Here is a 144,179-nt window from a genome sequence, read left to right as displayed (position 1 = left end):
CAGAGCAAGTCCAGCTGAATTTTCCTAAAATTAACGATTTTAAGAAAAATCAGACTTGCTCTGGAGATGGGAAGAAAAAAATCTCTGGAAAAATTAAAAACCCTGCACCTAATTAAATAGCAAAAACTCAGCACCTGCAGGAAAAACCCCGCAGGTGCTATATATTTGCTACTCTCACACCTAATTGAATATTCCATCTTATGGTGCGTACACACGGGACGATTAAAATGCTCGATCTGAACGATAACCATATCGTTCTCATATGTTACTATGTCACCGAGGAGACAGAAGAGCGCACTCCTCAGCAAGTGGTTCATGATCATTCTTGTGGTAGTACTGTCAGCTACTGAATTCAACCAGTGCACACTTTAAATTAAAAAAGTAGCAGTATTGTGGCCCATTGGACAAATTTGACCTGGCCATAATTGTCTTAATGAGATTGGGTTGTGGTTGCTTCCTTAGGTTAGGCGCTCCCGGGGGGAATTTAGGGTTAGCCCCCCCCCGCCCCGGGAGGGTTAGGCAACTCCCTGGGAGACTTAGTAAACCTAAGTCTCCCAGGGGGGTGCCTAACCCTCCCGGGGCGGGGGGGCTAACCCTAAATTCCCCCCGGGAGCGCCTAACCTAAGGAAGCAACCACAACCCAATCTCATTAAGACAATTATGGCCAGGTCAAATTTGTCCAATGGGCCACAATACTGCTACTTTTTTGATTTAAAGTGTGCACTGGTTGAATTCAGTAGCTGACAGTACTACCACAAGAATGATCATGAACCACTTGCTGAGGAGTGCGCTCTTCTGTCTCCTCGCCTGCGAGGAAGGGGTGGTTAGGTTTAGGCACTTACAGGGGGGGCTGGGTTAGTCAACCCTATGGGAGGGTAGGGGGGGTTAGTTAAGTAAATACTAAAATACTTACCTGTCGGGATTAGAACCGCCGGTTTTCCAGCATCGGGATTAGAACCGCCGGACATACGTTGTCATGCCTTCAGCATAGGGTTTGTTATGTTACATTCATTCATATTAGCAGCCCCACCTAGTGGTCAGGACAGTAGCAGTTTAAATCGGATTTATTTTGTCCCTCCTAACATGCCTTAGCAGTCTAGCAATGCATTCTGGGCTAAAGGAGCTGTTGTAAGCAGCCATTTCCTCTTCTCACATGGTCCCAGGCAGACATTTCATGTGCTCAACCTTGTATAGCATCCGATGGTGAGTTTCTAAGCTTCAACTGTGCCATCATAGATCTGCTTAGCCAGTTATGTATGTTAGCTTTACTATGTCACACTACAGCCTATACTTTGCATACTGTATAACTTCATGTTGTTTGCAAATTCCATGCTATGTATATGTTTGCCTTGCATTTCCATGTGCATATTGTAATTGCCTTTTATTGTTTACATTTACAGTTTTACCACACTCGCTTATATGCACGTACCTGTGTACATTCATACAAGTTCCTTGTCACGGCCAGGGTTTCTCGGCATGGTAGTCACCGGGTATTACCTGTGAGGTCGTTATGGTGGGAGGTCTCTGACAGCGGTGCTGGTGTTTGGCGAGGGGCATTGGCTGCGCGTGGTTCTGTGTGAGCAGAAGGCCACCCATAAGGGGGGGTACTGTCACGGCCAGGGTTTCTCGGCATGGTAGTCACCGGGTATTACCTGTGAGGTCATTATGGCGGGGGGTCTCTGGCAGCGGTTCTGGTGTTTGGCGAGTAATTTGGGGCATTGGCTGCGCGTGGTTCTGTGCGGGCACATGGTCACTAGGCCTGGTGAGATCTGGCGGTGTTTCCGTTCCATTGGCATGGGTGCCGCCATCTTGCCTGCGGCCATGTGATTCCGGCTGTCCAATCCTGGTAGGTCATGTGCTCATTCCAGCCAGTCACAGCGCGGCACTGAGTATTTAGAAAGGTCTAGAGCCTTCCTTCCTTTGCCAGTGCAACGTGTTTCTCAGCTGCGGCTGAGAGAAAGTACCTGTGCCTTACCTGCCTGCCTGTCTGTTACGCTACTAGCCCGAACCTTGCCTGCTCCAACCTGCTGGATTTACCCTTCACATACCTTTTCACTTGCCTGAGCACCTGAACCTGCTGTTCCCTGCACTTTGCCTCCCTTCACTCCCAGCTGGACTTCATTACCTCAGCCTGCATTTGTTATAGCTCATCATTCCTGCTTTCAGTTACAGCTCATCATATCTGCATTCTGTTACAGCTCACCATATTTGTTTACTGGACTGTTCCTGCCTGTCACTATCTGGACATTTCCCATTAACCCCCACTACAGTTATCAAGTGCTCTTTAGTGCTATTCCTGGACTTTTTATTTACCATTCCCATGTCTTCTAAGTCACTTATTAAAAACTCCACGTTTTCATTTAAGTCTGCTTCTGTGTCTGCTCCTATCACCACCCCGGGTCCACAACAAATTCAGAACCTCACAGTTTGCACTGACCCCATGGATCCGGCCATGGAACAGGAGTCTGGAGTGGATTTATTTTGCTGTATTGCTGGTCGTTTAGAAAACCTGGAAGCTATGCAACATCAAATGGCCCAGTTCCTACAGGAGATGTCTAAACGCCAAGATACTCTGCAAACCTCGTTAATCACCCCTGGGGTATCAGCAACTTCACCTCCTCCTGTGCCTGGTAATACAGGGACCAGTGTATCCCCTCGTCTACATCTACCCATGCCAAGCAAATTTGACGGCAATCCTAAGCTCTGTCGTGGTTTTTTAAATCAGTGTGATATACACTTTACGTTACAGCCTGATAACTTCCCCACCGCTAGAACCAAAGTGGCATACATCGTGTCCTTGCTGACTGGCTCGGCTCTGGATTGGGCCTCCCCACTTTGGGAGCGTTCAGACTCGCTGCTGGATAATTATACAGACTTTGTATCTTCATTCAGGAGGATTTTCGATGAACCTGGACGCACAGTGTCAGCATCGTCCAGCATCATGACCCTGAGACAAGGAACCCATCCTGTCAGCCAATATGCCGTACAGTTTCAAATATTGGCATCAGAGCTTAAGTGGAATGAGGAGGCCCTCACCTCAGCCTTTTGGCATGGTCTGTCTGACCGATTAAAAGATGATCTGATTACCCGTGAGCTTCCTACCAAATTAAATGATATGATCTCACTCTGCAACAAAATTGACCTACGCTTCAGAGAACGTCAGGCTGAAAAGCACAGAACTGACCGGCAAAGGTCATTTACGTCTCCCTTGCCTACCTGTCCACCCCATCCTCCTATAGATGAGGAGCCCATGTACATGAACCAAACCCATCTCTCCAAAGAGGAACGTCAGAGAAGGATGCTAAAAAACCTCTGTACTTCGGAGATTCGAGTCACCTGGTGGCCTCCTGGTCCCGCAAGTCGGAAAATGCCCATTCCTAACTGACCTTGGGGACATCAAGTTGGGAGTTATTTGCCCGTCCCCAAATACTAAAGATTTCAAGATTTCCTTAGCTTTGGATCTCAAGCCCAACCCTGTCTTTGTCTCTGCTATATTAGACTCTGGAGCAGCCGGAAACTTCATGACTTCCAGCCTAGTTGATAAACTACAGATTCCTTGTTCATATCTCAAGCAAGCAATTTCCCTGACTTCTGTGGATGGACGTCCTCTAGCTAAAGGAGTGGTCACCAAGGAAACTCAACCAGTATTAGTTGGTGTTGGGGCACTCCACTCCTAGTCTTTAAAGTTCTTAGTGATACCAGAGGCTTCTCAAGAAATCATCTTGGGACTACCCTGGTTACGCCAACATAATCCCAGGATAGACTGGTGTTCAATGCAGATTATTTCATGGGGAACTGACTGTCAGAAATCCTGTCTTCCCAAAATACGACCTGTAAGAAAGACAGCTTCGTTGTCATCTCCAGCTATCCCGAGGAGTACCAGATGTTCTCTGATGTGTTTTCCGAGCAATAGGCGAACGTCTTATCTCCCCACAGAGAATGGGACTATCCTATCGAGCTGCTGCCTGACAAGATGCCACCCCGTGGTCGTACCTATCCTCTATCCATGCCTGAGACTCAAGCCATGTCAGAATACATCCAGGACAACCTAGCAAAGGGATTTATTCGACCTTCCACCTCTCCCGCTGGAGCCGTCTTCTTTCTCGTTGGCAAGAAAGATGGAGACCTAAGACCTTGTATAGTTTACTGGGGCCTCAATGATATAACAATTAAGAATCAGTATCCTCTTCCCCTGATCACAGAATTGTTTGGCAGAGTTAAAGGGTCCATCATATTCTCAAAGCTGGATCTGAGAGGGGCTTATAATCTCATCCGCATTCTTGCTGGCGATGAATGGAAGACCGCCTTTAATACTAGAGATGGACACTTTGAATACCTTGTGATGCCCTTTGGTTTGTGCAATGCCCTTGCCGTGTTTCAGGGCTTTGTTAATGAGATTTTCCGGGACCTGTTGTATGTCTCGGTTTTAGTTTACCTGGACGATATATTGATTTTATTCGTCTTCTGTAACAAAACATCATGAACATGTGAAGGAAATATTGTCCTGTCTAAGAAAGAACCACCTTTACTGCAAACTGGAGAAATGTGTCTTTGGGGTTCCCAGTATGCCATTCCTTGGTTACGCCATCTCTGGCTCCAGTCTAGAAATGGACCCAAGAAGGTGCAGGCGATTTTGGATTGGTCCCATCCTCAAACGTTGAAAGCCATCCAGAGATTGCTTGGGTTCGCCAAGTACTGTAGACGTTTTATTAAAGGATTGTCATCATTGTTGGCTCCCATTACCGCCTTGACCCGAAAAGACGCTAACCCTGCCCTATGGCCACCTGAGGCAGAGACTGCCTTCCAACTTTTAAAACAGGCATTTATTTCAGCTCCAGTTTTACGACAACCAGATCTGGATAGGCCATTTCTAGTGGAAGTGGATGCGTCTTCAGAGGCTGTGGGTGAGGTTCTTTCCCAGCGTTATGACGATAATCGAGTTCATCCCTGTGGGTTCTTCTCCAAGAAGTTTTCTCCTGCTGAGAGAAATTATGCCATTGGTGAACAAGAACTTTTAGCAGTAAAGTTAGCCTTGAAAGAATGGAAATACCACGTATGCAAGTTGGAGACCAGGTCTGGTTGTCCACCCGGAACCTACGACTTCGAGTGCCATCCATGAAATTTGCTCCATGCTTCATCGGGCCCTTCTCCATCATAGAAGTCATTAACCCCGTGGCTTATCGCCTTCAACTACCCACTTATCTGAAAATTCCCAATTCCTTTCATGTCTCCCTGTTGAAACCCCTGGTGCTAAACAAATTTCACAGAGTCCTGCCTGCTTCTCCCCGTGTCCAGACTGAAAGGGGTATAGAGTTTGAGGTCTCCCAGGTCTTGGATTCTCGTCTCCGCAGAGGACATTTGAAGTACCAACTGGACTGGAGGGGCTACGGCCCAGAGGAACGTTGTTGGACCGATGCCCGAGATGTCCATGCTGCCCATTCGGAGAAGCCTGGTGAGTGTCCTGAGGCCACCCATAAGAGGGGGGTACTGTCACGGCCAGGGTTACTCGGCATGGTAGTCACCGGGCATTACCTGTGAGGTCATTATGGCGGGGGGTCTCTGGCAACGGTGCTGGTGTTTGGTGAGTAATTTGGGGCATTGGCTGCGCGTGGTTCTGTGCGGGCACATTGTCACTAGGCCTGGTGAGGTCTGGCGGTGTTTCCGTTCCATTGGCATGGGCGCCACCATCTTGCCTGCTGCCATGTGATTCCAGCTGTTCAATCCTGGTAGGTCATGTGTTCATTCTAGCCAGTCACAGCGCGGCACTGAGTATTTAGGGTCCAGAGCCTTCCGTCCTTTGCCAGTGCAACGTGTTTCTCAGCTGTGGCTGAGAGAGAGTACCTGTGCCCAGGGCCGTAGCTAGGGTAGTGCGGCCGGTGCCATCGCACAGGGCACCACAGGTCAGGAGGCGCTGTTTGGGCCTGTCAAATTTGTTTATTATCATTCTTGCTTGTAGCTTCCTCTTATTTCATCCCCAGCATCTCCTGGCCTCTCCTATCTCCTCCCTGGCCCTTCCCCATGAGGCAATTCCCCTTTTTTGGGTGCATTATGCCCCTTTGAAAAATGAGGGGGGCGCCAATGTTCTTTCTGGCACAGGGCACCAAAAAGTCTAGTTACGGCTCTGCCTGTGCCTTACCTGCCTGCCTGTCTGTTACACTACTAGCCTGAACCTTGCCTGCTCCAACCTGCTGGATTTAGCCTGCACCCTCCACATACCTTTTCACCTGCCTGAGTACCTGAATCTGCTGTTCCCTGCACCTTGTCTCCCTTCACTCCCAGCTGGACTTCATTACCTCAGCCTGCATTTGGTACAGCTCACCATACCAGTACTCATTACAGCTCATCATTCCTGCATTCAGTTACAGCTTATCATATCTGCATTCTGTTACAGCTCATCATTCCTGCATTCTGTTACAGCTCACCATATTTGTTTACTGGGCTGTTCCTGTCTGTCACTATCTGGACATTTCCCATTAACCCTCATTGCAGTTATCAAGTGCACTTTAGTGCTATACCTGGACTTTTTATTTGCCATTCCCATGTCTTCTTCTAAGTCACTTATTAAAAACTCCACTTTTTCATTTAAGTCTGCTTCTGTGTCTGCTTCTATCACCACCCCGGGTCCACAACAAATTCAGAACCTCACATTCCTCTATTGAATAATAAATTCCATTCTTCAGACCACATCTGACTGGATTATTGGAAGATAGAGTATTGGTTATGCTGTCTGCCCCAAATTTGTCAGACACTTAGTGAGGGGCAGAACATGCGTCCAGCGGTATTTCATACCGATCCCAACTTTTAGGGGGGGACGTATGGATGAGTATTTAATACAATGTGGGGAATAATGATCGTAGTGATTTCTTCCCCGAGTGCAATTTTGGTTTAGCAAAATTCAGACAGTTTTAAACATATTGAGGTGAGAACTTACACTAAGCTGTAAAGACCAATCATTTGTTTTCATTACACATATACAAGCTTTTTGTTCCTTGTCGTGCTTCTAGATAATTTAATGGATTCCGTGTTGACAAACAAGATTACCACTGGCCGAATAGAGACACAGAGTCTAATAGATCACCAATACTCCCTAGGGACCCCTGCAAGGAGATTTTTTTTGTCCACCTCCTTGATGTTGTTAGCTGTTAGTAATTAGAAGTCTGTGAAGCCATGTTCAGAAACTGAAAGATCCTGGATGGTACTAAGACAGCATGAGTGTTACGCTCTGCCCTTAAAAAAAACACTTTCTTACCTCTCCGGTGCCTGTCCAGGCTAGCGCTGTGCTGTGCATCAGTCCTGGATAGCACAGAGGTGCGCTCACGCTGCACATCACTCCTGGCTGGTACTGAGGACTGTCTGTGCTGCTCCTGCCCCATCCGCTCAGTGTCCTGTGACTGAGCATGGAGATGGCTCTCCGTAGCTCCTTGCTCATAGCGTGTCTTCCCAGCATGATGGCATACAAGCTGCACAGCAGAGTTCCCTCCTAAACCACAGTGTGGGAGCGGGCATGTTGGACTCTCACCTGACGCTCTTCCTCCACTCAGAGCGCTGCTCCCAGACCAGCTGATCTCAGCATCCAATCCCAGAGGCGCCGAAATGGGGGGGAAGTGGGTACTATTTGCCCAGGCTTGCTAGAGGGGTCCTGCACCCCCTTCCCCAGCGTGCAGTGTTGCTACGCACATTGCAAAACAGTTTTTTTCTCAAGGGGACGTGGCCATGTCTACTGCATTTCGGCCATGCCCCCTTTGCCTGGTCACGGCCGGGCTCTCTACACCCCTGGGGGATCCTCCCCTATAAAATCCATTCACTGACTAGCCTCTATTGCCAGTACAATGTTGCTTCTTGCTGAAGTTACAGCTCTGTGCTGAGCTCCCAGGTACTCTGTATCTGAACGGTCCCAGTCTGCTATATCCAGGTCCTATATCTGGTAAACAAGTCTCCTATACCACAGGTTCTCAAACTCGGTCCCCAGGACCCCAAACGGTGCATGTTTTGCAGTTCTCACATAATCACAGGTGAAAAAATTTGCTCCATCTGTGAATCTTTTAAAATGTGTCAGTAAGTAATAAATAAACCAGTGCACCTGCTGGGTGACCTGGAAAACGTGACCTGTGTGTGGTCTTGAGGACCGAGTTTGAGAACCACTGTCCTATACCATCTTGCACACCAGTCTTGTTTTACCACTGAGACTTGTTTTTACAGCTTCCATCGGTTCCAGTCGGTACCTCCAACCGTTGGTCCCATCTGATGCCTCCAACATCGGACTCTTATCAATTAAGTTCTTCAATTCATCAACATCGGTCCCAACCAATCAACTTCTTAAATTCAACAACATCGGATTCAAATCCATCAAGTACTTCAATTCATCAACATCGGTCTCAAACCAATCCAGCTCTCAATCCAGCATCATCGGCCCCAATCCAATTCTGCCCGTTCCTTCAGTATTATATATCCAGTCCCATTCCAACCTGCTGTTCAATAAAGACATTCTATTCCTGTCCTCACCTTCGGGCCCATCATCCACTGCTGTATATATCTCCTCACATCAATACATGAGGAATTCCTGGCCACCTAAGTTCCTTCACACCTCATAAATCTCCCATGCCTTTTCCAACCCTCAAGCATGACAAGTCATCTGTTAGGATTATACCTTCCAGGGGGTGATGAGATCTCAAAAACTCTTCCAGATATTTTCACCTATAGCAGCCACATTTTCCATAGAGTACTACAGATACCCCCAGGTCTTGAGCTCCCAGTAGTAAAGCCTTATCACTACCAAGGTTTAGACTGAGAGTCACAAATGGGCAGAATACTATAAGGACCACTGATACAGGCTGCTATATATATATATATATATATATATATATATATACATACACACTCACAGAAGAACATGCACCAATCTTGAATGGGTTCAAGCAAGGAATATTGAAGGGAACCAGAGACAGATGATCAGGGCAAGTAGCCCACAGAGTAACCGTAAATGATCTGAGATCAGGGCTGGCAGGAAGCAATCTTGGTAGATACACAATCCAGGGTCAAGGCAGGCAGCAGATAAAACTTGGTCAGTACACATTCCAGGGTTAGAGAAGGCAGCGAACAAACAAGTATTCATCAGAAACTAAGAAAGGTAGTACACAGGTCATGGCTGTTTTTATCAACTGAAACTTAAAAAAAAAAATAGGGGTATTGGAAAAAAACACCTGATTTCAATGTGCAAGAATATATACAGTATATAAACTAGGGGCACTATTTAGACTGGCGACAATATACTGATTGGACTGTAGCCCCTTCAGAAGGTATTTGCCCACCTTCTTCGAAAACCACACAAACAATTATGGAGCAATACACCCCCAAAAAAAGGCGCAAATCAACCATTAGGAATAGGATATAGTATCAATTTATTATTATTAAAAATTGCCCTGCAAGCTAAAACTTATATTAGAAAATATTTACACAATACAATGTCAATACTCTAACATACTATATAAAAAATTTGCATCCAAAATATAATTATGTTAACTAGCAGCATATTATATAGCATTAGATAATATATAGAGAATTTTTCTTGCAACAATAATGATGAATGATCAGTAGCATCCCATGATAATCATGCTCCTAAGATAAATTTGCATATAATAAGGAATATTACAAAAAAATCAACAATTATAATAGGTAATACAAAAAAATACAACCACATGGCACTGGTCATCATAAAGACAAATTCACATAGGCTTTCCATGTTATTAGTAAACATAATTTTTCCATTTAGATATAAATGCTTGAGCTTATTTATTTAGTGGTAGTCATATCTAGCGATCCAAAATATTCATTCATTGTTTGACAGCTCCTATTTGGAATATATTGTTAGTAGCCACACATAAAGAAGTAAACAGTCCTGCAGAAGGTAGGAGTTTTAATCGTCTCACAGTCACAAATTAGTTGTTAGTATTATACGAAAACATCCCACATAATTCACAGCTGTTTATCCGATAATTAGTAATTTGTGGATAGTATGGATACACTGGTTGGTAGTCGGCATGTTAGACAGTCCCGTATCTTAAATTTATTTATTGAGGATTTAAAGTTGGTGTCAAATCACTTTAGGGATTACTGTAATATTGCCAGTTACACAGAGTCTCAGGCGCAGTTACCTGCAGACCATCTCTTATATCACGAGAGACACAGCCTGGACCTGCAGGAATGTTTCTCCTCTCCCCCCTTCCACACCGCTATAACTTGCAATCGACAGCCAGGGTGAGAGGAGCAGCAGCCTTAGCAATTGCTACACATTTACCAGAGATAATACAGGTTTATGACAATGTCCTTTTAAAAGCTGCAGCTTCTCTCCAAAACAATGGGATATCCTTATATTGTAACGCATTTCTCCGCCTATAGTGTATACTCAGCGGCTTCCTCTGAGATTAGGGCTGGCAGGAAGCAATCTTGATAGATACACATTCCAGGGTCAGGGCAGGTGGCAGATAAAACTTGGTCAGTACACAGTCCAGGGTTAGAGAAGGCAGCGGACAAACAATTATTCAACAGAAACTGAGAAAGGTAGTACACAGGTCATGGCTGTTTTTTTCTTTATCAACTGAAATTTAATAAAAAAATAGGAGTATTGGAAATAAACACCCGACTTCAATGCTACATTTTGACCTGTGACAAACAGGTGAGAATACGGAGGGGATGCTGGTGCCTACTAACCTCCCACTGGCCATTGTGAATGGACTGAGAAACGCACAGAACTTTTTGTGTAAATGAGATGTGACTATTTCCCAAAGATCTAAATTATCAAAGCAAATATTATGTGCCCTCAAAATAGTTGCCTACTCCCATTCTTAATATTCAGGAGACTCCCAAAATATTGGAAGACCTCCCAGTCTCAGGTGGAGGTGGACTAATCTCCTGGACAGATGCGGAGAGCTCCACCCTCCTCCCGCAGTCTACTGAATACAGTGAGAGTGCATAGCTTAGGTACTTCCTCTATAGCAGTAGTGAACAAGCCATGGTAAAAAGGAGCTGTGTCTATGAAAAGTGCAGCTGGCCAGGATGACAGTGTGCCTAGGGGTACTGAAAGGAGGGGGTGGGTGATGATTACCCAGGCTCGGTCTTGTCTTGGAGGCCTGGGACAAATGCCTTTCTGGGCAAAGTATTCAGAGTAAAACTGTACCCAAGTTAGGGTGGCCAGACCTGTGTTTGCTCATGTCCCTCTTTCTAATACCTAGGTCCCCATTATATCTCGGTCGCTGCAGTGTGCACAATTGTACAGAAGTTCTGTTTCCACAAGGTAGCCTATGAAATTGCATGGCCTTTTGTTTACTCTATTTATTAACCTTGTTATTACAAGTGGCTGTGCCCTCATACTTTTGCATGGGAGACTTTATTATCAAACTGGGAGATATTTCACTGCTTGGATATTGTTGGCATTGCTATAACTTTTACAGTAAAAAATAATCTTTCCATAACTTTTGCTACATTATACAGTCTCTGGTGGTGTGCCACCGACGTACAAACTCCCTCTAGCGATAAGGTTCCATCTGGTAGTGGTGGATATGCCTCTGGGTGGCATTAGATATGGGTGAAACTATTCACATTCTATCTGAACCTAGGTGTTTTTTGCATCCATGCTACACACTGCACCTATCATATATGCTCCACTGCATAGATCGCTACCACTAGACTTCTTCATAATGGGCTCATATTGTATATCTGTAGGTATACTGGTGTACTTAAACTGGCCCGCCAGGCCAAACTTTGCCAGCTTCTCCTCCACAAATTTCCTTTCTGTTAAATCCATTGCTACATTTTTTAGCATGAAAAAAATGACAGTTTCATGTCCAAATTAAAGATTTTGTCATAAAAATATCCAGCAATTATAACGTACAGTTTAAGGAAAATCAGGAGTGGGTGTGGAGTTATAAAACTTTCAATTCATATTATCATGCAAATGACCTCATAAAATAATTCTTCATTCCTCAGAGAGTGATCTCATACTGAAGCCAATTATATGAAATTAAATCCTCTGGGGTTTTTTATTTTACATATACAGTATATATTTTTTCCATCATAATAAAGATGCAATGCATAGCAACGCTGAAGTATTTATTTACCTTCTCTACTAACACAATGTCAAAAATATAAAGCTGTAAAATAAAATATTAATCTCGATATTTTTTAAAGGAGACAATTTTTTTTTTATCTACTCACTAATAGATCTCCCATCATTTTTTTTTTTTTTTAATAACGTCCCTTTAGCTGTACAAAAAATGTTCATATTCAGGCCAGCCTCACTGGATCTGAAGTGTTCCTTATACTGATTTATAGTTCTCGCAAGGGAGGACTGGCAACCATTGACCAGCAGCAGCAAGCATAAGCAAGTGGCCAATGAAACAATAGCAGAACCCATCATCTATACAATATCAGGATATATAGGAAGGTGTGTAATAAAGAAAATCTTTGATGCTTGTAACTTAATAAAGTAATCTATGAATGATGCTTATTCATGTACACAGTTCTACTGAAGTGTATTTGTAAACACACTTCACATGTTTGCTGACACTAAAGAAAACAGAACGCCGACCTGGCCCAAATGGCCTAGACAGGGCTCCTGAATTAGAGAAAGAGGCTTCCTTTTACCTCCCTTACCAGGCAGGACAAAGGGGACTAAGGACAGGAACTGAGAGGGAGGCAGACTGTCACTAGAGCACAATTGGTGGCCCAGCTCCATAAAACTTGCTACTTTATCTCCCTGCTCATATCCTTCATCGCTCCTGCTTTCTCCTTGTTTCCTGCAACCCATTTCACTCACTCGGCTTTGGACCATGTCTGTCAGGACTGTGACTATTTCAGCACGTAAAGATAAACTACATTTGCCAAAGTTCCATTGTGGTCGTTGGAGGAGCTATCCTGGTTGCTGGCATTCGCCACATACAGGGGATAGAGAGTTAAAATGATCATCTGTCTCAAAGGTGTTGTCAGGTTGTGGGATTTCTGATTGCTTATTATTTCAAACCTGATTCCATTTGGGTCACATGTTCTGAACTTCCTATGGATCACAGACCCATAGGATAAAGCCTGTTACTAACTGTGTCTCAGTGTCTGTGCAACGTTACTTTCAGGTCTTTCTTGGACTCTTGCCAGATCCCTGCTGTGCCTGTGGTTTGCTGTGGACTTTGCTATATTCCTACCTGTGTTCCGGTTAAACTTATGATACTGGTTACCAGCCGCACTACAGAGCTCAGCATTGCCTAAGTACTGTTATTTTGCTCCATTGTTGTGGTTGCATCTCCTGCTGGATTATTTACTTTGCTTGTTGTCTTCTACTTCCGTGGACATTGAACTTACCTTTACTACAGTTGTCAACTGCACCGTTACAGTTATCGTCACCGGACCCTTCGTGCATCATGGGGCTCAACCCCGCTCCGGATCCCCGTCACACCGCAGGGCTCAACCCTGCTCCGGACCCTCACTACATCCCAGGGCTCAACCCCGCTCCGGATCCTCGTCACGCTGCAGGGCTCAACCCTGCTCCGGACCTTCACCACATCGCAGGGATCAACCCTGTCCTGAATCTTCACTACATCACAGGGCTCAACACTGCTCCGGATCTTCACTACATCACAGGGCTCAGCCCTGCTTCGGATCTTCACTGCATCACAGGGCTCAACCCTGCTCCGGATCTTCACTACATCACAGGGCTCAACCCTACTCCAGATCTTCACTGCATTGCAGGGCTCAACCCTGTCACAGATCTTCATTGCATCACAGGGCTCAACCCTGCTTCAACCTTTAGTACATCACAGGGCTCAACCCTGTCCCGGATTTTCAACATGTCTCAGGGCTCAACCCTGTTCCAGGTCTTCACTACATTGCAGTGCTCAACCCTGTTCCGGATTTTCATCACACTACAGGGCTCAAACCTAGTAAGGTCCATTATACCATCCTAAGGTCTTGCCTCATATTGGACTCGGGGTTCCCTACCACATGAGTATCAGAGACTTTATTTACATATAGGGGTTTACTCCTATATTGAGGACTGCATATCTGAACTTCTGTGTTGTTGAGACTTTATGTGAAACGTTGCTATATATTTTGCCTGTGAATAAATTCTATTTACTTTTATTCCGTGTTACTGAGGTTTCATGAAAAGGTCATTCCTAAAAACCACCTCAGTTTATAGTGCCCAGTAGGCCTGACTCCTTCCAGGAGTCTCAAATGTCGGCAGCCGTGACAATGCCAAAGTGTGACCGGAGCTCAGCACATAGTGAGGAAGTGCATGAGTTTAGCATTATGTTCCGTTATCTAATGGTGCATACACACGGTCAGATTTTTCTTGAGATCTGAACGATAACGATTTAAAAAATCATTCAATCGTTCATATCTGAAGGAAAATCTGACATGTCCGAACGAGGAAAGATGCGTGTTCCCGATGGTCAGATACCGATAGCTGACATCTGATGTGTTTGCAGTCAGATTTTGACGATTCCATTCATTTTAATGCAGTCAGAAATCGTTCAATTGTTCATCTGACAAATCTGACCGTGTGTTTGCACCATAACTGTGTATTGCCTGGGATTGTATAGTGTAGCACTTCTTTTTCCTTCCAGTCCTTCCAAAACAAGTTCAGGACTTACATGGAAGACATGGCGATGCAGTATCACGAGAATTCACCTATTCAGGTTGATCGTTAGATCATCAGGGACCTACACTGCACAGAAGGGCATCATGTCGCCAAAGCGGAGGTGCTTCATAATTCAAATTAGCAGGAGGGTGATGTTCTAAGAGCACGTATCAACAAGCAGTACCGTTTCATTAAGCTGTCCAAAAATAAACACAGACATATGGGGACTAATCAGGGGCTGGCTGGCAACTTTTAGCCTGGGGGGCAAATGCATGCAGGCGGCCTTGGCAGAGGAGTAGCGTGTAGCCAGGGTGCTCCCCCCTCAAGTGTTCCAGGGAGGAGACGGGTCCATATGGGATTAATGTAAGGTGAAAATAAAGATTAGGGGCAGCCCCCTGTCGTAGTGCCAATATGCAGTGCCCTCATGTGCCACCGGAGAGAACACCCTTATGCAGGCCTCCAGTAGTGCCCCCAGTAGTGATCCCCCCTATGCAGTGCCCCTTGTGCCCCCAGTAGTAAGCCTCTTATATAGTGCCCCCAGTAGTGATCCCCCCTATGCAGTGCCCCTTGTGCCCCCAGTAGTAAGCCCCTTATATAGTGCCCCCAGTAGTGGTCCCCCCTGTGCAGTGCTCCTTGTGCCCCCAGTAGTAAGCCCCTTATATAGTGCCCCCAGTAGTGATCCCCCCTATGCAGTGCCCCTTGTGCCCCCAGTAGTAAGCCCCTTATATAGTGCCCCCAGTAGTGATCCCCCCTATGCAGTGCCCCTTGTGCCCCCAGTAGTAAGCCCCTTATATAGTGCCCCCAGTAGTGGTCCCCCCTGTGCAGTGCTCCTTGTGCCCCCAGTAGTAAGCCCCTTATACAGTGCCACTAATAGTGGTACCCCTATGCAGTGCCCCTTATATAGTGCCCCCCCCCATGCAGTTCCCCCAATAGTGGTAACCTTTATGAAATACCCCTTAAATAGTGGCCCCAGTTGTAGTCTCCCCCCTATGCAGTACCCCCAGTATTGCCCTTTATATAGAGCCCCCAGCAGTGGTCCCTCGATGCAGTGCCCCCAGTAGTAGTCCCCTCCCCCTATGTAGTGCCCCTAGTAGTAGTCCCCTCCCCCCTATGCAGTGCCCCTAGTAGTAGTCCCCTCCCCTTGTAGTGCCCCCAGTAGTAGTAGTAGCTCCCCCTTGTAGTGCCCCCAGTACTAGTAGTCCCCCCCTTGTAGTGCCCCCAGTAGTAGTCCCCCCCTTGTAGTGACCCCAGTAGTAGTCCCCCCCTTTGTAGTGCCCCCAGTAGTAGCAGTCCCCCCCTTTTTAGTGCCCCCAGTAGTAGTAGCCCCTAGTAGTAGCAGTCCCCCCCTTTGTAGTGCCCCCAGTAGTAGTCTCCCACCTTTGTAGTGCCCCCAGTAGTAGTAGTCCCCCCCTTGTAGTGCCCCCAGTAGTAGTCCCCCCCTTGTAGTGTCCCCAATAGTAGTAGTCCCCAGTAGTAGTAGTCCCCCACCCCCCTTGTAGTGCCCCCAGTAGTAGTAGTCCCCTTGTAGTGCCCCCAGTATTAGTAGTCCCCAGTAGTAGTAGTCCCCTCCCCCTTGTAATGCCCCCAGTTGTAGTAGTCCCCACTTGTAGTGCCCCCAGTAGTAGTAGTAGTCCCCTTGTAGTTCCCCCAGTATTAGTAGTCCCCAGTAGTAGTAGTCCCCTCCCCTTGTAGTGCCCCCAATAGTAGTAGTCCCCACTTGTAGTGCCCCCAGTAGTAGTAGTCCCCTACTTGTAGTGCCCCCAGTAGTAGTAGTCCCCCATCCCCCTTGTCATGCCCCCAGTAGTAGTAGTCCCCCCCTTTGTAGTGCCCCCAGTAGTGCCAGACCCCCCCAGTAGACACACGTAATATAAAAAAAAAAAACCACTTACCTGAATCCCCTCTCCCGCCGTCGCCATCCGCTCCTCCGTCTGTCCTTCCCGTGCCGGGCCACTCTGCATTATGGGAGAGACGTCATATGACGTCATGATGCCTCTCCCATTGCCCACTGTGGGAGCCGGAAGATGGAGCGGCTCCTGCAGTGGGCGCAGCAGCAGCTACTGAGAGTCTGACAGACTCTCATTGGCTGCTGATCAAACACACAGCTGCCGGAGCCGGTGGCTGTGTGTTTGTCACTTCTGTAGCGCTGACCGAACTCCGTCCGGTGAGCGCTACACACGAGGTTCAGTCTGTGTCACAGTGACACAGACTGCACCGGCCCGCGGCCCGCATGACGCTGCGGCCCGGGGGGCACATGGCACCCTGCCCCCCAGCCCAGTCTGCCACTGGGTCTAATGCAAAGTTGAATCTATGCATGTTTTCGGAGTGTATTTTGAATCTCTCAGATCTATGAATGCGGCAAGAATGGGTACACACAGGTAAGGGCGATGCACAGTCATACCCGTTTTGAAGTCATCTATACTTGAGACCAAAGAGGCGTAACTGGGCGTTCTCACATAGGTAAAGTTTAGTGACAGCATGTTGACGCAATGGCAGACTATTTACTCTGAAATGACAAAAGTCATGGGATAGATGCCCACTATCGTGTAGTAAGTCCTCTAGCCCGGTGAAGCATCAACTTTACGTGGCATTGATTTCACAAGTGGACAGAAGACTACTGTAGAAATGTTGACCCATGCTGTTTGGATAGCTTCCCACAGCTCCCTGATATTTGTAGGTGCAGTATCTTGGGCGCGAATGGATCTCTCCATCATGTCCCTTAAATCTTCTTTGGGTTCATGTCGGGCGAGCGTGGTGGCCACATGATTTGTCAGAACTCTCCAGAATCTCTCTTGAACCAATTCTGGTCAACTGGTCACACAGTGCATTATCCTGCTGGAAAATTCCATCAGTGTGGGGGTACATGAAGGGCTGCAAATGGTCATCAAGCAATGCATTGTGGTGGTTACCGCTCAATGACATGTTCAGACGAACCACCATTATGGAACCACCACCAGCCTGCACAGTGCCTTGTTAACAACTGGGGTCCATGGCCTCATGGGGTCTGCACCACACCAACATCATACCATCAGCCCGAAACTACTGGAACCATGACTCTTCAAACCATGCTATATGTTGCCAGTCCTCCAGAGTCCAATTAACAACCTCACAAGCCCAAGTGAGGTTCTGTGTCCGGTGTCGTAGTACTAACAGGGGCACTCTGGTGGGTCTTCCGCTCCTATATACCATGGAAGAAAAAGAACGCTGCACTGACTTGCTGGATATGCATCTGGTACCTCCTGCATTGAAAGTGGATGTGATTTGAGTCAGTGTCGCTTGTCTGTTACCACAGACATTTCTGGCCAGAAGGAGCTGGTGACAATCACCGGCCACTGCGCTGTCCATAGTGGGTAGAATGCCTTCCATGAGGTATTCCCGGTACATACGTGACACATAGATCAAGAAATGTTGAATGTCAGCACAACTTCGGAAATGGAATGTCCCCTTCAAACTCCGATAATTCACATCGACCTGCCATGAGCAGCCAGCCATTATTCATACTGACATACGAGATATTAGATTACAACTGATGCAGGTCTGGGCATTTCCAAGATGTCACAGTACGGTGACGCCACCTACCACTACCTTTACATACTGCTATCCTATGACTTTTGGCACTTCAGTGTAAAGTGAAAATACGTATATCCTTTGCACCTAGTATAGGGTAGGATCAAACTCAATATGCTCTGCATACGTGCAAATATAAGCATGCTTCTTTGGAGCAATATCTAGGTCCAACTCTGCATCAGACCCATGGCTAGCATTTCTGCAGTATTTCAATGAGATTTGCATATGGACAGAGCCAGCGATCTTCAATCTCCGTTTACAACTTCACACAGATGCTGCAAGTGCCAAGGGCTTTGTGGTTTAGTCAGGCAGAGAGTGGTGCGCAGTCCCTTAGCCGTAATGGTGTTTATGTAACAGCCTAACTAAAAACATGTTATTGTTTGTTGGAACTGTTTCCCATAATTGGAGCTTTGCAGGGCTTGTAAACGAGCACATTCAATTTTGGTGCAAAAACTTGAGAGTGATAGAGATAATAAACAACCAATCTGCTTATAGCCTGGTGAGCCCCTATGATCAACTAAAGTAATAAACCCTGTCTCTAATTGGTCATTGACTATGTAATGTACACTATTGAACATGTACTGCTTTAGTGCTTGGAACTCCTTTCCTCTGAGTTCTTCCTGTTTCCATGAAAATGTAATAGTACTTGATTATCACTGTTGTACTTTATCTGTATGTGTATGAACAGTTTCCACAAAAAAAAGTATAAAAAAAAAAATGAATGTGCTTCTGACCTAGTTAAGTGTATCTGGATTTAAGTGTGCCCTGATGCAAATCTGGAGCACATGCTCCTAGTGCAGATCTGAGATGCCTCCAACTCAGGTGTTGGGTTTATATATGCAATTTTTATGTGCAACTCAGTAGGAGCTCCAGAATGCACTGACATTCAGCAGCTGCTCATAACAGCAGGAAAGGGTTAAACTAGTACAGTGTCCGTTCAGACACATTCAATTAGAATAGCACAGTGCACTACTGTAAAGACTGTGTATCTAGTGCACTATACATACTTAGGATGCACGGTACAGTGAAAAAATAATATACTGTACTTGACATACATGGTAATGCAAAAAAAGTCATGCTTGCTGTAGCAGAAAAGAGAATACTTGGCATGTGCTATATGGTGATCTTTCTATGTATATATTGTATCAAGTGCAGTACTACAGTAAGGTGAAAAAGTTGGCAAGTAACTAATGCTGGCCATACACGCTGCAATTATCGGGACGATCCGTCCAATATCGGCGGATCGCCGCGATAATTTTAGCGTGGGGGGGGGGGGCGACCGAGGGTTAAATATTGCTCGGTCGGGCATGCTGGATTGTCCAGCATGCCCGTCCTATGCGATATTTACCCGGTAACTGTCGGCCGCATCGGGCAGTGTATGCCCAGCGCGGCCGACAGACAGACATTTCCTGTGTTCCTTCCTACGGAAGGAACAGGGAAATGTCTCCTCCCCCGGGGGCGGAGCGCAGATGTCGGGCTATACACTGTGAGATTTCTCTCACAGTGTATGCCGCGGACATCTGTGGCTAGCAGCCGGCCAGATAAAATGTCTGTCGGTCTGACAGACATTTTATCTTGCCGTGTATGCCCAGCATAAGTAATACTATTCACCCTCTGTCATTATAGACCTGGCTACGCTTGTTCCAAAATGGTTCTTTTCAACAGGCCACCTACCGATCCAAGAAAGCAACTGACTATAGATGGAACATTTCAGGCATTGATCTCAGCATGCAAAAAGGTAGAGGCTGGCGCTGCACACATCAGCAAAAATACCAAAATAATATCAAAATAGTATAATATTAATAGAATAATTGTATAAGGATGTGGTAAACAAATGGTATGAGAAGAAGTTGCTGCTGGCAGTGAAATCAGTTGCGGAATACAGAGGTGCGGACTCATACCATTTGTTTACCACATCCCTGTGCCTTCTGTATAATCTTTGTGACAGGAGACCACCCACAGTCACAGCAATTGAAATTGTTACAGACCACCGCCATGGACCGGGATGGGAGCTCAGTGCGGTAACACAGGCTGACTTCAGGACGGTCCCAGTGCCATAACTACATTGCAATTTCATTGTTAAGTGCTGGCTCCTGATTGGAATTTATGTGGATCATGCCACTGTATCTCCATACCACCAGCAGACACCAGAAGAGTTACCTTCTTAACCAGTAGTGAGTTTAAGCCGCAGATTCACCTGTGAGTAGGCAGGAGCAGCATCTAGCCCAGTGGTTCCCAAACTGTGCGCCGTGGCATCCTGGGGTGTCTTGGGACACTTGCGGGGGTGCCTCAAGTTGGTGGTCCAGCACCAAATCAAATTATTTCTGGTCAATAAATGTAAATATGTGAACAAACAGAAGTGTAAACCTGTCCACAACTACATAACTGAACCTAAGGTTGACTGGTATGCACAATTTACTTCACTTTATTATTTTACTAGATTTTTTTCTGAATAACAAGCTTAGGGGTGACGTGAAAACAATGCTGATACTCTACAGTAGGGCACCGTGATTCAAAAAAGTTTGGGAACCACTGATTTAGCCTATTGAGGCATCTATTGCAGCTTGGCGCCAGGATTATTTTTCTTATTGATCTCAGCAGGGATAACAGTTCCTATGGACTAGATGGGATAGCGGTTCTATTCAAAACTTTCTCTAGTACGGTAACTGATCTTTCAGGCCTAAATCTGAAGTCGCTGAATGTTCATCTTCAGGTGGACAAATTCAAAATGAAATTGTTGAGGTCTGTCATCCATAGCATAAATTTGGGCTAATTCATGGAATCTTATGGACATCACGGATGCTTATCTACATGCCTCTATCTGGGAGTGAGGGACATCAGTCCATATCCAGGTTTGCGGTTCAGTTTTGTCATTTCCAATTCAGAGCTCTTCTTTTTTTCATCACAAATACTCTGAAGGTCTTTAGCAAAGTGATTGCGGTCATGGAAGCTCTTCTCAGGACCACAATTATGATGGCCATTCCTTATCTGGACAACCTTCTGAGTCGCATGGTTGGATACTAAAAGATGACAATCTGATTGAGTCCTACAGGAGACACTTTCTGGCAATGCTCTTCAACCTCCCTGTTCAGGCCGGTTCCTCCCATCTATAGATGTAAAATTTGTACTGCTAATTATACTGTACATGCAATATCTATGTTAATAGCTTAAAGTCAAATGCATTTGTTGGTAAACAGACACAAATGGCGTTTGCACTGCAGGAGGCGTGTATTTCACATTTTGAAATGACCTAGTGTATAATATATTCAATTTAGGATCACTATGTCAAAAAGGACAAAGTTTCCTTATAATTTGCGAGATTACCACTATTCATTATCACTTAAGTGCCCATTACACATGTGGAATCTAGCGTTTTTGCGTGTTTTAAGTAACTGGCCCATTCATTATTTAGGGCCTGATAAGACCGCCTAGTATTTAGCAAGCTCCGAAAGCCCAAAATTTTCGCAGTTTGCTGCTTCCAGATGTGTCATTTACACCTTGTACAGTGCAGGTGTACGTATTATTATTATCCTTTATTTATATGGCGCCACAAGGGTTCCGCAGCGCCTTACATAGTACATAAACATAGTGCACAAACATAGTACATAAACATAGTACATAAACAGTTGAACAGAACAAGAAAACAGTGTCATGCAGTTTAAGACACTACAAGAAAAGTACATGGTATATAAACACTGCTGCAACAGAAGCAGGATGGCAAAAGTCACGGGTTAGGTGCTTTTGAGTATACAGCAGATAATATAAGTAAAGAAAGGATAAACACAAGAGGAAAGAGGGCCCTGCTCGTGAGAGCTTACATTCTAGAGGGGATGGGCAAACAGACAGGGGTGACACAGATGGGGTAGACAGTGAACATGGGACAGAGGGTTAGGATGACAGATGGCTGGATTCCTATTTTACAGTATGTGTGGAAGTCATTTGAATTAAGATTTACGCCACTGACATTCTACTTTAAGAGGCAGTTTTTGTAGGTGTCTGTGGAAAGCCATGGCTGTTATGTCAGTTTAGTATGCACATGTTAAGATGATGGGGTCAGTCTGCATGCAGCTCTGTATGTAGACACCATGTGTCGGCCTCACCCCCTAAACGCATGGCGTCATGACAGGACGCAGAGGCGGCAGGCCTGCTGGGAATTACAGCACTGGCCAGAGCATCCTAAAGACACACCAAATGGCTGCACAGACTGAAGAATGCCTGCCTGGAGCATCCAAAGGACGCTCCGGACGGCACTGCTCCAGCGATACTGGCTGGCCGGCACCCTGCTTGCCAGAAGCAAGGGTCGTGGGGCAGCATCAGTGCTGCACTCACAGCCCTGCACTCTGTCCGACAGCACCACTTGAACACCCATAGTTATGGCCCTGAATGGCCAACACAATTATACTTGTTTCTCATTATCACCCACCCCCATTTTGTTCCCATACCCTATCTTTACCATTTTTATGTATTAGTTCCTCACAAACCCCATAATATAATTTTCAAAGTCTACATACTTAAATGTGTATTTACTCTCACTATTTACTCTCATCTTTAAATAAAAAAATTAGTCAAAAAGGGAACACATGGTATAAACTTTGTTGAGTAATTCTCCATAAAACACTCACAAATAAGGCAACAGGTGGTGTTTCTCCATTACTTGCTGCCAATCTAGGATGTGATTCTATCTGAGGTCACAAAAACAAGTTACTAAAGTATTGACAAAACATTCAGACAGATATTGTGTATGTGCGTTGAGGGACTGGACTGTGCTTGGAAATTTATGTCTTTTATGTGACCTCACAGTTTTACATAACAAAACGTTTTTACTTCATTGGACCTGTGCTCCCAATCTTCTGAGCAACTTTAGAATGTTCATGAATATGCAAAGGAAATACATGAAACAAAAAAAAAACGTTAACACTCAAGTGTATAATATACCATAAAAAAGGGGGGATAATGCCTTTTTTTTCCTTCCTCTACACAGAGCCGGCCCTAGCCAAATTAGTGCCCTAGGCAAGATTTTGGGTGGTGCTCCCCTCCCCGTGTGATTCTGAAAGGGGGGGTGGCCGCATGGAAGGGACCCTCACCTAGCACAGCACCCCCCTATCCCAGAACAGCACCAGCACCCACCCTCACCCACCACCCCTTTCCAAGCATAGCACCCCTCTGTCAGCAGTGAGCACCACAGCACCCTGACCCTCTCCCAGTTCCAAACTTACTTTACTTGAGAGCAGCCTGCAGAGTCGTCCGACTCAAGGTACAGTAAGCCACGGACGGTGGACCCGCTTTTCAGGTCTCAGGGTGGCAGGCTGCAGCTGTGTGTGATTATTGCTGGTGGCGGAGCCTAGAGCCGTGAGGTGTGACTCACGACTCCAGGCACCGCAAAGGCCCATGGTGCAGCAGCCCTCTCGCGACCATTCACTTATAGTCCGGGAGGTCCAGAAGCTCATTCTGATTGTGTGACGCCCCAGATCGGGCCTGGAGATTAGCCGCTGTCCAGATGCCCAGTCCCTGCAAACTTCCGCTTGTGGTTCTGCTGCTGCCCGCTCACTGTTTGCTGCTGCCAGGCCCGATCGGAGCTCACCTGACAGTAGCAGCTGCCAGAGTCTCTGCTCAGCTGGCAGAAGGTGCTTCATCCATGCCAGCACCAAATTTTCACCAATCCTAGGCGGGCTTGGATGCCCCAAGGCATTCCAAATGCCCTAGGCATTTGTTTAGTTTGTCTATGCCTAGGGCCAGCTCTGCTTCTACATCTAGAATTCACATAATGCAAAAAGAGTTACTTATGAGCAAATAATCTTACTAGATCCCAATGAATAAAGGCACATCTCCATATAATTATTTTCCTCCTGGTTGTATCTCAGAAAGTACAGCCCAGCAATGATACAGGTACCATAAAATTAATAACATATAGTGAAGTACTGCCAGATAAACTTAAAAAATATTGTTTAATAAATGCAGTTACAGAAAGTCAAACATAACAGGCATATCACAAATCATTAAAAAAACAGCATACATTCATCCGATTAGCCTCATGCCAGGGGCAGAACTATGGGAGACAAAGGAAGCGCCCGGTGCCGGGCTCCAGCTCTAAGGGGGCACCTCCTGCATTGTCCACAACATATTCACCCCACTTAGGTCTGTAACTATGTACCCGGAGTGTACCGCCACCGCCACCCAATACATGGCACCCCTTCCCAGCACCTGAGAAGCCACCATACACTAGTGGAGAGCTCCATGTCAGACCATCAACTGCTGTCTTCGTCTATCTATAGCCTGTCTGCATGCGAATTGCTATATTACAGTTTCAGCGGCTGTGACGGATGGGGACACCAAATTGTAACTTGCCTCCGGGCGTCAGGGATGAACTTACGCCACAGCCTCATGCCAGTTTGTAGCTGTAGATAAGGAATATCAATAGAAGACAATAGCAGTACTAGGATCCAAAAGTCCCCCTTGATTTCCTTCTCCAGATGGTCAATGCGTGGGCAAGTCCTCCATAGCATTATCACCCCCAGCTATGCATTTTGATAGATCTATCTGTTCCAGTAGTGAGGTTGAATTGCAGAAGGTTCTTTTAAACTATAGTTTAACCCAGGGGTGTCAAACTCGCGGCCCTCCAGCTGCAGTGGAACTACACATACCAGCATGCACTTCCACGGTTTTGCTTTTAGGGCATGCTAAAACTGTAGCAGAGCATGCTGGGATATGTAGTCCCAAAACAGCTGGAGAGCCATGAGTTTGACACACCTGTTTAACCAATCCAAATGTTCAAGTCCAATCATGTGACAAAACACGCTGATGCTGTCCGGGAACTGGAGCGCATAACAAAACATCATGTGTTTCATATCCTTCGTTGTTCTGATTACTTGGGAAACGTGCCTGCGTGATCCGGGGATTTGAACGCAAAATAAAATACACTGCTTTCTGCCTCCTTTCTTATGACTGAAACGTGGAAATTATTGCGTTCTACACAGTGATCCTAAAATAGAAAAAATTCCTACCTAATGTAACTTAAGCTATACATAGACCAACTACGCTAAATCAGATGACATAAACAAAATCAAACTCATTTGGAATCAATGAGTACATTTGATCCAGTTCTCATGATGAAATTAGATAGGGACTAAAGAAATAGAAAATAGGAAAAAATAAAAAGTAACGTCTGTAACAAATTTTATTTCAAAGCTTTTAATTTAAATTTCCACTGCAGTTCTGCTGATCATTGTCCTTATCCCTCCATTGTGGTTTAAAATATTTCAAAACAACAACATTTTTTATAGATTTTTTTAGAACATTGTTGATTTTCTGAAGTAGTGGATAAAGAATGTATTTCCAAACCCTTTTTTATGTTACAAATATGTGCCACCAATCTTAGTTTTAATGGCCTTGAAATATTTCCGCCAGGACATACAATAAAATATATAACATGTTTTGTATGACATATTATAAACTCTTTTATAGAGTCATTGATATTAGTAATTATATTTTCTCTTACCTTAGTATTTTTATTTCAAACTGCTCTTCACATTTTACAGCAATCACAACGTAAAAATCTTTTTGTACGTATTATATCATTAATGAATAAAGGATTATCCAAATAACTTTTTACTTACTTAAGTTACGAGCTAGCTTATAGCTAGCTTATAAATACATACATAGTACAGAATGAAAAAAAAAATTTCCAAGTTGTATTTATTTAAAGAATAAGTGATAGTAATTCAGTGAGTGAACGGTTAAGGGAATTCTCATATTTAAGGGGATGGTATATGTAGAAGATACAACATAAAAACTATTTTGAGACATGTGGCATCATTAATATTAAGCCTACTTGTAAAATACATTTTTGGTTTAAAGATTGAAGGAAAAGTTAGAATTTTACAACCAAAACACAGGAGAGGTGTAGAAATTACCAGTGAATTAACACACAATGCTAGCAAATGAACAGACAAGTCCAGGAAATTAATAATATGACTTACACCAATAAAACATAGTCAATAGATCTAGTTTAAGATTGTATGCACTAAAATTTAAGATTACTAAAAAAAAAAAAAACGAGGAGTAAGGCTGGGGACCTCCTCCCACATGGCTATAGTAGGACCAAACAAAGCTGTTATATCTATATTGGGGGGATCACACAATAACATTTGGGTCTCAGTCCAGTCCATCTTGAATACAATAAAAGTTATTCCCTAAAGAGGGCAATAGAAGATGGGAGAGGAATTAACCATTGTTGTAGAGACATTTACGGGCCACAGTGGAAATTAAGGTTAAGAGTGCAGGACTACCATGAGTCATCTGAATTTCAGAGCTAAGAACACCCAGCACTGCCCACTCTGGAGTTAGTGGGAGAATGTTCATAAAATCCGACATAGCATATTGTTTAACCTGGGCCCATAATCTCTTGATCATGTGGCAATCCCCAAAACAGTGGAACAACATGGCTGGGGAGGTTGCACATTTAACAAATAGCCCCTGTAGAACATTTTGTATCATCGCTGGCAAAGTGCATAGCGAGTAGGAGAGAGTGGTGAGAATTTTGGCCATCTGGAGATGTGGAAACTGTCCCTACCATGCCATGATACCTGTTCTATATTCACGAGAGAGAGGAGAGGGGGGGTTGCATATGAGAGAATAATAAAAGAATATTTTTTTTATTATGATTTTCTTAAATTTTCTATATTTCTTACCATAACTAGTACATATCGCCCATTTAAAAACAGTGGACTCAACATTTTACTTTTAGGTTGTAATAACGTATTTCTCTGGAGGGAATCTACTTTAGATTTTGATGTTTCTAGTTGTTTATATTTTTTTGACCCTTTTAAATAGTCATACAGGAATATGATGTTCACAACTTAATTTAATATAATGTTTATCAGTAGATATTTGTGTAGTTTGGTTTTCGATTACTTGTTTTTGGTATAGTTAAATCAAGAAAAATACTCTTATATTCACATTGAAAGTAAATTTAATATTATTGTTTAATGATTGACCAAAAATATCCAGACTAATAAAATCTCATCACCAAATGAAAAAAAAACATCAATAAATCGGTAACAATAGACAAGGTTTGCCCCAGACTTCCCTGGGGCCAGATGTTTTTGAGCTCCCACTATGACTTAAATAAATTGGTATAGCTCTGGGCAAATAAATAAAATACTTTGTGAATAAATTGTTTCAATTGTTGATGTTTGTGAGTTTTATCTACAAAGAAATCAACAGTTTCTATGCCCTTTTCTGCTCTTATAATGTAACAACATCTGCTGATACTAGAATACATTCGTAATCATATATTATATTTTGATATTTTAAAGGAAAATCACTGGTATCCTTTAGAAAAGAAGAATTATTTGAAACTAGAGGTTGTAAGTGGAAGTACACAAATGCTGAAAGGGTACTGGTTAGACTGTTAACCCCTTTTTATAATGGGCAGCAGAGGTAGGTGTGCTGATTTTTATTTTCACACCATTTGTATGACCTCACAGTGGGCCTGTCTGCATGTCTTACTCCATCCCCTTTGAGAAGTGCTTAGCGCAAGCCATCCTATAGTGCTCTTTCTAGCACTCTGCACATGTCACAACCTGTGCAGTTTCTCTTTCCTGTCTGGGGTGTCGCACTCTGCTCTGGTGGTTCTGGCACACTCTGGACTTATCTCAGCAGTTTATTGCATCAGCTGAGTGAGCAGAGAGCGACACCCCAGGCAGGAAAGAGGAACTGCATGGGTTGTGACAGGTGCAGGGTGCTAGAATGAAAACTAATCCTACCTTCCATTGCACATGTGGAGAACCATATACAACTCTCCCACTTGGCTGACGTTGCATCCGTGTAGTTTACTGGAACCCAAAATGGTCTTTCAGAACATTTGTGTGGCTGTCCACACATACTGCTATAGCTTCTTAATTTGTCAGGAAACTGGCCAGACTTACATGTGCTTGCCCGGCATAAGGTATGTAAAACACAATATAGAAAAGAAAATATGAATTTACTATTCCCCAGGAAATGTTGCAAGTGAATCGTTTATACACACTTGAGTTATAAAATAGTGTTGGGGCATGTCGTTTAATTGTGTTTTATAACTTGATACATGCAGAACGTGGTTGTTATATTGTATCTGTTGTACAGATATTACTTTAGCAAAACCTTAGGATTTGTGTCGTTTTTGATAAATTTGGTGCAAACTTTATTTGTTAATTTTTAACTAGAACAAATATAACTATAAAATGTTGAAAATAAGACATTCAGAATATGGCATATATATATATATATAGGGCTTAGTGGTTTGGACCGACCATTTAGTGAAGAGCCTGTAACCGCTAATCTCCTTTGCACAGGCCAGTTGTCACAGTTGACACTACAGTAAATAAGTAAATAGGTCTTTTTTGCTGCTGAACATCCCATCTTTGATGCCCTGTGCTGCATTTGACTTCATTTAAAAACCTATTGACACACTTCAGAAACTGGGCTGAACTTCAAAATATTTTGGTTTCATTTAGAGCAGGGGGAGGTTTGGAAGAAGTTGGCCTGTCTCCAATTAAGCGTCCCGAGTCTAACTCATCTGGACAATCATGGCTTGTAAAGGAATGAATGCATCTTTTATAGACCTTAACACCCAAAAGGAAAAATGCTCTAGGTTTAAGAGTGCAAAGGAAAGTCCATCCGTACGGAGTGAATTCAAAGAGCAGAGTTTTCCCTGTGATGCTCCTTAGATATTTAAGTTACAATCTTATAGTGTCAGGTATGGGGAATTTATTAAGAAACTACTTTCTACTGCTTGTGTCTATATCCATTGCCGACCTGTCCCTCAGTGATGGGAGCAGTCTTGGGAGCCCCTACCTGGAGGTAAGAATGCAATATGATATCTACTTGTGTTTAGCACTTTCAGCTATTCATTCTATTTTGTGCAGAACATAGTACAGCAGGTTTGTTTCTTTATTTGATACAATGTAACCTACAAAATAGAAAAGTGTTAAAGTTAGCATTTAATTAATGTACTATATTACAGTGTACAGTCAAGAAAATTTAATAAACATATTAAAAGGGGGGGAGGGGGCAGTCCAATTAACAGTGATGGTAGCTAGGTGCTGGTGTTAGGTCTTTTTTTCCGGTGATGTTGGGGTACTGTAATTCTTGGTGATGTGCGCAATGGCACATTGTAGAAAACTGAATTGAACCCAAGAGCCCCCCAAGTTATCATGAATGGTATGAGATTCTCTACTCAGTATTGTCAGCATAATCAGGTTACATCCCATGTAAGGGAGTAGTCTTACAGAAGCAAATATTCACTGGGTTACAGGCAGTTTATTACAGTTTATAGTAGAAATCAATTATTTTTGAAAGAAATTATTATTATTATCATTATTATTATTATTATTTATTATTATTTTTACTTATTTAATTATTTATTTCTATGACACCAGCATATTCCATTACAGTGTGTAATATACTAATAAAATAAGACTGGGTATTATAAGACAGCAAGGTAATATATATATTTTTTTTTAGTTAACATTTATAGAAATATACTTCTAGTTTGACAACTCATTAAATCCGTACCCAGGCATATTGTATTTGATTCTTAGTTTTCCTCAAATGTATTCAGAGAAAATAAAGTTTTTCCCTGGAAAGTTTAGTTCTGTTAGGTCATTGAGGGAGTTTAATTATAGTTCATCTTACTTCTTTATCTCTTGAGTATTGCAAATGATTTCCTGCTACATTCCCAGGCTTGAAAACTTTTCGTATGAAACATGTTTACTACTTACAGCTCCTGAGCTGGCCCCCAAGTGGTTTTGTCAAAGCTGAAAATAGCCTTTTTTGTGCCTTGTGATAGTTTTATAAGCAAATGTATTATTGCAAAAAAATATATGCCACAAGTAAGGGGAAACAGGTGTCAGTGGAGTTCTTGTAAATAATTGTGTATGAGAATTTAGTTCCATTAAGAACTGCAAATATTAAGTAAAAGGTTCAAAATAATTAAAATATTCCCGATTATGAAGTCATTGCAGAACACATCAGTGTGCATGTGTGTGTGCGCGCAGGATTAATGCAATATATTGCTGATCTCTAGGGACTAATTCATCATCCCTTAATGTAAGTAAAAATAAAAAATTAACTTACATTTGTAAAATCGAAGTATCACAGATACCTCCTGCTTACCCAGCAGCCCTGATACTGTTCATGGTCCCCATACACAAGTATGGAGACCTTAATTTATCAAACTCTGAAAAACTTGTGCAGCGCACTCCGTGCACATGTGGGAACTCCAGTCACGCATGCACTCTAACTCTGCCGGGTTAGACCTGGAAGTGTAGAGTTACGTCACCACTAATAAGCAATATGACTGCAGGTGATAGGGATCATGTGGACAGCTGCTTTTCATAACAGATGTCTCCATACCAATAAGTCAGATACCTAAATAACGGAGTCATTACTAGCATATTGATGAATATTCCCCCTTGAATATATATACATATACATTATAGAAAAAATATCCCATAGTTTTCCAAAGATACATAGGGGTATATTTACTAAGCAATGGCTTTTCAAAGCCGGCACTTGTTGGTGGTTCTGAATTCAACACGCCAACAATATTATAAGTAAAAACAGCAGTGTTGAGCATTTAATATTATTGCCGTATTAAATCCCACTTCTGGAACCACTGAAAAGCTGCTGCATATTAAATATACACCACAGTTTCCAAAAGTATATGCATTTACCTCTCAAATAAGCCCAGTATTGTCTGGACAATGAAATCCTTTAATTTTATATCTGTATTGTGAGAGATATTTTACGTGTGTAGATATATTTTTTAATATTGAGTATATATTATTTTAATTATTACACAGAAAGACTGACATGTTCTAGTAATTATTGTGCCTTAAATCACCAACCAGTAACAACATACCACTTTAACAAATAAATTAACTTAAACTTTAAAATTTACCAGACATATTTAATATTGGGATAGTTTTGCCATAATAGATTGCTCCCCGTATCCAATTTTTTTTTTAACTGGACCAAATTTATTAAAACTATTTTAAATTTTTTTTTATAGAGATTTAAACGTCAGAACCGTTCACCAAAAACAGAGGTAAGTTGAAAAAAATTACTTTTTGTTGCTTTCATAAAACATTTTGTCGACAAGTTAAATTACATTTAACAAGTGAAACTTTTGGGGACACCTTGTTATCTTTTGGCTATGGGATCTTATAGAGAAAATAAACCCAAGCCATAAATGTTTATACTTTATCATAAAAGCCGCATTGTACTAGACTATTTTTGTCCCCAGTGTCAGACTAGGTTTGCTAACTCATTCACTAGTTTTAAAATCCGCTAGCTGTGTTTCAGGGGCCTATTTATCATTAAATATTTGCAGCATATTGCCTGAAAACACCAATTTTCAGGGCATACTTGCAAATATCTTTTATCACCCCAATTTATAAAGGAGGGATCGCCTCCATTTCTGACAGTAGCTGCAGCCCCCCAAGGTTTCTATGGGGGATACGATGATGTCGGATTGACCAAGCTTTGGAATGCCAAGCATTCCAGAGTTTGGCCCGCTAAGCTAACGCCATCTAAAGGTGGCATTGTGCTGCTATAGTCTATGGGCTACACCTCCCAAGCAATGGCCACCACGCATTTGTGATCTGTAGACTGCTCATGTGCATGAGTCATAGCACAGGAGTGAAGAGACAGTTGACGCTGTCTCTTCACTCTGAGCACAACGTAGGGACGGGCTCCTTTCAGTGCCCCTGTCCCAGCATGTCCAGTTTAATATATCTGGGCGGTATAATCTCTTCCTGTAATACGGCTTTGGGCAATTAATATGGTGTCCAGATCGCATTGCAAATGTGATTATTGATAAACGGGTCCCTCATTACGCTCTGTGGGTAGCCCTACTTCTGTTAAAACTGTCCAACTCATATATGTAAAGTGTGGCCTTGAATACGATGGTGGATTTGTGTTTTACTTAAACTCATTTGCAAATATATTAAGTTTAAGAACCATAGACAATTGTAGCAAATAAATATCCAATCCATTATCCTAGAATGTTCTAAGGTCCGAGTCCATGCACGCCAGGACTGTTCATGGTGATAGCAAGTCTGTATATGTACTTTATCCGATCTTGGCATCTTCACATCAGTACTGTTTATACATTTTTTTTTTTTTTTTTTTTTATTTTGTAAAGTAATTTTATTATAAATTAGGAGGAAGATATCTACGGAGTTACATATTCTCAGCACAGTAGAAGACAAATTAATAATCAGACAAACACAGTGCAGTGCAGAAGACACATTACGAAATATACAAATAAAGCTGCAGATAGTGTAGTTACGTGAGGGAGTTTGTAGCTAACAAAATGAAGCATTATATTTGCCCCACAAAGCCGGGCTCTCAGAACCAAGGGGGGGGGGTCACTTTTTCCTAAGCACAACAAACCTCCTGTCAGCAAACAAATTGAACACTGCGGTCAGCCATTATGAGGCTCAAATTAATTACAGCACAAAGAACAATAGTTTTGGCTCTGCTGCAAAGCCAATGTACATACGCATAATACAAGTTCTGTCGAAGTATATCAATGCCTACATATAATAGTGACTAGTTTTCTTAATTTATATTGTATATGTTAGTGTTTTTTTTGTATGTGACATTGTCATGTTATTTAATTTTTTTTTGTTCAGAACTTTTAAATGATAAGACTGGGGGAGATGTACTAAGCCTTGGAGAGAGATAAATTACCAGCCAATCAGCTCCTATCATTTTACAAGCTGTGTTTGAAAAATGACAGTTAGGAGCTGATTGGTTAGTACTTTATCTCTCTTTACTTTATCACTCCCCAAGGCTTAGTACATCTCAGAGTGATACAATCAGTGCCATCATAATAAAATGTAAAGTTAATGCTTTTTCTCGCAGCCCTTTTGTCACAATACAACAGCCTTGCGCAGCACACACTGGTCTCATTGTGTTGTTTGTCATCCTCCAGTAAGTCACTTAACCTGGCACGGGCTGCCTAGGCTATAACACACTTACCTATATTGCTTCTGGGACATGCAGAGGTAATGTAGGATGGGACTTGATGTAACAGTTCATATTGTAAAGTGTATGGGATAATTGGGTCATCAAGCTCCATCCGCTTCAGTGAGTTACAAGTGACTGGGGCCATGTTTCATGAGGTAGGGGGACCTTATGATGTGACTATTGTCATGATCCTTTCCCACTTGCAGTAGGTGAGCAGTAGCACTGTACAGGTGAATTCCCTGCCTTCTCAAAGGTTTCCCCTTAATTCTGGATCCTACCAGATTTTTCCTGAGAGGAGACAACTATGGGCTGTAGACAACAGTAAATATCATGCATCTTGATGTGTTAGTGCTTCTTACTTGTATCCAGCCTTGCTTACAATAAAAGAGAATTAAATAATTTTATACAATGTGCATATCACTGTCCAACTGTCCTTATGCCAACGGCAAATATCCAATTTCATGGGGCTATCCCACTGTCCTCATATGCAGGGGAGAGGGGGTTGAGAGATATTCTTCTGCCACACGTAGCAGAGGAAAAAAGCCTTTAGTGCATGCAAGACAATGGTTTTGTAGGTGATGAGGCATTCTAGTATTCAAAAGTACTAAGCTCACCCCCAAAGCATGGTCACGCCAACTATGGCATGGTCAGGCCTCCAGCATGCTGCAGCGATGCCCGAGTCCAAGAGATCTGAAGTTGGGAGATAGCAAAGAAGGGCATGAAAAAAAAAAAAGAACTAGTTAGATGTAGGCCGGGCACACTGGATATGCAAAAAAGATATTTAATTTTGTGGGACAAGGGAAGCTTTTAAAAGTAAACAAGTTTGTTTACAATATAACGCATTTCGCACCTCCCAGGAGAAGTTTGCTAAAGGAAGATTTATTTTTAATATAAAACTAAAATACTACAGTAGTGAGACATGTATTAATGACAGATATCCAGCCACTCTCATAAGTTAACCAAGCTGTATTTTAGGAATACAACTGAAAATAATGAAGGAGCTTTTATCAGAACTCTCCCCATTAGACTCTCCTCCTCTTTACTATTCTTCAAATGGGCTCCCAAGACTCACTACTTCATCAAAGCCTTCCAGCTCTCATCCTAACGTGTTGCTACATGCTCATTCCTCCCTGTCTAACCAATCTGTGTCACTCCTGTTTGTCTGCCCCTCCCCCTTAGAATGTTCACTCTTGCGAGCAGGGCACTCTACCCTCTTGTCCTCCTCCTTACTTTATTTTCATCTACTTCTTACTCCCCACTAGAGCACCCAACACTTTTTGCTTATCCTCTATTGCTTATTTGGGTGTTATGGTCGCCAATGTAGCAATGTATATTATCCATGTCCTTGTCCTGCATTGCATTGTATAGAACTGTAAGTCACTTATTTGTTTATGTACTTTGTAAGGCGCTACGGAAAACCTGTGGCGCCATATAAATAAACGATAATAATAATGTTGATTAGACTGAAAGTAGTTAGGGCTTTGAAGTGGTGGTGTTAGTCTCATGAAAATGCGTTTCCAGCTGGATCCGCTTGCCATGTAGGTGCTGAACACTTTTTGGCTGATAGTTCCAAAAACTGTAATATGGGCACCTACAGTATGTGTACATGAGGCAGATATATAGGCACAAACTGAGAAACTCTGCTGGGGCGCCATTTTCCCAGTTCTTACCTGGCCTATACTCTTTGGCACAATGGTAGTAATACAGCTACTCCTGGATTTGCAGTAGAGTAGAAAGTGACAGGTAGGTCATTATCGCTGAGGCTGAAAAGTTACAGTGATAACGGGAACAGCGTCCAACAATTACTGTAACATTGTAGCTTCACTTGCACAGTTTTACCCTTACAAGTTAGCTAGCTTTATGAATTATTGTCTATTTTCAGTATAGTGTCCTTTAAGTAGTTTTATGACGCAAGTACAGAAATATGTTATTTTATAAATATCCCAGCATGTATACCTTTCAGCATAGACATTACTCTATGCTGCTGAACAGTGCTTTTACTCTTGGCATCCTGCACTTTCAAGTTCGCTGATTAAAGGGTACCTCTTGCAAAGATCTCAGCTCCCCTCAGCTAAGAGGAAACATCTCAGGAATGTGAGGTGGACAGGATGTTTACACAACAACTCTGTGGTCCGTGCCTGCTGGGGAAGGCTATAAACTTTCCAATTATTGATGTGCAGTGCCCTAATAGTTTAGTGTCCCTATTGAATGAATATTAACATATGTGCTCAGTGACATGCATCCTAATGCATTCATTGCTCCTGCTCATTTTCTAACTGACCCAGGGGATTGCATCGATGTTGACAACATTCCCCATGACGACTTTGAGAACAAATAGTTAACTCATAGCACTATTTATTGAAGGATAACATATAAGCTGGCTTCCTAAACAAACATTACAAATGCTAGCAATCAAATATGACAATAAAGCAGGAAGGTGCTCGAGGGGCTGCAAGTAAAGGGAAGGAAGGTTGTATTCGACCCCAGGGCAGCCTGTTTCCCATCACCGCTGTGAACATGACATATGTCACATTAGGAATATTATTAATGAAACGGTACACATACAAAATGTGCCCTATAAACGATAGCAACCAGTAGGTGTCTGGAAATGCAACTGCATTACGGGTGCCTCAGCAAAAACAATCTGTGTCTCCTGTTATCGCATTCACCAAGGATTTTCTCCTAATTGCAGTGTGCTTTTATAACCCCCACTCTCTCCTGGACATCCTACCTCACAGCCTTACTACTGTATGGCATACTTGCTGGCAATCTGGCAGTGGCAGTGAAGTGGGCGGTGTGGTTGGGAGGTGTAATGACACGTTTGCATCATCGTGTCCCTGCCTCCGCTATAGCCCACGCTATGCAATGACGCAATTAATGGCATTGTGAAGCAGGGATGGGGCAACAATTAAGGGATTCAGCGTGAAAACCGACATCTCTAGGAGACTTGCCCACTCTTCCGGGTATCTGGGAGAGGCACCTAAGGTTTGGGAGCCTCCCGGACATTCCGGGAGAGTAGGCTTGTATGGTCTCAAGAAGAGAGCATAGCACATAAAGATTATGCTGGAGTTAATGTTCTCTACCAGGCAACTGGAGTCACTTGGGAGCCCCCTTTTTTTTTCTTCACTTAATACACTATGGGGCCCATTTATCATTGTATATTTAAGGTATAATCAAAACACCCGTTTTCGGGGGTTAATCACAAATATTAAGTATCCCCCGGATGTATGAAGGAGGGACCGCAGCAGGAATCTCTGATACCTTCTATGATCCCTCCATTCCCGCAGGCAGCAGCATCCACCCTAGGTTTCTATGGGGGATGTGATGCTGCCAAATTTACCAACATCCGGAATGTGATGCATTCTGGATAATGGCCCCCGCAGCTAATGCTATCTGAATATGGCGTTAGCCGCTGCAGCCTATGGTCTACACTGCGCATAATTAGGTAGCGGCGGGCGCAGGCGCAGCAGTCCCTGCAAGCAAGGATGGGCTCTTTTCGGAACCCGTGTCCCTGCAAGCAGGGCCGTAACTAGGGTAGTGCGGCCTGTGCCATGGCACAGGGCATCGCAGGGCAGGGGAAGCTGTTCGGGCCTGTCAATGTTCCTGTTTATTATCATTCTCATTTGTAGCTTCCTCTTATTTTATCACCAGCATCTCCTGGCCTCCCCTATCTCTTCCTTGGCCCTTCCCCATTAGGCCATGGCCCTTTTTCTGGTCTTGAAAAATAGGGGGGGCGCCAATGCTCTTTCTGGCACAGGGCACCAAAAAGTCTACTTACAGCTCATGTGGGGGAAGGGTGAGCGCTCTGTGGTCTAGTAATTAATATGAATGTGTACTGTGGAATTATGTGTAATGGCTGTATCCCATATTGTAAATTTGTGTAAACAGTTGTAGCTCTGGGCTTCTTACTCCAACTGGTCGGCAATAACTGTAGGCAGAATTTTCAAAATGTAAATGTTGTCTAGATATAGAGTCACTGGTAACATCAGCTTGTGGAAAGTCACTTTACTTTACATCATAAAGTGACTTTCCACAAACTGATGTTACCAGTGACTCTATACTATGCTAAGAGAATTGTTTATTTAGGTCTGTATAATGAATCAGAATGGGCACCAGTTCAATTGCTGTCATAGGCATAATAAACCAAGCACATAGGCTACTCCTGGTAGTAAACTACATAGTGCATATGTTACCATTTACTACTGGCATTAACCTAGTACATATGCTACTGTTTACTCCTGGCATGAACCTAGCGTATATACTGTTTACTCCTGGTATGAACCTAGCGCATATCATGTTTACTTCTGGCAGTAACCTAGTGTATATGCTATTTACGCCTGGCATGAACCTAGTCACTAGGTTCCTGCCAGGAGCAAACAGTAGTATATGGGCTAGGTTACTGCCAGTTACTGCCAGTTGTAAACAGTATATACACTAGGTCCTAGTCTGTTTACATCTTGCTGTAACCTACTGCATATGTTATTCTTTACTCCTGGCAGGAACCTAGCATCTAGCACATATGCTACTGTTTACTCCTGGCATAAATGTACCGTATATACTATATACTGTTTACTTCTGGCAGTAACCTAGCGTATATGCTACTGTTTACTACTGGCATAAACCTAGCGTATATACTGTTTACTCCTGGCAGGGACCTAGCACATATGCTACTGTTTACTACTGGCATAAACCTAGCGTATATACTGTTTACTCCTGGCAGGGACCTAGCACATATGCTACTGTTTACTTTTGGCAGTAACCTAGCGTATATGCTACTGTTTACTTCTGGTGTAAACCTAGTTCACATGCTACTGTTTATTCCTGGCTGTAACCAAGCATATATGCTACTGTTTACTCCTCCTAGCAGTAACCTAGCATATATGCTACTGCTTACTCCTGGCAGAAACCCAGTGCATATGCTAATGTTTACTCCTGGCAATAACCTAGCGTATATGCTACTGTTTACTCCTGACAGGAATCTAGAGCATATGCTACTGTTTACTCCTAGTAGTAACCTAGTGTATATGCTACTGTTTACTCCTGGCAGTATCCTAGCATATATACTGTATGCTACTGTTTGCTCCTAGCAGTAACCTAGCATATATGCTACTGTTTATTCCTGGCAGGAATCTAGTGCATATGCTAATGTTTACTCCTGGCAGTAACCTAGCATATATGCTACTGTTTACTTCTGGTGTAAACCTAGTTCATATACTACTGTTTCTTTCTGGTGTAAACCTAGTTCATATACTACTGTTTCTTTCTGGTGTAAACCTAGTTCATATGCTACTGTTTATTCCTGGCTGTGACCAAGCATTTATGCTACTGTTTACTCCTCCTAGCAGTAACCTAGCATATATGCTACTGTTTACTTCTGGTGTAAACCTAGTTCATATGCTACTGTTGTTTCCTGGCTGTAACCATACATACTGTATATGTTATATATATACTGTTTACTCTTCCTAGCAGTAACCTAGCATATATGCTACTGTTTACTCCTCCTAGCAGTAACTTATTGTATATGCTACTGTTTACTCCTGGCAGAAATCTAGAGCATATGCTACTGTTTACTCCTAGAATTAACCAAGTGCAGTGGTTCCCAAACTTTTTCGAATCACGGCGCCCTAGAGTATCATCATTTTTTCCACGGCTTGCCAGGGCTGTGCTTCTTTTTGTCCACATTTATTGATAGGCAATACCAATGCTAATTACTGCCAATCACACTGACTAAAATTAATTTTGTTTAGTACTGGACCACCAACCCAAGGACCCCTGCAAGTGCCCTGAGACACCCTAGGGTGCCACGGTACCCAGATTGGGAACCACTGATCTAGTGCATATGCTACTGTTTACTCCTGGCAGTATCCTAGCATATATGCTACTGTTTACTCCTAGCAGGAATCTAGTTTATATACTACTGTTTACTCCTAGCAGGAATCTAGTTCATATACTACTGTTTACTCCTGGCAGTAACCTAGCATATATGCTACTATTTACTCCTAGCAGGAATCTAGTTCATATACTACTGTTTACTCCGAGCAGGAATCTAGTTCATATACTACTGTTTACTCCTAGCAGGAATCTAGTTTATATACTACTATTTACTCCTAGCAGGAATCTAGTTTATATACTACTGTTTACTCCTAGCAGGAATCTAGTTCATATACTACTGTTTACTCCTGGCAGTAACCTAGCATATATGCTACTATTTACTCCTAGCAGGAATCTAGTTCATATACTACTGTTTACTCCTGGCAGTAACCTAGCATATATGCTACTATTTACTCCTAGCAGGAATCTAGTTCATATACTACTGTTTACTCCTAGCAGGAATCTAGTTCATATACTACTGTTTACTCCTAGCAGGAATCTAGTTCATATACTACTGTTTACTCCTAGCAGGAATCTAGTTCATATACTACTGTTTACTCCTAGCAGGAATCTAGTTCATATGCTACTGTTTACTCCTAGCAGGAATCTAGTTCATATATGCTACTATTTACTCCTAGCAGGAATCTAGTTCATATGCTACTGTTTACTCCTGGCAGTAACCTAGCATATATGCTACTATTTACTCCTAGCAGGAATCTAGTTCATATACTACTGTTTACTCCTAGCAGGAATCTAGTTCATATACTACTGTTTACTCCTAGCAGGAATCTAGTTTATATACTACTGTTTACTCCTAGCAGGAATCTAGTTCATATACTACTGTTTACTCCTAGCAGGAATCTAGTTCATATGCTACTGTTTACTCCTAGCAGGAATCTAGTTCATATATGCTACTATTTACTCCTAGCAGGAATCTAGTTCATATACTACTGTTTACTCCTGGCAGTAACCTAGCATATATACTACTATTTACTCCTAGCAGGAATCTAGTTCATATACTACTGTTTACTCCTAGCAGGAATCTAGTTTATATACTACTGTTTACTCCTAGCAGGAATCTAGTTCATATACTACTGTTTACTCCTGGCAGGAATCTAGTTCATATACTACTGTTTACTCCTAGCAGGAATCTAGTTCATATGCTACTGTTTACTCCTAGCAGGAATCTAGTTCATATACTACTGTTTACTCCTGGCAGTAACCTAGCATATATGCTACTATTTACTCCTAGCAGGAATCTAGTTCATATATGCTACTATTTACTCCTAGCAGGAATCTAGTTCATATACTACTGTTTACTCCTAGCAGGAATCTAGTTCATATGCTACTGTTTACTCCTGGCAGTAACCTAGCATATATACTACTATTTACTCCTAGCAGGAATCTAGTTCATATATGCTACTATTTACTCCTAGCAGGAATCTAGTTCATATACTACTGTTTACTCCTGGCATAAACCTAGCATATATGCTACTATTTACTCCTAGCAGGAATCTAGTTCATATACTACTGTTTACTCCTGGCAGTAACCTAGCATATATACTACTATTTACTCCTAGCAGGAATCTAGTTCATATATGCTACTGTTTACTCCTAGCAGGAATCTAGTTCATATACTACTGTTTACTCCTGGCAGTAACCTAGCATATATGCTACTATTTACTCCTAGCAGGAATCTAGTTCATATACTACTGTTTACTCCTAGCAGGAATCTAGTTCATATACTACTGTTTACTCCTGGCAGTAACCTAGCATATATACTACTGTTTACTCCTGGCAGTAACCTAGTTCATATACTACTGTTTACTCCTGGCAGTAACCTAGCATATATACTACTATTTACTCCTAGCAGGAATCTAGTTCATATACTACTGTTTACTCCTAGCAGGAATCTAGTTCATATACTACTGTTTACTCCTAGCAGGAATCTAGTTTATATACTACTGTTTACTCCTAGCAGGAATCTAGTTCATATACTACTGTTTACTCCTAGCAGGAATCTAGTTCATATGCTACTATTTACTCCTAGCAGGAATCTAGTTCATATGCTACTATTTACTCCTAGCAGGAATCTAGCATATATGCTACTGTTTACTCCTAGCAGGAATCTAGTTCATATACTACTGTTTACTCCTAGCAGGAATCTAGTTCATATACTACTATTTACTCCTAGCATATATACTACTGTTTACTCCTAGCATAAACCTAGCGCGTATCCTTTGTTTACATAAAATGCATCCAACCCTACATTATCCCCTCAGTGTTTATAGATGTCCACCAAATAATGCCCTGGACTTGTTCTACACCAGGTCTGACCTACTGGACAAACGCTTTATGACTGGAGCTGGTTTACACAGTAAGGAGTAGAATACTTTTAGTATTTTTGTGCTGCTTTCCTTTCAGCATAAAAATAACTTGTTATTTTTATCTGTTATTCAGATATTACTGTAAATATTGCACGAATACAGGATTAAACGTATTTGAGATGTGCTGTGTTGTGTAAGGGGGTATTTTGTTCGCTGCACGTCATGGGGTACATGTAGAGTTGAACAGAATTTAGTTTTGTTTGTGTGAAATATGCATCTTTGTACTGTGTAACCAAAGTACTTATGCATAGGTCCATATGTAGATTTTGTTGATTATTACACTTACAACCCCTGACACTGGGAGGGGTATAACAGGGTATGCATGCAACCCAAGTGGCTGGCTGGTAGATAGGGGCAGTCTACTAAGTACTCGCCAAGATCTAGTGTATTCAGTACACTGTATTAAATACACTAGCATTGTGGCAAGTAGTTCACAGACTGTTATTTTATATACAATTCAATACAGTGTCACCTGTCCTCACCACACCAATTTGTACTGAATCCGATGTGAGCTAGGTGGGCATTCTAAACTTCCATACCCCATAACAAAGGTACCTCATGCACCCACTATAGTTACACCTATACTAGCTTACTGAGGATTAACCCCTACTGTTAAAATTATTAGTGTGTATAATATATACGATATCGCATGAAGACACAGCCAGTTATTCAAATTTCTTAGCCATTATTTCCATTCGGATTGCAGCAGGAAAGAAGATTCCCAGTTGATCTCAAACGGATTACAGAACAGATGTTTGAATTTGATTGACTTTAATTTGTATTTTGATATGTGCTTGTATTTAATTATATTTAATTTGGAACATGTGGCTTGCATTTAGTATTAAGATTGTAAGCTTGTGAGCAGGGCCCTCTTACCCTTATGTATGTCTTTTACGTATGTATGTCTTTACAGCCCAGTAAAATGTTAATGTTGATTCAAATTGTAAAGCGCTGTTAATAATAAATAATAATAAGAGCTTCAAGACATTATTCTCTACTGTGTATATGGCAAATCATTACATTATATTGTATGCAAACAATGCAACTATAGTATTTACTACTTAAGCAAACATGAAAATGACTGCACGATTACGACATTATAATCGTTCAGTCGTTTGTCAGTCTGTGATGAGCCTGCACTGAACGAGCAGTTGTTCAGTGCAGGCAGATCAATCATCTGGAAACATGCTGAACCTGATGATATCGTCAGATTATCCAGCATGTTTGCCCGATCATAGATGTCTAAACGACTAGCAGGCACGCGCATCACTGGTCGTTTAAGACATTTTTACAAACGATTTGCAAGCGATTTGCAAATGATTTATGAACGATTGAACGATATCGTTATCGTTCAATAGCTCACATAAATCGTCTAGTGGATGGGCACCTTAAGACTGTCATTATGTCTCCAAGCTTTTACTATACAATCTAGAGTCCTAAGTGCGCAAACTACTACTACTAGCTGCTAGGGATGTACAGCTGGACGCATCATGAGAAGCACCTGGCAGAAGTGAACATATGCAAGTAAAAGCGTTTTTCCATGTGAGCATCTTTTCCTGCAAATGCCAACACTTTACTTCTGGGTTCTTAGACCACGCAAGCGCAGAACCTTATTATGATATATGGATGCGAAGAGCATCATGCCTGCCGGGGAGGGATCAGGAGAACTCCATAAGGTGATGTGCTCCACATAGGGTTAGAGTGGTTAATGCCATCTGAACGAGGAGTTAGCCATTGGCACCAAATTCCAAAAAAGCTAAGCTTTTCTGAGCCTGGCAATTTGTCCCTGACCTCAGTCTACATTGAGAATAATGAGCACTGTTATCTGCAGCATTAGTTTGTGTAACGCAGGCGATAGCTCTAATATCTTCTGTATTAGGCATCTGTTACATCGCCCCGATCTTTACCACTGCTCAGGCTGTTTATATGCCTCCTAAGTAAACCGCATAATGTGAAACATTTTACAGTACGCCATGGGAACTTGTGAATGTTGTAAATATTTTCAGAAGTAGTTTCAGTGGCAAATGAATAGAATTCTGAAATAGGTAATCCTTCCTTATATTAAATTACATATGAAGACTTACAGGAAATAGAAAATGTCTATAATAAATGTTGAAGGTCTGTCCCATCTCCTCAATGCGTGCACAGTGGAAGCCTGGTCACGAGCACAAATGGCTCCCACTGGGAGCAGGGGACGAAGTGACAAGGGGTGGGGTAGTCGGGATGGAGCCGCAGGGGAGTGGTGGTCTGGACAAAGGTTCAATGGAGTGCAGGGGGGACAAGGATGGAGCCATGATGGAAAGGGGGTTTGACGAAAAGCAGAAAGGTGGTGGGGCTGACCAGACTCGGGCTGTGGACGGTGACTGAGGTGACCCGGCATATGCTGGTCCATTATACTAGTAATATTATATCTGAACAAGATTATTCATGTTATATTTTATATCATCAATATGACTCACATGATCATTTGAAAGAAAAATTGTAGATTAGGTATAATGTGTTCTAGTATTTAATACATTTGGAGCAGATCAACGTGGTTTTCACCTTTCCCATAAAAGATAAAATTGGTACTCAGTTTCCCCAGGTTTTAATCATGTAGTATTAGGCTCTTAAGTCTAGATTTGACTCTGGCTCTGGTGATAGAGATATAGAGGTATAAGTATAAGAAAGTGTACTTCACTGTGGGGTGGACCAGTGGAGAAATAGCCCATAGTATCCAATCACATCCTACGTATTATTTTATAGACTGTACTTGATAAATGCTACTTCAAAGCTGATTGGTTGCTATGGGCAACTTGTCCACTGGTCCACTCCTGCTTTTCACTGCTTGATACATAAACCCCTGTGAGTGGGATAGCAGATTTATCCATTGAACGGAGGCCAAGAACAGGCAACAAAATGTCACTCGCGAAAGAAAGCTCTAGGTGTGAAATTATTTTCTGAGTGGTGGTACACAGTTGAAGTCAGGGCAGCTACAGTAGTCAGAATCTGCAAATGTCGGGGGAAGTAAATCAGTAGCCAAAACAAGGCAGTCTGCTGTATAAATGTAATGTAATAAAGCAAATTGTCAGGGCAGGAGGCTGCTGTCTAATGGTGAATACACACGGTCAGATTTCTTGGTCGATTTAAACGATATCGCTTATCGTTTGATCATTTGGATCAACCTTTTTTTGTCCCCTCTAACGACCAAACGATTCGAGGGCACGGATGGTCGATATCGACCATCGCCCGTGCATGCCACCCAACCTGGTCGATATCGACCAGGCCTGGTTACTATAGGGACTCACGATCATTGGTCGAGGGTCGTTATAGTAGTTGGGGGAATGGAGCATGTGCTGGATGTTCGATAACGATCATCCAGCACATGCTGGTCGATCAGACAATGATATCTGATTGTTGTCTAATCTGACCATGTGTACGGTCCATAAGAGATGAGAATAGAATAAGATTTCAATTCAGAAACGCTGTGGCTATAAGCTTCCAGCACTTTAAAGAACAGATAGCCAATCACAAACTCCTAACAAGCCAGGCCCCTCTGAGCTGATTTGCTGCAGTGCAATCACATCACCACTTGCTGCAAGCCCGACTGCCCTGAGGTGTCCAGGGCAACATTCCCCATCAATCCTAACAGTAATGATATTTTCATCAGCTCTTGAATGCATCCTGCAAAAATCTATGGAACATGTTTACCTTTTGCTGTTAGTTGGAAATAAATGCTAACAATTTGTAGCTAATAAAGACGTAGACCATCTACCCATTATGGATCTCCTTCTGCATTTCCCGATCACTCCTTTATCTGTCTTTTTTACTTGGGGTCACACTTTGGGCAAAATTTACTAAGCGTCGGGTTCTAAACCCCGGCAGTTTGATGGCGGGTTCTATTCTTTTTTAAACCCCGTGGGTTTGGTGGCGGTTTTGCAGCGGTTTCAAAATGACAGCCCTGTTCTATTCTATTCTAAAATGTGTTTTGACAGCGGTTTTGCAGCAGTTTTGGCCTTAGTAAATGTGCAGATAGCAAAACCGCCTCCAAACTACAGTCATTTTAGAATAGAATAGAACAGGGCTGTCATTTAGAAACCGCTGCAAGACCGCCACCAAACCCCCGGGGTATAGAACAGAATAGAACCCGCCGTCAAACCACCACCAAACCACCGGGGTTTAGAACCCGCCGCTTAGTAAATTTTGCCCTTTCTGTCAACAGGCTATGTAACTAACAATACACCTGGGGGCTTATGTAATAGGATGCGAGCTGGCGCTGCTGCGGAAATTCACCCAAGTGTTCCAGTATTTTTAAAGTGGCAATCATTTTAAAGGAAAAACAAAGCTGGTTTTGCCTTTAAATTGATTGCCGCATTAAAATACGGGAACACTGCATGAATTCCCACAGCGGCGCCAGCTCGCACCCTATTACATGCAACAGATATCATTATTATTAGCTGAAGCTTTGCTCACTATGCGTTACATAATTGGCTTGTTGCTAAATTTCCTGATTGCTAACTTGCCATCCATTTCTGACCCGACCTGTTAATGATCACCCAAGTCTGCTCGATAACCTGACCATGAGCCTTTATTCCGTCTTAAAACCAGTGCTACTCATCTGCCTAACTTAAGCCTAGGCCTGTCTCCAACTAATGGTCTTAATGACTCCTGACGCCTTTGTGGGTGTGTCATAACTAAACCCATTATGTCCTTGCATGAAGGCAGGACCCTCAGTAGACTCAGCTGGAAAGTCTGGGCCTCATTCCGAGGTGGACGCAGAAGCGTCCACAGCTGCGGGTATTGGCGGTCTCCTGTCTTCAACGTTATGTAAATGCCGATACAAAGTCCTTCCCTTTTGTACATACAGTAATACCAATTGGTGCATCCTTAGATGCCACCATCGGTCGCACCGTCAAAACTTGTACCAGCCCTAAGGTAGGCACAGTTTCCCCGTCTGTTTTCCTATAAAATATTTCCTTAATCCCTCGAGAGCTAGTGAGAGCTGTAGGTTAGTTTCCATGTGTCTTTTAAATAATTTGGACAAGTAGACATATTTTTCCAGTGGCACATCTTTAATGAAGTCACATTCAATGGAGCAGGTGTGTAAATGCTTCCTGTGATGCCAATGAGGGAGTTACCTAAGGCTCTAATACATTTCTTTATGTAGAGTTGTCTGAGAGCTAAAACATATGGACGCTATAAGAAAAGGCTGCTTATTTCACTGCTACTAGAAACGGGAGACAAAATTTTACTTTTTTTTTATCTGGTTCATGATTTTCAACTCTTCATTTTCAATACAACTTTGTGTGCAAAAAAGGAAATTAACAAAACGCTAATATTTTTTATTACTGAGGTTTGAAGGACGGGTTTCCTTTCATATGCATTAGCTTGCGTATTGGAATTATGAAAATATTTGAAAACGTGATTAATTGTTTGGTAGCAGAGACACACAGCAGGTTACATTTAGCTACAGCTAAAAACATATTTAGTTAGGATGAGTCACATTGTTACATTAAGGAAATCCCAGCAACAGTTGAAGTGATTGTAAAAATATGATTTCAATATTTAGGTAACACTAACCACAGTGTATAAACCAAACTGTTAAACACACAGGGGGAGTTTTATCAAATCTTGGAGAGAGATAAAGTAATAACCAATCAGCTCCTAACTGTTACTTTGCAGGCTGTGTTTTAAAACTGACAATTAGGAGCAGATTGGTTGGTAGTTTATCGCTTTCCACTTTAACTCTATCCAAGCTTTCATAAATATCCCCCTTATTCTCTTTCCACTTTATCTTTTTCCAAAGTTTGATACATCTCCCCCAAAGTGCCAACCAATCAGCTTCTAACTATCATTTTTCCTAGAACAGCCTGTAAAATTACAATTAGAAGCTGTTTTGTTGGCACTTTTATCTCTTTCCACTAGAGATGAGCGGTTCGGCTTTAACTCGATTCTTTTCGCCAAATTAGCACAAGTTCGGATTAGTTCAGATTTATCCTATTGGCTATCCAAAACACGTGAGAGCTGGATCGCTAATTTGATGCCATTTTTGAGATTCCAACATAACCGAGTAAAACCAAACCGCTCATCTCTACTTTCCACTTTATCTCTCTCCAAGATTTGATAAATCTCCCCCAAGGGAGGTAATTATCTTGCACATACTGTGATGTCAAGCAACCAAATTGCCCAAGCTTAATAAAAACAGGGAATTAAAAGGAATCAGAATGGGTGGCAATATTTCTGAAGAAGAAGGAAGAGTGGGAGTTTGCAGACCCATCCCCACCCCCCATTCACAAACAAAAATAATTAATGCTGGACCATCTCTAGTGTGACCTTGAAAGAAATGGCTGTGGTGTGAGTAAAACAGGAAGTAGTGGGATACCGTGTTATAAGCCTACAGAGGATTTCATTCTTCTTCAAGGATTGTTGTTATTTTCATTGGTTTGTCAGGCGCCACAGTGCTCCTCATACCAGTGTGGAAAAAAGGGCATTCATAAAACAAAAACATACAAGATAGACCAAAATAAATGGGCATGTAAAAGCAAATGGTAAGAAGGGGCCCTGCTCATAATACAGCTTACAATCCAATGAAAAGGGCCACAGATGAGTCAAGCAGATGAACTGTGGTTCAGGGTGGAGACTGGGACACTTGTGAGGGTTCACCAGTTTGAACAGTATAGAGTTAAAGATTTGAAAACTGTTTATGGCAGAAAATATCATACTGTCTGTGCTGTACCGTGATGAGCTTTAAGTAGCAGTAGGACATCCGGATGGAGAGAGTTGGTCACAGAAGATAGTAGAGAAGGCCAGGGGAGGTAGATATGGGTGTCATCAGCCTAGAGGGCTGGAGGCTGGATGAGAAAATTATTTTATAAAGAAGAGTGGTTTACAGTGAGAAATTAGTTTTGTGGGTCCCCCAGCAGATGAGAGCGGAGGGGAGGATGTGTCAGAAGTAGAAGCACTAAAGAAGTGGAGTGACACACAGAAATAGCCACGATAGCCAATGGTATGATGGTTGTGCATGACAAGAGGGTCAACAAAATTGTTGAAAGCAGCAGAAATGTCCAGGAAGATGAACTGAATTTGGAGAAGTGACCCTTAGACTTTACAGTAAATAGATCTTTGATCCCTTTTTCGAGGGCCGCCTAAGTGGAATGTTGTGGCTCAATGCTTGATTTCAGAGTCTAAAAGGAAGTAAATGAGATAGGTGATTGTGTACATGTCATTCAAGTAATATGAAGGCAAAGGGGAGGAGAGAAATAGGTATTTGGAGGGAAGCGGTATGATTTACCGCAGGACCCCTGCCCGGCAGTTGGAATCCCGACACCAGGAGGCCGGCAGAGGAGGAAATCCTGATCATCTAAGGTAAGTATTAGCTAACCTATTTCTAACCCCCTAAACCTAACATTTAGGGTGCCTAAGCCTAACCTTCCCCCCCAATGCCTAACCCTAATCACCCCTCTAAGTGCCTAAACCTAACCCCCCCTTCCCCGCCGCCTACACCTAAGTCCCCCGGGGGGGTGCCTAACCCTAAGCCCCCCCGTGGGGGTGCCTAGCCCTAACCCTCCCTTACCCTAGCCTAACCCTAACCTCCCGGGGGGGTGCCTAACCCTAATTCCCCCCCTGGAAGCCCTGACACTAATTCCCCCCCCCCCCCGCACGGCTATCCGCAGCGGCGCCCAGCATCCATTCAAACAGGATTTAGACACCTGTCATTTAACCCTCACCGGGATTAAGTAGTCGGGAAGCCAGCTGTCGGGATTAGGTCCGCCGGCTTCCCGACTGCATACCAGTTGGAGAGAGAAGCTGGGCCAAGATATATTTTATTTAAAATTTGTGAGATGAGCCTGTTTTTAAAGGAGGATGACATTGTCCCAGTGGAAAGAGGTGAGGGGGGAGGGGGTTGGGGGGGGCATTTAGTGGAGAGAGGAAGCAGAGGTGATGGGAAGGAACATAGTCAAAGAGGCCGGTTGTACGGTGAGGTGATAAGATGGGTGCAGGCATTTCATCCCTAGTCACAGAAAGAACAGGGTGGATTGGTGAGTGTATGAGGTGTACAGAAGAGCTAGGGGTTGTTAATGATGGGCGCAAATGCAGAAAAATAATATATTAAAACTTGACTTTTATTATTATTATTATTATTATTATTATTGTTATTATTATTATTATTATTATTATTATTATTATTATTATTATAGGGAAAAATCACATTCTCTAGGAATGGTACCGTGAAATATAGAGGTTAAAAATATTTTTTTATTAAGACTAAGGGGTCTATTTACTAAGTGAAAAGTGATAAGAAAGTGATAAGGTGCCAGCCAATCAGCTCCCAACTGTCATCTCACAGGCTGTGTTTGAAAAATGACAGTTGGGAGCTGATTGGCTGGCAACATATCACTTTCTTATCATTTTTCACTCTGTCTCCTAACACTGCTTAGTAAATAGACCCCTAACTGACATACATACAGATTAGTGTAAAAAGGTAGAAAAATGTGAACGATTAGTATATAAAAAGCAAGGTCCACTGTTCTAGTCTCCTAATATTATGGGCACTGTACTGTAACAGAACAGAGTAAATCTATGTAGTATAAATGTATTAATATATTTATCAACATACATATAGATACTCCACAAGTGTTAGAGTGTATGTGTGTTGAGGAATTTACTATTATTAGTTTACTGAAGGTCTGCAACAATCTAATAATACGTGATTTTTAACAATAATAATACCTATTCCACTTAAATAGCAATGTTAAATACACAATAGAAAGATTTTTTTGTACATTTGAGGGATATGAATAATAATGTTCCTCTTTGATATGAAATATAACTGCTGCATCAATCCCCTATGATTCATACAGTTAAGAATTCGCAGTTGCTACAGTGACATTCTGATAAATTGTGTCAATGGAATTGCTAACCTGTATTCTTCAGCGCTCTCAAAACTAAATGTAACAATCACAGAATAGTCGATATCCTGCAAATAACTGTAGTGTTATAGATACACCAGTCTATTATAGGGAAAATATGTAGGAGTGTAAGCTGCAGCCATCCAAAAACACATATATTATTGGTAGATCAATGATGTTAATCCAGACTCAAAACATCCACATATTTGTTATCCAATATGAGTATATTCTTTCACCTATTGGTGAGTGTAAAATATGGTGGGCGAGGTGTTCAGGGTCTGGCACAAGAAGATATCTTGTCAAATGGTGTTGATTTTATCTTTCAAGTAGGTGTCAAAGTCATGTGCTGTAAGGTGAGGAAGAGTGAGTTGGTGCAGTCTGAATGAGAATCTGGTTTGTTAAGGTGTCAAGGAGACATCAGGGGGCATATGTATCAAAGCTTGATGTGAGATAAAATTGTGAAATATATATCACCAACCAATCAGCTCCAAACTATCATTTCTTAAACACAGCCTGCAAAATGTAAGTTAGAAGCTGATTGGTTGGTGATATATATCTCACAATTTTATCTCACATCAAGCTTTGATACATATGCCCCCAGGGGTTAGAAGTTCTGGGTAGATGTTAGAGAAGTGAAGTAAGTTGGCATGGCAAGTGAGAGAACAGTGTTGAAAGGTGCAAGGATGGGTTTACAGCGGAGGAATCCGGTGTTGAAGCTCAGAAGTACGGGAGCACTTTCTTAGGTAGCTGTTGTTCTGTGTGTCACGGTTGAGGGTTGCTGTGTAACAGTGCAAAACTTTTTTATGGAAAAATGATCTTCAGTATTTTTCTACCCCAAACAAAAATACCCCAAGTAGGCTTACCTGACTCATCTGTCTGTATGTACTCAATATCAGGCTTTGCCCACATCTATCACATAACCATATGAAACATGATCTACAGTACAAAACATCCAGCTAGCAGAACACTTTGGGGCATATCCAATTAGGCACGGGGCTTATCATGCAGGGAAAAACTCCAAGTTCCACGCCGAGAGCTATTCAACTACTCAGCATTTTCCCAGCATGGTAAACCCTTGTGCAATGCGCGGTAGCCCATAAACTCCACATAGAAAGTTATGGGTTTCTCAACTCGTTAAATCCAAGAGGGTCCATTTTAATGCAGACTTTCTCTCGCAGCTCCTGATACTGCGAGGAAAAGTGCACCCTCGGGGCTTAGGACGCAGGGGGATGCAGGACCTAATTGAATAGATCTGAGACGATTAGCCCGGGGTATACAGTGACCATAAAATTATTCACTTCCTTTGTTGCTTTTCATAGTTTATTTTCTTACATATTGGAATTAAAATGGGTTTATTCAGGAACTCTTTTCTTGATCAACACAATGGGGCTGATTCTGAGTCGTAGAGAGACGAGGTTGCCTCTGCGTAATTTGACGCAGGCGTGTCTGCTTCTTTATGCTAATGTCGCTACCCTGGTGCACATCCATGTCCGACTGTGCAAGGACTGAGACTCCTACTGTCAGCGTCTGTAGGTGCTGAAATACCACTTGGTGCGTCTTTAGATACCACCATCACTCGCACAACCGAAACTTGCACCAACTCTATGGCTGGCGCATATTCTCCGTCTGAGTGTGCTCTCCAATGTGAGCGGTTCTTCATCTGTACACGCAACTGCTTTCAGCGAGTCACGCCCGCAACATGTCCACCACACTCCCATCAGACGGAACATCTCTGTGCAGCCTTTTTAGCCTTGTTACCTCCCAGTCACCGTTCTGGAACATCCCTTACCTTTCTGATACTTTGGGGCTTATGTAATGGGGCGCGAGCTGGCGCTGCTGCGAGAATTCATGCGAGTGTTCCCGTATTTTGAAAGCGTCAATCATTTTAAAGGCGAAACCAGCTTGGATTTGCCTTTAAAATGATTGCCGCTTTAAAAATGCAGGAACACTCCCATGAATCCCTGCAGCGGCTCCAGCTCGCAGCCTATTACATAAGCCTCCATGGTTTTAAATTTGCTTTGCAATGTTGTACAAACTAAATTGGGAAACTTGTAATGTTCATATTTGCAAATAAACAAATACAATAAATGTTTACATAAATATTCATCCCCCTAGTTTAAATGTAGTAGCATCATTATCATTCTATAATTATAGCTACGAGTCCGTTTGGGTCTCTAGCAGCTTTGCACAGCTGGACACAGCACTTGTGGCTCATTCATATTTGCAATATTGTTTTAGTACCATTAAATACTATACTATGTTACCAATAAGAGTACCTCTTTACAATTATTTTTATGTAGCTCAGTGGTTCCCAAACTGTGCGCCGTGGCTCCCTGGGGAGCTTCGGGACACTTGCAGGGGTGCTTCAGGTTGGTGGTCCAGTACAAAATAAAATTATTTATGGTCAATGTAATGTAAATATGTGAACAACCAGAAGTGCAAACCTGTCCCCCACCACATAACTTTGAGGTAAGCACAATTTACTTCACTTTACTAATTTTTTTCTGATTCTCTCAATAACAAGCTTAAACTAGGGGTGCCGTGAAAACAATGCTTATACTCTAGGGTGCCATAATTCAAAAAAGTTTGGGAACCACTGATGTAGCTGATGAATTATTTTGCTTTCCTCATCTACTCTGTTTTAACAGTATTTCCTTTTCTGACAAGAGGCAGAGACGGATTTACTAAAGAAAATGTTGTTGGCCCCAGCAGGTAAACAGATTCTAGGGGGTGAATTTATTAAGCATGGGCTTTTCAGGGGTTTGCAAACCATCGGGCATCATCTCAGATTGGCAGCGGGTTCTAAGTGCAAAATACTGCATTTACTAACGGTCGTTTGCGACAGGCTCCCTATGGGAGAAATATTGTGTTTTATTTAAGTGTCTTTTTTTTACATTAAACTGGGGTTTGTATGTGTCTGGGTTTTGCATATTTCCTGGGTGCCAGGGCATGCTGGCACATGTGATTGTGCAAGTGCTGGCAGACATTTTGTGCAACAAAACATGCTGGTACCTGTAGTGCGCCAATAAATTCAAACTGTTCCTGTGTTTTTAGGCTCTGTGCTTAGGTTAATAGGAAATGTATTTATTTCTGATAAGCTCCTGAAACTTGTACATTATATGCCTCTTTTTATTGTTATTGTTACCTTTTTAATAGGATATGTAATACTAGGTTAAATAAAAACACAATTCACAAAACACCAGTGTTGTTACTTGATAATAACAAGTTGTTCACATTAACTTTGTTTCATGTATTCAGTAGTTGAGGTACAGCCATTACTGTATTTGTCATCTCACATTCTTTCCTATGTCTTCTTCCCTTACCTTTTTCCCCAATCATCTACTTTTCTTTCTTTACTTTTCTTTTCTTAAATGTGAATTTATAAGCACAAAAATGCATCAAAAGTGCATTGAAAACACATGGGCCATACACAATACAATAATCACTAACATATAGCGAAAGTTATCCTCAGCAAACATTTTATTTTATAGCCATAAAATAACCACCTGTAGGCAAATGGGCCACTTTTTTACAATTTGTAGGCAGGGTCTCCTGGCCGTTCCAAAAACCTGCTCACCATATACCTCCCAACATTTATAGTGTCCGGTACAACTAGGTATGGCCATCAACCATCAATGGTTTATAACCATCGATGGTCTGTGTTTTTTCTATTGATGATGGAGATGCAATGGTCCTTGGCCATGGATGGCAGAGAGCCAAGCAATGTTTTCTTTTTCTCCTCCAATGCAGGGGTCACAGAGCTTAACTCCGTCCCTGACAAGACTCACAAAACCTCACCCAATTCCCTGATTGGCCCACCGCCTGCTGAGTACCGCCTCCAGATGGTGCACTGATTGCGTTAAATGGTGTAAATCATCGATGATTTCCTGTAGATGGTTTCCTGCCATCGATGTAAACCACCGATGACCACCATCAATGGTAGACCCGTCGATGCCTACCCCTAGGTGAGAGACAGCAGGGAGCAAGCTGCTACTTCACTTGAGAAGTGGGTGTGGCCATGAGGTACGGTAACACTCCTCCACGGGGTCGTGCCAGCTCTTGTGCTGGACAGCCCTTGACTCATTACCTTCTTTTTGAATGTCCAGTGCTGAACAATTACTTCCCCACGTGTTTGGCTAATTGGGTCAATGTAGTCCTGACCAGTAAGACAGGGTGGAGCCCTCAAATGTGGAGTGTCCTTTCAAAATCATCAGGAGTGCAGAGACAGTTATGGAAAACACCTGTTGTATCTGCAGGTGTATGACCCCTGATATAATATGGGCCTTCCATAGATCTACTAGCAGAAGCTAATTGGGCCCCCTCTGCTATACTTCCTCATTTGTTACTGTTTTGGAGTGTTTTCCTGGCGTTGACAAGGACTAAATCCAATTAACTATATTAAATAAAGTCCTGATAACAAAAGTGCATCAAAACCACATGTGCCCTTGTTTGTCGATTAGCGCTGAATTAGATGGAGATCTCTTCAATGCACGAGAATCATCATTGCACAGACGTCATGACAGTAGGCACTCACACCATAGTGCAACATACTGTAGCTGAAAATACTTCATTACTTTTACAAAGAAACTCAGTTTTCTAATAGAGTGGAACACAGATTAACATTGTGTGCTTAATCATAATGACTGTATTTCATCTCTTCTAGTTGACAATCCGCAGCCTGAACATTCAGTCCACCATAGTCTCACGCTATGCCTTTACAAAGGTGCACACCGTTATGGCCAATCCTCATGATGTGTCTAAGGAGGCGATCTTCGATTTGGAGTTGCCCAGCTCAGCGTTCATATCCAACTTCACTCTGTAAGTACATCACATAATTTTATTGAACCTTATTAAACTGCAGGTCAAACCGAACAAACAACAATAAAAAATAACCAGAGCTTAGATATATTTTCTTACCGTATATTGATAAAACATCCAGGGACTTATTCTCAGTCGGACGCATCCATGGCCACTTTTCTGTTCAGCTACAGTAGTCTACTTACTCCTTATGCTAATGGGAGAATTTGCTTGTGTATACTAAAAATCTGTGCATCTGCACGTGGAAACCTGTCCCACCCACTGGTTTTACAGGCGCAACCATCATCGATAGTATCTGGACGGGATGGGTATGCTATCCCGGCGCTGATAATGTCGGGGGTCAGAATCCTGACAGCGTAATCCCGACGGTGGAAATCCTGACGCATGCAGGTAAGTATTTTAACCCTTCCCCTAATCCACCTTTCCTGCAGCCTAATCCTAAACCTCCCCTCCTGCAGCCTAACTCATACTTACCGACTTTAGTGACATCCATTCCGGGACCTGCCGGAGAGGAGACGCTTTTCACTGGTACAGGGGCGGGGCCAAGCTATCGCTGTCATCAGGCCCCACCCCTTTACATGAAAACCATGCTATTCGCGAGTCTGTGAGGAGGAGGCGGAACTAAATGATGCGATACGCGTCATTTAGCCCCACCCACTCCCTACGGACCTGCACATTTCTCAGAAAATCTCCCCATCCAGCACACTAGGAAGTGGGTGGGATGCGGTAGATCTGCCTACTCTTTTCGGGGGTGTGGGGGGTTACCCGAAAAATCGGGAGCTCTCGCGACTCCCAGGAGAGTAGGCAAGTAAGGCCTAACTATAACCCCCCCACAGCCTGAACCTAACTTTCCACTCCCGCAGCCTAATCCTAAACCTCCCCCTAGTGCCTAACCCTAATACTCACTGTCGGGATTGCAGCCGTCGGGATTCTGGAACCGGGATTCTGACCGCTGGCATTGTGTGCGCCAGGATGCTGACTACATCCCATCTGGACTTGTGCCCACCCCATGCTGGAATAGACGCCTGATTTCCATCCGCACGCTGCGATCGAGCACTGAAGCCGCCATACACACCACCAACACTCTCATCACAAATGAGATTGAAGCGTTCCATGGTCAGCACCCAGAAATCCCTATTCCGCTGACAGTGCACTCTGTACGTATCAATCTGTATGCACCATCTAACTGTCTGTGTATGCCTGATCTGGCGCATGCACAGAAACCCATTTCTCTCTTGGGCGCATGCGCGCAAGCTGAAATCCACGAGAACGGCGCGCATTGTGACTTGGTCAAGTCCCCCGTGTTATAAATATATATGGGAAATTAAACATGTTGCTGTTACTGTATAAGGCCATTTGGAGTTGCATTGAAGTAATATACCACACTCTCAATCATAGGGAGCGATTACACTTTTTGTGACTATTGTAGCTCCTGTGTAAAGTGACCGAGAGCTATTCAATTGTATTACACAATCTTGCGTAAATATTCATTGACGCACTTGTGCATGCTTGCATTTGCAGTACTACAAATGCGTGCACTATATTTTAAGAGCATGGTAACCATGGCCAGTGAAGGGGCCCAATGCTACTCGGCATAGAGCCCGTTATCTCTTGGTCATTCAAATCACCCCTTTCACTTGTAGGACCAGACACAGACACAGAGTATTGCAGGCTGGGCTTTGAGAAAATGTAAGAGGTAAAACTGTATGTTTCCCATCCAGCTGTACCATGAGGTTTGGCCTGAACTACATGCTGCTTGGGGGGGGTGTAAACTGGCACACATCGGATGAGGTTTGAGTTAACACCCTGCCCTGGAAACACCATGCGATATGTGGCAGTTTTCAAAGCGCAAATAAAATGAATCTGCTGCTTAGTAAATTTCCCCCTCAGACATAACTGAGGAGAAACCAGGTGGCATTGACCTCAGGATGGTGTTTAATCTGGATGTCATCTCCGTGGAAATAGAAAAATACCAATAATATTCATAGATGTTTAAAATATTGTGTAAAATACTTTGCAACAGAAGTGGGGAAAAAGTAAATTACCTTTTTTGGGGGGTTATTTTTAACTCATAGTATATAAATCACAGAAAAGTATATCAATATGCATCTAACATAGGGTATTTAAATAAGGTTACATTCTCTAGAATAATATGTGTGCCTGCACCTGTCACGGTGTTGAATCCAGGGAAGAAGAGGAATAGCAAAATATGTATCTCCTGTGTTTAGTAAAACAACATTCACAGCAGTAACTGTGTGCAATGAGACCAATGGTCTATGTTACCACTACAGTTTTACCAGCAAACATGTTTGACTGACTCTTTACAGGACCGGATTAAGGGCAACATCAGCCTGGGGCTGAAAATAATCAAGAGCTGTTATGTCGGCACTAATGTCTCCCTAAATACATAAAACATTTCAACAAACCTCAGGCACAATTGTATGGGACTAAACAAAGTGAATGTAAGGACATGAATGAATACATTGATAAGATGTTTTCCATCATCCAGCAATTGGCATCCGTTGGAGTCAAAGTAGACTTCGAAGAGGTTGCTATGGCTATGTTGCAGAACCTGACCCCAGAATTCAATTTTCTGGTAGTAGCATTGGAGTCAAATACCACTGCATTAACTACTGATATTGTAAGTGCAAAGCTGCTACCATTCCAAGAGCAGATACCTAGATATACCAGATATCTGCCAGAATATCTGCCTTATATAATATGGACACTATGTTTAAAAAAAAAAAAAAAAGTACAAATGCTTTATTTGCCACAAAGGGCACAAGACATCCAATTGCAGACTAAAAGACCAATGTGGTACGCAGAAAAAGTGTTATAACAAAACCAAGTCAGCTTTGAACATAGCAGACAGGCATAGGAGAGACTGCTGGTATATGGACTCGGGAGCCACTACACATTTTAGTTGCAATGAAAAATGGTTCAACTCATTGAGAGAATGTGAACCCATCATAGTCAGAAGAATCGGGGACAAAGTCCTCACATCATCTAAAGCTGGGACTATTACAGTAAACCTAAAATTAAAGGTAAAACTGTAGTCACAGATATTGAAGAAGTTTTATTTGTACTAGGCCTTGGAACTAACTTAATCACCATCAGTAACCTTGAGAAGAAAAACTACAAAATCAACTTCACAGAAGGCAAGTGTGCTGTGCGTAATAAGAAAGGGACAATAATAGCTACTGCTACCTGATGCCAGCAACTCTATGTCTTAGATACTGAACAATGTTATGCAATGGCTGCATCTGACTGTAGCCATGCTATGAAAATGTGGCAAAGACTGTTGGGACGTTTAGAGTATGATAACATATGAAAACATCAAGAAAGTTGGTGACAGGAATATCTATAGGCAATCCTGATCATCTGGAGTGTTACAATTGCATCAAAGATAAGCAATGTCGATGCCCCTTCCCAAAATCAGCAACTAGAGCTGAGACACCACTATCATTGGCGCACACTGATGTATGTAGTGCTATGGAACATGAATCATTCAGTGGATTCGGGTATTTCATGACGCTAATAGACGATTTTACACGGATGACCCATGTGTACTTCCTAAGGGCAAAAAGTGATGCGATGCACAAAATTGCAGACTACGAGAATTTAGTAGAAATTTAAACGGGTTACAAACTAAAGACTTTAAGATCTGACAATGGGGGAGAGTACCGAAACAAAAGATTTTCGGACTTCATTAGAAAATATGGGATCAAGCATCAATTAACCATGGCATATACACCAGAACACAACAGTGTAAGGGAGCGTGCGAATCGTACTATAGTGGAAAGAACCCATGCAATGCTGAATGATGCTGGCCTTGGGCTTGACAGTACAAGCAGCGGTTTATCTAAGGAATAATGCACCCACTGTTGCAGTGAAACCTACTCTTGTTTGGATTCAAAGTGTAGACTAATCTCCTTGCTCACGTCCGCTATGCACCAACCAACTTGTAGGCATCTGCCAATACATTTATCACTATGAGTCGAGTTCATTGTGCACGTATTTATAACTGACCTTCTTATCATACAGGATGCACAATGGACCTGATTCGGCAGCTGCTTTAAGCGTTAGGAAATAATTGCGGATTTCCACCTATATCCAGAGTCTGCCAAATCTATGCGAGCACGCCATTCCATTCATTGGTGAATACAGCCGTCATCATCGCCCCCATGTATCAGCACCAATCTTATCGTTGGTGCGATAGATCCAACTGAAAGCAGATGGATCACTGTGTGTACTCACTTCTGAATAGCCTGGAATTCCGTCAACATGCCCACGGAACATTTATTCTATGTGCAAATGTCCCATTGCTGCCAAGTAACAGCCACTCAGCTACAAGTGGAGATCAAACTGTGGCCATATGTGTTTTTTTTTTTTTATTATTATATCTGGTTCTACTATGAAACATGCATAGGAACCCAATCCACTATCAAATTGGTTTGACATGCCCTAGGGGGAACCACCCTGTACTAAGAAACTTTTCTTCCTATAGATATACCTGTAGTAAGATACCAGCAGACATTTCAAAGAAACACTACAAGCTACTGCATAACAAACATAATGTGACAATAAAGCAGAAAGGAGCTGAGGGACGTGGGTGAAGGCTCATGAGGTCCTGTATATAACCTCTGCTCTTGCACCTAATTGTACTATTATCACCTGCCTTCTATTGTACAAGCATGCTAAAACTATTACTACTGTATCACCAATAATCTATATAATAAGCGAGAAAGTGTGCCTGACTTCCACCAAATTTGGCATGGTGGTGTAGGTTGACCAGGTTTAGGTTTCTGCCTAGATTTGAACTTTGTCAGTGCCACACACTGTCACACAATCCCTAAAAATGGGGACACTCTTAAATTATATAGGTTCTGGGGCGGCTCAAGTGGAAATTGGCAGTCTGCCAAAAACATGTGTGAAAGCTACAAAAGTATTCTTTTAATCTCACAGTCTGAGCAAATGTCAAATTGTATGACTCAAGCAAGTTCATATAAAATCCAGAGTTAGTCCTTTTTAAAGTGACCGTATATATTAGTCAGCTGTCTGTGTTTGCATGCAAGGGCTTAACTAGAACTTTGGGGGCCACATGGCAAGACCTTAAAAGCCCCCCCCTAGAAGTAAAAAAAACACATACATTTGCCCCCACACAGACAGAACCCATTTATGTTATGCCACACAGAGCCCATTTTGGTTATGCCACACAGTAGTACCCCTTATACACATTATACCATGCAGTAGTAGTGCCCCTTATACATTATGCCACACAGTAATGCCCCTTATACTACACAGTAATGCCCCTTACACATTATACCACACAGTAATGCCCTTTACAGATTATGCCACATAGTAGTAGTGCCCCATATAACACATTATTCCACACAATAATAGTGCCCCTTACATATTATGCCACACAGTAATGCCCCTTACACATTATGACCCCCCCAGCAACTCACCTCCCTGTCTCCCACCAACAGCTTCTTGCCTCCCCCTATGTGCCATCAGCAGCCAGCAGGTGTGGATTTGGGACTGGGCTGCCAGTTAATTATAGGCAGTCGCAGACATTGACAGACAGCACTGGCGTAATTTGAACACGCCTCTAGTCGCCAGCCAATCAGAACTTGTGGACTAGCAGCCAATCAAGAGACGCCACTGCTTATTGGCTGATGGCCCGCGAACTCTGATTGCTCCACAACTGGCGGCACTGTCTTTCCATGTCTGCCTGCCGGTGCGCTAGATTTAATCAGCTGGCGAACCAGCACCAGATCATTACCGCTGCTACCCGGCCCCCCTAGGCAGCCCTGACAGGACCAGCCCACCTTGTCTGCATGACTGGGTGCAGGCGGAGCGGCGGGCCACAGAGGCAGCTCGGGCACTATAGCAGCCGCACCCGCGGTAGTTACGCCACTATGTGCATGCATGTTAGCAAACAGTGGGGTCCTTTTCAGGATCAATGGAATGGGGTTATAGGTGAGGACAATGTAAACAAATAAAGTCTGCAGGTGTACTTCTGGGTCCAGTCTTCAACCCAGGCAACGTCTGGGTATCCCAGCTAGTTATTAATAAAAATAATTTTAATAGTTTTGCAAAGTATTGTTTAACATTAAGTAGACCCAACAATTACCTTCCATAAATGAACATTTCTGCAGCAGACATACTGAGAGCATATATTGGATCCAGCATAACAGGAGAAATGGAAATAATATATCTAATAAGTCTTTATTAAATATACACATTTCCTTCCACATACAAATTACCAAAACACGGGCAATTATAAAACACTGGCAGTAGGGTGGACTCTGTCATTATAAAAACACTAATCACATATAGACATAATATTCTCAGTGACAGGCAGACAGTAGTCACATATGGATGTTATCCCTAATTATCCATGGGTCTCACCTTTGTATCCTCTGGAGCTACATTTGAGTTTAGCAATAACAAACTCCCTGTATGTTTTGACCATAGTGCTGGTAAGTTTGTCGCTAAGTAATTATAAGATGGAGGCATTCACAGGGAAGGTTGCTGCCATTTCCGTGCCATTCTGCTTATGTTGGCCACAAAAAAATAATTCAAAAATAACCCTGTGCTTTGAAGTCATTTTTGGAAAATGATCAAGGATACACAGAGGAGGGGGAAGAAATGGGGCAAGGCATCCGAGCACATACAGCTCCCTGTCACAAGGAAAGTTTTTGTCCCTCTGGCCAAGTTAATCTTGGCCGGCCCCTGTCCTTCTAAAGTTTATGCTGGCCAGCCGTCTATGCATGTCTCTCTTAAACTTCAGCTTGCCTAGAGACCTGGAAACAGAAGAGCAGCTGTTTCAATCACTTGAGATTTTTTTTTTTTCTCTTAAGAAAAAAGAAAGTAGGAACCAACATTATTTGTCCAGAGTGCAAAGTTTTTAATTGGAAATCTGGGACAAAAATGACCATTTGGCGACGTTTGTGTCCTAATGTCCATTGCTAAGGAATTCTACCAACTTGAGTTACAAATAGAGAGATCAGCAAAGATCAGTACAGAGTGTGCTAGGTTGTAAATTATGACTGAGAATAAGGATTGTCCTTTTAATGAGATGCAGTTCTTTCAACACACTGCGCTCAATACAGAATTCGTATGTAAGTAGATTAGACTTTTCTCACAGGTATTATAAACACTCAGAATAGTACAGCTATAACATCTTGTTTTGTGTGATAAATCTAAGGATGGATAACATACTATGGGGTCTATTTACTAAGCAGTGTTAGGAGACAGAGGGCCTGAATCTGACCCGGTCGTGAGCGCTGTGCGCTCGCAACCGGGTCGATGGTGGGCCAGTGCGCATGCGCACGACGGAGCCGGCTCCGTCATGCGCATGCGTGAGACCCGGATAGAGACGGGCAAGCCGTCACTCCGGGTCTCGCACCAAAGGGGGCGTGCTGTCGATGTTGAGTGACAGCACGCCCCCTTTGGTGGGCGGGCCGGCGGGTGGCTGCCCAGAGGGAGGCGTTCCCATGTGATCATCTCCGTTTGGGGACGGCCCCACTGACATCACGATGTCAGTGGGAGAGATTTCGGCTCTGTTAGAGCCGAAATCTCTCTGGGGCCTGTGGAAACGAGACCCTACCACAAGGGTCTCGTCGCAAGCCCGATGGTTGCGATGGTCTTGACCATTGCGACCATCTTCCTGGCCGCTCGCTATAGCTGTGGGTGGTCACCCACAGCTATACAAGCGGCCAGGAGGCCGTTCAAAAAAAAAATAGCCCGGCCCTGATTCAGAGCGAGCGCTATGTCAGAGCGTCTGGCTCTGAATCAGGGCCAGAGTGAAAAGTGATAAGGTGCCAGCCAATCAGCTCCCAACTGCCATCTTACAAGCTGTGTTTGAAAAATGACAGTTGGGAGCCGATTGGCTGGCACCTTATCACTTTTCACTCTGTCTCCTAACACTGCTTAGTAAATAGACACCTATATTCTCTATAGCAGTGGTCGCCAACCTTAATTGAGGTGTGAGCTACTTGAGAAAAATTAAATCCCCTGAAGAGCTACTAAAATTCTAGAAAAAAAAATCTGACTAATAAACGAACAATTGAAGGTCATTTAATGAAAATGAAAATAATGTTTAATAGAAAATCATGCATTTAATTATTACAGTAATATCGTGAATAAAGTTTAAGAACAGGCACAAATTTACTGTTAATTACCAGATAGTAGGTACGTGCAGTAGAGGAGCAAAAGATATAGGCAGGGCTGCTGTATGATTTTCCGGCAGGGTTGGGCAAGAGTCACTCGCTCTGCGGTGGTGTAGACGCCGTGGGTGGAACCACGGGGAAGCACAGGCTGCACCAATCACCTGAAGTGCTTTGCCTGTGGCTCCACCCATGGCGTCCTCCTAGTTGACTCTGCAGTACTGCAGCTAGGTGAGCTACCAAAATTAAGACCGCAAGCTACCAGTAGCTAGCGAGCTACGGGTTGGAGACCACTGCTCTATAGACTGTTACATTGTTTTAACTAGAACATAAAATGCACTGCGGTATTATATATTTTGCAGGATATTTCATACTTGGAGTTCACATTTTTTTTATGAACATCTAGGGGTATATTTACTAAAGTGAGAGTTTTTAGAAATGGACATGTTGCCCTTAGCAACCAATCAGATTCTACTTAACATTTAACTAGCACCTTCTAGAAGATAATAGCTAGAATCTGATTGGTTGCTATGGGCAACATCTCCACTTCTAAAAACTCTCACTTTAGTAAATATACTCCCCCCAGTGGCGGATCAGGGGCGTACACAAAGCCCGAAGCCCCGTCCACTCCTGATATTGTCAGTGTCTGACAGTGCGGCCGCTTAGGCCCGCAGCGCTAGCAATGCCTCACACATCTCCTTACCTCCCAACATGACCCTCTCCAGGAGGGACACAATACTCTGGGAGGTATGCATCGCTGCTGCCGGCAACGCTACCCCTGTGCTGCTTCTCCTGGGCTGCCCGCGACGCTTCTCCTGGGCTGCCCGCAATGCTGCTCCTGGGCTGCTGGCGACACTTCTCCTGGGCTGCCCACAACGCTGCTAAACTGTTGCTAGGCTGCCAACCCAGCGTAGTGTCCTGCGGCCCTCCCTCCCCTGTATCCTCCCAACATTTGCCTCATTGTGTTGCTGGTTGCCTCCTCTTCCTCCTCTGTGCACCGCACTGGTGCACTTTGCAGTTCACACCCTGCACAGAGGTCCCATCTATTCTGGTCTGAAAGAATTGCAGCATAAGCCGGCCCTGGGGCTCCACACTGCGTAACAAATGTGGAGGAGGCATGTGGAGCAGCATGTCCAGCAGTTGAGTGCCTTGTTGTTATGCACTATCTGTTTTAATCACGGACATAAGGAGACATGATTTAAAAGAAGTGACAAGGGGGGTCTAGTGGAGCATATTATTATATTATTATGTCATGTGGGGTCTGGAACATATTGATATAAGTTGTATAGTATTTTTCCCCCCAGAGGAACAAAAACAACAAATCAGCAATTAGCTTTTATCTACTGCCATTTACAAAATGAAAGCTAGTGTCTGATTGGATGTTATGTTTCTTTGACAAAAATAGTGTACCTCAATGAGATCTATGAAACATGTTCCCCAATAAATGCTATACAAATAAAAAACAGAAATTCCACAGCTGCAAAATAAAAGACTATTATCCAGAAATGACATCTATATAACAAAGTACTGAAATAAGACAATATCAATGTACTTGTATACTGAGATGTTACTTTCCACAATATTAAGGTGCTGCACCCCCAGCTTCACCGCTTAATTGGCCCCACCCCCTTTTTCCACTGCTCCACCCCTTGCACTTACTGCTGCTATTCCGTCCCTTTCCCACGCTCCAATCCGTTCCTACCCCCCCCCACTCTGTCCTATCTGCAACTCCCCCCACTTTGTTCCTCCCGTTCTCCTCTTCTGCAGTGCTAGGTCTGTCACATGACTCACGTCTCCTTAGCGGTGTGAGCCGTTGAACAGGCGTTGCGTGACTTGGCTTCCACTGCGCATGCATGTTGGATATGGAACAGACCTTAGCAAATGATTGTACAGATTATGAGCTTCCAGTATTGTACGCAAAACAAGGATTTCATACACGCAGTCTTATATATTGTTGTTCAGATGGAAAGTTTTTACAAATTCACAAAGAATTGTTTTCTTTTACAGCACAGTTAATGGTAATAGGCATGTTGCTGAGGTAAAGGAGAAACACCAAGCCAAAAAGATGTATGAGGATGCAAGGCGGCAAGGGAAGACAGCAGCTCATGTTGGAACCAGGTAAGAACACAAGTGGCCCCTTACAACCGTTCAGAGGCCCCGGTATAAGTTTAGTACCAACATAAATGTGCTACTTTTTGAAAACGTTAATAATATTTTAAAATGTTTCAAAGCAGATCTGTAATTTACACTCACCTGCAAATAAAATAGATAAAACTAAACACATCTCACAATTAGGGCTGGATTCAATTATCAGCGGAGGCCGTTGGAACGGGTTCAGGCAGATTTACTTGTTACCTCCAAATATCTGATTTCTGCTCACAGCCTAAGGAGGTGCGAGCAAAAATCAGCTACAATACAGGGCTGATAGAAGTGCAATGCGATCTGCCAACTGCAGCGCGTGTCTTTTTGAATTACTGTATGTTGCAGGTATATAGTTTCTGATATACCCATCGTTTAGATCTCAACATAGGATTACCCATTTTCTTGCCAGATATGAATATATATTTATTCTGTGATATCATCAAACGAGTTGGGTATGGGCAGGGGTGCCATCAGAAATTGTGGGGCCTGGGACTGACAAAACAGGGAGCCCCCCCCCCCAGTGTTTCTGCAACTCCAGCCCCGCAGTGTCTCTCCAGAACCAGCCAGCCCCCCTTCTGTCTATGCCACCCAGCTCCTCTTCTGTCTATGCTGATCAGTTCCTCTTATGTCTCTGCCATCCAGCCGTCCTTATGTCTATGCCAGCCACCCCCCCCTTATGTCTATGCCAGCCATCCCCCCCTTATGTCTCTGCCAGCCAGCCCCCCTTATGTCTCTGCCAGCCAGAACCCCTTCTGTCTATGCCAGCCAGCCCCCTTATGTCTCTGCCAGCCAGAACCTCTTTTGTCTATGCCAGCAGCCTCCCTTCTGTCTATGCCAGCCAGCTCCCCTGATGTCTATGCCAACCAGCTCCCCTCCTGTCTATGTCAGCCTGCACCATTTTTGTCTATGCCAGCCAGCTCCCCTCCTGTCTATGCCAGCCAGCTCCCCTTCTGTCTATGCCAGCCAGCTCCCCTTCTGTCTATGCCAGCCAACACCCCTTCTGTCTATGCCAGCCAGACCCCCTTCTGTCTCTGTCACCCAGCCCCCCTTATGTCTATGCCAGCCAGCAGTCTTCGGTCTCAGTCTGCCAGCCCTTGCATGACATTAAACTTACCTTCTTCTCTTCTGGCTCACACACCGCGGTTCTTCTCACTTTCATGATGTCATGCGCGTGCCGGTTCGCAAAAGAAAACTTTATTGCACTGCCACTGCACTCAGTAGGAGCGAGATCCCTGTCACTGCATTGCATGGGGGGTATAGATTTAGCGGGCGAGCAGACATGCCACTCCCTCTGACTTTGTGGCATGGTGGGTGGTAGATACGAGTGACCACACCCCACCCCTCTCTGTCTGAGTGTCCCCGCCGATGATGGCTCTGGGTACTGGATCCCGGTGGCCTTAACCCTCCCGTCCCGCAGCAACCCCCACAGCCTATCCCTAACCCTCCCCCTAGTGCTTAACCCTAAACCTAACCTTAATACTTACCATCGGGATGTTAGCAGTCGGGATTCCGGTGCCGGGATTCAGACTGTTGTAGGGAATCCGGCACCGGTATTCTGACCATCGGCATCCCAACCGCCAGGATGGTGATGACATCTCCATCAAATTGCCAGCTTTCACTCCTCCTTTAATTTCAACTTTTAATTTTTTTCTCTCCTAAAATACTACTATATTTATGTCTTAAAGTAATTATGAGAGTGAGAGACACAAATGATAATCTTTATTATGTCTCACTTTCATGTGTTCATTGTTTTTTTACATTGGTCCAAGTGCATCTAAAACAACAGTTTTATACAAAGTGCAACTTTGAGGTGCAAAAGATGTCACAATGAAAGTATAACAGAGGGACAGATTTGTGCCACATCTGAGACGGAAAAAAATAATATAAAGCAGGGGGAACCTGATAAAATCATCTTCTAAGCCAATTTATCTAATTTAAACAACAATGGGGGAGATGTATGAACAGCCAAAGTGGTATCAATTATGTGTGCTGATACCGCTTCTCCCCGCATGTATTATTGGCTTGGCATTAAATGACATTGGCGCTATGCACACCTGTCTTTATCGGCGCTACCATCTATAAGATAGCAGCACCAATAACCTGGGCAATGTATGAACTGTCAGTTACCTGCTGCGGTGGCTGCCGGTTTCAGTGGCTGCACGCGGGATCTCGCAATTCTTGTGAGATCCCGCGCATGCCCAGTAGAGGCGGCCAAGAGTGAGACACAGCGCATCAGCACTAGGCTGATGTGCTGTGGGCTCAAGTGGAGATCGCCACTTACATCTCATCGTTAGTGTTTCCTACTTCGCCTTGGTAAAGAGGTGAAGCAGAAAGAGTTATAGCGGCACGATCTGTGCCACTATTATACATCCCCCCCCTTGTTCCTTAAAAAAGTTATGTCTTGAGTGGCATTGCTGACATCCCCCAAAAAAGAGGGCCAACTTTATCCAGAAGGCCCCTTTATTGGGAAAAAAGTTGCCAGGTGTAAAGGAGGCTGTGGAATTGTACCACGCCCACCTCACTCGCTATAACCAGATGCCTAGAGCTAGAGGAGGCAGAGCAACGCATATCAACTGCAGAGCATGGCACACGATTTAAACTGAACTCAGAAATAAACCATCTCCTCCCTTCAGGAAAAAAATGGAATATCATGAGAATTGCAACAAATGAAACAATTTGTAGCACATTGGTCTACCAGGATCGGTTAAACCTAAGGAACTTATGCAGCTGGTCTTGAATTGGCTTCCTTCAGAATCGGGAAACTGTGCTAGTGGAGAGGGTGCATAGGATAAGCCCAGAACATCAGTTGGATATGCAGAGGCCTTGAATACTTGATTATGTGATAAAGTTCTGCTCTGTGACGCATTTCGCAAACACCCAGGCCTTACCTACAATGGCGAAAAGCTGCTACTTTTTCAGGATGTTTCCTACCAAGTAGCTATGAGGTGTCAAGAGTTCTCTCCTATGTGTGGCCAACTGTTTCCAGCTGGTGTCCATTTCACTCTGCTTTATCCAGTGAAATTGAGAAACATGCATAATGGAAAGCCTTATTTTCATCAACTCCTCATCTACTCCCCACAGGAGGCTACTACCTACAGCTTCATTTCCTGCCATGGACTCTGCTGACTGATCAAATTCCATTCACCCAGTTTTTCAAAGCCTCCATATCATGGACATAGAAATGAGGCACCCACTTTCTTTTTGCAATGTTCATTCTTCGCTTCTTCATGACACCTGGATGGCCATGCCTTAATGTCGTTCCCTCACCACTACATCCCCCCATTTCACACTGTTTTTCTTTTGTTATTGAATTTTTGCGACTTCGTTGGTTGGTTTATTTGGTTCGTATAAAGATAAAAATGTGCATGCTCGCTAACTGCCCACTGTTCCACAGTATTGCTGTCTGATGTATATTGCTAATGTTGTTTGTAATGTGTTTTCTTTCCATTATCAGGGGTACCAAGAGTGGGGTGGGTACTAATTATCCAGGACGGGGCTTATTGGAGGGGCCTGGCGGCGGCCCGGATCTGCCGCCGCCCCTCCCCTCTTACCTGCAAACTCCCTCCTAAGCCCAGCACACACTGCCGAGTGCTGGGCTGCAGTGGGGAAGGGAGACTGCTGCCTCTCCCCCCCTGGATTTGCCCCTGGCTGAGGGGCTCACAGCATCGGCCCTTTTAAGTGAGCAGCTCTGTGGTAAATACTTTTTTTCCTATTTTCTTTTTCTAAGAGTGGCATGGCCATACCTTCCGAAGTAAGGCCACGTCGCTGAAAAGTATGAGGTCCAGGCTAGCTCTCTATGGGCCTGCCCACTATTCGCCGACTGGCTCTTTCCTGCTGACTGGGACATGAAGGTCCATAGTTACGTGATCCAACTCCTGAGCCACATCCCTTGTGTTAGTATAGTATAGATAGGGGATGACCTGGCTAATGAGGGGGGCAACCTATTTCATTAAATTTGTTTAATGGAATGATAAAGGGGTTGGGTATGTGATCCTGGCGGCGATAATGCCGGCGGTCAGAATGCAGCATAACCCAAACGTTGGAAATCCTGACACATGAAGATAAGTATTGTAACCCTTCTAACCCTACTCCTAACCCTAGCCCACCTTTCCATAAACCTAACCCTAACCCTCCCCCCCCGCAGTCTAACCCTAATCCTCCCCCCACGCAGCCTAACCCTAATCCTCCCCCCCACAGCCTAACCCTAATCCTCCCCCCCTGCAGCCTAACCCTAATCCCCCCCCCGCAGCCTAACGCTAAACTTCCCCTCCTGCAGCCTAACCATTGTCCTCCCTTCCCGCAGCCTAACTTTAAACTTCACCTCCCGCAAACTAACCCTAACCCTCCCCTCCCGCAGCCTAACCCTAATCCTCCCCCCACCCCGCAGAATAACGCTAAACTTCCCCTCCCGCAGCCTAACCCTAACCCTCCCCATCTAAGATGGTGATATGGGGCAGGGCCGTAGCTAGGGTAGTGCGGCCGGTGCCATCGCACAGGACACCACAGGTCAGGGGGCGCTATTTGGGCCTATCAAATGTCTGTTTATTATCATTCTCACTTGTAGCTTCCTCTTATTTCATCCCCAGCATCTCCTGGCCTCCCCTATCTCTTCCCTGGCCCTTCCCCATGAGGCCATTCCCCTTCTTTGGGTGCATTTTGTCCCTTTGAAAAATGAGGGGGGCGCCAATGCTCTTTCTGGCACAGAGCACCAAAGAGTCTAGTTACGGCTCTGATATGGGGCCATATATTTACTCATGTGTCTTATAAAACAAAGTTTTCTGCCAAATCGCTAAGCGCTAATTTGTCAGAGGCTTATGCAGCCATTCTTTTGAAAGATACGGATGCCCTCAGGGCCTCAGGCAAACCTACGATTATGTTAAAATGTTTATGATACTTTATGTACCGAGAAAGTCCAGATGAACCTTGATCAGAGAGCCTGCACTTTCCATTTTTTTTTTTTTGAGACATGGCTGCTGGATGTTCAAAGATTCCATTTGAAAATTCTTAACTTCCTGTTATAATTTGGAGGTGTTACAAAATGGTGCCACCTTTATATTATGACTAAAAGGTCTATTTGATTCCTTAAGATTTCTTCCCCTATCTTAAATACTTTTACACTACTTTACCTTCTGTTCTTATGGTTTTTTAGCTTTGGGTTAATACCGTGGTATGGTGGGATTGTGTTTGCTTAACGAGTTATATTTTTTTCATGTTTGTAACATTTATATCTAATTATTCTGGATTTATTTCTTATACTTATTTGTTGCTCAATGGCTGACAGTGGACTCTGGGATTCAGCAAGGAATGCAACTGCGAATGCAATAGCATGCAGTTCAGTTGCGTTAGTATGCTAATCCATTGCGATCGCAATGCCACCGCTGCCCTACATAAGGACACCCACTTTACTTAGCACACATCCGTAATGTTTAGCACACAGGTTCTCAAACTCGGTCCTCAGGACCCCAAACAGTGCATGTTTTCCAGGTCTCCTCACAGAATTAGTGAAATAATTAGCTCCACCTGTGGATCTTTTAAAATCTGAGTGAGTAATGAATGCACCTGTGCTCTTGCTGGGTGACCTGGAAAACATGAACTGTGTGGGGTCCTGAGGACCGAGTTTGAGAACCACTGGTTTAGCAGGACTGCGAAACCATCGGTACAGTCGAGTACCATCACAGCCTCACGTACACTTGCACAAGCCCTGACATTATTGTTAACTTCCACGCACGCTATCAAGCCTCAGGCTGCATAGGGCATCGCAGTGGATAATTTATGCAAGCCCCTGCAACGCCGTTGAAACTCACTGGCACGCCTGCGTTCGCCCGACCCCCCATCCTCCCCGTTACCACCCACAAATGGTACTTCCTGTCAATCACTCTGCGATGGGTCTGCGTGCCTTGTTCGCGCACTGCAATGCAAATGCATGGGCAGTATGCAACAATCGGATGATTGCGTGCGTATTAGCAACTGCGTTCCTTGCTGAATCAGGCCCTCTGTTACGCTCTTCTCGGATTTTAATTTTTGACATTCTGGGCCAGATTTAGGGGTGGACGCACTGCCGATGTCGGACGTGGTGGAGAAATGTTTTACTACTGCGCATGCGTCTATGTCGCACCACGCATGCATTCCCATTGTGTTCATATAGAGTCGCAGTTGAGATTTCAGGCGCACGCAGGGAGATTCAATAAACAGCAAAAATAATCCAGGAGCCAGTAGGGGTGTATAGACAACCTATCCTCTGCTGATAATCAAAGCTGCACACCCACAAAGAGGCTTTGCCAAACCTCTACCAACAAAACGTGTAAAAAGACAAAATAGTAGGGGGCGCTTATCACTCACAACAGTGGATCATAATTCAATAATTTATTGATACAAATCAAATATATCTTTGTTTATAGACAACCAACATTTATAAAACTCCCGGAAGTAGGGTTATTAATACACAAATTTAAAAACAAATATTATATGAAAAAAAGAGCACATGAATCTAATAAAAGCAGCGCCTATAAATTAGCTAGCTAATGGCAGGCATCAAAATAATAAAATTGTTCAATACAAATATGATCTCACTTCCCAAAAAGCCTTCTGCAATTGTAATACTTTTATATATTAATCCTTATTGTTTTGCAAATTAGTAACTTTATGTCACTGATCTACGATATGAATAACAAAAATGTAGTAAAGTTTTGCAACTTTAAATCATTCGCAACCAGCCGCCGGGAATCCCAGCTCTCCACAGTACTCCAGTAGTAGAATGTTAATAATAGATATGTAACCATATGTTACAGCATGAGATAATAAACAGTGAGCTGTCCAGAGTACCAGCACTCCACAGTACTAACGGTGTCAGTGGGACCCATTTATTAAGGATCGCATTTTGCTTAGCATTCCCGATATTGATACATTTGGCAGCATCGCATCCCCCATAGAAACCTATGGGGGAGGCGGCTGCCGGCGGCAATGGAGGGATCGCAGCAGGTATCGGAGATACCTGCTGCGGTCCATCCTTCATACATTCGGGGGATACTTAGTATTTGAGGTAAACCCCCAAAAACAGGTGTTTTCGGGGAATTTACCTCAAATGCACTTTGATAAATGGGCCCCATAGTGAGCTAAGATTTGGCTCAAATAGCAGGTGAACAGCGAGTCATCCAATAATGTGAATAATCCCCCCAGTGCAACAACGCAGCTCTCCTCTCCATGGAGCTCCCCTGTTCGGAGCCCTGTAAGATGGAAACCCCACAAGGCTTAGCGGTATCACGGGGAGGTGCCGGTGAGTCCAATTTGGTTTCACAGGGGAGTTCTGCCACAGGTCCCGTATCCTCGATGCGTTTCCCCGCACCTGGCGGCTTTTTCAAGAGGCGGAAGTGCTCACTGGTCAACCAAATCCAGAACAAATAATGCTAGTAATCAGTGTAATCAGGTGAAGTTCAATTCACAACAATTAAGGAGCTTCTTGTTCCGGAAAAGTGCTCATAGGATTACTAAATTGTGCCTTTTTCTAAAAACACGGATGTTCACAAGGGAATGGCTGTGTATAGGCTTGTGCATAAAGCTGTACAAGGGCCACCGCCAATAGACGCAGCTCAGGGGACTTCTGTCTCCACCTCTGAATCAGGCTCTGTTGTCTGTTGTTTATCTTCTGTACTAATTGCTTTATGTTCTCTTTCCTTTTGCTGACGACCATTCAAATAAAATGTTTTTGTTTTGTTTTGTTTTTAAAAAGGAACACAATGGGGCATAACGATGACCCCAACCAGCATTGGGGCCAGCCAGAGCTTTCATAATGACTCCATAATATGTGGACGATGGTTGCACTTTAATTTACGACATGTTTGTGACAGAATTAAAATAGAAAGTAATTGGATTTCCATCACTGCAGGGACAGAGAGACAGAGAAGTTCCGTGTGTCTATGAATGTGGAGGCTGGTGGGGAGATCACCTTCACGCTGACCTATGAGGAACTGCTGAGAAGACACCTGGGGAAATACGAGCACCCTGTCAGCGTGAGGCCAGGGCAGGTAGTCCAGAACCTCACCGTGCAGGTGACAATCTCTGAACGGACAGGGATAGACTATGTCCGAGTTCTGCCTCTGCGTGCCAGCCGTCTGATTACCAACAATGTGCGAGGTATGTTCTACCCACTAGCACACAAGGCTAGATGCTGCTAATTTGGCTGGAAGTTGATATACAAAATAATTTAAAGTCAGCTTTGGGTAAATGATATCTGATTGCCAGTTCCGATACCTATCATTTTTCCATCATGTGCTTTGGCCTAATGTCTACAACATGGCGGAAGTACTTATCTATCTCTTCTACAGGTGAGACAGCAATGCCTCCATCCACCGAGATAGAAAAGAGCTCTAACTGCGCACGGGTCACTTTCCAACCAACACCTAAGGAGCAGACTGCCCAATCCAACTTTGGCATTGCAGCAGATTTTGTTATCCAGTACGACGTGACCTTGAAAGATCTTGCAGGGGATGTTCAGGTAAATCTTCTGATGTAATTTGACGAGCCCCTTCAAAGTTACACACCTCGAAACTCATCTCTCCTGTTTGTCATCCAGATATACAATGGATATTTTGTTCACTACTTTGCCCCACGAGGGCTACCAACAATTCAGAAAAACGTCATCTTCGTCATCGATGTCAGCGGGTCAATGTTTGGCACCAAAATGAAACAGGTAAGTCTTTGTGTGTCTCACAGTGCTAAAGTGGTTGCATCGTTACAAAGTTTTCAAATAGAAAACTGTAGAGATCTCGGAACATGCTGCAGATTTACCAACATCGGGAGGTGTCTCTTATCGGCAAATTAGAATGTGACGCAATGTGGTGTCATGTGACGCTGGACTACATTTGGTTTATAGATGCTTTGAATTTAATTTATTCTTTCCAAAGATGTACGGATCATTGAGCTACGGTTCTAAAACACTACATAAATCTAAATGTCACTGATCCTCACTATTATGAATAGATGAGTAGAGTTTTTTACATTGATGACTTTCAATTATGTTTGAATACCATTGGCTCTCTCAGGCATGCCTTTCAATTGTACACCAACACCAAAAAGCATGTATTTGAATGAAAGAAAAACAACAAGCAGCATGTGTAGTCTACATATCGCCAGTATTAAATGGCCAGTTTTGGCATCCCTGGGGCTCAAGCTAATGTTTGGAGAAATTACATAAATTTTATTATATGTATAAAGTGCCTTTGTCCTGAAGATTCTGTAGACAGTGTGTGTGCCTGTGTACATGGCAATCATCAGAGCCATAACTAGACTTATTGGTGTCCTGTGCCAGAAAGAGCATTGGTGCCCCCTCATTTTTCAAAGGGACATAATACACCCAAACAGGGGAATGGCCGCATGGGGAAGGGCCAGGGAAGTGATAGGAGAGCCCAAGATATGCTGGGGATGAAATAAGAGGAAGCTACAAGTGAGAATGATAATAAACAGAAATTTGACAGGCCCAAACAGCGACCCTGACCTGTGGTGCCCTGTGCGATGGCACCGGCCGCACTACCCTAGCTACGGCCCTGGCAATCATGTCTTGTTATAACATACAGCAGAGAAGGCTATAATGAGTTCATTTTGAGGGTTACACTTTGCTTGTGGTTGGTGACTAGTTACACCGCATGTCAAACGTGACGATTGCATTGGATACATGATGATAATGAGAACTTACGGTTGAGCAGTGCTCCCGACTTCAAGTGTAATTTCTAATGTTCATAGGGAAATTAGAACTAAAGAGTTTGATTTGCATTTGCATGTTTTTAAGAACAGAAGCTTAGTAAAAGCATCCATTTGATTCCAGGGTGTCTTCCTATATTTTAGTCTTCCCTTTACTCACCTTTTATGAATATTTATATTGATGCAAGATGCAGTCTCTCAGCTGCCATTATTATCGTTGGGGAAGGGGCCCAACTGTAATGTAGCCTTCACAGCCCAAAGGCGCTTTACAGGTATGTGGCTCCATTGAGAAAAAGGGGTGTAAAAGGACATTATAAAATAGCATGTTTCTCAATAAGGTATGCAGTTGGGAAGCCAGCGGACGTAATCCCGACAGCCGGCTTCCCGACTGCTGTATCCCGGCGAGGGTTAAATGACCGACGCCGGGAGACTGGCGCCCGGCATCCCGATCGAAGTGACGCCGAGCGCGGATAGCCGCGGGGAGGAGGGTTAGGTTTAGGGCTCCCGGGGGGGGACTTAGGGTTAGTCACCCCACCCGGGAGGTTAGAATTAGGCTAGTGGAAGGGAGGGTTAGGGTTAGGCACCCCCGGGGGGGGGAAGTTAGGGTTAGGCACCCCCCCGGGGGACTTAGGTTTAGGCGGCGGGGATGGGGGGGTTAGGTTTAGGCACTTAGAGGGGGGATTAGGGTTAGGCACTGGGGGGAAGGTTAGGGTTAGGCACCCCTAAGGAGGGTTAGGGTTAGGGGGGGAGATTAGGTTAGTTAATACTTACCTTGGGACGATCAGGATTTTCAGCCATGTCGGCCAGCCGCTGTCGGGATTTGAACCGCGTCCGGCAGTAATTCATACCGATTCCCTCAATAAGATTCTGCAGACACATGCCACAGTATGTCACACTGGTAAAAATGAACCATCCAACTAGACCCCTTGCACAAAAATACCTACAATTGCATCCAGTATGGACACAATTAAACTCTAATTCCATCCTAAACTAAAATATTACTATTAGTTAGAATTAGGTCACATCGGGGTATATTCAGCTGTAAGGCCGTGCAATGTGCGGCTGCGTGCATTATCTGTTATTAAAAATAGTATGACAATTAGGCGCTTCAATTGTTATTATTTATATTAATTTTAAATATTATTCATTTTGTATATATGTAAAAAACACCAATCAGTACATCCTGCGGGTAGAAAGGGAAACCCCCTATAATAGTTTACAATGTAACACAAACTTCAACTAAAGTATATGAGAAATGAATCCTATAAACATATACCTGCGCTAAAACGCAATTGTTTATACGATTCGGTAAGAAGTAGAGCGAATGGCAACACAACCTTAATTTTATAAAAATCCAATTTAATAATACAAAAATCTTAATATAAACACAATGTAAACAATATTCAAATCTCCTATATATATTGGCAACATATAATTAATCTCACTTAAATTCCATATAGAAATATAATAAAGTCATTGGGGAAACTGGAGTCAAGCTCTTAGGGGTCTATTTACTAAGCCTTGGATAGAGATAAAGTGAGCGGAGATAAGGTACTAGCCAATCAGCTCCTAACTGCCATGTCACAGGCTGTGTTTGAAAAATGACAGTTAGGAGCTGGTACTTTATCTCCATACACTTTATCTCTCTCCAAGACTCGTACATAGACCCCATAACTTAGTGACATGGCAGTGAGGAGCTGATTACTTTATCTCTGTCCATGTTATCTCCACCCTTGATTGGTAAGTAAACACTCACTTATCTTTGCTGGCACTGGGGCACTGATTACTAAAGATTTGCTATGCTGCCTTCTCATGTATGGTTCAGCCCACAAAATGGATGCCTCCAATGTAGTAACAAGAGCACTTTAAATAAAAGATAGGGATGTTATATACAGGCACCATGTTTAATTGTGCAGTAGGTCTACACTCACAGCAGTATACATAACATTATTTACATTCTCTGCTCAGACCAAGAGTGCAATGCATGTCATCTTGAATGATCTCCACCGAGATGACTCCTTCAATATAATCACCTTCTCGGATGTGGTACACGTGTGGAAGCCCGGCTTTTCCATCCAAGCGACAGCTCAGAACATCAAGAGCGCAAAGGATTACGTGAATAAAATTGAAGCCGACGGATGTAAGTGTGACTATTTCACTGAGCTATTGAGAACTTATAAGATTTATTTAATAAGGTGTCTTTAGCGCTAAGACTATAAATGGAGATTGGGAGGTATTTACTCTGGGCAGACATAGGGCCTGATTCAGCAAGGATCGCAAATGCAACTACGTACTTAGATCAAGCCATTGCGTATGTGCATAAGCCACACTGTACGTGCACGGCGATCGCACTGTGATTTTCCTGACGCACATTGGTATCCATCGCACAGTGAGTGACAGGCTGTCAGTGTTTGGGGGTGGTGATGGGGAAGTGGTCGGAGAAACGCAGGTGTGCCTGTCCGTTTGAACGCCATTTCATCGGTGTGCATAAATAAGCCACTGCGATTATATACGCAGCTTGAGTGCCCACTGCGTGCGACGAGACTTGCAATTTCTGGAGTGTAAGTTTCTGTCTACATGTAATTGAACTAAACAATTCTTAGATTTAATTAATTCCCCTTTTATTTATGTAATTGTATTTTTTTAAACATGTTGTGGGTGAGGGGTCCTTCAATAGAGGTCATCTTCAGTAGGTTTTCAGCTACTGCCTGCAGATCTTATTTTGCCCTGATGTCTAGATGCAAGTGGTTGTTATGCAGAAATGTTCAATCCCTTCACCGGCTGTAAGATGAGCTCCAAGACACTATTGCTGAGTCCTGGGAAGCTAGTGTTGAGCATGCGCATTTTCATATGCTCGTGAACGCAAACAAGGCATTGGCATATTTCTGTATATAATTATTCGACCTACAGTTTACCTTGCGTCAAACTTTAGTCTTTAAATGTCTCGAGACTCCGGAGTACTAGACACTGGAACATCCCTACACACCAGAACAGTGGCGTCTTGGAACTCAGTCTATGAACTGTGGGCCTGATTCAGACCTGCTCGCTAGATGGGTTCGCACGCAGCCGTCAGCTGCCAAAGTATGCATATGATCACTAGCAAGACATTAGCACGCCCACTATGTCTTGCCGTGTGATCGCTGTATGTATTTAGATGGGATGCAGTCAGAAAGCTGACGGTCGAAATGGTGACCGCCGGCTTACCGACTGTCAAATCTCAGCAGGGTACTAATGACAGGTGTCGAAATCCTGACGCCTGTCATTATACTTACGCCGGGAGCCCGACGACCAGCATACTGAACGAAGGTAAGCCGAGCGATAGGCACGGACAGCTGCGGGGGGAGGGTTAGGTTAGGGGATCCCGGGGGGGGTTAGGGCTAGGCACCCCTAAAGGAGGGTTAGGGTTAGGGGGGGGAGTAGGGTTAGTTTATACTTACCTTTTCAGCTGCCGGTCTTCCGGCGTCGGGATTTCATACTGATCCCATTTAGATGCCCACCAGCCTGTCACAAGACGCCCACTTTCCCTTAGTAATACACGTCATCTCCAGGAAGTGTATGGAACAATCGGTAACATCGAGTAACATCGGACCCATACGCAGCACTTGTGGCTGACCATACCCTACCACAAGCACTGCGAGTGCTGCAGTGTGTAATTCAGCCATGTGACGTGTATGCTGATGCTGCGTCTTAACATACCTCCCAACATGATCCTCTCCAGGAGGGACACAATGCTCTGGTCCTGGACTTCCCTGGTAATTTATGATTGGTGGAGGCACCAGAGGCGGGGCTGCAGCACAGTCCAAAAGTCAAATAGGGGAGTCACACCAACTGCCAGTGAGTCCCAGCCAGTGATGTTTGGCAGTGTGTGAAATGACAGTTGGTGTGGCTCCCCTATTTGACTTTTGAACTGCGCTGCAGCCCCGCCTCCACCGCTAACACCATCTTGCCTATGGGCTACACATCACAAAAATTACCGGGCCCCCCACAATCGCCACCACACGTGTGGTCTGTAGACCATATTTTATATATGCACAGAAGTCCTGGCACAGGAATGGCCGCTGACTTGGTCACTTCACTCTGAGCCCTTGTCCCTGCGGGTGCTCTTTAATACACTTGACCGGTGTGATCACTTACTGCAATGTGATCATGAGCACTAATATCGCGCCCAGATCACAGTAATCATGTGATTACTGATAAACGGGCCCCTTAGAGACATCTAATGACGAGTTTCTCCAGAGGTCTCCTTTTTATTCTTTTTCTTTCCTCCTCCGAATGTTAACTTAAGGGAAGTAAAAAGCAAAAATGTTCATAGGGTAATAACGTAGCACAGTGGTTCCCAAACTCCTCCATTACAGTCCAGGTTTTAAGGATATCCATGCTTGAACCCAGATGGTTAAATCAAATTGACTGCTGTACTAATTAAGTCACCTGTGATTTAGTATGGATATCCTTAAAACCTGGACTGTAATGACGGAGTTTGGGAACTTCTGACTTTAGCAGATTTAAGAGTTCACTCTGTGGACCTCATTCAGAGCCGCTCGTAAGCGGCCGCTCATTCGCTCCGAGCGATATTCGCACATCTGCGCATGCGTACGGGTTTTAGTTAGGGGTGAGCGGTTTCGGATTTCTGAAATCCGAACCCCCCCGAGCCCCCCCGATCCGAGTCCGATCCGAATCAGGCTCGACTTTTCCCGCCTGACTCGGATCTGAAATCGAGGCAAAACGTCATCATCCCGCCTTCCGAGTCTCGCGGGTTTTGGATCCTATATAAGGTACCCACGTCGGCGCCATTTTCTCACTCGGCTGTGGACAGTGAAGAGGGAGGGTGGGAGTTAGGGCTGTGTAGTGTAGTGTAGTGTAGTGCTGCTGTTGTCCACTACTTCAAAGTCCATAGGGGCTGGCTGTGTTGTGCTGTGCTGCTGTTGTTAATAGGGGCTGTGTCCACTACTTCAAAGTCCATAGGGGCTGGCTGGACTGTGTTGTGCAGTCAGTTCTCCATAGGGGCTGTGTCCACTCCAAAGTCCTGTGCAGTGTCCCAGTCCTAAAGAGGTGCTGTAGTGTTGTCCAGGGGGTGCTCTGTCCATCAGGGGTGCTCCCCCCAAGTGCTAAAAAAATAATATATTTTCTGTGTTTGTGAATTGTGTGTGCAGTAGCCGCACGTGCATCAACAAAGTAGTGCCAAGCGTGCGCCTGTGTCATAAGTAAAGGGCCGGCTGGCTTGACCGTTAAAGGGTGCTGTAACCCCCGAAAGTACACTCCAGTCCAAACCAAAAAAAATTATTTTCTGTGTTTGTGAATTGTGTGCGCAGTAGCCGCACGTGCATCAACAAAGTAGTGCCAAGCGTGCGCCTGTGTCATAAGTAAAGGGCCGGCTGGCTTGACCGTTAAGGGTGCTGTAACCCCCGAAAGTACACTCCAGTCCAAACCAAAAAAAAAATTATTTTCTGTGTTTGTGAATTGTGTGCGCAGTAGCCGCACGTGCATCAACAAAGTAGTGCCAAGCGTGCGCCTGTGTCATAAGTAAAGGGCCGGCTGGCTTGACCGTTAAGGGTGCTGTAACCCCCGAAAGTACACTCCAGTCCAAACCAAAAAAAAAATTATTTTCTGTGTTTGTGAATTGTGTGCGCAGTAGCCGCACGTGCATCAACAAAGTAGTGCCAAGCGTGCGCCTGTGTCATAAGTAAAGGGCCGGCTGGCTTGACCGTTAAGGGTGCTGTAACCCCCGAAAGTACACCCCAGTCCAAACAAAAAAAAAAAATATTTTCTGTGTTTGTGAATTGTGTGCGCAGTAGCCGCACGTGCATCAACAAAGTAGTGCCAAGCGTGCGCCTGTGTCATAAGTAAAGGGCCGGCTGGCTTGACCGTTAAAGGGTGCTGTAACCCCCAAAGTACACTCCAGTCCAAACCAAAAAAAAAACTATTTTCTGTGTTTGTGAATTGTGTGCGCAGTAGCCGCACGTGCATCAACAAAGTAGTGCCAAGCGTGCGCCTGTGTCATAAGTAAAGGGCCGGCTGGCTTGACCGTTAAAGGGTGCTGTAACCCCCGAAAGTACACTCCAGTCCAAACCAAAAAAAAAATTATTTTCTGTGTTTGTGAATTGTGTGCGCAGTAGCCGCACGTGCATCAACAAAGTAGTGCCAAGCGTGCGCCTGTGTCATAAGTAAAGGGCCGGCTGGCTTGACCGTTAAAGGGTGCTGTAACCCCCAAAGTACACTCCAGTCCAAACCGAAAAAAATTTATTTTCTGTGTTTGTGAATTGTGTGCGCAGTAGCCGCACGTGCATCAACAAAGTAGTGCCAAGTGTGCGCCTGTGTCATAAGTAAAGGGCCGGCTGGCTTGACCGTTAAAGGGTGCTGTAACCCCCGAAAGTACACTCCAGTCCAAACCAAAAAAAAAATTATTTTCTGTGTTTGTGAATTGTGTGCGCAGTAGCCGCACGTGCATCAACAAAGTAGTGCCAAGCGTGCGCCTGTGTCATAAGTAAAGGGCCGGCTGGCTTGACCGTTAAAGGGTTCTGTAACCCCCAAAGTACACTCCAAACCAAAAAAATATATATTTTCTGTGTTTGTGACTTGTGTGCACTGTGGCTGCACGTGCATCAACAAAGGAGCAGCGCCAAGCGTGCGCCTGTGTCCCATAAGTAAAGAGCCGGCTGGCTCATTTCTTAAAGGGTGGTGTAACCCACAAAGTGCACTACTCTCCAGCAAAAATAAAAAAATATTTTCTGTGTTTGTGTGCGCTTTAGCCGCACGTATATATATCAATATAACATAAATGGAGGACCAAACTTTCTCTGATAAAAATAAAATAGGGAAAGATCAAGAACCACTTCCTACTAGTGCTGTTGCTGCTGCTGGGAGTTGTTCATCATCCCAGAGAGGAAGTAGGAACATCACTACTTTTACTAAACAATTGACCCTCCAACAGTCCCTAGCGATGAGGATGAAGTACGACAGCAGTCATCCTGAAGCAAAACGTATAACTGAGGCCTTGACTGCTATGTTGGTGTTAGACGTGCGTCCGGTATCCGCCATTAGTGCAGTGGGATTTAGACAATTGATGGAGGTAGTGTGTCCTCGGTTCCAAATCCCGTCTAGATTCCACCTGCATCCTCAAAGCAGCAGCGACAAGCGTGCGTCTGTCTGTTAAAGGGTGGTGACACCCTCAAAGTGTGCTACACAAACAATTAAAATATTGTTCTTTTTTTTTCTGTCTTTGTGAAATGTGTGGGCTGTAGCCGCACCTGCATCCTTAAAGCAGCAGCGACAAGCGTGCGTCTGTCTGTTAAAGGGTGGTGACACCCTCAAAGTGTGCTACACAAACAATTAAAATATTGTTCTTTTTTCTGTCTTTGTGAATTGTGTGGGCTGTAGCCGCACCTGCATCCTTAAAGCAGCTGCGACAAGCGTGCGTCTGTCTGTTAAAGGGTGGTGACACCCTCAAAGTGTGCTACACAAACAATTAAAATATTGTTCTTTTTTTTCGGTCTTTGTGAAATGTGTGGGCTGTAGCCGCACCTGCATCCTTAAAGCAGCAGCGACAAGCGTGCGTCTGTCTGTTAAAGGGTGGTGACACCCTCAAAGTGTGCTACACAAACAATAAAAATATTCTTCTTCTTTTATCTGTCTATGTGAATTGTGTGGGCTGTAGCCGCACCTGCATCCTTAAAGCAGCAGCGACAAGCGTGCGTCTGTCTGTTAAAGGGTGGTGACACCCTCAAAGTGTTCTACACAAACAATTAAAATATTGTTCTTTTTTTTCGGTCTTTGTGAAATGTGTGGGCTGTAGCCGCACCTGCATCCTTAAAGCAGCAGCGACAAGCGTGCGTCTGTCTGTTAAAGGGTGGTGTAACTCTCAAAGTGCTCCAAAAAATAAAAAACTATTTTTTTTATGTGTTTGTGACTTGTGTGCGATGTAGCCGCACTTGCATCCTCAAAGCAGCAGCGACAAGCGTGCGTCTGTCTGTTAATGGGTGATGACACCCTCAAAGTGTGCTACACAAACAATAAAAATATTCTTCTTTATTCTGTCTTTGTGAATTGTGTGGGCTGTAGCCGCACCTGCATCCTTAAAGCAGCAGCGACAAGCGTGCGTCTGTCTGTTAAAGGGTGGTGACACCCTCAAAGTGTGCTACACAAACAATTAAAATATTGTTCTTTTTTTTTCGGTCTTTGTGAAATGTGTGGGCTGTAGCCGCACCTGCATCCTTAAAGCAGCAGCGACAAGCGTGCGTCTGTCTGTTAAAGGGTGGTGATTCCTCAAAGTGTGCTACACAAAGAATAAAAATATTCTTCTTCTTTTTTCTGTCTTTGTGAATTGTGTGGGCTGTAGCCGCACTTGCATCCTCAAAGCAGCAGCGACAAGCGTGCGTCTGTCTGTTAGAGGGTGGTGTAACCCTCAAAGTGTGCTCCACAAACAATAAAAATATTCTTTTTTTTTTTCTGTCTTTGTGAATTGTGTGGGCTGTAGCCGCACTTGAATCCTCAAAGCAGCAGCGACAAGCGTGCGTCTGTCTGTTAAAGGATTACATCGGTGACAGCATCCAAGTAGGCATGTCAGACAGTCCGTACCTGTACTGGCAGGAAAAAGAAGCAATTTGGAGGTCCCTGTACAAACTGGCTCTATTTTACCTGAGTTGCCCCCCCTCCAGTGTGTACTCCGAAAGAGTGTTTAGTGCAGCCGGGAACCTTGTTAGCGAAAGGCGTAGGAGGTTGCTTCCACAAAATGTGGAGAAGATGATGTTCATAAAATGAATGATCAACTCTTCCAGGGAGACCAGCCTCCAGAACGTACAGAGGGACCTGTGGTTCCAGCAGGGACGAATTAATACTCTGTGAGGATGAGGATGTACATAACACTGAAGAGGGTGAGGAATCTGTGGATGAGGAGGATGAGGACGACTTCTTGCCTCCGTAGAGCCAGTTTGTGCAGGGACAGATTAATTGCCAGCTTGTTTTGTGGGGGCCCAAACGAACCAATCATTTCAGCCACAGTTGTGTGGCAGACCCTGGCGCTGAAATGATTGGTTTGTTAAAGTGTGCATGTCCTGTTTATACAACATAAGGGTGGGTGGGAGGGCCCAAGGACAATTCCATCTTGCACCTCTTTTTTTTCTTTGCATTATGTACAGTTTGGGGCCTAGTTTTTCAATGCCATCCTGTCTGCCACTGCAGTTTCACGCCTAGATGGGTCACGTGTTTGTGCCGCCCACTCGTTTCGCTTAGCATAGTCATCCAGCTACCTCGATGCAACCTTTTGGACATAAAAACACTATTGTGAGGTGTGAGGTATTCAGAATAGACTGGAAATGAGTGGAAATTAAGGTTATTGAGGTTAATAATAGCATAGGAGCAGAAAAAACTACAAATTCTGTGATTTTAGCTGTTTTTATGCTTTTTTTCAAAAAAATACAGATCCAAAACACAAAACCCAGAACCCAAAACACGGAAGGGTGGTTTTGGCAAAACCAATCCAGATCCAAAACACGAAGAAAGATCCAGATCCAAAACCAAAACACAAAACACGAAAAGTGGCCGGTGCACACCCCTAGTTTTAGTACGCATGCGCGAACCAGTCAGTGCGGCTGAAAATCGTGTGCTCGCAAAATAGCGAATGCCTGATAATTTGAGTGACAGAGTGAGGCGTTTGTGGGTGGTAACAGGGGAAGGTGCTTGAAAACGGGGAGTGGAGATGCAAACGCAGGCGTGCCTAAAGGTCAAAACGGGCGTTTTAAGGGTGTGCATAATTAACAAAGCAGCGTCATCGACCACGTCAGTTGGGTGTCTTATAGCCAGAACTGCTCGCATGATTGCGGTAGGAAAATGCAACCACAAGAATAGCGAGCAGTTCATTCGCCGTTCGATGTACTCGATTAATCTAATAAATAGCGGAGATGACGTATGATGCGAACGGCCAAGGGGCGTCTTTACAAAATAGCGAGCGCATGTTTCGTTCGCTCGTTCAGACATTGAGGCTTCAACAGACTGCAAAGAGCGAACGGTCAATTTAAATAGCCTGCCCCTTTTTATGAACGAGCGAGCGCAAATAGCATCCGGCTCTGAATCAGACCCTGTGTTCCACACTCACACCTCTCTGTAAGTAATAGTGCTGGAAAGAGGTGTAATCAGCTCCCATATCTGCTTGGGATAAACTTTAGAATAGATGCACCTTTAATATGAAAGAAATAGCACCGTATGGTAATGCCCTTACATTGAATTCTTGGTTTCAAGCGTATCTGAAATGATTCTTTCACACTTTTCTCCATAACACAGCATTCCATATGGGGTGTGTGCGATAAACATAAACACGTGTATAGTGTGATACTGGTTTTTAAAAGGCAAAATATATCTTTAATAGATGTACTCGCATAAAAACAAATCACTATATACTGTACATATATCAGTGACAGCCGCCTACCAGAGAGAGCATATCATGTCACATTACATGTCACACCCCACAGGGTATTTAGGGCCTGATTCAGAGTTGTACACTAAGCCGATGTTTTCGCAGTTGAGCGATTATCAGTAAACCGCGCACGCTTCTGAGTCACACTGCGCATGCGTCACAGACCATCACTGTAGTCTCCAGCAACGGCTATTTATTCGCAGTGTGACTGACAGTCGGTAGCACTCCCCTCAATCAACAGTGATTGACAAGCCGGCAGCACCCCCCTTCCGGCGCGGCTACAGAGCAGCCATGAATTCAAAAGTTGCAGCAGCCGTGGCTCCTGGTAGCCACGGCTGCTGCTGTGTCCTGATCACTGGGGCCAGCAGTGATCGGGAAACCAGCATCACCCCCCACACCCACTGCGGCTACAGGGCAACTGTTAACCTCCATGAAAGCAGGAGCCGCTGGAAGCAAACCGTGGCTACTGCGGTGTCCAGCTGGCGGCACCCCACCTCCTCCTTCCGGCTGTTGCTGTGTCCCGATCCTTGTGGCCAGTACCTGACATACTATAACAGTGTGGGGGCAGTGCCATGGCAGGATGAATTTAATAACTACAAAAATAATGTCAAATTTAGTTTTGAACATTCTGCATGGTGTGTGTCTTGTGTTTCCACTTACCAAATCAATGCTGCAACTTTCTCCCACATCTTCCTCCTCATCTTTGTGTGGTTCCCCCAGGTGCCTTGTTTACTCCCACAGGTTGTGTATGCGATCCCAGCACATGCAATGCCGACATTCAGAATCCCGGTGCTGTAATCCCGACGCATGCAGGTAAGTATCCTACCCCTAACCCACCTTTCCTGTAGCTTAACCCTAACTCCTCCCTCCCAAATTTGAACGCCAACCTCCCCCCCCTACCGCAGCCTAACCCCAACCCTCTTCCCCACAGCCTAACCCCAATTCTACCCCCCGCAGCCTATGCCTTACGCCCCCCCCTCCTTAGTACATAACCCTAACCCTGATTCTGACTCCTGTCGGGATTCCGGTGCCGGGATTCTGAGCAGCGGTAATGTGTGCTCCAGGATGTTCACTACATTCTCCTCCCACAGTCCAAAACCTACTATACTATATATTAGTGTGTTTGTGGGGTGGGAAATGTAGACCGTACGATCCCCAGGGCTTAAGCACGTCTTGATGTAAGGGAAAGGCAGCTTGCTAAAAGGTGAAGACCTCATGTTCTAATGGTCTTATCATCTCTCTACTGCTACTGCCCTAACATAAACCTTATGAGATCTAATAATAATGTTACAAATGAAATACAATAAAATAAGGAGAAAATAAAATTCAATAATGAAATGTAATGAATTAAAACCACTAATATCACCAATGATGTTTATTTAATTGGTAAGATGTTATTTGATAAGTGGCCGATGGTGTTATTGGACAATGCAATAAGGTGACGGCCTCAGCCCAAGCGGATCTTTTCATCACCTTCTATGGTCACATTCCAGATGGATGACAAAACGTGCGCTATAACGAGCTGTAGTCTTGATCTAAAGGGAATTCAATTAAAGTTTCAGATCATCTATTCATATGAATAATTAAACATTTATGTTTTAACAATAGTGAGAATACTCTAAATACAACAGCAATGGCAGGGAAATTGTAACCAGAATACAATTCCCCAAAGAATTCTAATGAAAAGAATGTAATGACAAAGTGTAATGACAAAGTGTAACCAATCACAGTGTCAATCATGTAAAAAAAGTAATTTTTATCCCTTTTAATTTGTAATCCAATGGGATTGTGTTATATAGCTCATGGAATCCACAGGAAAATATTTTTAATTTGTTATCCAATGAGATCTTAATTTTTAAGGCAAATACATTTTAAATATTTTTATCTACAGGAAAATCTTTTTAATTAGTAGTCACATTGATTTTTTCTTCCTGTGATGTATTAGTACTCTTCCTAATGTGTAATCCGCAAGAAATAAAAAAAAAATGCTATGAGGCTCCCTTCCTGTCAATTCATTTCCTATTGATTTCAATAGAGTATCTACAGTATGTGTAGCACACAACTCCAATGCAACAAATGGGCCACTGGAATGTCCATTGACAGGAATTGCAAAAATACAGCACAATGTTGGTATAACCAATAGCATATACAGATGCAGGATCAAAGGGTCTCTACCCAGCCTCTTGTCTTATTGTACCATCCCATCCCCCACTGATGAACCTGAATAAAATGTAGATGATAAATTACTAACCCATCTTTGAAGCCTGTTTAATGCACAGACTATTACATTGTATATCTACTATACATGAGCTATCAGATTATGGGACTGTTTTATACAACACATACCTAATTGAGTATCTGATTTATATGCTCGCCACCAGATTGGGGTCTTCTTAGTAAACTAACCACCAGATTGGGGTCTGATTAGTATACTGGTCACCAGATTGGGGTCTTCTTAGTACACTAACCACCAGATTGGGGTCTGCTTAGTATACTGGCCACCAGATTGGGGATCTGTCTGCTTAGTATACTGGCCACCAGATTGGGGTCTGCTTAGTATACTGGCCACCAGATTGGGGTCTTCTTAGTATACTGGCCACCAGATTGGGGTTTGCTTAGTATACTGGCCACCAGATTGGGGTCTGCTTAGTATACTGGCCACCAGATTGGGGTTTGCTTAGTATACTGGCCATCAGATTGGGGTCTGCTTGGTATATTGGCCACCAGATTGGGGTCTGCTTAGTATACTGGCCACCAGATTGGGGTCTACTTAGTATACTGGCCACCAGATTGGATTCCTTATACATGCAGATCATCTCCACCTTGGGATATTTTATTTGGACACAGGATTTTTTTTCCTAAATTGAGAATAAGTGAGCTCATCACTACATCTGGAGGTTCTCCTTAGTATTTGGGACACTAACCCTAATAGATCTTGTTCTATAAAACTCTTCTAAACCCCATGGAGCGGCTAAGTGTGGATATGGTGTATTCATCTACATATTATATTCCTATACCTGTTTGTACTGAAGAATTGTTATGGATATACTAAGATATATATATATATATATATATATATATATTTATTTGTAATACACATGCTAATATAGTTACAGTTATGGAGAAATTAAGATCCGCAATATATTTGTGTCTGAGAATATTTAAATGAAGGGGTCCTGCATAGTACTGACCAGAATGGACTCTTTTTAGTATAGTAGCCAAAAGGAAGGAGGGCCCTGCTAGAGAGAGCTTGCATTCAAAAGGGAACAGATTAAAATAGTGGCATAAGGGGGTGACATGAAGAGGGTAAGGATTTGGGGAGGAGGTGGGAAGGGTAACTACTCTCATATCCTCAAGGGCAGTATTAATTAAATAGAAATAGAGCATATTTTACTACAAGCATAGCTTCATTCTAAAACATTATAATGAATGACTAGATATTTTATATATTATTGGAATATATCAGTTTTTCCAGTTTTATCTGGAGGTTTTCCATGCTTATGTTCACATTTCTTAGTTTTATATATTTAGCTTATCTAATGGACCTGTCCACTGCTGGGCACAATAAATGTAAGACTGACAATGATTTTTATTTCATTTACAACTATAATGTTTCTGCCATGTCATTTCCATTACAAGAAACTTATTTTTCCTTTTTCCAAATTGTGTATAAATTATGATGCATGAGGAGTAATATGAGATGTAAATGTCAGTGTAATAAGAAATATATTGGTAAGTAGTGGGGTTAGGGGGAGGGTTAGTTGTTAGGGTTAGGCACTAGGGGGAGGGTTAGGGTTAGCCACTAGGGGGGAGGGCTAGGTTTAAGCACTAGGGGGGAGGCCTAGGTTTATAGTGCCGGGTTTTATACGGGATGTATAAATGCAAAGTCATAAGGAAAGTGAAAGCAGTCACAATAACACTGAGATCACTTACGGTATTGCCAGATGTTTCCTTAGCATTGCCAGATGTTTCCTTGGCATAGAGATCACGGGGGGCAATTTATGCCGCAAACCCCTAAAAGAGAAAACAGACACCATATTACCTAAATGACTCCATGACAACATTATACAACTTAATGAGGCTGAATCACGTCATTGGGACATTGTCCTCCTCATTTTATACTCATTAGTTATTCTATATTATTATACAAAAAAATAAATATATTACAATGACATGTAAGTAAAATGTAATGTGCTCTATGATAGTTACTGAGATGCAAAGATTAGTATATGAATGGGATCCATAACTAGATATTATGGCAGAGCTGTAACTAGACATTGTGGTGCCCTGTGTGAGAAGGAGCATCAGTGCCCCCCCCCCACCCCACCCACCATGTCATAATATGATATTACTGTTAGTTTGCAACACTGGAGGGGCCATGGCAAATGATACTGTACCAGTCTGGTCCTGGGGCTCTTGGCTGTTAATTTTGTTTGTCCCCATTTTATGTGTTTAAATGCTGGAAGGTATGTACATAGGGGCTGATTCAGCTTGGATCGCAGTTGATAATACACATGCAATCGCCCAATTGTTGCATTCTGTGAATGCGTACACATCGCAGTGCACGTGCCGTCCACTGTGATCAGGACTGCAATTGCACAGGCTACGCAGACCCATCACAGAGTGATTGACAGGAAGTGCCATTTGTGGGTGGTGATGGGGGGGGGTTGTCGGGGAAATGCAGGCGTGCCAGTGCGTTCGCACGCTGTTTCAGGGACGTGCATAAATTAGTTACTGCGAAGCCATACGCAGCCTGAGGCCTCATAGCGTGTGTGGCTGTTAGCAATTTCTGAGTAAGGTCAGGGCTTGTGCAAGTGTGTGTATGGGTCCGATGGTACTTGTTTGTACTGATGGTTTCGCTATTCTGCTGAGTACTATGGATGTGTGTATGGTAAAGTGGGCACCTTATGTAGTGCTGAGTATTATGTATGTATGTATGGTAAAGTGGGCGTCCTTATGTAGTGCTGAGTATTATGGATGTGTGTATGGTAAAGTGGGCACCTTATGTAGTGCTGAGTATTATGGATGTGTGTATGGTAAAGTGGGCACCTTATGTAGTGCTGAGTATAATGGATGTGTGTATGGTAAAGTGGGCGTCCTTATGTAGTGCTGAGTATTATGGATGTGTGTATGGTAAAGTGGGCGTCTTTATGTAGTGCTGAGTATTATGGATGTGTGTATGGTAAAGTGGGCGTCCTTATGTAGTGCTGAGTATTATGGATGTGTGTATGGTAAGGTGGGCATCCTTATGTAGTGCTGAGTATTATGGATGTGTGTATGGTAAAGTGGGCATCCTTATGTAGTGCTGAGTATTATGGATGTGTGTATGGTAAAGTGGGCGTCTTTATGTAGTGCTGAGTATTATGGATGTCTGTATGGTAAAGTGGGCGTCCTTATGTAGTGCTGAGTATTATGGATGTCTGTATGGTAAAGTGGGCGTCCTTATGTAGTGCTGAGTATTATGGATGTGTGTATGGTAAAGTGGGCGTCCTTATGTAGTGCTGTGTATTATGGATGTGTGTATGGTAAAGTGGGCGTCCTTATGTAGTGTTGAGTATTATGGATATGTGTATGGTAAAGTGGGCGTCCTTATGTAGTGCTGAGTATTATGGATGTGTGTATGGTAAAGTGGGCATCCTTATGTAGTGCTGAGTATTATGGATGTGTGTATGGTAAAGTGGGCGTCCTTATGTAGTGCTGAGTATTATGGACGTGCGTATGGTAAAGTGGGCGTCTTTATGTAGTGCTGAGTATTATGGACGTGCGTATGGTAAAGTGGGCGTCCTTATGTGTGCTGAGTATTATAGATGTGTGTATGGTAAAGTGGGTGTCTTTATGTAGTGCTGAGTTTGCATTATGATCGCAGTGGATTAGCTTGTTATCGCAGTTGAACTACGTGTGTACACAGTATTGGGATCTGTAGTGTATCAGGCCCATAGATGGAAGAACACAGTTGAACACAATATATTATTATTCTCTGTAGGACACCGTTTCCTAATAGTACAGGCTGGCAGTAGTGTCCTTACATTATATTACTGACATGAAATCTGTTGTGTAGATGAAAAATATCCCCATTGTGTAAAGTAATATAGTATAATATATGTGGTTCCAGTGAGTCCCTGACTGCTGCATACATACTTTACATATTTTATATTAGCTGTACTATAGGTATAATGGTATAACTGTCAGTATGAGGACACTGTGATATGTGTAACCTATTTACCTGCTGTGACTGTGCACTGGAGTCCAGTGTGTCAAAGTGACGCTCACACTGGGCCCTTCTATGTAGGATACTGGCTCCGGACGCTGTCACGCTTCCTGCCGCTGCCGCCGTCTCCTGCACGCCCATGTTCCAACTTCCAACAAACAGCTTCTCTTGGAACTGTGGGAGCTGAGGAGAGACATCATGACATCTCTCCCGTCCCTGCAGGTGGGTCAGGAGGCGGAGCAACCAGAGAGTGACAGGCAGGGCTGCAGCTACAGTAATGTAGCCAGGTGCAGTGCTACTAATACATAGCAGTGGGCGCCCAGTGGCATATAGAGATTGCATTGGGCAGCCGGTTCCGCCCTCAGGGTATGTTACACCCTAGTTACGACCCTGTATTATGGTATATAATGAACATTTAAATAGAACTAGCTAAAAATATTTAATAATAATCTATTCTTATCTATAACTAACACTATTTTTCATTATGTTCAATTTTTATCCATAATTCCCATTGTAACATATTGTTCATGTGATATCAGCACAAAGTACGTACGTGCATCTCATAAGAACAATGTCCCTGGAACTGAGCCTGTTGTCCTTCTAGTCCGGCCCTATGGAAAATAATACAGAAATAGTACAGTTACTATTGTGTCTGGTATATGTTGTGCATCAGTTATTCAATGGATTATAGTTTGTAAGTATAAACCACTATTTGTTCCTATTGTTCCCAGGTCAGTCACTTCCTTTACCTAATCTGCATTACAGTCCTATGTAATATACACCCCTCCATTACAGCATACCCCAAGGAAGCCTTTTTTTTTTTTGAGTACTACACAGTTGTAAAAACCAGCATATGTACACACGTCCCAGCATGGTAACTTGCGGGGTAACTACAATATGTATTGCTGCGATAAATTGTGATGCAGATTGTTAGTCCACAACTATGATAAACAGACCCGTTAAACTTTTAATTACATGGTGCAAGAATACCTGGAGGACGAGTCTCAGCTGAACATTGGTTGCTCTGGCGCCTTCAGGGATCTTGTGGGCCAGACTCAGATGGTGCGCCTTCACCTGCAGGAGGAAGGGTGACAGCAGAGAGTTAGTTACTGGGCACCGGCACACTCAGAGAAAACAGGGAGACAGGAGATTATGGATGGGTAACCTACGTGTCCTCACACAGACATGTAATACCACAGGTGTAGCTTTTATCACTGATTGAGCCTGTAGTAGATATTTCTAACATATTGTGATTGTCAGCTAAATTTCTAATATAATTTTAGTATTTATACAATACTACAATGTATGACTAGATATAGTATATATATAATTGGAATATATTTGTTTTACTAGTTTTATCTGGAGGTTTTTCATTGTCCGTGATTCAATTCAGCGTGCTGTTAAGTCGGAGAATGACGTTTCTCGTGACTTTACATGGGTGTTTAGTCACGAGAACTGCCATTCTCCTTCTACCCTAGGAGGGTAGGAGAAGAAATCCTTTAGTCGGGCCAAACATGAGGCTGAATTGATTAGCTCTGGTAGCTCCTTCCCGGGGCTATTCATCATCGCTTTGATTTGAATCGCGGCCATGGACTTGTTCACTACAAATTAATATTATTTCATTTACAAAATATAAGATGTAAATATCAGTGTAATAAGCATTACATTGTATGACAAAGAAATATATAAATACTAAGACATAAATGAAAAGGTAAGTAACCACAATGACACTGAAAGCACTTACCTCAGGTATTGCCAGGTGTTTTTTTGGCATAGGGACCACGGCCTCGGGTACTGCCAGGTGTTTTCTTGGCATAGGGACCACAGGAGGCAGTTTATGCAGCGAAGCCCTAAAAAGAGAAAACAGACACATTTGCACCTAAAGGACTCCATGAGAATGTTACAATAGCTAAGATTAGTAAAATATAATAATGTACCCATAGCTACATATTATGGTGTATTATGATTAACATTTATATAGTAATAGCTAAAAATAATACTTCATAACAATCTATTCTTATCTATAAATTAAAGTCATTTTCATCATTTTACATTTCTATCCATAAATCATATTGTTACTTATTGTTTATGTGATATCTGCACAAAGTACTTACTCAGAGCGTCTCATAGGACCAGTGTTACTGGAACTGGGGGCTTTGTCCTTATGGTCCTTATGGGCTAGCTCTGCAGAAAAGAATATAGATATAGTACAGTTACTATGTCTGGTATATGTTTTGCTTCAGTTAGTCAATGGAATATAGGGGGTCATTCAGACCCGCTCGCGAGCGGCAGTACGCTCGCAAGCGGGTCGATGTTCCCCACTCCGCATGCGCACGATGGAGGGAGCTCCGTTGTGCGCATGCGCGAGACCCGGCGAGCGACGGGCTTTCCATTGCTTTGGGTCTCGCATCAAAGGGGGTGTGCTGTCGATGTTGATTGACAGCACGACCCCTTTGGTGGGTGTGCCGGGGGCGTGCCTGCCAGACAGAGGCGTTCCCATGGGGTCTGAAGCCAGCCCCACTGACAGAGCCCAAATCACTCCAGGGCTTGTGGCAGGGAGACCCTACCGCAGGGTCTCCGTCGCAAGTCCGATGGTCGCGATGGTCAAGACCATTGCAACCATCTTTTTGGCCGCTCGCATATGCTGTGGGTGGTCACCCATAGCTATACGAGCGGCCAGGAGGCCGCTCCATTTTCATGGAGGAGGGCCCTGATTCAGAGCGAGCATTCTGCTCAGAGCGTTCAGCTCTGAATCAGACCCATAGTTAGGAAGTGTAAACCCCTAGTTTTTCCTATTGTTCCTGGGTCAGTTGCTTCCTTTGCCTAATCTGTAGCTGTAAAGACCAGCATATGTACATACCTCCCAACCACCCAGCATGGTAACTTGTGGGGTAACTACAATATGTATTGCTGTGATAAGTGGTGATGCAGATAGTTAATGTATAACTATGATAAACCAACTCCTCAATCTTTTCATTATAAGATACAAAAATACCTGGAGAATGAGGGTCTTTCAGCTGCACTTTGTCTTCTCTTGCAGCCTCAGGGATCTTGTGGGGGGCACAAACACGGTTCCTCTCCACCTGCAGAAGGAAGGGTAAACAGCAGAGAGTAAGTTACTGGGCACCGGCACACTCAGAGAAAACAGGGAGACAAGAGATTATGGATGGGTAACCTACTGTACGTGTCCTCACACTGGGGTCTATTCATCAACCAATAAATAACCCGGTAACCATGCTGAAACGCTAGTTTCCATATATTTAGGCTATTTATCATCATCAGGGGTCCCAAAAGGACCTCCTGATATTCAGCAAACTCCGAAAACTGAAAGTTTTTAGAGTTTGCTTAAGAGAACAAGCGCCATCTTTCAGTTTTTGGAGTTTTCTGAATACCAAGGGGGTCCTATCAGACCCCTGATGATGAATGGCCCAGTAACTTGAATATGAAGAAACTAGCATTTCCGCATGGATACCGGGCCATGTATCATCCTATGAATAGGTCCCTTAAACTGATAATTACATGGTACAAGAATACCTGGGGGACGAGTCTCAGCTGAACATTGATTTTTCTGGCACCTTCAGGGATGTTGTGAGCTAGACTCAGATGGTGCGCCTTCACCTGCAGGAGGAAGGGTGACAGCAGAGAGTTAGTTACTGGGCACCGGCACACTCAGAGAAAATAGGGAGACAGGAGATTATGGATGGGTAACCTACGTGTCCTCACACAGACATGTAATACCACAGGTGTAGCTTTTATGACTGAAAGAGCCTGTAGTAGATATTTCTAACATATTTTAATTGGCAGCTGAATTTCTAATATAATTTCAGTATTTAATTCTAGAATACTACATTGGATGACTAGATATATTATATATAATTGGAATAAATTAGTTTTACTAGTTTTATCTGGAGGTTTTTCCTGCCTTTGTTTACATTTCTATATTTAGCTTATCTTATTGGCCGCAATTCAATTCAGCGAGCTGTTAAGTCGAAGAATGGCGGTTCGCGCAACTTAACATGGGTGTTTAGTCACGAGACCCGGCATTCTCCGACTAAAGTGCCGGCCGCAAGGCTGTTAGCGCACTTTTGTCGGGTTTCTCCTAGCAGCCCCAGGAGGGTGCAAGAAGAATCCTTTAGTCAGGCCAAACATGAGGCTGAATTGATTAGATCTGGTAGCTCCCTCCCGGGGCTATTCATCATCACTTTGATTTGAATCTCGACTATGGACTTGTTCACTACCAATTATTTTTATTTAATTTACAACATATAAGATGTAAATATCAGTGTAATAAGCATTACATTGTATGACAAATACATATATAAATATTAGGAGATAAAGGAAAAGGTAAGTAACCACAATGACACTGAAAGCAATTACCTCAGGTATTGCCAGGTGTTTTCTTGGCATAGGGATCATGGCCTCAGGTACTGCCAGGTATTTTTGTGGCATATGGACCACGGCCTCGGGTACTGCCAGGTGTTTTCTTGGCATGGGGACCAAAGGGCGCAGTTTATGCAGCAAAGCCCTAAAAAGAGAAAAAAGACACATTTGCACCTAAAGGACTCCATGAGAATGTAACAATAGCTAAGATTAGTACAGTATAATAATGTACCCATAGCTACATATTATGGTGTATTATGATTAACATTTATATAGTAATAGCTAAAAAAATACTTCATAACAATCTATTCTTATCTATAAATGACATTAATTTTCATCATTTTACATTTCTATCCATAAATCACATTGTTACTTATTGTTCATGTGATATCTGCACAAAGTACTTACTCAGAGCGTCTCATAGGACCAGTGTTACTGGAACTGGGTGCTTTTTCCTTATGGTCCTTATGGGCTGGCTCTGTGGAAAAGAATATAGAAATAGTACAGTTACTACTATGTCTGGTATATGTTTTGCATCAGTTAGTCAATGGAATATAGTTTGGAAGTGTAAACCCCTATTTGTTCCTATTGTTCCTGGGTCAGTTGCTTCCTTTGGCTAATCTGTAACTGTAAAGACCAGCATATGTACATACCTCCCAACCACCCAGCATGGTAACTTGTGGTGTAACTACAATCTGTATTGCTATGATAAGTGGTGATGCAGATAGTTAATGCACAACTATGATAAACCAATACCTCAATCTTTTCATTATAAGATACAAAAATACCTGGAGGATGAGGGTCTTTCAGCTGCACTTTGTTTTCTCTTGCAGCCTCAGGGATCTTGTGGGGGGCACAAACACGGTTCCTCTCCACCTGCAGGAGGAAGGGTGACAGCAGAGAGTTAGTTACTGGGCACCGGCACACTCAGAGAAAACAGGAAGACAGGATATTATGGATGGGTAACCTAAGTGTCCTCACACTGGGGCCTATTCATCAACTGATAAATGGCCCGGTAAACATGCAGAAATGCTAGTTTCCATACATTTTGGCTATTCATCATCAGGGGTCCCAAATGGACAACCTGATATTCAGCAAACTCCAAAAACTGAAAGTTTTTAGAGTTTGCTTCCGAGAACAAGCGCCATCTTTCAGTTTTCGGAGTTTGCTGAATACCAAGGGGGTCCTATCAGACCCCTGATGATGAATGGTCTGGTAACTTAAATATGCAGAAACTAGTGTTTCTGCATGGTTACCGGGTCATGTATCGTTTGATGAATAGGTCCCTTAAACTTTTAATTACATGGTACAAGAATACCTGGGGGACAAGTCTCAGCTGAACATTGATTTTTCTAGCACCCTCAGGGATCTTATGGGCCAGACTCAGATGGTGCGCCTTCACCTGCAGGAGGAAGGGAGGACAGCAGAGAGTTAGTTACTGGGCACTAGCACACTCAGAGAAAATAGGGAGACAGTATATTATGGATGGGTAACCTACGTGTCCTCACACAGAGATGTAATACCACAGGTGTAGCTTTTATGACTGATTGAGCCTGTAGTAGATATTTCTAACATATTTTAATTGGCAGTTGAATTTCTAATAGAATTTCAGTATTTAATTATATAATACTATAATGGATGACTAGGTATATTATATATAACTGGAATAAATTAGTTTTACTAGTTTTATCTGGAGGTTTTTCATGCCTTTGTTCACATTTCTTAGTTTTATATATTTAGCTTATCTTAATGGCCGCGATTCAATTGAGCGCACTGTTAAGTCGGAGAATGGCGGTGCTCGCCACTTAACATGGGTGTTTAATCGCGAGAACCGGCATTCTCTGACTATAAGTGCCGGCCGCAAGGCTGTTTGGTGCACTTTTATGGATTTCTCCTCGCACCCCTAGGAGGGTAGGAGAAGAAATCCTTTAGTCGGGCCAAACGTCAGGCTGAATGGAATAGCTCTGGGAGCTCCCTCCCGGGGCTATTCATCATCACTTTGAATTGAATCGTGGCCATGGACTTGTTCACTACCAATTATTTTTATTTAATTTACAATTATAATGGACTATATTTTTACAAGATCATTTGTATTACAAGAAACCTAATTTTCCTTTCTCATATTGTGTATAAATTGTGACACTTGTGGAGTAATATAAGATGTAAATGTCAGTGTAACAAGCATTACATTGTATGACAAAGATATATAAATACTAGGACATAAATGAAAATGTAAGTAACCACAATGACACTTACCTCAGGTATTGCCAGGTGTTTTCTTGGCATAGGAACCAAGGGTTCAAGTATTGCCAGGTGTTTTCTTGGCATGGGGTCCACGGCCTCAGGTACTGCTAAGTATTTTTTTGGCATAGTGACCACAGCCTCAAGTACTGCCAGGTGTTTTTTTGGCATAGGGACCACGGCCTCAGGTACTGCCAGGTGTTTATCTGGCATAGGGACCACAGCCTCAGGTACTGCCAGGTGTTTATCTGGAATAGGGACCATGGCCTGAGGTACTGCCAGGTGTTTCTCTGGCATAGGGACCACAGCCTCAGGTACTGCCAGGTGTTTATCTGGAATAGGGACCATGGCCTGAGGTACAGCCAGGTGTTTATCTGGCATAGGGACCATGGCCTTAGGTACTGCCAGGTGTTTATCTGGCACAGGGACCATGGCCTCGGGTACTGCCAGGTCTTTTCTTGGCATAGGGACCACAGATGACAATTTAGGCAGCAAAGCCCTAAAAAGAGAAAACAGATACATTTGCACCTAAAGGACTCCAAGAGAATGTAACAATAGCTAAGGTAAGTATAATATAATAATGTACCAATAGCTACATATTATGGTGTATAATGATTAACATTTATATAGTAATAGCTAAAAAAATACTTCATAACAATCTATTCTTATCTATAAATGACACAAATTTTCATCATTTTACATTTCTATCCATAAATCACATTGTTACTTATTGTTCATGTGATATCTGCACAAAGTACTTACTCAGAGCGTCTCATAGGACCAGTGTTACTGGAACTGGGCGCTTTGTCCTTATGGTCCTTATGGGCTGGCTCTGTGGAAAAGAATATAGAAATAGTACAGTTACTACTATGTCTGGTATATGTTTTGCCTCAGTTAGTCAATGGAATATAGTTTGGAAGTGTAAACCCCTATTTGTTCCTATTGTTCCTGGGTCAGTTGCTTCCTTTGGCTAATCTGTAACTGTAAAGACCAGGATATGTACACACCTCCCAACCTCCCAGCATGGTAACTTGTGGTGTAACTACAATCTGTATTGCTATGATAAGTGGTGATGCAGATAGTTAATGCACAACTATGATAAACCAATACCTCAATCTTTTCATTATAAGATACAAAAATACCTGGAGGACGAGGGTCTTTCAGCTGCACTTTGTCTTCTCTTGCAGCCTCAGGGATCTTGTGGGGGGCACAAACACGGTTCCTCTCCACCTGCAGGAGGAAGGGTGACAGCAGAGAGTTAGTTACTGGGCACCGGCACACTCAGAGAAAACAGGAAGACAGGAGATTTTGGATGGGTAACCTACATGTCCTCACACAGGGGCCTATTCATCAACTGATAAATGACCCGGTAAACATGCGAAATGCTAGTTTCCATATATTTAAGCTATTCATCATCAAGGGGTCCCAAATGGACAACCTGATATTCAGCAAACTCCAAAAACTGAAAGTTTTTAGAGTTTGCTTCCGAGAACAAGCGCCATCTTTCAGTTTTCGGAGTTTGCTGAAAACCAAGGGGGTCCTATCAGACCCCTGATGATAAATGGTCTGGTAACTTAAATATGAAGAAACTAGTGTTTCTGCATGGTTACTGGGTCATGTATCGTTTGATGAATAGGTCCCTTAAACTTTTAATTACATGGTACAAGAATACCTGGGGGACAAGTCTCAGCTGAACATTGATTTTTCTAGCACCCTCAGGGATCTTATGGGCCAGACTCAGATGGTGCGCCTTCACCTGCAGGAGGAAGGGAGGACAGCAGAGAGTTAGTTACTGGGCACTGGCACACTCAGAGAAAACAGGGAGACAGTATATTATGGATGGGTAACCTACGTGTCCTCACACAGAGATGTAATACCACAGGTGTAGCTTTTATGACTGACTGAGCCTGTAGTAGATATTTCTAACATATTTTAATTGGCAGTTGAATTTCTAATAGAATTTCAGTATTTAATTATATAATACTATAATGGATGACTAGGTATATTATATATAATTGGAATAAATTAGTTTTACTAGTTTTATCTGGAGGTTTTTCATGCCTTTGTTCACATTTCTTAGTTTTATATATTTAGCTTATCTTATTGACCGCGATTCAATTCAGTGCACTGTTAAGTCGGAGAATGGCGGTGGTCACCACTTAACATGGGTGTTTAGTCACGAGAAACGGCATTCTCTGACTATAAGTGCCGGCCGCAAGGCTGTTTGGCGCACTTTTACGGATTTCTCCTCGCACCCCTAGGAGGGTAGGAGAAGAAATCCTTTAGTCGGGCCAAACATCAGGCTGAATGGAATAGCTCTGGGAGCTCCCTCCCGGGGCTATTCATCATCGCTTTGAATTGAATCATGGACTTGTTCACTACCAATTATTTTTATTTAATTTACAATTATAATGGACTATATTTTTACAAGATCATTTATATTGCAAGAAACCTAATTTTCCTTTCTCATATTGTGTATAAATTGTGACACTTGTGGAGTAATATAAGATGTAAATGTCAGTGTAACAAGCATTACATTGTATGACAAAGATATATAAATACTAGGACAAAAATGAAAATGTAAGTAACCACAATGACACTTACCTCAGGTATTGCCAGGTGTTTTCTTGGCATAGGAACCACGGGTTCAGGTATTGCCAGGTGTTTTCTTGGCATGGGGTCCACGGCCTCAGGTACTGCTAAGTATTTTTTTGGCATAGTGACCACGGCCTCAAGTACTGCCAGGTGTTTTTTTGGCATAGGGACCACGGCCTCAGGTACCGCCAGGTGTTTTAGTGGCAAAGGGACCATGGCCTCGGGTACTGCCAGGTCTTTTCTTGGCATAGGGACCACAGATGACAATTTAGGCAGCAAAGCCCTAAAAAGAGAAAACAGATACATTTGCACCTAAAGGACTCCAAGAGAATGTAACAATAGCTAAGGTAAGTATAATATAATAATGTACCAATAGCTACATATTATGGTGTATAATGATTAACATTTATATAGTAATAGCTAAAAAAATACTTCATAACAATCTATTCTTATCTATAAATGACACAAATTTTCATCATTTTACATTTCTATCCATAAATCACATTGTTACTTATTGTTCATGTGATATCTGCACAAAGTACTTACTCAGAGCGTCTCATAGGACCAGTGTTACTGGAACTGGGCGCTTTGTCCTTATGGTCCTTATGGGCTGGCTCTGTGGAAAAGAATATAGAAATAGTACAGTTACTACTATGTCTGGTATATGTTTTGCCTCAGTTAGTCAATGGAATATAGTTTGGAAGTGTAAACCCCTATTTGTTCCTATTGTTCCTGGGTCAGTTGCTTCCTTTGGCTAATCTGTAACTGTAAAGACCAGGATATGTACACACCTCCCAACCTCCCAGCATGGTAACTTGTGGTGTAACTACAATCTGTATTGCTATGATAAGTGGTGATGCAGATAGTTAATGCACAACTATGATAAACCAATACCTCAATCTTTTCATTATAAGATACAAAAATACCTGGAGGACGAGGGTCTTTCAGCTGCACTTTGTCTTCTCTTGCAGCCTCAGGGATCTTGTGGGGGGCACAAACACGGTTCCTCTCCACCTGCAGGAGGAAGGGTGACAGCAGAGAGTTAGTTACTGGGCACCGGCACACTCAGAGAAAACAGGAAGACAGGAGATTTTGAATGGGTAACCTACATGTCCTCACACAGGGGCCTATTCATCAACTGATAAATGGCCCGGTAAACATGCGAAATGCTAGTTTCCATATATTTAAGCTATTCATCATCAAGGGGTCCCAAATGGACAACCTGATATTCAGCAAACTCCAAAAACTGAAAGTTTTTAGAGTTTGCTTCCGAGAACAAGCGCCATCTTTCAGTTTTCGGAGTTTGCTGAATACCAAGGGGGTCCTATCAGACCCCTGATGATAAATGGTCTGGTAACTTAAATATGAAGAAACTAGTGTTTCTGCATGGTTACTGGGTCATGTATCGTTTGATGAATAGGTCCCTTAAACTTTTAATTACATGGTACAAGAATACCTGGGGGACAAGTCTCAGCTGAACATTGATTTTTCTAGCACCCTCAGGGATCTTATGGGCCAGACTCAGATGGTGCGCCTTCACCTGCAGGAGGAAGGGAGGACAGCAGAGAGTTAGTTACTGGGCACTGGCACACTCAGAGAAAACAGGGAGACAGTATATTATGGATGGGTAACCTACGTGTCCTCACACAGAGATGTAATACCACAGGTGTAGCTTTTATGACTGACTGAGCCTGTAGTAGATATTTCTAACATATTTTAATTGGCAGTTGAATTTCTAATAGAATTTCAGTATTTAATTATATAATACTATAATGGATGACTAGGTATATTATATATAATTGGAATAAATTAGTTTTACTAGTTTTATCTGGAGGTTTTTCATGCCTTTGTTCACATTTCTTAGTTTTATATATTTAGCTTATCTTATTGACCGCGATTCAATTCAGTGCACTGTTAAGTCGGAGAATGGCGGTGGTCACCACTTAACATGGGTGTTTAGTCACGAGAAACGGCATTCTCTGACTATAAGTGCCAGCCGCAAGGCTGTTTGGCGCACTTTTACGGATTTCTCCTCGCACCCCTAGGAGGGTAGGAGAAGAAATCCTTTAGTCGGGCCAAACATCAGGCTGAATGGAATAGCTCTGGGAGCTCCCTCCCGGGGCTATTCATCATCGCTTTGAATTGAATCATGGACTTGTTCACTACCAATTATTTTTATTTAATTTACAATTATAATGGACTATATTTTTACAAGATCATTTATATTGCAAGAAACCTAATTTTCCTTTCTCATATTGTGTATAAATTGTGACACTTGTGGAGTAATATAAGATGTAAATGTCAGTGTAACAAGCATTACATTGTATGACAAAGATATATAAATACTAGGACAAAAATGAAAATGTAAGTAACCACAATGACACTTACCTCAGGTATTGCCAGGTGTTTTCTTGGCATAGGAACCACGGGTTCAGGTATTGCCAGGTGTTTTCTTGGCATGGGGTCCACGGCCTCAGGTACTGCTAAGTATTTTTTTGGCATAGTGACCACGGCCTCAAGTACTGCCAGGTGTTTTTTTGGCATAGGGACCACGGCCTCAGGTACCGCCAGGTGTTTTAGTGGCAAAGGGACCATGGCCTCAGTTATTTCCAGGTGTGTTCTTGGCATAGGGACCACAGCCTCAGGTACCGCCAGGTGTTTTATTGGCATAGGGACCACGGCCTCAGTTATTTCCAGGTGTGTTCTTGGCATAGGGACCACGGTCTCAGGTACTGCCAGATGTTTTTCTGGCATAGGGACCACAGCCTCAGGTACTGCCAGCTGTTTATCTGGAATAGGGACCATGGCCTGAGGTACTGCCAGGTGTTTCTCTGGCATAGGGACCATGGCCTTAGGTACTGCCAGGTGTTTATCTGGCACAGGGACCACGGCCTCGGGTACTGCCAGGTCTTTTCTTGGCATAGGGACCACAGATGACAATTTAGGCAGCAAAGCCCTAAAAAGAGAAAACAGACACATTTGCACCTAAAGGACTCCATGAGAATGTAACAATAGCTAAGGTTAGTATAATATAATAATGTACCAATAGCTACATATTATGGTGTATTATGATTAACATTTATATAGTAATAGCTAAAAAAATACTTCATAACAATCTATTCTTATCTATAAATTATACAAATTTTCATCACTTTACATTTCTATCCATAAATCACATTGTTACATATTGTTCATGTGATATCTGCACAAAGTACTTACTCAGAGCGTCTCATAGGACCGGTGTTACTGGAACTGGGGGTTTTGTCCTTATGGTCCTTATGGGCTGGCTCTATGGAAAAGAATACAGAAATAGTACAGTTACTACTATGTCTGGTATATGTTTTGCTTCAGTTAGTCAATGGATTATAGTTTGGAAGTGTAAACCCCTATTTGTTCCTATTGTTCCTGGGTCAGTTGCTTCCTTTGCCTAATCTGTAACTGTAAAGACCAGCATATGTACATACCTCCCAACCACCCAGCATGGTAACCTGTGGTGTAACTACAAACAGTATTGCTGGGATAAGTGGTGATGCAGATTGTTAGTGCACAACTATGATAAACAGACCCCCTCAATCTTTTCATTACAAGAAAAAAGAATACCTGGAAGTTGAGGGTCTTCTAGCTGCACTTTGCTTTTTCTTGTAGCCTCAGGGATTTTGTGGGGGGCATAAACACGGTTCCTCTCCACCTGCAGGAAGGGTAATCAGCAGAGAGTTAAGCTGGGTACACACTGGCTGATCAATTGATCGGCCAATATATCTGTTGGCCGTCGGCTATTGTGTACAGATGATATGTCAGTGAACCGTGTCGTTCACAGATATATTGCGTTGGCTGTGCTGCATAGCTGATGGGACAGATATGTCTGCAGACTGCAAGTGTATACAGACTACCCGTACATACACAGCGGCAGCCGTGGGGAGGGGGGCGGCCCCGACCCACATTCCTGCCAGCGGGACCAGCGGCTGCCAGATATATGATGGCCGTTTAGTATGTATAAACGACCATCATCTAAATATATATTTGCAGATCACTCGATCTGCAGATATATCTTTCAGGTGTGTACCCACCTTTAGTTACTGGGCACTGACACACTCAGAGAAAACAGGGAGACAGGAGATTATGGATGGATAACCTACGTGTCCTCGCACAGACATATAATACCACAGGTGTAGCTTTTATCACTGATTGAGCCTGTAGTAGATATTTCTAACATATTTTAATTGACAGCTGAATTTTCAATAGAAAGTAAATGATCACATTCCAACCAATCTTCTAATAAAACTGATTTTGAATGTTCATGATGTTTGTTTTATTTTATAATAAATCCCTTGTTGCACCACAGTTATACCCAGTAACATAGATAAATATGCAGTTACCCCTTGGGGGCTGCTCACCAGTGTTTTGATGTACTTGGCCTTGCTCCCATAGGTGAGTGTGCTGCGAGAGTCTTCATAGGCAGCATCCGCAGGGCTGATGTGTGTGATCATCACCATTCTGCTCCTGCCACTCAGTGCGCCCTGTGATAGATAAAGCTCTGGTTATAGGGAGATCACTGAGGAATCCTTACACATTGTAATGAGCAGCTTATAGATCTACTACTATTGTTTTCTGCTATGTTTGTGAGAAACAAATGATTGCACTAATTACTAATATCATGGTTGATTGCAGCTATTATCTGAGATAAAATAACAGAACAATGTGTTAGGAACAATGGGCCTGATTCAGACCTGGATGCTAAACTGCGCTCTCCCGCAGCTAAAAGGGGGCGGGTATGCAAATGCCGCGATCGCACTGTCTGGTGGAAGGACGCCCTCTATGCCTTAGAGAGCAACAGCAGAGTGAACGCACCCGAGTATAAAGCCACCAACCTTTCTTACTTAGCACATGTCATGTCCAGGAAGTGCCTGATTAATCGGTAGCATTAAGACCCATCATAGCTGCATGTAGTGCTTGAAGTAGCCCCTACCCCTCCGCAATCACTGCGATCAGTGCTGGCTAATAACCAACCAAGTGACGTGTACAATGACGCTGCTTTGCTAATTATGCACACCCCTAAAATGCTGTTTAGATGCCCAGACACGCCTACGTCCGTCCCCCGTTCACAAGCAACTTCCCCTGTTACCACCCACAAATGGTGCTATCTGTCACTCAAATTAACATATAGTCTGTGTACTACGAGCGCACAATTCCCGGCCGCAGTGACTACTTCGCGCATGCGTATATTGACGCATATGCATGCGCAAATGTGTGATAATCACCCCTAGCGAACGTCCGCAGCTTAGCGAACAGGTCTGGATCAGGCCCCATATTCCTGATGACTGGGGTTCAGGCATAGATGCTGTGGCCACACCCCCTGTACACAGGACCTCAGCATTTACAATGAGCTGTGGCCACACCCCCATACACTAGACCACACCCCTTTAGTACCAGGGCATTATAAAGTCTCTTAATGGCCCTGTTTGATAACTCACATTCATATTCCTAAATGCTGGTATCCCAAAAAGCTATCTAAGAAGTGACCAATGCTACTTATACATCAGCCATGAGTGTATCCAGGGGCTTAAGAGATGTCAGTTTGTTGATGGCACCCGGGGAGAGAGGAGGGGGAGTGAACACGGGCCCCTTCCTCTCTCCCTGGCTGCCGTCAGCGAACTGACAGCAGCAGTAGGCTCTGGGCACTAGAGTGTGCCTGGTGTCTATTGCGCATGCATAAATCACCAGGAAAATGGCGCGTCGGCCATTTTCCTGATGACTTCTTTCTGCACATGTGCAAAACGCTGGGAAAATAGCGCTACTCTGTGGGACTTAGGAGTGGTAACTATGGAAAAAAAAAATGGTTGTGCGGTGCGGGCCCCCCTAAACCGCACACACTGCAGGGTGTGCAGTGCGGGCCCCCCTAAACCGCACACACTGCACCCATTTTAAATAAGCCCCTGGGTGTATCTATAATGGCATACCTCCCAACATTTTAACTTACCAAGGAGGGACAGGTCGCGGCGTGCGTGGCCAAAAAAGGGGTGTGGTTTATAAGAAAAGGGTGTGGTTTATTGAAAACAGGGCGGAGCCTCACTGCTTCCCATATTCTCGTTACTTTAGGGGCATGCCCAGCACTCTCCGAGATGCTAGGCAGTCCATACACACGCATGCGCACGGCATCTGTTCTCCTGCACACCCACTGCTCTGCTATGCAGAGCAGCGGTTTGTGCTCTTCCCAACTTCCCCCCCACCGTGGGACACTGTGGCCCATGGGTGGGACAGTCCCAGAAAAACGGGACTGTCCCGCTGGATGCGGGTCAGTTGGGAGGTATGATAATGGGTGCAGGGCATATGGGTTACCTGTCCAGTGGTCTCACACTGCACCCTGCACCCATAAGTTATACTTAATAATGAGGCTGTAATAACCAATGTAGTCACCGGGAAAATTACATGGGTTTCATATTTCCATAGTCCTGCACATGCCCAGTAGAGAAAGCTCAGTGCCAGAGTATAATTAGTGCATGTGCCTGTAAGAGAAGGGGGAGGCCTGCATGGAGACTGTACACAGGGCCCTTCTCTCTTATCATTATCCTTGACATCAGGTACAGCTGTATGGTCATATGTGTGTAGGAAATCTCATAGTAATAACATACCTTTAGCAGCCAGGTCAATTTGCTGTCCCGATAATTGATATGGCCGCCTGGTCTCTTGCGTAGTGCTGTAATGCAGTTCCTTAGGGCCAGAAGGGAGCGGTTTATATAGCCACTTTCTCTCAGGGTTTGGCCAGTGTTCTTAGTCTGATATAGAAACAGAAAAGATAATGAGAACACATCTGATCAGTCACAGTGTGGATGTGGTACAAACACAAACTATTGTATGATAAAACTAATTACACAATTTACTCCATTTGTGTCCTAAGACAGTGACTCCCATTCACCTTTGTTTTAGTTAGTGATATTGGTAGAAATGCTTTTCTTACTGCATGTACAATGTTCATAAGAGCTTTTATCAAAGAAAAGAGCTTACATTACATGCCAACTCAGAAAACAGAACACTGACTACCCTAGGACTACTTAGCTCTCTGATAATTATACACATAATGGATGTAATTTACGTTACACAGTGCAAGAGCAGCTGTGGTCTCGCCATACACCTCAAGTTGTGTGAGCAGGGCCGTAACTAGCTATGGGCCACCGGTGCCGTGGCCACTCAGACGAGCTCTGGGTGGACTATCTGTGCTCACTGGTGCAAAACCAAAGCATTTAGCATAGTGCAGTTTTATTAATCTGCTACAGATGTGACCTCTAGTCTCCTTGCGCATTAAACAGCCCTTATAGTCGCGCCATTCCATGGCGTGACTCGGTAGTGCCAAGCATCTTTTTGTGCGACTTTTTACCTTCAAATGCATTTAATTATTCGCACAGTGATGTGAATAGGAGGCACAAGCAGCTTCTGCCAGATTAAAATGATATGCAGCATGCCTATATTCTGTGTGTGACTGAGGGTGTATATGCATGCAAAATGCTACGTTACAGTCGCTGACACTGTTACGTAGCATTTTGCATGCAGATACACCCGCAGTCGCACACAAAATATGGCATGCTGCATATCATTTTAATCTGGCAGAAGCTGCTTGTGCCTGCTATTCACATCACTGAAGGTAAAAAGTCACATGAAAAGACGCTTAGCGCTACTGAGTCACATGGAGCTCTCGTGTGTAGCGCGACTTGTAGTGCACAGAGGATAGATGTATGTGGACACCTCTGTATATGCTTGAAAATACATTGTATGTTCCTCTTTGTGATTGTGTGGGTTCTTACTAGGTGTTCTGGTTTCCTGCAAAATTATAGTGGCAGGTGAATTGGCTGCTGGCCCAAAGAAATTTACCCCTGTATGTGAGTGTGCTAGTGTGTGTGTATGTGAGTGTGCTAGTGTGTGAGTATGTGAGTGTGTGTATGGGTGTGTGTATGTGTATATGTGTGTTTAGACTGTAAGGGGAAAATTTACTAAAGTGAGAGTTTTTAGAAGTTGAGATGTTGCCCATAGCAACCAATCAGATTCTACTTAACATTTAACTAGCACCTTCTAGAAGATAATAGCCAGAATCCAATTGGTTGCTATGGGCAACATCTCCACTTGTAAAAACTCTCACTTTAGTAAATTTACCCCTAAGCTACAATGGGACTGATGTGATTGACAAATATTCTCTCCGTATAGTAGACAGTGGGCCTGATTCAGCAAGGATCACAACTGCGAATGTAATAGCGATTACGCACGCAGTCTGACTGCGAAGATATGCTAATCCTCTGTAATTACTATGCCATCGTAGCACAGCATAAAGATGCATACTTTACCTTACACATATCTGTAATACTTAGCAAGACTGCGAAACCATCGGTAACATTGAGTACCATCGCAGCCTCACGCACACTTGCACAAGCTCTGACCTTACTCGGGAATTGCTAACCTCATGGCATGCAGTGAGTACACAAGCTGCATATGGCATTGCAGTGGATAATTTATGCACGCCCCTGCAATGCCGTTCAAACACACTGGCACGCCTGCGTTTTGCCACCCAACCCCCCAACACCACCCTTAAACGGTACTTCCTGTGAATCGCTCTGTGATGGCCTACGTAGTCACTGTGATCTCAGTCCCGGTCACAGTGGAGTGTTTGCGTATGCGCACTGCGATGCATTCTCATGCGCAGAACGCAACAATCGGCCGATTGCGTGTGTAATCATAGGTGTGATCCTTGCTGAATCAGGCCCAGTGACAACTAGTGATAAAGCACAAACACTGCAGAAGGATAGCAAACTCTTACCATATTTACCTCTTTGGGATTGCAGGGACATAGAAAGAAATGATAATGATATGTAAAATACAAGTGATACCTGGCATGCTCGCTCTGATCCCGCCAGGTCTACCATGTACAGCCGGCCCGTGCACACTCCATCATTGCTCGTCTGCTTTACGGTGACTTGTAGAACAGCATGGGAGCGGGATGAGTTCTTATTGGCAGCTGTGGCTGCCTTAGAGCGGCGCTTATTCCCTTTAGTCAGTAATGCGATGGCCTGAAAAAGAAAGTAATATAGATGCACCAACACTCTTATGCTTACACAAAACAACTCATAAAGTTACACTTGTCCATGTGTTATAGCTACAGCAGGGTCACTACACCAGCGATCACATAGTCATGGGCTCTGTGTATTCATTCACACATTAATGGGTTTTTGCAGACAGCAACCCTGATTGTATCAGTCTGTACTTATATACAGTAACTTATTGTCATTTGTATCCCCCTTGTTCCATGTTCAGGAATCCCTTGTGGTCAGTGGCATCCCTCCCCGCGGTGACACCTGGTGTGGGGAGGGATGCCATGGGCGTGGCCCAGCCGTGCGCCCATAAAATGGGGGCGTGGCATCGGGTAGGTGGTGTGGTCTCTGGGAAGGGGTCTTTGGCCTCGCTGCCCAAACCACCCTGGCCCGTGGTTATCAATGGAGTGGTGGAGGGTGCCAGAGGTGCGGGTAGTGCTGGCTCCCTCACAGTGTCAGGAGCCAAGTGCTGCACTTAATTCTACAGTGCAGCACTTGGCTCCTGTCACTGAGGGAGAATCTGCACCTTGGTGTTAACCCTCGGCGGGTGATACCCGGGTGTGGCCCTCACTCCCCTTGTGACTCCACTGCTTGTGGTGCCTTATAAATACAAGATAATAACAAAAATATAGACAGGGATGACTAGTGGTGAAGCATGGACACTGAATAAGGGTAGCACAGACTAATGATAGTCACCTCCTCAGGACTGCTGGGGAAGAACTCTGCAATCCCTTCTATCCTGGTGTTGCCGTTGGGATCCTCTCTAAGGTTCAAACATCCAGAGGACGGTCTTAGCAGATCCCGAACAGTTTCATTGTAGACCTGAAAATATAATGAAGGAATAATCACTGTGCAATACAAACACGACAAGTGCGTAATCCACATTTACTCTCTGGAAAGGGCTTGTGTCACTTGTGGTTCTCCAGATGCTGCATATCATAAAGAAAAGGTTTTCGGGGCCAGTAAATATATGGCAGGGGCCCATCTTAGCTTTCAGTTCTGCATCAGTCCCCATACATTCTCAAAAAAGAAAAGTAGGGGGTCTTAGTTGTCCCATTAAACTTTGTTACAGGGCCTGGTGATTGCTAGTTATGCCCGATTACATATATAGGGGAATCACTTATAGTTGGCTGCATATTTGTGCAGAATGTATGTAAGGAGGACACATAAAAAGCTTATTTCATGCATTTGTTGGGCCAGAATCATCTCACGATGCATCCAGCTAAAATACAGCATTTGCTGCAGGTGTATGTCAGGTGTAATAAGTGTGTATAGCGCACAATAACACAGAGATGGTGTAGAGATGTGGATTGATAGTGTTATTAGTATATTATAAAGTTGCATTACCCTATTTTTACACAATTAATAAATGCTTAAGTGGCATGTCCCATATAGTGTATACAGATACAGTGATTGCATATAAAATAAAATTAATTAATTATCATAAATACTCTCACCTTCTGCCTGTTTCCATCTTGCCCATTGTTCAGTGTCTCCCTCTCATCAGGCACTGTCCCCTCTGCATTTAGACATGCCCTTATTACCCCATTATTAAACAACCTACCCTTGATCCTAGCACTCTCTCCAACTACTGACTCATCTCTCTAATCCCTTTTGCCCACAGACTCCTTGAGTGTACTGTCTACAACCACATTACCAGCTTTATTACCTCCCACTCCCTGCATGACCCATTTCAGTCTGGCTTCCATACTCTCCACTCCACTGAAACGGCCCTGACAAAAATCAGTAATGACCTCCTTGCTGCCAAGTCCAAGGGCCATTACTATCTGCTTATGCTCCTCGACCGCTCTGCTGCTTTTGACACTGAGGACCACCCTCTCCTCCTGCAAATCCTTCACTCCCTTGGATACTGCCCTCTCCTGGTGGCCATCCTACCTCTCTGACTGCTCCATCTCTGTCTACTCTCATGACTCCACTCCTCCCCCCCAATTCCACTGACAGTAGGTGTCCCCCAAGATTCTGTTCTTGGACCTTTCCTATTATCCCTCTATATATCTTCTTTAGGTGAACTCATTGGCTCTTTTGGCTCCAATATAATCTCTATGCTGATGGTACTCAGATCTACCTCTTCTCCCTTAACCCCTCCCCCCCTCTCTCCTCACTCATATCTCTAACTGTCTCTATGCTATCTGTCCATAAAATGCTGCATCCATATAAATAAAGATTAATAATAATAAAATAATACTAATAAAAACATATGTCACATATTCCTCACATATTTACCTCAGCATATGACAATGAAACAGAGAATTTATTCTGCCCTCTCAGCACTTCGATGGTCTTATATAGATCTTTCAGAGTGCGAAACATCACCCCGGGCTCATGGCCATTGCCCATCATAGTAAAGGTCTTCCCGGTGCCTGTGATAAATATAAAGATATTAGGCATACAGTCACTGACATTACAAGAAAGAATGGCAGACATGTAATTATACAATGTGTCATGTCAGTAATGAACAGTGACAGACATCAGTGACAGACAGTAATGAACAGTGACAGACTAAGCCAATATTCATCAGGATGCTGCTCATCAGGTCACTCTCTCAGGGATGTCACCGCTTGTTAGTGAATGGATAGACTGTGCACTATTCTATATTTGTTCTGCCTCCATATTTGGTGATGGGTGCACCTATTCCCTGGTCAGTGAGAGTTAGGAGCAGTGGTAACCACAGCCTATCATAAGCTGACAATGTAACCATTAAAATGTAAACATAATTTAAGATGATATATAAAAATCTAATATATGCACATTTGGGAGCTTTTTATTCAACACAAAACAACATTGACTTATGCCCTTATTGGATGTTTTCAGTTCAAATGTTCAACTATTATCCTGTATCTGTCATCACTAGACTGAGGATTCTGGACCTCATTTAGACCCGCTCGCAAGCGCTGAGCGCTCGCAAGCGCTGAGCGCTCGCAAGCGGGTTGATGTTTAGGCCCTGCGCACGCGCAGCGGCCGCACTGCGCGTGCGCAAGCCCCAGAGCGAGAAAGAAATTCTCTCGCTCCGGAGCTCACTACAAAAGGGGCGGCTGTCAATGTTGATCGACAGCTCGACCCGTTTTGTAGGTGTGGCGGGGGGGTGGTTTCACAAATAGAGGCGTTCCTTAAGGAACGCCTGCCATTTTGTGGGTGGACGCACTGACATCAGCAGTGATGTCAGTGGGAAGCTTCCTGCTTGATCAGAGCAGGAAGCTCCCTGGGGCTTGAGGTTGCTGAGACCGAACCTTAGGGTCTTGTCGCAAGCCCCGATGGTCGTGATGATCTTGACCATCGCGACCATCAACCTGGTCGGTCGCTAAAGCTGTGGGTGGTAACCCACAGCTTAGCTAGCGACCAGGAGGCCGCATTTCAAAAGCCAAGCGGCCGCCCTCATTCAGAGTGACCGGTCGCATTTTGCGAGCGCCTCTGAATGAGGGCCTCAGTGCTCAGACCCGGATTGTGCCATGTACCTAACACCTCACTTTCTGGAACCACCTGGATAATTACACAGCCCGTAAGGAAACTACTAGCTCACAGTTACTAACAGTACAGATGGTCACATGTTTTACCACCACTCATTTCACCAGCTCACTACTTTTACACATACAATATAAACAATTAGACTTATGTATTACTAACATTAATATTACCTGTAGGGCCGTATGCAAATATAGCAGCACTGTACCCAGAGATGATATCATCCACTAGGTTCTTCATGGTGGACTGATAGACATGCTCCTGAAATGAGACACATTTATTGATGATACATAAGCAATCTTGAAAATAATGTAACATTATGCCCTATAGTGAATAAGGAGAAATGACAGCTGTACAGGCATTACTGGCTGATGCTACAGTCACATATGATGATAAATTGTTCTCATGCGCTATTTTATTCCCTTACAAGATGCAGCATGAGCAGCGCTGCCCTATGTATAATGGGTGTAGGGTGTGTGGTGCACATGGGCACCTGAATCCAGGGGGGCCCACACCGCACCCCATACACCCATTGTATGTACTTACCATGCAGCTGCCTCAAAATAATCTACATTGTGGCACTAGTTTCCCAGAGATATACAGTATGCCTGCACAATAGACTCTGGCACAGTACCAGAGACTACACCTCGCTTACAATGGTTTGGAGGGAGACTCGTTCAGAGACTGCACAGAGGAACCCTCCTCTCATAAGATGTCCCTGAGACCTGTATTATATATATTATTAACTTTTATTATTCATTGTAAATAGCTCAGGATTACAATCACCTGGGTAGCTGCCTGATCAAACACCTCATTAAAGGTGAACGTCCTCTCCCTGGTCCTGCAGCAACGCAGGACATCATCAGGATCCTCGCCAGGGTCCTGCAGTAGTACTGTCTGTAAGGAAAGAGATGACACACGTTCATTATATGTCACCAGGCTGTACAAGCACCTCTGCGGATGGAGCAGAAGATCTTAAGTCCAGTTTATATTATAGTAATGGATAGAAGCAAAGTCACACATGGGAACGTGATCTGGGAGTATAGAGTCATATATATCAGCATCTCAGCACAGTTTCCAGGAACATTTTGCTGATATCTATATAAAGTAAACTCTTCTAGTCACTGGTTCTTAGGCCGTTAAGACACAGAATGGTCTAACTCATAAGCCTGGGGGTCTGTCCAACTGTGAGACATATTATAATAACTTATTGGATTGCGCCTCAAGTGGGTTGCCCCCTATTGTGTAACTACAAGTCTTAGCATACCCTTCTTTATTAAAGGGAAATGCCATAAGTTACTGTCCATAAAATATGTGCATGACAAATATCCCTACTGAACCGAGAGCCCTGGATTGGGCAGATAGGGTGAGATAGAAGATGTTATCTGGCCTCTCCGCAGTATAAACATAGACATATCTTCTCCTCTCACTTCATAGGATATAGCAACAGCAGGTGCTACATGACCAGGCAGACCAATAGGAAGCCACAATGAAAGAAATCACCACTTCCTACTGGTCTGTGGGGTCACATCCATATATGACAAACATATTCAACTGGTTAGTAAGAGGAAGGAGCAGTAGGGATGGCCATCGGTATGGTTACCATCGATGGCAAATTATAACGTGGCCATCGATGGTAATCAACTATGCAATGGATGACCATTGATGGCTTCACCAAACGATGGTCATCCTTATTCCATGACTGACTGGTCGATGGCCATCCCTAAGGAGCAGCTTAGGAGCCCTGCAATGGTGTTTTGCAGCACGCCCTTCATTTGCACAGTCCATGATTTCTTGTGCATAGAGAGGTAACACCTGGCATTGGTTATTACTCTAAATTGCTTATGTGTATATGGGGACTGTGGATAGCGTTCAACCTCTGATACACAAAGCAAAATATTTTCATTTTATCATATTTATAAACACAGATATACATACAGAGTGAAAAATTAATTATACAAAATAAATTTAAGAATAATGTATTGGTAAAAAAAATCTATTTTATAATTAACTGTGTTAAATGTTAATCTAATTCAGTTGCATTTTCTTACCTGCGGCCCGAGCTGGTGTACAATGCATCGGGCGCTGCTCTTGGCCTCTGTCCTATTAAATGGACGGATGCGCAGAGCGACCTGTGAAATAATGAAACATACATAAGAACAATGCAGAATTATTAATACCAACGTAATCTCCCAAACCAGCCTATTCTGTTCCAAAAGAAAAGACAATTGTCTTGGTTTGACTGGTTATGTGTAATAAATAAAGGACTATTTTACCATTGGAGCCAGTTGTACAATTCCAAACAGTGAAGGAGGATGTCCCAGTGGTACTGAACCAAGTCCCGACATTTTAACCTTAAAATAGGGGTTTTCCCCAACTTTTCACCTGTTCAAGGGGTCCCGAAAAAATGCCTGCGTTAACACCCACACTGAATTAATGATCGATAACTGGACGGCTAATCAATAGGCCAATTTTTTTTTGTAACACTCAAATTTGACTTTTACGCTCGAAAATGGGTTTTCAGACCTAATGGAATTTTCCCCATAGTGGCAAAAACAAAAACCACAAATATAAAGCAAAACAGTGGTATAGATGCACTTCCCCTGGTATAACAGCATTTCACAATATTTTTGCTTTTATTTTACATAATTTGAAATCAGAAACTTACATAATAATTAGAAAGTCTGGGAAGCTACTAAGCAAAACACATTAATAGTCCATAGTAAATAGTATAAATACAGAGAACATTTATTATTTATAACTAATGTATCTATCTCTACCCTGAACTTATATAAAATCATATAGCAGTAACCTATTATCATTACCCATCAGTAATACAGTGAGTCCATGGCTCTATAAGAGATACTTACAGTCATTTGATGGTCCTTAGGATGGTTATTTCCCACCTTCTTCATCTTAAAATCATTTTATCCACTCAGAAATGAGAAGAGAAATATCTGTACTGTCACTAGTCCAGCAATATCAGATATGACACAGGGAGCATCCAGCTGCCTTATTATACCCATCATACCTCCAATAGTGACATCATCAGCTGCCACTATGACATCACTAGGTGCCCTGGCATGGGAGGACTGCCATGTATCCTAGGCAGGGCATTAGGGGTTAATAGTAAATAAAATGTGATGATTATATGTCAGTAAATCAATACACATAATTGGGATGAGCAGAAATGTAATCATTACACACAGCAGTGATGTGTATTATCTGTGCACTGTGTGTGTCTGTGATACATTCAGGACCATACTGTCAACATGACCCTCTCCAGGAGGGACACAATACTCTGGTCCTGGACTTACCTGGTAATTTATGATTGGTGGTGGCTCCAGAGGTGGAGCTGCAGCACAGTCCAAAATTCAAATAGGGGAGTCACACCAACTGCCAGTGAGTCCCAGCCAGTGATGTTAGGCAGTGTGTGAAATTACAGTTGGTGTGGCTCCCCTATTTGACTTTTGAACTGTGCTGCAGCCCCGGCTCTTACCAGGGAAGTCCAGGACCAGAGCATTGAGTCCCTCCTGGAGAGGGTCATTTTGGGAGGTATGTCTTAATTATGCACACCCCTGAAACGGCATTCAGACACACTGACATGCCTGCGTTCGCTCCACCACACCCCTGTTTCCATCGACCTCCCTCTGTCACCACACACAAATGGCACAACCTGTCACTAATTCTAGTGGGGCGTCTGTGTACAGGGTCGAAGCGCTTCGTGATCGCATGGACTGGTTCGCGCACGCGCACTGCGACTTATACACATGCGCAGAATGCAGACATCGGCAGGCTACGTGCGAACGCATCCTAGCGAGCGGGTCTGAATCAGGCCCTGTGTCCGGTTGCTATGCACACTCCTGCATGGCAATCCACTGAGCCTTAATGACAGGACATAAGATTCACTGTAGGAGGCATCTGAAAACAAGACTGCTGTAAGACCTTGTAAAGTCTCTTTCACCCACACATTACACATAATAATAATAATAATAATAATAATAATAATAATAATAATAATAATAACACACTAATTTGGTAATGTCTCTTAAATATCAAAGTTGCAAAGCTACCATTTTTTGGGGGGACATTGAAGCAAAATAAATAAATAAATCATTAATCTTGATCTGCATTTGTAGCAAAAAGGATATTAATTAGTTTATTGATTAGTTTAAAAATATGAGCTGAGGAACTAATGCGGTGTGTCTCTCTCCAGGGACAGATATTAATGCTGCAATCCTGGCTGCTGCTTCGATCTTCAACCAGACATCAGCTAAATTGGAGAAAGGTGGAACGAAACAGAAGATCCCTCTAATCATATTCTTAACTGATGGAGAAGCCACCTCAGGGGTCACGTCGTCTACCCGCATCCTGGAAAATGCACACAAGGCCCTGAGAGGCACGGTCTCCCTCTTTTGCCTAGCATTTGGTGAAGATGCTGACTACAACCTTATGCGCAGATTGTCCCTGGAAAACCGCGGCATAGCACGGCGCATCTATGAATATTCTGACGCCACACTGCAGCTAAAGGGCTTTTATGATGAGATTGCCAGTCCCCTTCTCTTCGATATTGAGCTGGCGTACCACAAGGAAACAGTTCAAAATGTGACACAGACCCTTTTCCCCAATTTTTTTGAGGGGTCGGATTTGGTGGTTACAGGAAAGCTAAAGTCGGGCACAAAGAACCTTCAGGTTAGAATGACTGCACATGATCAAAAAGCGAAGCTAAGCCTTGAAAATGATATCTCCTTGGAGGACAATGGCACGCAATCTGGCTTTGGATGTTCGGGCAACGTGGATGAAATTCAGTGGTTTGTCCAGAGGCTTTGGGCCTATTTCACCATCCAGGATTTGTTGCAGGCAAGGATCAAAGCCAATGACACTGTAGCTAGAAAGATTCTAACCGAGAAGGCCACCAATTTATCCCTTAAGTATAACTTTGTGACGCCTGTTACTTCCCTGATTGTAGTGAAACCTGATGACCCTGAAGAACCAAAAACTACCACGGTTACTTCAATGCCTAGTACTACAACTCTACCTGTTGCTGCAACTTCCCATACTACAGTAAATATTACTACAGCTATCCTGAAAGCCAAGTCCACTTCAGCAGCCCGACCAAAAAGGCCGACCAGTAAAGCTCCCAAACTTTCAGTAACTGCCAAGATAAGCACAATGAGACCAACCACTTCAAAGGCAACAACAACTTCTCATGTTATAGTAACCAGAGGTCAACCTAATGTCACTCCGGTAATCCCCACAACTAATATCTTGGAAAAGATTACTACCATGGCTTCAGTAGCCAGATCATTCCCAACCACCCATTCAAGCCTCCATCATAATACCCCTCTATCCCCCACCAGCACGCTTCACCTAAGCAGCTTTGTACCAACAGGAACAACAATAGCCAGCACACAAAAACCTACTACCACGTTCTTGATCTCTGAAGGTCCATCTGTGGTTCCAAGCAGAATGTCTACAGTCCCTGCAACGGAAACTGTGCAGGGGATCTCTACCTCCTCTTATGCCACCACACTGAATCCTGATGACCCGGTTGGTGATGGAGTGCAAGGGTCTCAGTCTACTGTGATTCCCACTACAGTACCTGTGAACCCCACTTCCCTGAGGCTTCTTATTCTCTCCCATGATGCAGAGCTTCTGCCTGGCACATACACGTATCCAACATACGTCGAGTCCCTGAACCCTCCTCCTGTTTACAGCTATTATGAAGAAATCACAGGTACAATGGATATCATAGGGTCATTCACTTAATTAACATTAAGTTTATGGTTTATTCCTCTATTCGTGCTAAATACAACAGAAGTACTCCCTCCAGTGATTCTTTATTAAAAAAAAAAGCAAAACAAAACATTTTGATAAAGCCTTGTTAGTATCTTTCCATTATTTCAGAATAATTGTACAGTTTAGATGACACTTTAGAGTCTATCAATGTGTTATTTTGCCATAAAAGAACTCCTGACAGAACCCATTAGTGTTAACATTGGGGATGCTCCATATCCATATTTTATATTCGACCAAGGGGGAATTCAATTAGCTGAAACAATACGCTATGTTTTCGCACTGTTCACATGCAAATATCTCTTATCGCGTCTATGCGGGCTCCCGAGTTTCACGCAATCCAATTCCAAAAGTCGCGATGCGGCATTCGCTCTGAAATTCTTCCTGGTTTTACCCACAATAAGTACAGTATAGGTGAAAATGGGAATATCTGCCTGTACACTAAAAAAGGCAAAGTGATATGGGACAACAATTTAGGGTTCTTAAACTGTGTCAAATGGCTGTTTTATGCATATTTCTAAAACAGTCAAATAATGACAGAAAAAAGTGGGGGTTTTTTGGCAAAATAATGTTCTTTTTAAATTAGGGGTGCATAAAAATGCCTAAGTATATATTTGTGTCATTTAAAGACACTTCAAATTACGCCGTTAACACCCACCTGCAATCATAATACCACTTGTCCCATTCATATAGCACCCCGATATACCTGTCCCTTCATTTAACCCATTTTTTTTCACTGCAAAAATAACGTAATTATTGACTAAATTAATTGAAAACTTATTTTTTCCTAATTAGTCATTAAGGAGGCTGTCCTAGTGGTTCTGAACCAAGTCTCTACACTTTTACTTTTAAATAGTGATTTTCCCCTTTTACTAAAAAATCCTAAAAATTTTCCTAAAAATCCCGGGGTGATGCACATCAACCTGGGATTTTTGTCGGTGTAAATGGATCAACCCGGGTACAGGGACCCAGGGATCCAACTCGGGTACTTTGCAGGGTTGGCCATGGGTCATTCCCATGCCACCTTGCAGTGTAAACAGCGCGATCCGGGTCACGATGACCCAGATCGTGCTGCATGCCACCCGATATGCTGGCTTCAATGGCACTTGGAGATGACATTATCTCCAAGCGTCCACTGCCACGCCCGAAAGAGCCGGGTCACTGCAGACCCGGCTCTGGTGTGAACGATGCTGATGCGGGAATATCCTGGGTTGGCGCCGCAGTCGGAAAGGGGTTAGTTCCCGGGTCTGATCCGGATTGGAACCCTGTTCCAACCCCTCGGTCAGACCCGGATCTTTGGTGTAAAAGAGGTATAATTCACAAAAACTGCGTGTCAAAATTCGCACATGCGAAACCACAGCCGGTAGGATTGTGCCATGAGTATAAATCCGTATGATAAGCCATTTTTTCGGGGGGAAAAAATGGCTTATCGCGGCTAACTGAATTCCCCTACCAAAATATTTGTCTTTTACAAAGGATTATCTTTAAAAACAAACTGCTTGCAGTTATTTTAACTTTTTTTTATCACATGATTAAAAGGGCACCTTTAAATACATAACATACAGCTAATATGCAGCCAATGTAGCCTTATTAATATTTAATAACATTTTATTGTTAAAATAAAAGATTTTAGTATATAAAATCACTTCCATTAAGGAACACCGCAGAGCTCAGAAATTCACTACAAACGAGTAACACCACTTAAAAACTCCATGGGGTATGTTTACTAGAGTGAGAGTTTTTAGAAGTGGAGATGTTGCCCATAGTAACCAATCAGATTCTAGCAATTATCTTCTAGTAGGTGCTAGTTAAATGTTATGTAGAATCTGTTTGGTTGCTATGGGCAACATCTCCACTTCTAAAAACTCTCACTTTAGTAAATATACCCCTATGTCTCTAGTGAATTAAATTCCTTTAAACATGATCCAAAATTATTGACCCCACTATGTGCAATACACAAGAACACTTTACATACTTTTTCTTTTTTTTATTTTAAAACTGCAGAACTAAATGTAAAAGTTAAAACCAATATTATGTCCTTTTCAGGGGACATTCATGAAACATATTCTACAGATGGTATGTACTGCCCCTTATCCTGCCTTACATTGTACCTAAGACAGGTGTGATATGAAAATATGTGACGTTCAGAATGTCGACACCAGAGTGTCTACGTGGTCTGAATGTCGTCATGTCATCCATGCAGTTTTCCAGAGGGTTCTTAACTAACACTAACCCTAAAACTATGCCTAACCCTAAAGGTGCATGCACACGTAACGATTTTTTGAACGATTTGTCGATAACAATGTCATTATCGTTAAATCGTTCAAAAAAATCGTTCAATTTATGAGTTATAACGATGAACGATAATCAGAAATTCGCAGTCCCGTTTGTAGTTTGTAGTTATCGTTCATCGTCCATATCAGACTGTCCAACATGACGATTTTCATTAAGAGAAGGAACATTATTCGTTCATCATTAAAAAAAATCGTTCATTACACTTCAAAATAATAGTTTTCAAGGGAAAATCTGAAAGAAAATCTGACAGAAAATCTGATAGAAAATCTGACAGAAAATCGTTGGTTACAAAATCGTTACGTGTGTATGCACCTTAACTCTAAAATTGGTTAACGTAATACCCTTGAGACTGTAGTGTTGACAATAAATCTGTAAAACACAGTTACAGATGATAAGTTACTACTTGTATTGCAAACATGTTGTCCTGTAACTTCTAAAGTGCACGAGTGGTACCATCCATTACTTAATAGTGATTGGACATACCATTTGGTTATGGGTTTTGTGTCACTGCATTTTCTTGACATATGAGCTGGCAAAGGAGGACAGAACAGCTGGAACTCAAAATAGTGCATTGCAACGAAATGCCAACCACCTTATTTATTGAGTAAAATAAATTATTAATGTCAAGTTATTTTTCTAACATTGGAATGTTCCCCTCACCTTTACAACAACGGCATGTAATTTGTGCACATTAGGAAATAGTAACTGCATGCCGAAACACTTGGTTAGCAAATAGCAACCAGCTTCTGTCTTTACCTATAGACAGAATGACAGACATGTATTAAACCTGCTGTCATGATTTTGCAGATTCGGATTATGCTTCAATTGTCGACCCGTTCTTGGAACCAGATATTGACTATGATGGTGAGTATTGCAAAGGGCTGCATGGCTCAATGTAGGAGCATGTGCTCAGGGATAACTCTACTGCTGGGTTCTTATAAGGAGTTAAGGTGCCCACACACATAGCAATCTGCACACAATCCCACGATGTGTGCGATTTCCCCTGAACTCTCCCCCAGCAGCTCCCCGGCAATCCTACACACGATTTGGAGTAAAACATTTCCAATCTGACTTAAGATCTATCGTGCATCCAGTGCATTGTGTCACAGATTGGCAAATCTGCCCTACAGCACGGCAGATATGAAGATGCGATGTGCAACCAGCGGGGACGCACATTGGCATTGTGATCGTGAGTGGACACTCACGATTTGGCCATATTTTACACAAATTGTCATCACAATTCATCGAAATCGGACAAATCGGGTAAAATATCGCTATGTGTATGGGCAGCTTTAGACATGAACAACAACATGGCAAGAGAACCTAAGATGAATCGTGTAAATTGTGTAAATGTGAAAACAAACCCACTAAGTGTAATTGTAAAGGAAGGAATCTCTCATCTTTTGTTATACCCTTATTGTCTGTCTGCCAGATTCAGAGGAATATACAGTATATATATATATATATATATATATATATATATATATAAGCTTTATTTCAATTCATAATAAAAATTCATAATAAAAAATATAGAAAAATGTCAAGCTATAGGGTATCCTAGTTAGGGCAAAATATCTCTATCTAGGGTTACTTATAGATTAACACCTGCACATTTTAAACAGTATATACTAAGGAAACACCAGCTTAGTAGTGCGCTACAAATTGAAGCTCGCGTTTTCTTTATCTTTTTTTTGCAATGAATATTAGACTTAATGCCACTGTTCATCTTTATCAGATGATGTTACTATAACATTCCTAATGTACATTTTACATGTCTTAAAGGGGTTTCTGCTGGTGTGCCCGGGCTCCAGACTTTTATGTCCTCGGGTGAGTCCCTGTGTTAATTCCCTGCTGCAATGCGAATGTACTGAGATTTTTTTTTTTAATCTTTGCTCACAGAATTCCCAATCATTGACCAACAACCTAATGGTTGATCCTCTAAAAGCAATGTGGTTAAAAAAATATATATTTTCCCATTGAGTAAAGAATACAATTTATATTTAACCACCTGTAATTATCTGCTGAAGTTAATTTAATGTTCCTCCTGCCACAGTTGATGGAGATCCTCACTTTGTGGTGAACTTGCCTCAGATCCGAGAGAAGTTGTGTTTCACCCTAGATGGACGCCCAGGGGACATTCTCAGGCTCCTTTCCGACCCAGATAAAGGTATAATTCATGTACTATTGTCCGTTTTTCTCCAAAGCATTAAAATTGTTCATATATATAATGGACACTGTAAAATACTCACAACTGTAGTTTGTTCCCCATATATGGCGCTAAAGTAGAGTTAAAAAAACAACTGTTATGCATCCATCTGTGTGTGGGTTTTGCCAAGTTTCCCACATTGACGATTATAATACCCTTCTTGGAACAGCCATTTTGTGTGTTGCACCCTCGAAAGAAAACACACCCCACAGGGGTGAAACTATACAGTAGCATTCACAGCGGGTCTGATGGCTATAGGGTATGGAGGAAAGGGGTCCATCTACTACACCAACCCATGCTTTGCTCTTTCAAAGATGCATGGGCCCACAACATGTGCAGTGATTCTTGAGCCTTGCCCTCATTCACCCAGGGTCGCCCGAATCTGCCCATGTCCTTCCATCAACAGGGAATCATTTTGCCTTCTCACAGTCAACTCCATTTTTACACACCAAGGCATAAACTTTCCTATGCAAGTGGGCATAATAAAGCAATATTACAAGCAGGGCATTATAAAATAATAATTGCACGTCATGCCAGCATTTTTTTTTTTTTGCTTCGTAAAGCACTTTAGTGAGTTACTGCAAAATAGCCTAAACAGTATTTTTAAAAGTACCCATACAGTATTTTTACTATAACAAATGTCTGAATATGTTGCACTCCCTCTACAGGTATCACAGTGAATGGACATTTGATGAAGGCCCCTCTAAGAATTGGCCATGAAAACCGGTTACGTACCTACCTAGACATCATTACTATCACCATCAACCAGCCGCGATGCAACTACATAGTCAATGTCTCCCTCGACAGTTTGACCCTTAAGGGGGAAAAACAGCTTACACTCCCAGTCAACAGACCAGCTCTGCTCCGAAAACCCAAACTGGCCATCAAAATATCACCATCATCCAATATAACAGTGTGGATTGGGCATAATGTGGAGTTGTTGATCTTGTTTCATCACTATCAGCATCCAACGTACCTGCAGTTGAACCACCTGGGCTTTTACATTGTTAGAGGAGATGGGTTATCTTCCAACTGTGGAGGCCTCTTAGGTGAGTCCACATGTCCTACACAAGAACATAGTTTGTCTTTCCACCACACCAATTATCCAGCTCTTTTCCTCATTGTCTCCTTACTACATATTGTAATTGTTGAGCATTTTGAATTAGCTAACACAGAACCAGTTCTTTTATTCCCTGCTGCCTCCAGAAAGTTAGCCATTAAGTGAGATCACGTTGCTGGCAGAAGGGATTTTCATGTATTGATGAATAGGCCCCAAGGGTGAAGTCCAGGAAAGTAGATATGCAATTTAGGCCGTTAGTTTTACAATAAAAAATAACGCTGATTTAATTTATTTTTCAGGTCAATTCCAAAATGCCCGCATAGAAGTTACTGAGCGGAAACAGAGTAATGATTTGACCCTCTCTGGAGTTCTGAGAAGAAATAATCACACAGCTCCAGCAATTCTTGCTGTCAAAGCCATGAAGGACTCCCCGGCACAGGTCCACATGTCCAAATGTTGGCTGGTAAAGCACACAGACGTCGAGGAGATTCTAGACGGAAAATACATGTCCTACGTGGTATCAGACCTTCAAGATATGTAAAGTCACCAGCATGACCCATACTGTACGCACTCACAGTATGATGTCTATATTGTAACAGGTCAGCCATCAACGGGTTCACGTTCTATGAGGCTGCTGCAATCCTGGAAAGCAAAAGACAAAATAATATAGACAAAAGCATTATATTCATTGGTCAAGGGTCCCACGCAGCCGCCACCACGGGCATCGGCTTGTGATCATGAAGTCAGACACAGAAATTATTATCACCTTGTAATTGAGTAACTCACCTTCATAAGTAGCAGTACCTTTGTGTCTGCAAGTGGTGTTCATAAAAAACTAATTGCTGTTACGTCAGAGGACATATTAATCAATCAATGAATGTTGTGGTAAAGTTTTAGTGTAAAGTATATTAACAACTTTATGGCTTCATATATTTATGTGACAGAAGTGTATATGAATGTGTATAAATTGTTAAGTTGTTGTGAAAAGCCAAGTATGTTCACTGTTATTCCATGCAATCAGGCTTTGCCCAGGTGGGCCTGTTTTTAGTTTTCACATTCCACATGGAGTAAGTCAACATGGAAACACTGAAAATTAGGTTTTAGACTGATCCTGATGATCTGCCATGACGGGATGTAGTTAAAAAAGCTACCATTCGGGATGCCGGCTGATGAAATCTCGGTGCCGGAATCCCGAGCTGCAGACAGAAGACCGTCGCAGGAATCCCGACATGAGTGGAGATGCCGACGCCGGGATCCCAACAACCGGCATCCCGATCGTAAGTACAGCGGGTACCCTTAGCTGTTAGCCGCGGTGGGGTGAGGTTCGGTTTAGGCACACTGGGGGTGGGGGTAGGATTAGGCTGTGGGAGGGGGGAGGTTAGGGTTAGGCTGTGGAAAGGGGGAGTTAGGGTTAGGCACTATGGGGGGAAGGTTAGGTTTAGGCACTAAGGGGGGAGGGTTAGGTTTAGGCACTATCCAGGAGGGTAAGGGTTAGGGAGCGGGATAGGGAGGGTTAGGGTAGAAAAAAGGAGGGTTAGGGAGTGAAGGCGGGAGGGATAGCATACTTACTTATCCCCTGTCGGGATCCTCAGTATCGGTAAGACACTGCCTGTGTTTTGACAGCTGGCATCCCGAGTGCCGGGATTCCATGCCTAACCCGCCATGATGGCAGCATAAAATACTACGTGGATAGGAACTTCAGAATATTATGTCTGCATTTGGAATGCAATGCAAGTACATTCTAAAACCGCTTGCCTGGACAAATGCTTTTTTTGTGTGTGTGTTTAAAAAAGTTTTGTACATATGTAACATTCCAGAATATTGTCCTGTAACTCAACTGTCCGTTCGTAAAACTAATCAATGTGTGTTTAGATGTTAATTACAAATGCAAAATAACCTTGCACATGGAATCTTTGGTTTCAGCTTCTTCCCAGGAGAGTGTAACCTGATTTCTGAGTGAGAGCCAGTCAGTCCAAGGCCTCCTCAGTGGGAGGGGTGGGAGGTGGGGATTGTGCCTAACAAATATAAAGGGAGTTTCAAAGCCTCTCTGCTCACCAAAGTGACTGTGGCAATCATGGTAATCGCATGAAAGTGAGCAAACTGTAGATTGTGAATAGTAGACTGAATCATCAAACAAGAGGAAATAATAATAAAATTGTGTTTTCTTACAGGTAACCAAAATTATTTATTGTAAAGAAACAACTTTTGCACTTTATAGTGGACCTTGCCCAACAATGATGATGATATAGATCTCAGTGTGGCCAGAATTAGGCCATGTCTACACAAGTACTTCGTAGCAATGGGTTATATTCAGAATTCCAATGAACTGCTCCAGGCTGCAGGTAGGCAGTACATAGTTGGGTCAACATAGTTATGAAATGATGCCATTTGTGTCAGCATAGGGATCAATGAATCCAAAGCCCTTCAACATTTCACTAGCACTTTCCTTACTAGCCGATTCTTTGGAATGCTTACAAATAAAAATGAATAAGAGCCCATGTGGACACAGACTTATACAACAAGGATGATTGCAATGGTAGTATATTTAAATAAAGTGTTAGATACATGTCCATCTACTAAAATATGCATTGAACATCGCTTTCATCAGACATTTGGCTTATCGCCACCTCTGGACCAGAAAGCAAAAATGACTATTCCCACCACAAATGTTGACTATTTATCATTTTTATCCATACTTGCCAACTCTTCATGTCTCCTCTCTGGGAGAAACCTAGAGAGGAGATGCAACTGGCCTCTTCTGGAGGCGGAGCCGAGCTTCTATGTCATTAGGGGGGCTAAATGATACAGGGGTGGGTGGGTACTAATTACCCGTGCCCGAGTTTGTTGGAGGGGCCCAGGCCCACCACCCCCCTCCCTCTTACCTGTCAGCAGCCTCTCAGTAGCAGCAGTCTCCTCTACCTGTGTAGGTAGTGGGAACGCTATCACACTGAGCACCACCTCTTTGGATTTGCCCCTGGCTGAGGGGCTCGCATCGCCCTCCTATTCAGAACATTGTACTTTTTTATATATAATTTTTCTAAGGGGGGGTTGGCCTCGCCTCCTGCAATTATACCATGCCCCCAAAAGGTTCCGGGGCCTGGACCAGCTCTCAACGGGCCTGACCTGCCCCAAACTCTGACTACCTGTCACTCACTTTGCAAGTGAATCCTCTGTGTAACCGTAGTCGCAATTCAACCACTGCGGGTGCACAGTGCAGCTTACATGTATGAGCAACGGCTAACAATCGCTCAATCTGCATAAATATCGGCATTGCGATCAATGAATCAGGCCCACTGTGCATGGATGCTCATGTTGGGTTTTTACATACAGTGCATACGCAGATTTAAATTTATGCACTTTTGTGTCCTATCTATTCCAATTCATACTGAAGCTAGATCTGTTTTTCTGTGATATCGGGCATAACTGGGTGGCAACAGTGTGAGCACACGGCACCGCCGTGTCCTACATATGGGGAAGGGAAGCCTGTTTCTGACAGATCTCTTGCTCCTAGCAGGGGGTTGGTCAAGTGCCGATACTATTGATGACAGCTGCGGCGGGGGCTGGCGTAAAATTAATTGGCGGCAGACGGACGAGCCCCCACATTAGCCCTTCGGATTCTCTCATTAGCATAAGGTAGTAAGGATGTCTTCGGCAGCTACACGCAGCTGCAGCCACTTTGCATGTGACTCAGAATCAGCCCATAAGTGTGCTCTATAAATGGGGCACAGTTACTAAACAAGGACTTCGTATAAAAGCAACAGTGACTATATGCTGCTTTCATGAAGATACCACCAAACTTGTTATTCTTTTATGAACTGATTTCATAAACTCAATTACAATCAGGGCCGGACTGCCCATCTGGCACTTCTGGCAAATGCCAGAAGGGCCTATGGCCAGGTGGGCCGGTCCGGCGTCAAACCCTGGCTAAGCAGCTCCGCCTCCCAGCGCTCTGCTCGGCCGGGTGACTGAAAGATGGGGGCGCTCCGCGAGGCCAGGTCATGATTTAATTTAATTTGCATAAGCACTTTTGTACTCATTGAATGTACAAACCTGTTGATGCTACCATCTGTATATAGATTTGGTCACAATTTGCACTTGCAGCTCCTTGCGCTTAGAGAGGGAGAGGGAGAGCAAGCGTAGGCCAAGTACAGTAGGGTCATGTTTATGCAAATGTGACTCGTACAAACCACAACAAGGGCACAAATGAGCCTGTCAGGAAGCGCATATCTTGGGGGTGTTCGACCACTGGTGCAAAATAAACATTATAGTGGATGACGTCTGACAGCTTCTGATTGGCTGAGTATTATAAGTATGGCTGCTGTGATGTAGTGGATCACTTATTTGAGAATTGGCAGGCAGGAAGATTCCCATTTGATTTTGGAAATAGAAGACAATATACATTTGATTTTACTTGAACTTAATTAGTATTTTTATCTTATATGTGTATCTGCATTTCATTGTTTTTTACATGCAAAATGTGATTTTAATACTTATTAATTACACTTTCCAGACACAGACAGACCGTCTAATTTCTATGATAATTAATTAAAGTACTATATTGGGCCTAAGTCAGAGGTGGAACCTACATCTACGCATGCGTTCCAATGGTTACCGCAGGGGGCCACAGATCAAAATTGCATGAAGATCCAAGCCATTTCAATGGCCGTTCCTGGGTGGTGATTAGGGGGGGGGCTTACAGTAGTGGGCGTGGTCTCACGGACATTCTGCGCCAGGTGAAATGTCCGATGTTGCGGCTGTTAGATCTGCCCTTAGTGTGTCTTTATGCGCACATCGGCGGATTTGCGTCTCGCCCAGTGGGTTTCTCAATTGTTGCCTATCGGCCATGGCATTACCGTACAGTTGCTACTCTACTGTCTCCACCTCTGGCCAATTGTGTACAAACTGGGTAACAGAAATTTTAGCATTTAATACCAGCACTGCCAAGCCACATCATCTGGTATAAGCCAGGCACATATACTACTATTTTATCCTGCCATCCTGGCGCTTATGCTCATGTTTTCTCCTGGCATAAAAGTGTCACATATGCTGCCCTTGCATAGCTGGATGTCTTTTTTCGGGTGCATTTTGCACCTGGGTTTTTAATGCAGGCTGCGCCAAACTACGTCAGTCCCTGATTCAGAAGGCAAAAACACTGTACTGCTATCAACTATTACCAACATCAGTGCATCGCAGGGACTCGTACAGACTCCAATCCTCGCTCTATGGATCGGAATGCTACAGTTTGTTGAATTGTGAGACACTGAGACTTCCTGCAGGATCTCCAGGGGCTCATGAGAAGTATGCACTGTAAGCCCTTCCACAGTGCCCCATTTTTACCTTGTTAAAAATCCACAGGACAGAGAATTCTTTCTAACCATCTACGCCTGTGTGGGTATCAGATGCCAGAGACCGCCAGATAAATAAACATTTTGAAATGCATTAATTCTGGAGGAGAGTGAGAAAACTCCATAGCAAAACACTTCATTATACAGCGTATTATCCGCAGGATTGAAAGGGATAACGCACGAAAATTATTTCCCGTGTTCTGCAGTTTCAAATACATAGTTCTGTCCTGTAATCAGTGCTACAAGGATAAAAGGTGGGTTCATGAGTTTGTTTGACTTACCTTGTATTTCTCAACAAAGACAGCTATGCCAGTTGTGGGTCATGGCGCATTTTTATGATGTTACTGGGGATAACGGACAATTTGGCCAGCATTGTGGCATGTTTGGCACAAGTGATTTTCAATAATCATTTGAGCTCTGCCTACTAGGACCAAGCACCGAATGGCCAGATCTTGTCACATTCGGCCATCCAACCATGCCTATCACATTGGATGGTGATAGCACATGTGCAAAGGGGTAGGTCCTTCTAATGTCGCATACACACTAGACGATAAGTTGGACAATATGAACGATAACGATATCGTTATGGTTCATCGTGTTCAATATCTTCCAGTGTGTATGCAAGACATCGTTAACGATGCGAGCTCCCGCGGATCGTTAACGATGTCTGCTGTCGCCCAAATATGCAGGGCAACCTGACGACATCGACAGGTTGTGCATGTTCAGGGATGAGGCGGGTGACGTCACTGAATGATATCGTTCAGTGTGTATGCACGATGTCGTTGAGCCGGGTGAAGGGAAAACACTTAACGATATCTCTCATGGAGCATATCATTAACTGGGTACCCCGGCTTAAGACTAGCGCTCTGATGTACTAAGCCTTGGAGAATGATAAAGTGGAGAGTGATAAAGTACCAACCAATCAGCTCCTAACTGTCATTTTACAGGCTATGTTTGAAGAATGACAGTTGGGAGCTGAGTGGTTGGTCGTTTATCACTCTCCACTTTATCACTTTCCAGAGCTTCATACATCTACCCCTATATAGCCTGTAAAATGACAGTTAGGAGCTGATTGGTTGGTACTTTATCACTACCCACTCTCCAGAGTACATCTCCCCCTAGATCTCTTGATTTCTCACACATTAGGTTACAAAAATCATTGTCCTAACCAAAAGGTATGCAAAGGTAATAACTCCAGATGGGCCAATAGAAACTGCAATCGTAGGGCACCACAGACAGTGTAATGGTTAGCATTACTGCCTCACAGCACTGAGGTCATGGGTTCGATTCCCACCATGGCCCTACCTGTGCAGAGTTCGTATATTCTCCCTGTGCTTGCGTGGGTTTCCTCTGGGTACTCCAGTTTCCTCCCACACTCCATAAATATACTGGTAGGTTAATTGACTCCCAACACGAATTACCCTAGTGTGTTTGTGTGTGTGTGAGCATGTGATAGGGAATATACTGTAGATTGTAAGCTCCACTGGGGCAGGGACTGATATAAATTGTAAGATAAAGCGCTGCGGAATATGTGTGAGCTATATAAATAACTGGTAATAAATAAATTTAATTTTGCGAGGAAATCTATTACACGGAACCATGGGAAATGAAGTTGCCGGGGCATCCAGCAGTGATCCTCAAGGTTAGATGGGCATGTACCAACACATCCACTTGTGATGCTCAAGCTTAGAAGAACCAATATGGCACTGAAGATAATGGGCAGAAATTTATTTTATCTTACATATAAAATATCTATCTATATAACATATAACATAGCTATTATGTAAAAGGGAAGAAAGATAAGAGAGCAATGTGCTTTCTCCCGCAGTCCTTATGTGAGGAGCGTAGTGTGTGACAGCAAGACTACAGGAGGTACAGGAAAGAGAGTACTCAATCTTCTTGCTGAAGTAATATACACATTTCCATACTGCACATGCGCACCAATCATGCTTATGTCTGCATACAGATTTTGCTGAATCTTACACCAGTAGCAAACCTGGGAATGTGGAAGGCAGAGCTGGCCCTTGCCAAATTAGTGCCCTAGGCAAGATTTTGGGAGGTGCCCCCCATAGGATCCTGAAAAAGTGTGTGGCCTCACAGAAGGGGCGTGGACTCACTGTGCTGTGGCTCCTTCCCCATTGTGCTGCGCTCCCAGCACCCCTCACCCAGCACAGATCACAGCACAGCACACATCACCCAGCATAGCACCCTTCTACCGGCACAGTATCCCTCACCCAGCACAGATCACAGCCCAGCACACATCACCCAGCATAGCACCCTTCTACCGGCACAGTATCCCTCACCCAGCACACCTCACCCAGCACAGCACCCCTTTCCCAGCACAGCACCCGCGCTTACCACTAGCTGTCGTCCAGGTGCCCCGTCCCTGCAAACAGCCGCTGCCCGCTCACTGTTTGCTGCTGCCAGGCCCAATCGGAGCTGCCAGCTGAGCTCCGATCATGGATGCTGCACAGTGACCGTAGCAGCTGCCATAGTCTCTGCCCAGCCAGCAGCAGGTACCCCGGCCGTGCCTGTCCCAAACCGGCTCTGCCGCGCCTTAGGTGGGCTTGGGTGCCTAGGGCCGGCTCTGGTGGAAGGGACGGGGGGGCAGACAGTGTGCTTTGACCATAAAATTAGCCAGTGTCACACAGACACGATATCGTCCATCGACCGTGCATGCTGGTCAACTTGCTCGATATCAAGCATGTTTACTATAGGGACATGCGATTGTTGATCGCGGGTCACTATAGTCGTCAGTAAGTACTGTATGTGGTATGTTGGGTGATCAAAATAGATCATCCAGCACACCAGGGAGGGTGTATGACAATCAACCAGCGATATCGTATCGCTGTGTATGCACCTTAAGAGCTTTGGAGGGGGAAGTAAGCTAGGGAGGGGGCTGTGAGCAAACTGGAGAGGACGGTGACAGAGCTTCAGGAAGAATGTGAAAAATGAAAAATGAAAAAGCTTCAGGAAGAATGTGAAAGCAGCACCTATGAGTGCACATTAAAGTGGGCGTGTACTGCTACATCTGAGAGACGTGTCATAAAATTGATTTACATTCAAATGTAAATGAGCCCCAAAGCAGTCAGTAAGATCTATTTGTTGATGAAAACACACTGATACTTCTCAGAAAATGTATGTAGCCATAGGGATCATCGTGCCTTATACCCAATGCAGGGAAATGATACTAATGATCCCATTTGAATGTAAATATCTCTGTTTTTTTTTTCTGTAACAGCTTCATTATGGGGTAAGGTGCAATCAGGGAGATTGGTAGACTCTTCAGGGAGTCAGGGAGATTGCTACTATTTCTGGCAGTCTCCCTGACAATCAGGGAGTGTTGGCAAGTATGGACAGAGGGCTGTTAGTGGAGTTTTAGTACATGGGACCTATAGATTGTAAGCTCCACTTGGGGAAGGGCTTAAATATTCTCTGTAAAGTGGAGGCACTTGAAGTATTGTCTGAAAGTTTTGTTGGAGAAGCATGGCATCTCACACTCACCAGTTACAACATGGTCTTCACCAGGACTCTGGTGCTAGCATCCCCGACCTCTAGCAGCACTGAGATTGTCATACGAATGCCCCAAATGGGCATCCCTGTGCCTAGGCACCTACAGGATTGGGTCTACCGCGGTCCTCACGATACCTCAATGTCTGCGAGGTGGAACTTCCGTGGGTCCTGGAGAGCTGTGTTGGCAGACGGGGATCATATTCCAGGTGTGTAGGTGTGTATATGTGTATATATATATATATATATATATATATAAATATATATATATATATATATATATATATATATATATATACACAGGTTGGGTCTCCCATATCCAAAATGCTTGGGAGCAGGGGTATTTTGGATAACGGAATATTCTGTATTTTGGAATATTTGCATACTATAATGAAATATCTTGGAATGGGACCCCAATATACACACAGAATGCATTTATGGTTCATATACACCCTATACACACAGCCTGCAGGTAATTTTATACAATATTTTCAATAATTTTGTGGCTCAAACAAAGTTTGTGTACAGAAATTAAATTAATTTATGTTTCATATACACCTTATACACACAGACTGTAGGTCATTTTATACATTATTTTTTAATAATCTGTGCCTTTGTTTGTGTACAGTGAACCATCAAAAATCAAAGGTTTCATTATCTCAGTCATGCCAAAAAAGTTCTGTATTTCGGAATATTTGTATATGGGAGACTCAACCTGTATATATATATATATTTTGGATAGCCAATAAGATTCGGTAAACAAAACCGAACGGAACCGAGTAGAACCGAGCCTGCACATCCCTAATATATATATGTAATTGTATATATATATATATATATAGCAGCGTGGACATAGGAAGCCTGGCATCTAATGGTGGTTCCGTCATCAAAGCATGTGATACGATGGTCACTAGCCATTTTTGTTTTTTGTTGTGCGCATTTTCCATGCACATTTGGGAACTCCAGGAAGGAACCAACAGCTGGCACTGGGGAGAGGACTCTACAGTGTATAATGGGCCAAGGGCTGAGCTGAAAACCTAAAATTGGTCTGTTTGAAGCAGGTTGACATCACAGGAGAGGCTCTGACCATGACTTGTTACTTTACTATGATTCATATATATTCTTCCCTACTGGATTTGGTGAGTGTCTACGATAATTTGTTTTCATGGACCATTTTTGAGATATCTGTATTTATATGTAGATAGATAGATAGATAGATAGATAGATAGATAGATAGATAGATAGATACATAAGCAAACACAGGGGGGTTTCCGGTTGCCTGGAAACCCCCCTCCCCAGTCCACACCATGACCACAATAGAAATGGTAATATAATAGAATTTAACTAGCGCTGCATGTTCTTCTTAGTATCGCAAATTAAATAATTTGCACCACCTGTGGATCTTTTAACATGAGTCAGCCAGTTATAAATACACCTGTGCACCAACTAGGAGATCTGGAAAATATGCACTGCTAGGGGTGCAATGCTATAGACCATAAATAGGGCAGATTATTAATACCATCTAATAATACACTATCCAGTGCATAACAAGACCAATATGTACATATATGTCCATGGCATTGCCAGGTTCTTCTGCTGCTCCCCCAGACTCCCGGAATTGCTGCAATGCTCTGGAATGGAGCCCACATGTAAAATAAAAACATTCAGCTCAGACAGGATGGCCCTACTGCCACATCTACTGGCTTACTGTGATCACTGGTCCTGTATATGATGGAATTATGGGCCTGATTCAGACCCGGTCGCAAGCGCTGAGCGCTCGCAACAGGGTCGATGGTGGCCCACAGCGCATGCGCACAACGGAGCCGGCTCCGTCGTGCGCATGCGCAAGACCCGGCTAGCGACGGGCAATCCGTCGCTCCGGGTCTCGCACCAAACGGGGCGAGCTGTCGATGTTGAGTGAGAGCTTGTCCCCTTTGGTGGGCGGGCCGGGGGGGTAGCTGCCCAAACGGAGGCGTTCCCATGAGAACACCTACCGTTTGGGGGCGGCCCCACTGACATCACAAGTGATGTCAGTGGGAGAGCTTCCAGCTGTTAGCCCATACATTGCAGATTTTTATACACAATGGATTGCAAATTGCTGGATTGCCACAATCGATTGCTGATCTATAGGGGCCTTTACCTAATGAATAAGTGAAATTGGTCAATCTTAGGGGAATAAAACATGCACACAAAGATCATCTGCTTAATTGATTGCAGCAATCGTGCAATTTGCAATCGATTGTGTATAAAAGTCTTTCCCTTTTTCCATCGATTGTGGCAATTCTGCAATCTGCAATCGATTGAAAAAGGGAAAGATTTTTATACACAATCGATTGCAAATTGAACGATTGCTGCAATCAATTGCTGATGTATGGGGACGTATAGACGTGTGACATAAGCAGATGCAACATGTGCTTTTATTAAGGAGGTCCTGGTTTACAGATGTAACCACCTTTGCAGTATACAAAGGTGTATAGGTGACTACAAATAGGTAAAAAGCAACAATGACATTTTATTATTGGTATGAGACAATCATTAACCTACAGTATTCTTACTAATAACATAACTATGGAAGTATAATGAAGTATAAGCTTTATAATTAAAAAAAAACAGTGACTAGTAGTGTCCAAAGGCTGGTCTATTACCATAGTGTTGGTTACAGTCAAAAATATGTGTAGGGCAACATAAGATATAAGAAATACCCTACACGAATAATAGCGGAGACTGAAAACAACCAGCGCCCTGAAAGAAGCACTGATCCTCTATGGATGGAAGTGAGGCCAGTAGCTGCAGCAGCAGGAGGGGGCGTGTGTGCTGAGCCGGGGGCGGGGCGTAAAGTGTATGATCAAAGCGGAGCGAGCCGCAGGTGAGAGCTCTGGTGTGCCGGGCCGGTCAGCTGGTGAGGTGTGCTAGGCGGGTCAACCGGGCAGGTCGGGTGGTGTCAGGGGTACTGGGACAACCACACCCTGCTCTCTGATCCCGATCATCAGTAAGGACAAGGTAATAATATATATGGCATGTGTGGGTGTCCCACATAGTACATGAATGGTGCACATTAAGCTATTTACCATGGTTTTAATTAATTTAAATAAACACTTCAGCCTTAAAATACTTGGGGGCATATTCTATATTTGAAATAGTACACACTATACAATTGCACCTGTTTTTTGAGTGCTCGAAACTTATTTTTTAATGTTAATGAATATCTCAGCAAAGAAAATGGTGGTTGTATGAAGTTGAACCCATTTAGTTGTTTCCACAGGCCCTGCAAGTAATGGTCAATAATTAGCCCTGTCGTTCTCTACTTTTTGTTTTTCTCGCTATGTAAAATACTAGTTTTCTATTTAATGTAAAATGATGCTTACACGGTGCAATGGCGGGAATATTTTACACTTTTTTCTTTTTTTTTTTTTTTTTAAACAAAATGTGATTTAAAAAAAAAAAAAAAATGTTGGGTCTTAATATGATTATTGGCTACTAAATTGTTTGCCATCTTAATTCTATATATAAAATTAGCTATTGCCTGTGGCTTCACTCACGAAGAAAATGCTTCTGCCAACATAATTTTTTATTTTTTTTCCATTTGAGGTTTTCTTCTTCAGGGTCCATAGGGGGTCCACAGGGTTGACCTTGGGGTATAGGTTGGGAACCAAATCCGGGCACCATGCAGTTATAGCTTTCAGCTCCCAGGATGTACTGGGTCCACTCTCCCTATAACCCCGCCCCCAAGCCAGAGGCACCTATGGTTTTAAGTTTGTGCCCGGCCGGAGTCAGGTCACAGTTATCGCAGGGCGGCCCGATTAGCAGTCCCTAAGCTTCTTTTTATTTTTTGAACTCTTCAGAGCGGCAGCGTCAGACTGTCCATAGGACGTCCAAGCTGCCTGCTGACGCCGAGACGCCTGTACAGATCTGGGGATCTCGGCGGGTCCCCAGAGCCTGTGCTAGCTGGACTCTGTGGGCGCCCAGGACTGCTGCCGGATCGACGGGGAGCAGGTAAGGTCGCGGGTCACCGTCTCTTGTGTTCCCCCCCCCCCCCCCCCATACCTCCCATACCCCGCGCGTCCACTAGACCACCAGGGACTTCACGATTGGCAGCGGGAGCCAGCGTCCCGGGGGTTAATAGCCGGCCAGGGGAGACAGCCTTCCCTGTTGCAGCGGCTCCACCCCTCAGCTCAGCGTGCCTTTCAGTCCTATAGTCTGGCGTCCCTGAGCTGCTTCCTCCGTGGGCCACGCTTCGTCTGAGGTCTCCGGTGGCCATGTTCCCTCTGGTGCAGCGCAGACCTCCTAGGACGGCATTTGGTCCACTCCCCCTGCGTACCTTGCCATTTGGGTGACTGTACATAGCGCTATAGCCTTCCCAGACATTGAATCTGGGCAGTTGAATGTAGTGCCATTTGCAGTATATTGTGTGTGTGTGTGTGTGTGTGTGTGTGTGTGTGTGTGTGTGTGTGTGTGTATATGTATATATATATTTCTCTATCTCTCTCTGCATTGTGTGTTTGTGCTTTATTCTCTCATCTGTCAGTGTATATCTATCCCTTTTTCTTTACAATCTGCCCTAATACAGGTGTACTTAGGGTGGTTCTGAGACCTCACATATATATATACTTGTCAATATTTGTGAGGTTTTTGTCACATACTGCTGCGCGTTGCCATGTTTTAGGTGGAACTGTGTGTTGCATACACTGATAATGGGTCCCTGCAGCTAATCTTAGTGTAAGTCAGGACCAGTATAGCGCTGCTTGATATTTCCACGAGGATGGTTAGTCTGGTATGACCAGGAAACAGAGCACGATACTGCACCAATTTTTGCTATCCTGCAAGTCATGGACTGCAGGTATGAGTACGGAGGATTTGACTCAGAAAGGGTTATGTATACGGCGCCTTGGGCGGTTTGTTTCTCAAGATCCTGGCTTCCTTTGCGGATCGTCTGGCGGCCTCCATTGTTGAAACTCATTTGGAGTTACTTCAACATGCTGCCCTTTCATCTCAGGGTATCTCGCAGTTTCTTGCTGTTTACTTGTGTGACACAGACTATCGCTCCCTACCGGGGTTTTTCACAGTAAATGCAATTCCCTCAGGTACCACAACAGTCTGTCATTTTCCTTGCAGGGATTACCACAACAGCCACCCTGGGTGGATGTCGTTTCTACGAAACACAAAATGGCGTAATAAACGCCCTGTGGTTACTTCCCAGTCTGTACTGCTGTCTAACATAGATCGTCAGCCAAGGGTGCACTGGATGATGTATCGGACTCCTTTCCCTATCACATGAGGGTGGAGTCTAAATCAAGTATTCTTATCCCTGCTTTGGTGCTGTGTTCCCCTTCTCTGACCAGCGGGTGGATCACATGGCGGGAGTCTGGCTATCGCCAGATAAGAGTTATCACAAAGCGTTTGGCCTCATGTTTCCCATTCCCTGATGGTCATTACAAGTAATAGGAATCACCTCCTGGGGTTGGATTTTCATGTTACTCGTCTGATTAAGAGCGCTACTACGCCTCCCATTCCTGTCCGGACGGATTCTACGGATCCGTAGGTGGTAACTTTGCCTGAAATCAATATACTCTCTTTCAGGGGCTGTTGCCCGTCCAACCAGGGCCAACATCAGGGGGGGACTGCCGAGACTCTCGGCCCGGACAGAGAGGGGGCCCGGGTAGCAGCGGCGAGGAATACACAGGCGGCAGGCACTGGCAGGGAGAAGGTCGAAGGAGCATCAGCGCACCGGGCGCAGCGCGGCATTAGTAATATGGAGCTGCGAGCCAATCAGGAGCAGCTACCATTCTGCGAGCTGTGATTGGCTCGCGGCTGGCTCCATATTTCTAAGGCCGCTGTCTCGCTGAGCCAGGTGCGCCAATGCTTCTTCAACCTGCCGGTGCCTGCCACCTGTGTATTCCTGGCCACTGAAACCACCCGGGACCCTCTGTCAAAAAATGCTGGACCCTGTGTTCATGTTAACCCTTGTAGTCCAGGCAGCCTTCCATGTGCCCCCCCCCCCCCCCCCAGCCTGCCTAGCCAGCCAGCCTTCTTCTGCCCGCACCCCCCCAGGCCAGCCGGCCTTCTAGTAAAGCAAGCCTGCCTTCGCTGCCCCTCCCCCAGTCCAGCCAACCTTTCCTGCACTGTACCTCTAGCCCAACCAGCCTGTCTTCCCTGCCCAAGTCCAGCCAGCCTACCTGCCCCTAGACCAGTCCAGCCGGCCTTCCCTGCCCTTTGCTGCCCCTAGTCCAACCAGACTTCCCTAACAACTTTCTCAAAAGCCCAAACTTTCAGCATTTTTAAGCCGTTTTACGCACCAATTGATTGCCCATCCCCGAAATGGCTCCACCTACATTACCCACAACTACGCCCACCTCTGCCGCATACCTCCTGGGGGCCCTACCTATTTTATCAGTACTGGGCCCCACAATTTCTGGTGGTAGCCCTGCGTCCAACCATGGCTATCGCATGGTTGGCTAATGCTATTGAGTGCTGGGCTGATGCATTTGTAGAGCTTTTTCCCTCAAAAACTTCTGGGGATCAGATGTCTTTTGTTGCTCACATAAAAAATGCAGTTTCATATGTTGTAGTAACTACATTGGATGCCAGTCTCCTACCTTCAGGGTTTCGGCTGCAACGGTATCTGCCGCCATACCCTATGGCTGTGCTCATGGAAGGCAGAGGTGGACTCCAAGATAGGCTTTAAAATGGATACCCGTCTTCAGCTACTCCAACTACAAGGCCTCAGACTATATTTGTTGAGTATTTTTGTCCTCAGGGACAGCCTAAAGACCAGTCTTTTCCTAGGCTGTAAGCCTACACGGGAGCCGCCATACCCGGTACCAAGCAGACCTGGACATCCAGATGCCCTGCTTCTAAACCTAAGGATAAACCTTCAGCCTGATGGGACAGGTCTTCATCTGGGGGATTCCAGAAGGAGATACCGACTTTTTCAGTTCGCCCAGTGCTGGTGTCAAGTCACCATGGATGCTTGGGTAAGAGTTGAAGTCTCTCATGGGTATGCCCTCTCATTGCTCTGACGGGATCCCCACATGTTTTGCTACACAGGCCCTTTTTTAGACCTGAACAAGGCCTTACAAATCCAGAAAGCTATATAGTCCTTGCAGTAAGCAGGGGTAATTATGCCAGCCACTATCTCAGCGAGGGACTGGTTAATCTACTTTTCTTTCTGGTGCAGAGGCCGAATGGTCCTCATTGGCCTATCATCTATCTCAAATCCCTAAACCCGTTCCTAAAGGTGCCTAGGCTCAGGAGGGAACCCCCTACGCTCCATCATTCGAGCTATGGAACCTGGGGACTTTATGGCATCGCTGAATATACAGGACGAGTACCTACAGGTACCTATAGAGCCCTCTCATTAGCGTCAGCTCAAGTTTGCTGTGCCACAGCGACACTTCCAATTTTCAGGCTCTGCCCATTGGATTGTCCACAGGGTATGATTCATCTGGGAGCCCTGCTGGATTCTCAGAATCGGAGAATCTTTCTGACGTCAGACAAGATCTCTACTCTTCAACTACGAGTGCGCGGATGTCGACAAGTGTCATTACACTCTGTACTGCGGGTTCTGGAATCCAGGGCGTCTACCTTCAGAAGGGTGAAATATGCTCAGTTCCATTCCAGGCCTTTGCAAAAACTGATTCTCTCCAGATGGAACGGGTTTCTCCATCGGATAACTGTTCAGACGATCATGCTCTCTCCAGAGGCGAGTCTGTCTCTGTCTGGGTGGCCATCTCATCTAGGGTAATTCTTGCAACAGACACCAGTCTCTGGGGCGCAGTGACCAGTCCGCACTACTTTCGGGGCAGTTTGACGTCTGATTCCGCCCTGCCTATCAATTTATTGGAACTTCAAGCTGTCTTAGTTGGGCAGCAGTTACAGGAATGTCACACATTCTGACATAGTCCAAGGATCTCCTCCCAGCCATCTCTGCAGTGTTCATTCCGGGAGTTCTCCATTGGGAAGCGGACTTCCTCAGCCATCACAACATGCATCCCGGGGACTGGTCTCTTCTCGAAGAGAGGTTTCAACTCATAGTGAGCAGAGGGGGCCTCCCAGAGGTGGTCCTCATGGCCTCCTGACTCTAACATCGGCAGTGCGTGATAAAGTCCAGAACTAGAGGTACTGAAGCAACCTTTGGTGATGCGTCAGTGAAGTGGACCTTCCACTTTGTGTACCGGTTTCCTCCGGTCTTCCTTGAGTTCTTCGGAAGTTCAGTCGAGACTGAGGTACTGTCCTGCTGGTGGCTCCAGATTGACCCAGACGTCACTGGTACTTAGATTTTCGGAGTCTCTCCATCGACTGCGTCCCTACTGTGGTCCTAAGGCTTCTCTGGCTCTGTCATCATCGGGATGTTTAGAGCGCGTAGGCCAGCTTTTGCTGGGATCTACCACAGAATGTGGCATACATAATTCTTATGGTATCGTACCTGTAGCTACGATCCTCAGGTGTTTAGGATTTCCAGAAGTTCTGGCATTCCTTCCAGCTGGCTTGGGTCTAGCCCTCCGCCTGGCCTTCCTGAAAGTGCGGGTCTCTGCACTGTCAGTATGGTTCGGATGTGGAATTGCTCCACTCTCTGGTATCCAGACCCCCCTTCCAGGGTGTTTTCTGAATTTTATACCTCCCTACGGGCTCTATTTACTACAATCCATATTTGTAATGCAGATTGTAGTGTGATCTTACCGACTGAATTCGCATTGTGAAATCAGGCAATATCACAGGCATTTACTACAAATCCCTTGCAGGGACAGAGCTTGCGATAAAGCTCTGTCCCTGCGAATCCCTTCCGCACACTTATTACGGTATTTTTTGTGAAAATACAGTGATAAGTGCCGATGCATGCACCGACCGGCCGTCAAGCCCCGCCCCCCGCGATTGCGGATCCCCTCACTTAATTACACTTACCTGCAGTGATCGGTACTCTGGTGATGTCCTCCGCGGCTCTGGTCAGCTGACATCCCATACTGCACTAGGACCCGGTCAGGTGATGACCGGGTCCCAGTGCAGGCTGGGAGATCAGCTGCCCAGAGGGAGAACATTGCCCGGATCACCAGTCCCTGGACTCTGGTAACTTTTTTTTTTTTTTTTTTTTTTTTGCGGTGATCAGCGTGTGGTTTGTTTAGACCACACAGCTGGCTCTGCTCTGCCCGTTAGTGCAGAACAGGAGTCCGGTAACCGGGGGAGACTGGATAACGCCACCTTCAGGTGGCGTTATCACAGGGCTTTCCACGGTATTGTTTCACAATTTATTTTTAGTAACTGTGGCCAGATCACATTTCCCATTACAATTATGGGAAATGCGATCTGCTTACTAAAAATAAGTGATAATTAGGGCTTGGAGTAGAATTTTATGAATTATACTCCACTTGCCCTTTAGTAACTTTAGGTGAAACTAAAATAATGTGAAAAGGGTGTGAAAACACCCTTTTTCACTTTTATTTTAGTAAAAATAATGTTAATAAATAGAGCCCTTTTATCTCTCCATTACCCCACCACCCCTAGGGACTCCTTAGGATTTGGCAGTGGTTCTTCGTGCCCTCCTGGGGTCTCCATTTGAACCACTAGTTTTGATAGCCCTTACGTGGTTTATGGCTTAGACTCCTCTTTCTTATGGCGTTTGCATCTGCCAGGAGAGTGTCGGAATTGGGAGCGTTCTCATGTGGCTCCCTCTTCTGGAAATTTCACCAAGACAGGGTTGTGAGTCGCACTTGCCCTGTGTTTCTTCCTAAAGTGGTTTTTAAGTTCCATGTTATTCAGGAACTTATTGTACCGACATTTCAGTCTCCAGTCGTCTCGGCTGGGGTAGCCTCACTGACTGACTGGTCCGGCCTCTACGGATTTACGTGGTCTGTTCAAGTTCCTTCAGGAAATCGCTCATTTGTGGTCTATGGATTTCACAGTAAAGGATGGCTGGCCGATAAACAGACATTGGCTAGATGGTTTCGTATGTCTATCTCAGGGACCTACACATAGGAAGGCCTTTCTGTTTCTATTGATGCTTATTCTACTCGGGCTGTGGGCGGCTCGTTGTGGCGCCTCTGCCTTTCTGCCTTGCAAGGTGGCCACGTGGTCTTCTGTCCACACCTTTCTAAGGTTCTATGCATTGGATTCCTTTGCCTCTCAGGATGCTTCCTTTGGGCGACGGATTCTCCTCTCATCACCGGAGTATACCCACCCTTATAAAGACTGCTTTGGGACATCCCCAAGGTCAACCCTATGGACCCTGAAGAAAATGAGATATGGTAAAAACTTACCCTTGTTATCTCTTTCTTCGAAGTTCATAAGGCACCCGCCCTGACGTACCTGGCTTCATATGGGCTATGTTACTGGTCACCGGTTTCACGTCTCCTTCTCTGTGAGTATGGTTCCTGAGTTTTTCTCCCTCTCCATTTCCTCCCCCCCCCCCCCCCCCCCTTACA

At 43.6% G+C, this 144,179-nt stretch overlaps 2 protein-coding genes across 5 annotated transcripts in view; both read left to right on the top strand.

Annotated features, from left to right (window-relative positions):
* The first annotated feature begins 28,777 nt into the window (after positions 1–28,777).
* On the top strand, positions 28,778–126,250 carry ITIH6 (inter-alpha-trypsin inhibitor heavy chain family member 6). Of its 2 annotated transcripts, XM_088455677.1 has the most exons (15): positions 28,778–29,026; positions 31,239–31,274; positions 55,012–55,166; positions 65,348–65,458; positions 73,365–73,612; positions 73,804–73,973; positions 74,052–74,168; positions 77,144–77,315; positions 117,772–119,292; positions 121,398–121,427; positions 122,454–122,510; positions 123,429–123,473; positions 123,700–123,813; positions 124,521–124,901; positions 125,212–126,250. In XM_088455677.1, exons 1-15 carry the CDS (start codon positions 28,883–28,885, stop codon positions 125,451–125,453), a joined length of 3,543 nt encoding a protein of 1,180 aa, XP_088311803.1. In that variant the 5' UTR covers positions 28,778–28,882; the 3' UTR covers positions 125,454–126,250. The 2 variants fall into 2 exon arrangements, with proteins under 2 accessions (XP_088311803.1, XP_088311804.1); XM_088455678.1 differs by lacking the exon at positions 121,398–121,427.
* A 10,290-nt stretch (positions 126,251–136,540) lies between these two features.
* Positions 136,541–144,179, top strand: part of LOC148478298 (uncharacterized) — a 19,312-nt gene continuing 11,673 nt past the window's right edge. For 2 of the 3 annotated variants that reach the window (XM_088455675.1, XM_088455674.1), the window contains exon 1: positions 136,541–136,633. In XM_088455675.1, coding sequence (XP_088311801.1) covers positions 136,609–136,633 — 25 coding nt within the window. In that variant the 5' untranslated portion in view covers positions 136,541–136,608. The other variant, XM_088455676.1, reaches the window with a different exon arrangement.

Source organism: Taudactylus pleione, unplaced genomic scaffold (assembly GCF_031769625.1).
Source record: "Taudactylus pleione unplaced genomic scaffold, aTauple2 ptg000665l, whole genome shotgun sequence".
Taxonomy (NCBI): Eukaryota; Metazoa; Chordata; class Amphibia; order Anura; family Myobatrachidae; genus Taudactylus; species Taudactylus pleione.
This window is presented reverse-complemented; position numbering and strand designations above follow the sequence as displayed.

What these genes read in the sequence shown, in the direction of transcription:
- ITIH6 (XM_088455677.1), top strand. Translation starts at nt 28,883, where the DNA reads ATGCTCCTTAGATATTTAAGTTACAATCTTATAGTGTCAGGTATGGGG. An exon ending in GCAGCTCATGTTGGAACCAG is followed by an intron (nt 65,459 to 73,364) that starts GTAAGAACACAA and finishes CCATCACTGCAG; the next exon opens with GGACAGAGAGACAGAGAAGT. An exon ending in GATTACCAACAATGTGCGAG is followed by an intron (nt 73,613 to 73,803) that starts GTATGTTCTACC and finishes TCTCTTCTACAG; the next exon opens with GTGAGACAGCAATGCCTCCA.